General features: G+C 43.4%; 2 protein-coding genes across 2 annotated transcripts in view; both read left to right on the top strand.

Annotated features, from left to right (window-relative positions):
- The window catches only part of LOC120977816 (cytochrome P450 2F2-like), a 61,294-nt gene extending 15,116 nt beyond the window's left edge, over window positions 1–46,178 (top strand). The window contains exons 4-9 of the mRNA XM_040405941.1: window positions 2,393–2,553; window positions 2,634–2,810; window positions 3,104–3,245; window positions 3,924–4,111; window positions 42,371–42,512; window positions 45,615–46,178. Coding sequence (XP_040261875.1) covers window positions 2,393–2,553; window positions 2,634–2,810; window positions 3,104–3,245; window positions 3,924–4,111; window positions 42,371–42,512; window positions 45,615–45,796 — 992 coding nt within the window. The 3' untranslated portion in view covers window positions 45,797–46,178. The remainder of the gene's footprint in view (window positions 1–2,392; window positions 2,554–2,633; window positions 2,811–3,103; window positions 3,246–3,923; window positions 4,112–42,370; window positions 42,513–45,614) is intronic.
- Window positions 46,179–72,634: 26,456 nt separating this feature from the next.
- On the top strand, window positions 72,635–112,181 carry LOC120977815 (cytochrome P450 2F2-like). The gene is made up of 10 exons (XM_040405940.1): window positions 72,635–72,788; window positions 76,151–76,326; window positions 79,880–80,042; window positions 87,556–87,705; window positions 87,904–88,064; window positions 88,739–88,915; window positions 89,026–89,167; window positions 92,503–92,690; window positions 105,210–105,351; window positions 111,142–112,181. The coding sequence occupies exons 1-10, from the start codon at window positions 72,767–72,769 to the stop codon at window positions 111,321–111,323; spliced, it is 1,503 nt and encodes a 500-aa protein (XP_040261874.1). The 5' UTR covers window positions 72,635–72,766; the 3' UTR covers window positions 111,324–112,181.
- The last annotated feature ends 31,998 nt before the right edge of the window (window positions 112,182–144,179 follow it).

Raw genomic sequence — 144,179 nt, 5'->3', positions numbered from 1 at the left:
AAATATTCCGTGAGGGTTGTAGTTTCCAGAATGGGGTCACTTTTTGGGGGTTTCCACTCTAGGGATACCTAAGGGTGTCTTCATATGCGACATAGCTCCCAAAAGCCAATCCTGCAAAATCTGTCCTCCAAAAGTCCTATTGATCTACTTCCCTTTTGAACCCTGCACCCATACATCATTTTTGAGCACACATTGGGTGTTGGCGTATTCGGGGGAAAATGGGGAACAAAATGTGGGGTGCCTTTTGTCCTGTTGCCCTTTATGAATGTGAAAAATGTGGGTGTAAAGCAACTTTTTCTGGAAATAATTGTAATTTTTCATTTTAACAGCCAATCGTTTCCTAATTCTGTGAAACGCCTGATGGGTCAAAGTGCTCACTATACACCTTGAAATATTCCTTGAGGGGTGTAGTTTCCGGAATGCGGTCACTTTTTGGGGGTTTCCACTGTAGAGCCACCTTCAGGTGTCTTCATATGCGACATAGCTCCCAATTACCATTCCAGCTAAATCGGCTTTCCAAAAGCCATTTGGTGCTCCTTGCACTCTGAAGCATGCTGTGCGCCCATACAGAATTTTTTGAGCACACATGGGGTGTTTCTGTAAACTCCAGATTCAGGGTAATAGATTTTGAGTTTTTTTTTTTGCTGTTAACCCTTGATATGTTGCAGAAAAAAATTGACTACAATTTAAAATCTGCAAAAAAAAAGGGACATTTTGAAATTTAATTTCCATTTTCATTGAATTCTCATGGGGCACCTAAAGGGTTAACAAAGTTTGTAAAATCTGTTTTGAAAAGCTTGAGGGGTGTTGTTTCTAAAATGGGGTGATTTATGGTGGTTTCTAATATGTAAGCCCCAGAAAGTGACTTCATATCTGAACTGGTCCTGGAAAAACTGGGGTTTGTAAATGTTCTTAAACATTTTAAGATTTGCTTCTAAACTTCTAAGCCTTCTAACGTGCCAAAAACGCGATTTTCAAAATTATCCAAACATAAAGTAGACATATGGTGAATGTAAATTAATAACTATTTTTGGAATTATTACTATCTATTATCTATTATAAAAGTAGAGAAATTGAAATTTGAAAATTTGCTAATTTTTGGTAAATTTGGTATTTTTTTTATAAATAAAAATGAATTTTTTTTACTCAATTTTACCACCGTCATGAAGTACAATATGTGACGAGAAAACAATATCAGAATGGCTTGGATAAGTAAAAGCGTTTTAAAGTTATTATCACATAAAATGACATGTCAGATTTGCTAAAAATGGCCCGGGCAGAAAGGTGAAAAATTGCCCGATCCTGAAAGGGTTAATGTTCGGTCTGTTTGTGAGTATCTATTTATGAGAGTCAAGGTGTATATCTGGGATGTTTCGTCTATAGCTCCCATGTGCTTTCCACCATTCTCCTAGTATCTGATAACATCTTCTCGTAGCGACATGTTGTGTTCAGAGTTTGATACACTTCATCTACTTTTAGAGGGTCTGTCTCCTTCCAGTGGAGAGTGATCACTAGTTTGGCACTAAGGGCTATATGGCCGATAAGTGTTCTTATTGAGGGTGCACATTGGTGGATGTAGAAATAATAATGCCAGGGCTGGGGATGGCAATATTTCATCAGCACATATTTCAGATATCAATACAAATATCTCCTGCCAGTATGTCTTTAGTTTAGGACAACTCCACAGAGTATGCAGTAGTGTTCCTGTTTGTCCTCATTTTCTCCAACAGCATACAGACACACCTGGGTAAATTCTACTCAATCTATGTGGAGTGAAATACCAGCGGAGGAGTGTATTTACACCTGCTTCATAATGTGATGTACATTTGAATGTGGTAGCTAGGTAGGCCAGAGCTTTGACCCAAACTGTAAGTCAGCTTCCCATGCTAGAAGAGGAGGAGTTTTAATAAGTGTTTTTTGTCACCCAGGATGTCATATATGTATTTGGTAGTTTTAGTAAAGAGCAAAGAGGCCTGGAACAATCTGAGTATGTTTGAGTTGAGTCTGGGAGGGGAGAGGAGAAGTGGGTTTAGAAAGTGTTGTATTGTCAAGTAATTGTAGAATTCCCTGTGTGGAATCCAGAAGGCTGCTCAGATTGATTCAAAGGATTTCTTTGAATTACCCTCCACCAATTGTGCAACATTTCTAATCCCCGCTTGGTACCATGTGGTAAGGTCAATGTCCCCAATTCCCATTTCTAGTGTTGGAAACACCCCTTTAATACATATTGTTTTACTATTCAAAATTAATAAATTTATTTTCTAAAGATAATTTATGGAACTCACATAAAATTGCACCTTTCCATAAGTAAAATTTGCAAGATAAATCAGAACAGAATGTTAAGACCTACAGTATATTTTTTATGTATTCATCAGTTTTGATCTCTTAACAGGGAAGCCTGTGGACCCAACTTTTGGCTTCAGCTCGGCTGGCTCGAATATAATTTGTTCTTTGGTCTTTGGGGAGAGGTTTGACTACAGAGATGAAGAATTTTTGACCTTGCTTTATCTCATCAACAACAGCTGGCACTTAATGAGCTCCACTTGGGGGCAGGTTAGATGAAATTTAGAATTTTCATCCAAAATAGTTTAGAGTGAGCCCAATAAAACCTCTATTTTTTTTTCTTTCTGCAGCTTCTCTTTGTTTTTCCAAAAATCATGAAGCATATTCCAGGTCCACATAGACAAATTTATAAAAACTATCTGAAACTTGGGGCTTTTGTAGCCAAAAGACTTCGAATGAATAAAGAAACGCTTGACCCAAACAATCTACGTGACTTCATTGACTGTTTTCTAATAAAGGTTGAGCAAGTAAGTGTCTTATTAACTAGACCCGAAGCAGATTTACTATTGAAAATGCTTCAGATTTTTTGTGCCAATTGGAGAGGACAATTTATTATGAGGGTAAAAATTAAAGTAATTTTTGGACGAGTCTGATGTTGACTGTCTTTTTGCGACAAATTTAACAAATGTGGCATGCCAGTTCTCAAAACTTTCCACTTTTAAGCTAGAAAGCCTTTCATACATTATCCCTTATGTTTCTTCAGTTCTTCAGTAACTATAGATGATAGACAATAATACATTTTTATTCACTTCCCTTGAAGGAAAAGAAAAACTTAAATTCGCACTTCAACTATGAGACAATGTTGAAAACCACAGTCAATATTTTCTTTGCTGGTACTGAAACAGTTGGGTCTACCTTGAGGTATGGCTTCCTAATCATGTTGAAGCACCCAGAAGTAGCAGGTAATATGATTCTTACATGTTCTATCTATCTATCTATCTATCTATCTATCTATCTATCTATCTATCTATCTATCTATCTATCTATCTATCTATCTATCTATCCATCTATTATTATATCTGCTCTGTATCCATCTCATATCTATCTGCAGGATATATCTATGTATCTATTAGAGATGAGCAAATTGCTTCTGAAGTTCAGAAATTTGACTGCAAGTTTTCAAACAATTCTGAATATAATAAGTCCAAGAAGAAAGAGAGTTTTTGAGGAAATGGGACACTAGTCAAATCAGGGAGCTGTTCAGCCAAATTGGACCAGAATCAAATACAAAAAAATTGGTTCATCTTTTCTATTTATCTGTTCATCCATGTTTCTTATATCGTAGTCAACCACAACCCAGTTAACAGATTTTTCAGTCTGTCTCCAAACTATCTATCTACATGTTTTGTACAATAAATGAGTCTTGCAAACTCCTACAGTATATTATTAAGTTAATTTGAGCATGCAATATGTACAGTATGTCTTGTATATCATATGGCACAACACCATTTCAGCATAGACTGGAAAGTCAATGTATCCACCATCGACCACAGAATGGAACTTTAACATTAATCTGAAATTCTTGGTATAGCCAATGTTCCATAAAGTTCATTAACCACAATGTTAATGTTTCCACACAGAAAAAGTTCAAGAAGAGATTGACCGAGTTATTGGTCGAGACAGAAGTCCATGCATGGATGATAGAAGCAAGATGCCCTACACGGAAGCTGTTCTCTATGAGATTCTGAGATTTGCAGACATAGTTCCTATGAGTGTTCCACATACTGTAACAAGGGATATTGTATTTCGTGGCTACAGTTTACCTGAGGTATATTTCATAGATTAAGAATGTAGTTCAGAGCTTACAAAAATTGCAGGAAAAAAACCTCTCCAACAAGTAATAGCTGTGGAAGCATATGACCAGACGTATAGTGGTTGTTCAGTTTAGAAAAACTATTTCAATATACCATATAAAGGAATTCTAAACTAATATAGGAAAGCACCCTCTTCAATATCCTCATCTCTACTCTGAGTGGAGAGCATCTCTCACCTTGGAGCAGGGGCGGATTAAGTGCATGATAGGCCCGGGGTTGTCTACCCAACCTGGGCTCCTCCCTCCATTTTAGTTTAGTTGTTTTGTATGAAGAGGCTGTGGTGTTTCATGAGTGTCACAGTCTCTTCCTAGACCATATGACATCTGCAGACAAAAAAAATACCCCAAATTACTTACTGAAACTGAAAAATTTGGTTGCCAAATTTTAAAAAAAAAAAAATTAAAAAAAAAAAAACATGAAGGAGAATATAGCACCACATACCTCTTACATCCAGTGACATCTCCTGTCATGTAGACCTTCTCTTTCCTCTTCTCCTCCATTTGACCCAGACCGCCATGGCAAATTCTCTACAGAGTTTGTAACACAGACACATTAGATTTTTCGATTTTTCCATCAACCTCCCTATCCTGGTGTCCCCACATAGTCATCCTGATGTCACTCCCAATACTGTGCCCGTTGTGCTCCCCAATGCCCCAGGTATTACATTTCTGAAAAAATAGTGACCCCAGTAGACATAATTGGGGTCATTTATCAAACTGGTGTAAAGTAGAACTGGATTTCCAAAAGAGCTGTCAAAAATGAATGGTGGAACCTGATTGGCTGCTATGGGCAAATAATCCAGTTCTAATTTACACCAGTTTGATAAATTACCCCAAATGTCCCTATAGTGTCCACAGCAGCTATAATGTTCTCTAGAGTGCCCCCAATAATAATAACACCCTATATTGTGCTCCAGGCAATAATCCCTGTATAGTGTCGCCAAAAATAATAAAATTGCCCCTACAGTGCCTCCCCAATAGCAACGCCCCCATATTGTAATTTCCCCCACACTGCCCCCACATAGTTATCTCCCTATAGTACTTTGCCCCCACACAGTAATTTTCCCCAAACTGCCCCCATATAGTAGTTTGCCCCAACACAGTAATTTCCCCCACATAGTAATTTGTCCCACACTGCCCCCACATAGTAATTTCCACCACACTGCCCCCACACAGTAATTTCCCCCGCACTGCCACCACACAATAATTTCCCCCACACTGCCCCCACATAGTAATTTGCCCCCACACTGCCCCATATAGTAATTTCCCCCCACACTACCCCATATAGTAATTTGCCCCCACACTGCCCTATATAGTAATTTGCCCACACATAGTAATCTCCCCCACACTGCCCTAAAACAGTAGTTTCCCCCACACAGTAATTTCCCCCACATAGTATTTCCACCACACTGCCCCCACATAGTAATTTACCCACACTTCCCCCACATAGTAATTTCCCCCACACTGCCTCCACATAGTAATTTCCCCCACACTGCCCCCACATAGTAATTTCCCCCACACTGCCCCCACATAGTAATTTCCCCCCACACTGTCCCCACTTAGTAATTTCCCCACACTTCCGCCAAATATTAATTTCACCCACACCGCCCCATATAGTAATTTGCCCCCACATAGTAATTTCCCCCACACTGTCCCCACTTAGTAATTTCCCCACACTTCAGCCAAATATTAATTTCCCCCACACCGCCCCATATAGTAATTTGCCCCAACAAAGTAGTTTCCTCCACACTGCCCCACATAGTAATTTGCCCCCACACTGCCCTCACATAGTAAATTGCCTCCACATTGCCCCCACATATAAATTTTTCCCACACTGCCCCTACATAGTAATTTGCCCTCACACTGCCCCCACATAGTAATTTCCCCCACACTGCCCCACATAGTAATTTGCCCCCACATAGTAGTCCCTTTCATATTAATTTGGCCCCACACAGCCCCCAAATAGTAATCCTTCCATAATAATTTTCCCTCACATAGTAATTTGCCCCCATACAGAAGCCCCAATATAGTAATTTCCCCTGATGTACTCGATGCCTCTTCACTAATATGTCCTCCTGTGTGTCCCTATCCCACATGTCCCCCAAAGTAGACACATGAAATAAAAAAATAAAAAAATGTAAAAGCTAAATACTCACCTATGTCCAGGTCCAGGTGATTGATCGCAGAGGAAGGCAGGATGAGGCAGGCATGCACACGTCACAGTGCTGCGTGCCGACACAGGCGAGCAATGACGTCATCACACCCGCCTGCGCGGGGATTTGACTACCGCATAGGCCTCAGGCCTACTAGGCCTGAAGCCTTTGGCAGTGATCGGTGGCGGGGCAGGGAACTATGCGCTCCTGTGCCCTGCCACAGTATGTGGGCGTTCGGGTCAGCATTGGGCCCCCCAGCGGTGCTGGGCCCAGGGCTGCCGACCCAAACGCCCAAATTGTAACCCGCCACTGCCCTGGAGGACCTGTCTTACAGTGCAATACAAGGGCCACACATTGATTTTTAGATGCCTCATTTCACTTGTGGTGGTGCTGCAAAGAAATTAAACACTTACTGCCAGGTTTCCCAACACAAAACTGTTGACTGATGGGGTTCCTAGGATGAGGACAATTTCTACTAGCAAATAATTATATTGCTGTTAATTGTATAAAGGTGGTTAAAGACATTAGATATTAATTGTCAGAACTGGCCAATCACATAATTTCTGACGATCTAATACTTATCATAGGCCATAGACGTTAAAGGGAACCTTTCAGCAGTTTTAACTATGCTAAACTGGTAACAACACAAGGTAGCTGCTTGGGAAAGCAGTAAAAGCATACAATTTTGGAGCTAATATTAACAGAAATAGTGTGAATATGAACTTTTATTTTGCCAGGTTGTGTTTCTGCAAGTGCCCAGGAGGTGGTGTTTCAACGTGAAGCATCCTCTGTTCTGATAGCCTCTGCCTTCAGCTCTGAATGACAGCTGTAATGGTCTCCAGGTTGAATGGTACAGTTGTCACTCAGAACAGAGGTGAAGGGTTTTGAAGCCGCTAAGTACAGAGAGCACCTTACAGTGAAGCACGGTTCCAGTGCACTAGCAGGAGCAGGAACTGGCAGAATAAAACTGCATTTTCTATCAAAGTCTGTAGTAAGGATGAGCAAATTGATTTTAAACAAGTGAGATTCAATACATACTTCACAAAGATTCATCTGCCATATGAATCCGAAGCTTTTGCGATTAGCTTTGGATGAATTGTGTAAAAATGGCACCCAGAGCCAATTGACTGGTAATATTGGTGGGGAAAAACCATAAGGGAGGAAGAAGACAGAGGGTCATGTGACACTGGGAGGAAGTGGGGGGAAGGCGTGCCCAGATTGGCTCAGCGGCTGAAAAACAACTTCATCAGCCAACCAGAGGGGCAGTAGGCAGAGAGTTGTCTATGCTGAACCAGCAGAAGTGCCATGGTGTGTTCAGCTTCCGACCAGGAATGAGTGTATCAGGGAGAGTCAAAACAATTACGGAGTCACATGCAACTATTTTAGTCTGGTAGTAAGATTATAGGGAAAGAACAGAAAGATATAAATGTGAGATTTTAGGGAATTTGATCAGGGGTAACTTTGAGGGGTTAAGGGGCTGGTCATTGGTGATGAGCGGCAGGGGCAATATTCGAATTTGCGATATTTCGCAAATATTTGGCAGAATATTCGTCATATATTCGCAAATTCGAGATTATTTTCTTGATCGCGAAAAATCGGCAATATAATATTCGCGTAATGTGCGTGAAATACAGGCGTGGGTCACTATAGCTACATTTTTCAAGCTGCTAGAAGTTTCCTGAGACTGGAGAAAATGGTTGGCACGGCAGAACGCTACAATTGCTTTATATGCAGATAGAGCGCTCCAATATATTTGCGATTGTGAAATCGGCACTAATGATGCAAATATTTTGGCGCAATACGTGCAACTTCCCATTTTAACAGGTCTGACTACTTATTAGTGATTGGTGCACTAAATATTGTTGTGAACTTGTGACATCACAGCACTATGTATGTACAGTACAGACCAAAAGTTTGGACACACCTTCTCATTCAAAGAGTTTTCTTTATGACTTAATAGGATGGAAGAATTTCCTCTGGCTACAAACCTACCCTGTTACCCCCTTTAAATAACCACACCAACACTTACTTGCTTGGTGAAATGACCATGATGGCCAAACTTTATTATTCCACGCATAACAAGTCACATTGTACACCATATAACATAAATAATAATAATAATGATAATAATAATAATAATAATAATAATAATAACAATAATAACAGCAGGCATTTTACACATCCATCAACATTATCACCTACTGCACCGTAACAAGGATCGTGGAGGGCAACCCAAACAAGCCGTATCCTCCTTCACCGCCTCACCTCGCACTTCAAGACTTACCCTTGGCCGCACTCACCGACCCAAGGGCACCAACTCCTTGAAGTATACTAGTATCCCCCCTGTAGGCCTTGTAGCTCAAACAGGGGCCCCATCCTCGGCATTAACAAACCATATGAGATGCAGGCTCCAACATGTCCTGCACCTCTTAACCATTGCATTGCTCCCCAGGATCCTATTTCCAGCAGCCTTTCTACTACCACCAATCTCCAACCAATAAAAAAAAAAAAGGGTGGGCGGGTGGGAAAATCACGCTGGCTCTGGCTGCAACTGGCCCGACGCCCCTCCTTCATATCTTATATACCTCCCGCCGAAAACCCAAATCCTCCCCACCTAACTCATACCAACCCCTTAACATACCACTCCAGGCAACCTTAACCCTCTCCTAGCCTACAGTCTTCCCCCTAAGCCACAAAACCGCACCCCTACCCACCTGATCCGTTTTTGACTTGCGTATTACACACCACAAACCGCAATCCCCCAACCAAACATCCTCCCTCAACAAACCACCACCACCCGCGCGACTGGCGGATACCAATTCCGAAATTCAAAAGGCTCCGAAAAAGGCCAACGAAAACGCCGCCCTAAACAAAAGCGCTTCAAATTCCGACACACAAACCAACCCCACCTTCTCCCACAATACCTGTAACACAGCAAAGGAAACCGGCCGTCTAGAGTCCCTACGAATCACTCCCCGCCGATAACCTTTTAACGCCTGCCAAACCACAAAATACCGAGACACATCAGCAAGTCCCCGCAAGCGCAACCAGAAGACAATAGCCGCCACCCTCTTAGACGCCACAGAAAACGACAAACCTTTAGCATAACACGAACCTACCCAAAAAACCAATAACGTCCTAAATTCATCAACCGAACTACACCCCCCAACCCGGTCTATCAGCTCCTCCCACAACAACCACACTGACGAATAAGCCGACCACGTACCTCTACTGAGTGACTGCCCAATCAGGTCCGCTGACACCCCAAGGCCACGCTTCAGAGCCACTGGGGACAGGGTAATGTCCCTGGACTTCGGCACCCGGCGCCAAGCTGCGAAAACGATCCCACTGAAAACGAGAAAGGGAATCAGCGAGTGAGTTATCTACACCAGGGACATGCACCACAACAAAACATGCATTTAATCGCAGCCCCCGCAACACCAAATGCCTGAGTAAATTCAACACCGGCGGAGAATTAGCCGTCTGGCTATTAATCGCCTGCACTACACCCATGTTGTCACAGTAGAAACGAACCCCCCGATTCTTGAGCCAATCCCCCCACAACTACGTAGCCAAAACAATGGGAAAAAGTTCCAACAATACCAAGTTGCTAAGGAAACCAGCCTGTTCCCACTCCACCGGCCACGCACCCGCACTCCATTGACCCTGGCAAAAAACACCATATCCACACGAACCTGCGGCATCCAAGAACAACTCCAAATTCACGCTACTAATCGCTTCCTCCATCCACATAGACCGCCCATTATACTCTCCAAGAAAATTCACCCACACCGCCAAATCCTCCTTTACCGCAACAGGTAATCGCAAATAATGAAAAGGGGCGACAACCCCCGCCGTAGCTAATGCTAAACGCCGGCAAAAAACCCGCCCCATCGGCAAAATACGGCAAGCGAAATTCAATTTTCCCAATACAGACTGAGCTGAACCTTCTTGGCTCTCCGCAGAAAAACAACCTCCTCCAACAAATCAGACACCTTGTTGTCCGGTAGCCGACATTCCATGGCCATACTGTCAATTTCAATCCCCAAAAACGTCATAACCGTGGAAGGCCCCTCCGTTTTTCCATCGGCTAAAGGGATGCCAAACCTCGCAGCCACTCGCTCCATCGTATGCAACAACACAGGACACACCCTGGATTCGGCCGGACCTAAGAACAAAAAATCGTCCAAATAAAGCAGCACCGAATTCCATCCAAACTCCTGTTTCACCACCCACTCCAAAAAGGAACTAAACGATTCAAACAGCGAACAAGAAATTGCGCAGCCCATCGGCAAACAACAATCAACATAAAAACAACCCTCCCATTGAAAGCCCAGTAAATGCAAACTATCCGGGTGTATGGGCAACAACTGAAAAGCAGCCTCAATATCTGTCTTAGCAAGCAGGGCGCCCTGCCCGAAACGCCTAACCCACCGCACCGCCGCATCAAAAGACGTGTATGACACGGAGCACAACTCATCCGCTATCCCATCATTCACCGACCCCCCTTGCGGATAGGACAAATGATGAATAAGCCTAAACTTATTGGGCTCCTTCTTAGGCACCAAACCCAACGGGGACACCCACAAGTCCGGCAAGGGACGCTCCGTAAAGGGGCCCACAACCCTGCCAGCCGCGACCTCCTTCTCAATCTTATCCCTCACCACATCAGGATGACGCAACGCAGAGGACAAATTCCGCGCTAACAAACACGGCACAACTGAACTACCCGGGATCACGAAACCCCTAGTAAACCCTGCCAACAACAACTGCCCAACCTCCCTATTTGGATAACTCTTTAAATAGGGCTCCACCCTCACCGGAGTCACCCCTCTTCTGCACAGCCTCGGGTCCCTTACTCCTCCCTCGCTTGAAGCAACGCGACCAACTATGGGAGCCACCGCAACCGGAACACTCGTGCTTGTACCGGCAATCTGACAAGAACCTGCAATGTCCCTCGTTATACTGCCAACAACAGCCTTTTCTGCCTCCTCCCTGCCATTCTGAGGCAGAGGGACCTCCGGCCGATCCCCGAAAGGGCTGAGAACCACCCCTAGGCGCCGCCATCAACCGCATCCAGAGACCAATGTCCTTATGATCCCACTGTATGCTAGGCCTGACCGCCTTCCGCTGCTGGAACTGCTCATCATACCTAAGCCACGTCACACCCCCATAAGTCCGATGAGCCTCCCCTATCGCATCCATATAGCAGAACAGTGCTGAGCAATGTTCAGGTGATTTTTCCCCAACTACACTGGCCAAAATCGCAAAGGCCTGAAGCCAATTCTGAAACGTACGTGGGATCAACCTGTACCGCCTCCTTTTCTCCTCCTCTTTTTTACTCCGGTCCAAATTAAATTTTTCCAAAGGAAGCAATGAAAATATTTTGACATATTCATCCCTCCATATCTTCTCCCTAATTTCCTGTTTCAAATGAGCCCCCAACGGCCCCTCAAAGCACACATAAATTTCCCCTTTTTCTGCGTCCGCCAACCGAACGTCATCCCCCACATCACCTCTAACCCCAGCCCCAGCCACTGAGGCCTGCACACCACTATCCCCAACACCAACCGAACCTTGCACCATCCCTTGCTCTAAAGTCCCCACTGCCTGCGCAGGCGCCCAAACCGACGCCGGGGATGCCGGCGCCCCGACCCCAACCGCGACAGCAATGACAGCATCCCAGACAGTACCTCCCGGGCCAAAACATCAGAACCTCCCCCACTATGCGGAACAGCTCCCCCAACTGGCATCTGACACGACGTCATCTCACCTGGCCGTCCCCGGACAGATCCTCTGGCAGCCGCAGCTCTGCTCACAGACATCTGCACCGGCGAGCTCGCTCCACATGGCACGGCGTCCTCCAGAATCGAGTCGTTCCTTCCGCCTGCCGCGACATCCTCTCCAGACTCCAATTCTCCTTCTTCTAACCGCGATGCCTCCCCCTCATGGCGCTGATGTGAGGGGAGGGTAACAATCCGAACACCAGCCGGGCGGGCCTCATCATCTGGCCGCAGTTCTAACATCCCTCCCGCCTCCACCGAAACAGACTCTGCAGCCGTCCGGTCACAAGCCGCCATACCAGAGCCACAGCATTATCCCCGACGTCTGACCGGCTGTAATGTCGCTGACCCACCACAAGGGGCCACGGCGCACCCGCATCCAAGCCAGCCGCTGCGCCGGCTTCCTCCTCACACTGAAGCTGCCGGCCCGGATCCCTCCGCCGCAGCGCCGGAGACACAATAGCGTCAAACGCAGGTAGGCCCAGGCCTCTGGACGACCCGGCCGCACCACTTCTTCCAGCCTCAGGTGAGATCCTCCTGGCTCGCCCCCGACGCGGACCATCTCGCGGGGATGCCGCCGCCTGAGAACGCTCCCTCCCCCTTGTTGAAAAGGAGACGGGTCTAGGAGAAACCTGACCCTCTCCCGCCGGCCCCCCACGCGATACTGAATTCCTCCTGCTGCGCCTGGGGGTCTGGCTGGCCACGGACACCTCAGACCGCAGCGGAGGGTCCCTGGCGGGCCTTCTAATGCGTCGCAAAGAGGCCATGACCCTAAAATCACGCTGGCTCTGGCTGCAACTGGCCCGACGCCCCTCCTTCATATCTTATATCCCTCCCGCCGAAAACCCAACTCCTCCCCACCTAACTCATACCAACCCCTTAACATACCACTCCAGGCAACCTTAACCCTCTCCTAGCCTACAGTCTTCCCCCTAAGTCAGTCCGCCCTGCGCTATGGCTGCGCCCCGCTCCGTTGCTATTATTTTCATGACTATGAAGGAATCAAAACTATGAATTAACACATGTGGAATTATATACATAACAAACAAGTGTGAAACAACTGAAAATATGTCATATTCTAGGTTCTTCAAAGTAGCCACCTTTTGCTTTGATTACTGCTTTGCACACTCTTGGCATTCTCTTAGGCCTCTTTCACACGGGCGTTGCGGGAAAATGTGCGGGTGCGTTACGGGAACACCCGCGATTTATCCGCGCGAGTGCAAAACATTGTAATGTGTTTTGCACTCGCGTGAGAAAAATCGTGCGTGTTTGGTACCCAAACCCCAACTTCTTCACAGAAGTTCGGGCTTGGGATCGGTGTTCTGTAAATAGTATTATTTTCCCTTATAACATGGTTATAAGGGAAAATAATAGCATTCTGAATACAGAATGCATAGTAAAACATCGCTGGAGGGGTTAAAAAAAAAATAATAAAAATTTAACTCACCTTAGTCCACTTGTTCGCGGCCCGGCATCTCCTTCTGGCTTCATCTGATCTCTGTGCAGCAACAGGACCTGTGGTGACGTCATTCCGGTCATCACATGGTACGTCACATGATCTTTTACCATGGTGATTCACCATTGTAAAAGATCATGTGACGTACCATGTGATGACCGGAGTCACGTCACCACAGGTCCTTGACCTGTAATTAATGCTCACCACAGGTCCTATTCAGTAAAGGGGACAGAAGGAGAGGCCGACATTGCGATCAAGTGGATTAAGGTGAGTTAAATGATTTTTTATTTTTTTTTAACCCCTCCAGCTCTGTTTTACTTTGCATTCTGTATTCAGAATGCTATTATTTTCCCTTATAACCATGTTATAAGGGAAAATAATAATGATCGGGTCTCCATCCCGATCGTCTCCTAGCAACCATGCGTGAAAATCGCACCGCATCCGCACTTGCTTGCGGATGCTTGCGATTTTCACACAACCCCATTCATTTCTATGGGGCTTGCGTTACGTGAAAAACGCACAAAGAGGAGCATGCTGCGATTTTCACGCAACGCACAAGTGATGCGTGAAAATCACCGCTCATGTGAACAGCCCCATAGAAATGAATGGGTCAGGATTCCGTGCGGGTGCAATACGTTCACCTCCCGCAACGCATCCGTGCGGAAAACTCGCTCGTGTGAAAGGGGCCTTAATGAGCTTCAAGAGGTAGTCCCCTGAAATTGTCTTCCAACAGTCTTGAAGGAGTTCCCAGAGATGCTTAGCACTTGTTGGCCCTTTTGCCTTCACTCTGTGGTCCAGCTCACCCCAAACCATCTCGATTGGGTTCAGGTCCAGTGACTGTGGAGGCCAGGTCATCTGGTGCAGCACCCCATCACTCTCCTTCATCTTCAAATAGCCCTTACTTTCAAAGTTTTCCCAATTTTTCGGCTGACTGACTGACCTTCATTTCTTAAAGTAATGATGGCCACTCGTTTTTCTTTACTTAGCTGCTTTTTTCTTGCCATAATACAAATTCTAACAGTCTATTCAGTAGGACTATCAGCTGTGTATCCACCTGACTTCTCCTCAACGCAACTGAAGGTCCCAACCCCATTTATAAGGCAAGAAATCCCACTTATTAAACCTGACAGGGCACACCTGTGAAGTGAAAACCATTTCAGGGGACTACCTCTTGAAGCTCATCAAGAGAATGCCAAGAGTGTGCAAAGCAGTAATCAAAGCAAAAGGTGGCTACTTTGAAGAACCAAGAATATGACATATTTTCAGTTGTTTCACACTTGTTTGTTATGTATATAATTCCACATGTGTTAATTCATAGTTTTAATGCTTTCAGTGTGAATCTACAATTTTCATAGTCATGAAAATAAAGAAAACTCTTTGAATAAGAAGGTGTGTCCAAACTTTTGGTCTGTACTGTATGTATGGACAGCAGAATCTATCAGCTACACTATATCACTATCTAACCTACACTGACTATCTCCCACTAGTGAGACATCCATAACAGAATGTGTGGCCATGAGAAAACTATTCTAGACGTACAATTAGCTTATATGCAAGCTAAACTCCCACCTGGCCAAGTACAGATGTAGCAGGAGTAACACACAAAATCTTAACTCACATTTCTTGACTCATCGCGTTATCTTGAAACTAAAGCCATTAAAAAGCAATTGCTTAACAAATTTAGTTGCATTTATTTTAGATAACACGTCTCATAAAGCATTTGTGTTAACCCTACTACATCCGTAGCTGGTGGTGCATTTGTTGCTGTACCACTTACATGTGGTAATGGTGGTACACTTCTGCAGCATCACCCTGGTGGACACCTGGAGAAGCTGTTACAGGCAGGGACAGTACATGTCGTTCAAGGCCCACCTGGTCGATGTTTTTCAAGCAGTGGCGAGGCAGCAACAAGGTCAGGTTCTATTGGCACCTCTATGTTTCCATGAGCCCAGTTCCCACACCAGGCACTTATCTGACTCCTCCACATCCTTCTCCATGGACATGCTTCTGTCCCCAACAGCAGCAGGGCAAAATGTTGCATCCACTCTTAGCAACACAGCCGATACTGTGCTAAAGTGCATCAAGCAACAAACATTCCCCTGGCTGTCCCCCTCCCTGCATTGCACACATGATAATTCAAGTTATGCAACGCTTTAAAAAAATATACAGTGGCTTACAGAGGATGCTGGCCATTTCCAGGAGACTTTCCCTGCATTTCAACCATTCTTATGTAGCAAGAAATTCCCTGCTGGCCTTGCAGTCTTGTACTCAGGCCCTTCAAAGAGACAGCAGGCTGATGGTGATGAACTTGGTCCTCGGGCATGTTGACCACAATGGCAAGCTGTATGTTGGCTTGCTTTTGTAATGACATTGTATCCTTACCATCAAGCAAGGTGATTGCAGCAAGCCCCTGAGGAGCCGGAGTGGAGGATGGGAGTGGTAGTGGCTCCAGCTGCAGAAGGTCTATCACAGTGGCTTTCCTCACAATGTTGCTCCCTAGGGTCAGTACAATGACCCTTGTACCCTTGTACCCTTGTACCCTTGGACCCTTACTTCCGTTGGGGCACTAACCAGTGTTAGAGCTCCTGCCTGATGGTATTTTGGGGTGACCTTGATGTCAACTTTGTATGGGTGCAAGGCGGGGTGTGTAGGCTGTGCAATGGCTGACCTATAGTGTAAGGGTCAGTAACCAGACTAGATTTAACAGAATACATGTCTCTCTTTACTGTAGTGAATGAGAGTTATAGTACTTCCAAAAGTGTCAGAACACAGTTCAAATGTACAGTGCAAATCTCCCCCCAGATGGTTTTTTATGGGTATAGGCCTGCCTTCCTCTGCAGAATCTATAGTTGACAATAATCCTTCTGGGAAGATAACTGTAATACTTTACTGAGGCATACAAATTTAAGGAAATGACCAACCGGGTTGTGTCTAAGTGTGGATGGTGTCTTAGCTGTATTCCACTCACAGCAGTCATGTCTATAGCTTTTGATAGCAGTGTACAGTACCTTACTGACTCCGTTTTCTGGATGGTTACAGATTCTGGAGTTTCTTTTCTCTCTCCAGGAGTATTTCACAATAATTTTCTCTTGGTAGATCATGCAGTGATGGTTAGTCTCTGTAGCTGGAGGCTTAGTACTGAGGATTAAAGCAAAACACAACCTCTCACTTCTTTTGCAAACTCTAAATTCCTTGCTAGACTGATTTAGGGGTGGAGCTAGAAGTCAACAGCTCAGCTTCCCTAAGGAGAATAGCACAGTTGATTAACTCTGTCACCTCTATACATTACTATACTAGGTTACAGAGCATAAAAACAAATTACAAGTACCCCTCCTCTGGGGTACTGCATGATGATTACTGGATAGTCATACTTTTAGACCCTCGTTATTAAAGCAAAATGAGAAATGTTTTCCTGTTGCCAAAATGGAAGCCAAATTGCTTTATTACCAGGAAACACTGTGTAAGCAGGTTCCACAGCTTTCAGCAAGTAGACACCTGCCACTCACCTCATGCCGTCTCTTCTACCACAAGCAGCAGAAGCCACAGTAGCCAGTTCAGTACCATCAACATGATGAAATATTTTTTTCATGTGCTACGTCAGGTTGAAGCAAATCAGCAGATACATACCACCTGAACATCAAGGTTCAGTCTTACCTGGACTCTGGGCTTTCTCCAGTGCATACCATGTTCCTTTACCCATTAGACTTTTGGGCAGGCAGACTGGAATAGTGGCCTGAACTGGCACAGTAAGCTCTCTCTGTTCTGTCTTGTCCAGCCTCCAGTGTAATCACTGAAAGAGTTTTCAGCTTGGCAGGAAAGCATGGTGGTACTCAAAGGGGTGAAGTTGTCCTCTGCCAGTGTAAAAAAGATCAGTTTTGTCAAAATGAACAAAGCATGGCTAAGGTTGATGAATAGATTTACCCTCGCTGACGGTGCCCCATCATACCACTTCCATTGTCTGCCTTCTTACCATTGTGCTCCATACCGTATGGCTGCTACTGCTGCTGTTATCATGCCTCTGTTGCTGTCTGCCTGCCTACCATCATGTTCCATACCATGTGACTTCTGCCACCACAACTGCAGCTGCTGCTTCCTGCTGCTAATCTCCTTCTGCCACTATCATTTTCCCTACTGCCACTATCATTACCACTCCACACCTGCCATTACTACTATCCCAACACACATCTACTGCCCTGTCTGTTCCTTGCTGTGCTGCTACTGCTGCCTCCACTATTGCAGCTATGGCCAATATTACCCTACCCTTTCCACATCCACACTATACTGCTGTTGCTCCCAATTAAATGGGTTTACCCATAGTTTTAAGGTCGGAGGAGGAGAAAAAGAGTAAAAATATGTAAAAAGTTAACAAAAAGATTAAATATTTTAAAAAATAATCTGGGCCAAGGACAATTTTTAGGGCAATTGGAACATTTTCAAGTCATAATGAATTGACTTGGGTATGAATCAACCTTTTAGAAAAATTTGCAGAATCAGACATTATATGAATTAAAGATTCTATTCAGGAAAAGTCATTAGGACCCAACATCTCTAAAATCAGAATTCCCTAATTAGAGTGTATGAAAGTGGGCTTCCTACCCTAGATTGATTCATTATAAAATTGTCCAAGGGCATCAAGCAAGAGTCAGTAGAAGTCCAATGTCAGCATAGTAACAAGACTAGGGTTGAGAAAACCCGAACTGTAAAGTTCGGGTTCGTACCGAACTTTACGGTGTTCGGCACCCGAACCCGAACATTTCAGTAAAAGTTCGGGTTTGGTGTTCGGGTAATATTAATATACCATCGGATCTGAGTTTTCTCCAATCCGATGGTATATTTTAACTTGAAGCGTCCCCATCACCATTGGAACGCCTCTATGTTAGAATATACCATCGGATTTGAGTTAGATCGTGAAACCAATGATTTTAATAGGGGGGGGCCGCACTAACCACCAATGATTTTAATACCATCATCATGGGAACGCCTCTGTGTTAGAATATACTGTCACGATCGTGAAAACTCAGATCTGAAAAAGCTAATACTATTATTTTCCGTTATAACCATGTCATAACGGAAAATAATAAAGTGAAGTTCGGGTCCCCATTGACTTCAATGGGGTTCGGGTCCAAGTTCGGATCAAGTTCGGGTCCCGAACTCAAACTTTTTTTTAAAGTTCGGCCAAACTCCCCGAACCCAAACATCTAGGTGTTCGCTCAACTCTTAACAAGACCATTATGGTTAATGACCCAAAAGGCAAAACAAACATGAAAAGACCCGTCCCCTACAGTATGTAATGTATTCTTATATGTATGACACTCATTGTCAAAAAATAATGCTCCAAGGAGTTGTTGGAATCAAATGAATCTGCTGGATCTGTCACTACCGAGCGCTGACAGAATTCCGTGAGTGCGTGGCAGCACACAGCAGTGACAGATCCGACAAGCAGTTCCCAGCCGGAACAGCCTACTGGATCTACATAAACACAATGTGAAACAGGCCTAAGTGAGAATATAATGATGATAAATGTAAGTGATTAAAATATTAGAGCAAAAGGATAAGTTTATTGGGAAAAACTGTGCAAATGACCTCCCGGGCTGCCTCTAGCTTAGATACGAGATACGGTTATGTATGAAGGCATACACATTCCATATAACATCCTGCAGCACATTTGCCCACAGATGTTGCGGCAGGGACTCTAGATCCTGCACACTCATAGGTTGCAAAAGCTGGCTTCCTAGCTGGCCCCATAAATGATCAATAGGCAATAAATCTGGTGACTGGGCATGCCAAGGAATGTTGCAATTTGGCTGAGACTAGTGTTGGGTAAGCATGCTCGGCCGAACACCTTTTCACTCGAGCATCGCGATGCTCGGCACATCGCGGTGTTCGGCCGAACACCGCGTGTGCTTGAGCGCGATGCTCGAGTCTCCTCCCTGCACGTTTGTTGGCTGCTACGCAGCCAATAAGCATGCGGGGAAGTACTGACGCTCACTGTAATGCCGTAGCCATGTTGTTTACTGGCATTACAGTGATTGGCTGGCCGGAACGCGTCATCGGGTGCTATATAGCACCCGATGACACGTGGTTCGGCTTAGTCTTAGTCAGGGAGAGTTGCAGCAGAAGGGACAGATAGTGTAGGGACAGGAATTGTTTTGCATTGAAAGGTGTTAGAGACCCAAAAGCCCTTTTAAGGACTATTGTTTTTTCTGGCTGCTATATATATTATTAGCGCAACCTGCGCTAAATTGCGTGCAATTGTTTGGCCGCTGCTGACAGTGACACAACCTCTGCTACATCTGTTTTATATCAGCGCATCCTAAATATCTGTGACATTCAGTGCAATTGTTTGGCCACTGGTGACAGCGAAATTACCTGCGCTGCATCTCCTGTATAACGTTTGCGCATTCTAAATATCTGTCACATTTAGTCTAATTTTCCTCCCGCTGGTGACAGTGTAATTACCTGCGCTACATCTCCTGTATAATGTTTGCGCATCCTAAATATCTGTCACATTCAGTCTAATTTATTTGTGCATACACTTACAAAACCTGTGCTACTGTATGTGTAAGTCAGAGACGGGGAAAGAAAAAGAGAGTGTTAGTCGCTGGACCTTCAAAAGGAGGGTCCGGGAATAACTTTGCAGGGCGCCAAAAGGAAGGCAAAAAAGCGAACAGTGTACAAAAGGGTAGGTGAAAGTTCTATTATATTGGACAAAAGTATTTCTTAGTAGAGCATAGGAGGGCAGGCTGCCAATGGTCTCAACCTAACCTTGAAAAATTCAGGGTAGGTGATAGAGAAGGAAAGTGGTAGTGCATGGAAAACGCTAAAAGGACCAAGGAGGAGGCACCAAAATCCCTAGAATCTAAGACATAGATCATAAAGATCCCTGAAAGAAAAACTATGAAGCCTATAAAAACTAATAGAGTAGCAATACTTACACACTTTAAGGATGTGTACACCCTCAGAATTGAATCATATAAAATCAAATAATGATGTATATAATAGAGTATAAAATCAAAATTTAGTGACTCACTTCACCCAGGAGGGTAATGTGGGATAAAGCTCAAGACACCCACACCACACCTCCTGCGCCTGGATCGCCCGTAGAGATGTCCGAATCGGACAATGACCACTCAACAGTGTATCTTGAATCTTTATCTTTTTCTTTTATTCCAAAGCCAGGGTGGGGGAGTGAAGGCTCAATGCGTTTCGGGGCCTCTTAACCCCTTAAGGACTCAGCCCTATTTCACCTTAAGGACTTGGCCATTTTTTGCAAATCTGACCAGTGTCACTTTAAGTGCTCATAACTTTAAAACGCATTGACTTATCCAGGCCGTTCTGAGATTGTTTTTTCGTCACATATTGTACTTCATGACACTGCTAAAATTGGGTCAAAAAAGTTAATTTTTTTTGCATAAAAAAATACCATATTTACCAAAAATTTAGAAAAATTAGCAAATTTCAAACTTTCAGTTTCTCTACTTCAGTAATACATAGTAATACCCCCAAAAATTGTGATTACTTTACATTCCCCATATGTCTACTTCATGTTTGTAGCATTTTGGGATTGATATTTTATTTTTTGGGGATGTTATAAGGCTTAGAAGTTTAGAAGCAAATCTTGAAATTTTTCAGAAATTTACAAAAACCCAATTTTTAGGGACCACTACAGGTCTGAAGTCACTTTGCGAGGCTTACATAATAGAAACCGCCCAAAAATGACCCCATTCTATAAACTACACCCCTCAAGGTATTCAAAACTGATTTTACAAACTTCGTTAACACTTTAGGTGTTGCACAAGAGTTATTGGCAAATGGGGATGAAATTTGCGAATTTCTTTTTTTTGCCTAATTTTCCATTTTAACCCATTTTTTCCACTAACAAAGCAAGGGTTAACAGCCAAACAAGACTGTATCTTTATTGCCCTGACTCTGCCGTTTACAGAAACACCCCATATGTGACCGTAAACTACTGTACGGGCACACAGCGGGGCGCAGAGTGAAAGGTGCGCCGTATGGTTTTTGGAAGCCAGATTTTGCTGGACTGTTTTTTTGACACCATGTCCCATTTGAAGCCCCCCTGATGCACCCCTAGAGTAGAAACTCCATAAAAGTGACCCCATCTAAGAAACTACACCCCTCAAGGTATTCAAAACTGATTTTACAAACTTTGTTAACCCTTTAGGTGTTGCACAAGATTTAATGGAAAATAGAGATACAATTTCAAAATTTCACTTTTTTGGCAGATTTTCCATTTTAATATTTTTTTTCCAGTTACAAAGCAAGGGTTAACAGCCAAACAAAACTCATTATTTATGGCCCTGATTCTGTAGTTTACAGAAACACCCCATATGTGGCCGTAAACTACTGTACGGGCACACAGTAGGGCGCAGAGTGAAAGGTGCGCCGTATGGTTTTTGGAAGCCAGATTTTGCTGGACTGGTTTTTTGACACCATGTCCCATTTGAAGCCCCCCTGATGCACCCCTAGAGTAGAAACTCCATAAAAGTGACCGCATCTAAGAAACTACACCCCTCAAGGTATTCAAAACAGATTTTTCAAACTTTGTTAACCCTTTAGGTGTTGCACAAGATTTAATGGAAAATAGAGATACAATTTCAAAATTTCACTTTTTTGGCAGATTTTCCATTTTAATATTTTTTTTCCAGTTACAAAGCAAGGGTTAACAGCCAAACAAAACTCATTATTTATGGCCCTGATTCTGTAGTTTACAGAAACACCCCATATGTGGTCGTAAACCGCTGTACGGGCACACGGCAGGGTGCAGAAGGAAAGGAATGCCATACGGTTTTTGGAAGGCAGATTTTGCTGGACTGGTTTTTTTGACACCATGTCCCATTTGAAGCCCCCCTGATGCACCCCTAGAGTAGAAACTCCAAAAAAGTGACCCCATTTTAGAAACTACGGGATAGGGTGGCAGTTTTGTTGGTACTAGTTTAGGGTACATATGATTTTTGGTTGCTCTATATTACACTTTTTTGTGCGGCAAGGTAACAAGAAATAGATTTTTTGGCACGTTTTTTTTTTTGTTATTTACAACATTCATCTGACAGGTTAGATCATGTGGTAATTTCATAGAGCAGGTTGTCACGGACGCGGCGATACCTAATATGTATACAATTTTTTTTATTTATGTAAGTTTTACACAATGATTTCATTTTTAAAACAAAAAAAATGTTTTAGTGTCTCCATAGTCTAAGAGCCATAGTTTTTTCAGTTTTTGGGCGATTATCTTAAGTAGGGTCTCATTTTTTGCGGGATGAGATGACGGTTTGAGTTGCACTATTTTGGGGTGCATATGACTTTTTGATCACTTGCTATTACACTTTTTGTGACGTAAGATGACAAAAAATAGCTTTTTTTACACCGTTTTTATTTTTATTTTTTTACGGTGGTCACCTGAGGGGTTAGGTCATGTGATATTTTTATAGAGCCGGTCGATACGGACGCGGCAATACCTAATATGTATACTTTTTATTTATTTATTTAAGTTTTACACAATGATTTCATTTTTGAAACCAAAAGAATCATGTTTTAGTGTTTCCATAGTCTAAGAGCCATAGTTTTTTCAGTTTTTGGGCGATTATCTTGGGTAGGGTATGATTTTTGCGGGATGAGATGACGGTTTGATTGGTACTATTTTGGCGTACATGCGACTTTTTTGATCACTTTTATTACCTTTTTTGGGAAGTAAGGTGGGCAAAATTTCAATTTCCTAATAGTTTTTATTTTTTTATTTTTATGGCGTTCACCGTGCGGGGAAAGTAACATGACCGTTTTATAGATCAGGTCGTTACGGACGCGGCGATACCAAACATGTGTAGGGAATTTTATTTTTTTAATTTTTAATCAGTGATAAATGTGTTTTTGGATTTTTACTTTTTTTTCACTTTTTTTCACTTTTTTTTTGACCCAGACCCACTTGGTTCTTGAAGATCCAGTGGGTCTGATGTCTGTATAATACAGTACAGAACAATATATATTGTACAGTACTGTATTTTACTTACACTTTGTCTGAACAGATCTCTGCTTTCAGCACAGATCTGTTCAGCACCATGGACAGCAGGATGCCTGAGAGGCGTCCTGTTGCCATGGGAACCTTCCCCGTCTGCTCAGAACTTCGCAGACGGGGAAGGGTAAGGAGGGGATCTCTCGGGGGGCTGTCTGGGGGCTCTCTCCCTCTCCATCGGGGGGCTGCAAAGGCACAGCAGCCCCCCGATGGGAGAGGGAGGGAGCTCCCTCTTACTGTTAACTTTTTCCATACAGCGGTCTGTACGGACCGCTGTATGGAAAGGGTTAAACGGCTGACATCGCATCATCGATGTCAGCCGTTTATACCAGGGTGCCAGCAATGTGCTGGCACCCTGGTATACCCACTAGAGACCAACGATTATACAAAGGGAGGCGGGCGGGGGATCGCGATCCCGCCTGCCGCACCGCCCGCCTCCCGCACCGCCCCCACCGCCCACAACTCCCCCCCTGCACCACCCGCCGGCAAAAAATCATGCAGGGGTGCAGGGGGGGGTGTAAAATATATATTTTAGGGACACTAAAGCTTCTGATCCCCGCGGTCAGGGCCCGCGGGGATCAGAAACTGCACAAAGCGCAGCAAACCGCAGGTCTGAATTGACCTGCGGTTTTCTGCGATCGCCGATGCGGGGGGGTCAAATGACCCCCCCCTGCATTGTTACGGGATGCCGGCTGAATGATTTCAGCCGAAATCCCGTTCCGATTAACCCCTCGGGCGCCGGAATACAGATTTCAAGTTATGACGTACCGGTACGTCATGGGTCCTTAAGGACTCGGGATCCATGCCGTACCGATACGTCCTAAGTCCTTAAGGGGTTAATGGGTCCGCTTCATCAGGAGCATTTTGATTTTATACTCGATTATATACATCATTATTTGATTTTATATGATTTGATTCTGAGGGTGTACACATCCTTAGGCTACATTCACACGTCAGTATTTTTCTATATCCCGATTTTCGGTCCGTTTTTTGCGGATCCGTTGTTCCTGAAAACGTTTCCGTATGTCATCCGTATGTCATCCGTTTTTTGCGGAAACATGTATAAATTTCAATAAGCAAATAACGTTGTTTGGATTTCTTTTAAAATAAAAAAAAAATAAACATTTTTAAATGTAATTTCCAGGAACGGAATCCGCATAAAACGGATGACATACGTAATGACATCCGAATGTCTTCCGTTTTTTGCGGATCCATTGACTTTGTATTGTACCAGGATCCGAATTTTGCGGAAAAGAATAGGACATGTTTTATATTTAAACGGACATGCGGAACGGAACAACGGAAACTGACAGCACACATTGTGCTGTCCGTTTTTTTCCAGGACCCATTGAAAATGAATGGGTCCAGATCTGGTCCAGATCTGTTCCGCAAAAAACGGAACAGATCAGGAAAGAAAAAACGGACGTGTGAATGGACCCTTAAAGTGTGTAGTTTTTATAGGCTTCATAGATTTTATTTCAGGGATCTTTATGATCCATGTCTTAGATTCTAGGGATTTTGGCGCCTCCTCCTTGGTCCTTTTAGCGTTTTCCATGCACCACCACTTTCCTACTGTATGTGTGGCATACTTGCAAGCATATTTACCATTTAATATGCTCAAGGCAAGCAATAAGGGATGGGGAAGTGGCCGTGCTGCTGATGGTGCATGCAGAGGCCGTGGCCCTGGGCGCATTGAAACTGTGCCTGCTGCCAGAGCAGAAGAAAAACAATCATCCACGATACATAGCTTCATGTCCCAGTTTGCAGGGCGGCGCAGGACAATGCTCTCGAAGTCAGACCAGTTCCACCAGGTGGTCAGTTGGATTGCAGCAGATAATGCTTCCAGTGGGTTAAGCACCACCCTGTTTTCCACAAAGTCTAGTCTCAGTAGCCAAGAGTCTGGTCAACAGAATCCTCACCCTGATCCTACTTCCTTTCACCATGGAGAGTCTTGGCTAACAAGTGATCCCACACCCGGATATTCTGAGGAGCTATTTTCTTCTCCATTCCTGGATTTGGGCCTCTGCCATGTCCTGCTCAGAGTATGTACAGAGGTCTGCCAGATTAGCACATGTCTAGTCATTTGTTTTGTTTTGGAGTCATGCTATATCCGCCTCCCTTCAGGTGCACTGGGTGGGGTCGTTGGTTTAAATTACTCCCCTCCCAGTGTTCCGTGCGGGTTATAGCTTCTGTCAGGCTGTGGAAGCAAGGAGTGAAGGATTGGCTTTTCCTGCTCAGATAAGATAAGCTGTTTGTGTGTCGTCTGTCCCCTCCTGGTTCTGAGGGAGCAGGCAGCCCCTTTTCCCCTTTCACCATCTCAGGGATTCTAGGGTATTCTCGGCCCAGGCATGAGGACACATTATTCCCACCTTTAGGGTCTGAATGTGGGCAAAGAAGAATAGGGAGAGCAGTTAGAGATTTGCTAGGAGGTGACCTTATCCCCAGCTTCTCGCCTAGAAAACGTGTTTGTTTTGTTATCTGTGTATCTTATATCCTGTCCGCCGTGACATTATAACCCGCCCTACTTTGACTGCCATTACTCAGCAGTTTTGTGATGGCGTCAATTGATGCGCCAGTTGACCGCATGCAGGGATTATCTCTAGAGGTTGCGGATCTGCGTAGTTCGGTCACACGGTGTCAGAATGCTCTGGCATCAGGTGCAGGTCAAATTTGTGGGGAGCTTAAAGTTGCTATTCCTGAGAGATTTGCAGGGGGTGCAGATGATTTTATCCGCTTTAAAGAGTCATGCAAGTTGTATTTTCGGCTGCGTCCATCTTCGTCAGGTGATGAAAGTCAGAGAGTTGGTATAATCATTTCTCTGCTTAAAGGGGACTTGCAATCCTGGGCCTTTTCTCTGCCGCCCAGTTCTCGGGCCCTCCAGTCGGTGGAAGAATTTTTCAAAGCCCTTTACGATGACCCAGATCGGGTCTTGATGGCGGAATCTAAATTGCATAATTTATTACAGGGTGAACATACTGCAGAGGTTTACTGCGTTGAGTTTAGGAGATGGGCTACAGAGTCAGAGAGGAATGACCCCTCGTTACGTAGACAGTTTTGTCAAGGGTTATCTGAGAGGTTGAAAGATGCCCTGGCTTTTCATGAGTACCCGGATACTTTAGAGAATGCTATGTCTTTGGCAGTACGGTTAGATAGACGTATTAGAGAGAGGTGTAAGGCTCCCTCCGCGCAAGGGATCCCTTCTGTGAGTGGTTTCGTCTCACCTGCTTCCCAGGGTGATATTACATATAACTCTGGGGTGGGGGAGGAACCCATGCAGCTGGATCAGATATCTTTCCGTTCTGATAGTAGAGACTTTAGGAGATTGCATAAACTATGTTAATACTGTGGGAAAAGTGGTCATTTTGTTTTTGCTTGTCCTTTTGTTAAACCGCATGGTGATAAGAAAGAGAAAAAAAAAAACGTCCTGACTCTTGGTAGCGTGAATAGAGTGGTGGAGCAAGCAGGTATGCAAGCTCCCTGTAATACTCATTTTCTCCTTCCAGCTATGGTGGTGCTAGACTCAAGAATTTGTTTTGTTGATGTATTCATTGACTGTGGTGCTGGTTATTGACTTTCTTTTTCTTCAAAATCTGGGTCTAAGTACTTGCACTTTAGAAAGAGAGATTCCGGTTTTTGCAATTGATTCTTCCCCTCTTTCTCAAAGGAGTCTCACTTATATTGCTCATGGTATTCAGTTAGGGGTGGGTGATTCACATGTTGAGATTATGTCTTGTTTTGTCATGAAGGATTTGCCTGCTCCTATAGTCTTAGGGTTACCGTGGTTGACAAAACATAACCCAATTATAGATTGGCAAGCAAGACAAATAATTGGTTGGAGTGAATTTTGTTCGGATAATTGTCTTGGCACATCTATCTCTGGTGTGTCCACTATGGCTCTACCTCAGTATCTCTCAGATTTTGCGGATGTCTTTTCAGAGGGTGGGGCTCAGGAATTGCCCCCCCATCGTGACTATGATTGTCCAGTTAATCTCATCCCTGGGGCTAAGTTGCCAAAGTCTCGGCTTTACAATCTTTCTCAACCCAAAAGAGAGGTCATGCGGAAGTATATTGACGAGAGTTTGGCAAAAGGTCATATTAGGCCATCTAAGTCTCCCGTGGCAGTAGGTTTATTCTTTGTAAAGAAAAAGGATGGATCGCTGAGACCTTGTTTGGATTTCCCGGAGTTGAACCTTATTACGGTCTGGGATCCGTATCCCCTTCCTTTGATCTCCGACCTTTTTGATCAGATTGTTGATGCCAAGGTGTTCTCCAAGTTGGATTTGAGAGGGGCCTACAATCTGATCAGAATCAAGGAAGGGGATGAGTGGTAAACGGCCTTCAATACGCACGAGGGTCATTTTGAGAATCTGGTTATGCCTTTTGGGTTGACGAACGCGCCAGCGGTATTTCAGCGATTCGTCAATGACATTTTTCATCATTTGGTGGGGAGGTTCGTGGTAGTTTACTTGGATGACATTTTAATTTACTCTCCTGATCTGAAGACCCATCAGGATCATGTGAGACAGGTTTTGACAATCCTTCGGGAGAATAAATTATATGCCAAATTGGAGAAATGTGTGTTTTCTGTGCAGGAGCTTCTGTTTTTGGGATATCTGCTTTCTAACTCTGGTTTTCGTATGGACCCCGAAAAGGTCCGGGCGGTTCTAAAATGGGACCAACCAGAGAATCAGAAAGCTTTGATGTGATTTTTGGGGTTTACTAATTATTATAGAAAATTTATTTTGAACTATTCTACCATTGTAAGACCTCTGACTGATATGACTAAGAAGGGCGCCGACGTCTCTGTCTGGTCGGATGAGGCATTGCAGGCCTTTCCGACTATTAAGGAGTGTTTTGTGTCTGCTCCAATTCTGGTGCAGCCCGATGTGTCTCAGCCATTCGTGGTGGAGGTTGATGCATCAGAAGTGGGGGTTGGAGCGGTGCTCTCGCAGGGTTCATCTCCTGGCAAGTGGGTCCCGTGTGCTTTTTTTTCCAAGAAGCTCTCGGTCGCCGAGAAGAATTATGATGTGGGAGATAGAGAGTTGCTGGCCATCAAGTTGGTCTTTGAGGAATGGCGTCACTGGTTGGAGGGGGCGTCTCACCCAGTTACAGTATATACGGATCATAAGAATTTGGCTTACCTGCAGTCTGCCAAGCGTCTAAACCCTAGACAGGCCAGATGGTCACTGTTTTTTACCAGGTTCAATTTTGTGGTTACTTTTCGCCCGGGGGTTAAAAACGTCAAGGCAGATGCGTTGTCTTGCAGTTTTCCTGGGGGATGTGATTCAGAGGATCCTGCTCCGATTTTGGCTGATGGGGTGGTGGTCTCCGCTCTGTACCCTGAATTGGAGATGGAGGTGTTGGTAGCCCAGGAGGGGGCTCCTGGTTCTTGTCCCCCAGGGAGGTTGTTTGTTCCTGAAGAACTGCAATACAAGATATTTAAGGAACATCACGATACTGTCCTTGCTGGACATCCTGGTGGTAAGTCCACCTGTGACCTTGTGTCCCGGAAGTTCTGGTGGCCCGGGTTACGTAAGAGCATTGAGGATTACGTGGCAGCTTGTGAAACCTGTGCACGGTCAAAGGTTGCTCATACTCGACCGGCTGGTTCACTTCTGCCTTTGTCGATTCCGTCTCGTCCTTGGACGCGCTTGTCGATGGACTTTATTACACATCTGCCGAGTTCCTGAGGGAAAATAGTAATTTTGGTGGTAGTTGACCGTTTTAGTAAAATGGCTCACTTTATATTGTTAACTAGTCTGCCTAATGCCAAGACTCTTGCGCAGATTTTTGTTGATAATATCGTGAAATTGTATGGTATTCCTTCGGCTGTGGTTTCGGATAGGGGCACGCAGTTTGTCTCCAGGTTTTGGGGGGGTTCTGCTCTCGGCTTGGTATTCAACTTTCGTTCTCTTTGGCTTTTCATCCGAAGTCAAATAGACAGACAGAGCTTACTAATCAAAACCTGGAGACCTACTTGAGGTGCTTTGTGGCTGAGAATCAGGAGGACTGGTCCTAATTCTTGTCCCTAGCAGAGTTTGCTTTGAATAACCGTAGGCAGGAGTCCACGGGTAAGTTGCCATTTTTTTGCGCATACGGTTTTCATCCTCAGTTTGGTACCTTTTCTGGGACTAGTTCCTCTGGGATGCCAGAGGAGGAGAGATTTTCTTCTGCCTTGTCTTCTATCTGGCGGAGGATCCAAGTGAATTTGGAGAAGATGGGTGAGAGATATAAGCGAATGGCTGACAAGAGACGTGTGACTGGTCCTGACCTGTATGTGGGTGATCTGGTGTGGTTGTCCACTAAAAATATTAAACTGAGAGTGCCATCTTGGAAACTGGGTCCAAGATTTATTGGTCAGTACAAAATATCTGCGGTGATCAATCCAGTAGCGTTTCGGCTGGATCCTCCGCAGACTTGGAGGATCCATGATGTGTTCCACAGGTCTTTACTGAAAAAATATGTGAAACCGGTGGAACCATCGCCATTGCCTCCTCCCCCTGTTCTGGTTGATGGAAATTTAGAGTTCGAGATCTCCAGGGTTCTTGACTCTAGAGTTCTTCGGGGTTCCCTTCAGTACCTGGTACACTGGAGGGGATACGGCCCTGAGGAGAGAATGTGGGTTCCGGTGCTGGATGTCAGTGCCAGCCGACTGGTGACGGCTTTTCACAGATCCCACCCGGATAAGGTTGGTCCGGGGTGTCCGGAGGTCACCCGTAGAAGGGGAGGTACTGTCATGTCCTGCTCAGACTATGTACGGAGGTCTGCCAGATTAGCAGCACGTGTCTAGTCATTTGTTTTGTTTTGGAGTCATGCTAGATCCGCATCCCTTTAGGTGCACTGGGTGGAGTCGTTGGTTTAAATTACTCCCCTCCCAGTGTTCCGTGCGGGTTATAGCTTCTGTCAGGATGTGGAAGTAAGGAGTGAAGGATTGGCTTTTCCTGCTCAGATAAAATAAGTCTGTTTTTGATTTCTTTGGTTTGCTGTCTAGGCTGTTTGTGTGTCGTCTGTCCCCTCCTGGTTCTGAGGGAGCAGGCAGTCCCTTTTCCCCTTTCACCATCTCAGAGATTCTAGGGTATTCTCAGCCCAGGCACGAGGACACATTATTCCCACCTTTAGGGTCTGAATGTGGGCAAAGCAGAATAGGGAGAGCAGTTAGGGATTTGCTAGGAGGTGACCTTATCCCCAGCTTCTCGCCTAGAAAACTTGTTTGTTTTGTTATCTGTGTATCTTATATCCTGTCCGCCGTGACAGCCTCTCGACAAGCCCACTTGAAGAGGGACATGAGGAGATCTTGTGCACTGATTCCCAAACTCTTGAGCATCCACAGTCAGAAGAAGATGACGTTGGGGAATGGCAATTAGTGTTTCACGAGGTGGATGATGAGGATGAGACACAGTTAACAATAAGTGAGGTTGTTGTTAGTTCAACAAGTCAGGAGGATGACCAGAGTGATGAAGTGGAAGAGGAGGTGGTGGACTATGAAATCACTGACCCAACCTGGGAAGGTGGCAAGCTGAGCGAGGACAGCAGTACAGAGGGTGAGGGATCCGCAGAACCGCAACAGGCTGGAAAAGGCAGTGGGGTGGCAAAAGGGAGAAGGCGGGCCACACCAAACAGGCTCGCAACTGTTCCCTGGAGTACCCCCTTACGGCAACCTCCCTTGATGCCTTGTGCCGTACCAAAATAAGCAGGGGCATGAACACTAGCAACCTCACCACCACCAGCATGATCCGCCACATGGCATCAAAGCACCCTAATAGGTGGGCTGAACGCCTGGGTCCACAATCAGTGTCTGTGGGTCACACCACTGCCTCCTCTTCCCCTGTGTTACGTGCTGGCCAATCCCCTGTCAAATACGCAGGCCTGGATGCCTCCCGCTCTGCACCTGGACTTCGCAAGCACATTCAGCTAGCACATCCACTTCTGTGACCCAGCGCAGCGAACAGATGTCCATACCCCAGGCCTTTGAATGAAAACGCAAATTCCCAACCACCCACCCACAGGCCATAACACTAAATGCACACTTTTTCAAATTGCTGGCCCTGGAAATGTTGCCATTTAGGCTTGGGGACACTGAGGCCGCCACTATTTTTCCTGGTGTGCCGTCCCCGCCTTACACCAGCATGTGTCCCGTAACAACACCCGTGCCCTGACCAATGCAGTTATTGGCATACTTCCATCAAGATTTCCGCCACCACCTAAGTTAGTAGCTGCAAACCCCCCCTTCTCCTCCTCCACCTCCTCCTCCACTTCCACCTCTGAATTCTCATCTTGCAGCACCAGTCAGCCATCAGTCAGTAGCTGGAAGTAGTGTAGTACTGCAGTGGGGAAGCGGCAACAGGCTGAAACTAATTTGCTTAGGTGACAAACAGCACACCGCCGCAGAGCTGTGGCAGGGAATAAGGGACAAGACTGATCTGTGGCTCTCGCCACTGAACCTAGAACCAGGCATGGTTGTGTCTAAAAATGGCCATAACTTGGTGGCGGCTTTGGAGCTTGGCAAGCTCACACACATCCAGGGCCGGTGCAAGGATTTTTTCCGCACTAGGCAAGATAAAAATTGCCGCCCCCCCTTATCAGATGATCTGTGGATGACGCACTGTTATGGGGGGGATCTGTGGATGACGCACTGATATGGGGGGGATCTGTGGATGACGCACTGTTATGGGGGGGTCTGTGGATGACGCACTGTTATGGGGGGGTCTGTGGATGACGCACTGTTATGGGGGGGGTCTGTGGATGACGCGCTGTTATGGGGGGGTCTGTGGATGACGCGCTGTTATGGGGGGGTCTGTGGATGACGCACTGTTATGGGGGGGTCTGTGGATGACGCACTGTTACGGGGGGGTCTGTGGATGACACTTATGTCATCCACAGATCCCCATAAGTGTCATCTACAGATCCCCCATCAGATGCATCAGTGTGGAGGGAGGAGGCGGAGACACTCATGGTGGGACCCGGTGCAGTGATTCTACTCTAATACACCGGGCCCCGCAGCTGTTAAGTACATTCAATCCGAATGGGTCCGCAATTACTGTACTGTACTTACTGTAGTACCTTATGTATAGCATTAAGACGGCGCAGACCGGCAGCTCCCTCGGTCATGCGCCGCCTGCCGCAGCTCCCTCCTCATGCGCCGCCTGCCTGCTTATCTCACTTTATGAATGAACAGGCAGACGGGCAGGCAGCGCATGAGGAGGGAGCTGGGGCAGGCGGCGCATGACCAAAGGAGCTGCCGGTCTGCGCCATCTTAATGCTATACATAAGGTACTAGTACAGCAAGTACAGTACAGTAATTGCGGACCCATTCGGATTGAATGTACTTAACAGCTGCGGGGCCCGGTGTATTAGAGTAGAGTCACTGCACCGTGCCCCGCCATGAGTGTCCCCGCCTCCTCCCTCCACACTGATACTTCGCTGGCCGCGCTGTGCAGCATAGCGGCCAGCGAAGTATCCCCAATCCGCTTTATAAGACGCACGGCCATTTTCCACCCCACTTTTGGGGGGAAAAAGTGCGTCTTATAAAGGCAAAAAATACAGTAAATAATAAACATATTGCATTGTCTACTGACTACTTACCACCAGGACAATAAGATGAGCTGGTCTCTGGCGACTGGAGACAAACACCATTCACCAATGTCGCCCTGGGGTCCTGGGGAAGAAGAAAGCAGCTGCACCTGCAGGCTGCACTCCAATCCAGGCAGGTAGGAGGCTAGGAGCCCACTTCTAGTTCTGTCCCAGAAGGAGAAGGCACAGGCACTGCACTGCCGCACTGGGGGGTCGGGGGAGGCAAATTGCTGGTGGTGGGCCACTGGTGGCCACCGTGGCCGTGGCTGGCTGCTTGGCTGCTGGGCTGCTCAGTGTGCGGCCTTGCTGCCTTCTCTTCTTCCTCCTTCGCTCCACCCCTCTCTCTGACTCTGCATCACATGCTCAAGGGTGGGAGGGGTCAGGGAGTTCAACTTACTCATTTGCTCCAAAGTCAGCGGAGCTCCGCCTCCGCCCCACCCTCTGCACTGCAGCCAGGTAAGCCAGAGTAAACTAGCAGCAGTTAGAATAATAGTCACTCAGTCAGGAGGACGTCAGACCACCAGAGAGACAGACAGCGGTGACCGTGTCAGACTGTCACTGTCACTGTCACTGACAGACTGTCTCTGTGGTCTGCTGCGCTGATGCACCCCCCTCCGCCCCACCCCCACGGCTTCACTGAAGCAGCGGCGCTCAGTCAGGAGTCAGCAGGCGCCGGCTCAGCTCAGTGCTGCGCAGCCTGCTGCCTGTGTCTGTGTGTGCGCTGCCTGTCTCTGACATGTGCCGCCCGCCGCCGCGGCCCACCGGGATTCTTTAGAGCGCTCAGGCGACGCAGCATGAGGGGCGCCGCCGGCCAGCCGCCACTGTTATGTTAGTTATAACTTATTTATTTATTTTTTAAACCGCGGCGGGCGCCCCCTGCTAAGTGGCGCCCTAGGCGACTGCCTAGTTCGCCTTACTGGTGGCGCCGGCCCTGCACACATCCTATGTCTAGCCCACGTCTTCAAATTAGTGGTTCAGCGGTTTCTCAAAACCTACACCAATTTGCCTGAGCTACTGGTGAAGGTGCACCTTATGTGAGGTGGATGATAAAGAGGAGGAGGAGGAGGAGCAGGAGATGGTTGCCTCCGCTGCAGAGGGTAGTACCCATAGCAGGTTTATTCCATCTGTTCAGCGTGGATGGGCTGAAGAGGAGGAAGAGGATGAGGATATTGAGAGTCATCCTCCTGATGACGACAGCGAAGTCTTGTCTGTTGGGACTCTGGCACACATGGCTGACTTTATATTAAGCTGTTTTTCCCGTGACCGTCACGTTATACGCATTTTGGCCAACACCGATTACTGGTTGCTCACCCTTCTCGACCCCCTCTACAAAGAGAACTTCTCATCTATCATTCCTATGGTGGAGAGGACTAGCAAAATGGTGCAATACCAGAAGGTCCTTGTGGAAAAATTGCTCCAAAAATTTCCAGCTGACATTGCTGGTGGCAGAGTACATATTTATCTGGGCAACCAAGGAGGGGAGATGAGGGGAACACACAGCAGTTCCAACAGAGGCAGGGCAATACTCTCCAAGGTCTGGGACAGTTTCATGACACCCCGCCAGCACCCTCACCCTGATGCACAGCCTAGTGTCACAAGGAGGGAAAAGTTTGGAAGATGGTGAAGGAGTACGTAGCAGATCGTGTCAGCGTCCTCAGTGATCCCTCTGTGCCTTACAACTATTGGGTGTCCAAGCTGGACACGTAGCACAAGCTGGCGCTCTATGCTTGGGAGGTGATCGCCTGCCCTGCCACCAGCGTTTTGTCAGAGCGGGTATTTAGTGCTGCTGGGGGCATAATAACTAATAAGCGCATCCGCCTGCCAACTGAAAATGCTGACAGGTTGACTCTTATCAAAATGAACAAGGCCTGGATTGCCCTTGACTTCTCTACTCCACCAGAGGAAAGCAGCTGAACATAAAGGCGCTTTAAATGTGGCTTTCATGGTGTATTAAATACACTGTATGCCCATGCACCCCTTCCTCCACAACAATGGGTATATGGTTCAATCTTCCTTTTCTCATCCTCCTCCATCATATCAACATGCTTATTAGGCTGCCCTCACTCCTAATGTTTTAGATGGTCAGCTCAGCAGCAGACCCTCACCCCGAATGTTTTAGATGGTCAGCTCAGCAGCAGACCCTCACCCCAAATGTTTTAGATGGTCAGATCAGCAGCAGGCCCTCACCCCTAATGTTTTAGATGGTCAGATCAGCAGCGGACCCTCACCCCTAATGTTTTAGAGGGTCAGCTCAGCATCAGACCCTCACCCCAAATTTTTTAGATGGTCAGATCAGCAGCAGGCCCTCGCCCCTAATGTTTTAGAGGGTCAGCTCAGCAGCAGACCCTCAACCCTAATTTTTTATATGGTCAGATCAGCAGCAGGCCCTCGCCCCTAATGTTTTAGATGGTCAGCTCAGCAGCAGACCCTCACCCTGAATGTTTTAGATGGTCAGCTCAGCAGCAGACCCTCACCCCAAATGTTTTAGATGGTCAGATCAGCAGCAGGCCCTCACCCCTAATGTTTTAGATGGTCAGATCAGCAGCGGACCCTCACCCCTAATGTTTTAGAGGGTCAGCTCAGCATCAGACCCTCACCCCTAATTTTTTAGATGGTCAGATCAGCAGCAGGCCTTCGCCCCTAATGTTTTAGAGGGTCACCAGCAGGCCCTTGCTCCTAATGTTTTTAAGGGTCACCAGCAGGTCTTCAATCATAATTTTTCAAAGGTGTGTATGATGCCCTCCTTTATGTGTAATAAAGGGTGCATTGGAGTGCCAGTTCCTAGTAATTTTTGGCAGCCCTTTCACTTAGTGCATAGGCTTTATGAGTGTAGGAGTTTAACTACCTGAACAATTGTACCATAATGTGAATGAGGCCCTCCTTTATGTGATATACAGGTTGTATCGGAGTGCCTCTTCGTTGCAATTTTTGGCAGCACTTGCACTTTATATACGAGTAAATATACAGCAAAGAATGCTTCCTAACAATTTTTCCTCTAAAATAGAGTTTATCTTCAGTTTGGTGCGTATTATTGTCAGTCTGTAACAGCGGCGTACTACTCGGACAACATCGTTCCCAGCAGTGACCTGGGAATCCAGGATGCATCCAGACATCCTCCCCATGCTGTTCCCGAACCATTTCAGTGGTGTTTCCATCAATTTCTGACCTTTTCCTGTGAACCAGACACCCTCCCCTCTTCAGAGCAGGGGGTGCCTGGTTTAATGCTCTGGTTCTCCCATTGACTTCTATTGTGTTCTGGTGCTCCATAGAGCACCAGAGCATCCCAAAGTGTTCTACTTGAGCACCAGAGCACCCGAGCACTTTGGTGCTCGATCAATACTAGCTGAGACATTATTGGAAAACCTTGCTGTGTGTGGGTGAGCAATATCCTACAGAAAAATGTGAGCTGGAAGCCCTGATGTGAGAAGCAATACATCTGGTGGCAGGATGTCCTGCACTTACCGCGAGCTGTTAATGACTACCATATCACTGCTAGGGTTGACTGACTGTCCTCAGATCATCACACCAGCTGTTGGAGCAGTGTGTCACTCCACAATAAAGTTGGGACTGAGGCACTCACCATGAGGCCTCATACTAAAACCCAACCATCGTGGGGTACCAAACAGAACCTGAATTTGTCACTAAAAACAGCGAACCAATAATGATTTAGCATATTTGCCTGAGACACAACTGAATGCCGTGTTTTGCAGCAATGTGATATTTCTGGCTGGCTGTGTTATATTTTTTTTGTCAATTAGTATACTGGACATTATGACAAGAGATCATTAAGACATATTTACCGTAGAGGTTTTGCTTTGCCAAAGAAATGTCAACATGCCCTTGGCTAACAAATGTTGTACCCTAGCTAGAACAGTTTGTACAGTATGCAGCATATTGGTGTCACACCCTGTGAAGACGTTTTAGCATTATAATTGGTTATTTGTTTGCCAACAGATGTACAGATTTCTGACATGCCAAAAAGTTATTATAATTGTGTGGGACAGGCCCTTGAGTTTATCATCTGAATCATTGTGCTAACAAGAGAAGTGAGCTGAGATCAGCTGGCATTATGATAGTACAAATGTGCTACTGTTGTCTTAAGGCGGTCTCAGACATTAGAATTTTGCTGGAAGAGCTAACCAGTCATCATGGGACTTGCTGCCTTGGCCAAGGTCATTCAGTTTATAGTAATTGGTTTTGATGTGCACATGACTAATGTCTCTGGCTACCTTACAACAAAAGATCTATTGGTGAAATTCATGTTTTGTATCAAACATATGACATTTGTACATGATTGTGTATGTGGGCTTTCCTTTGGCTGCCCACACACATTCAATAACTGTCTGCCGAATGATCGTTTGGCCAACAGCTATCTCCCGACTTCACCATACATGAGCAAGATCAGCTTATCCGAAAGTGTATGTGAATTCCACGAGGAGAGTGAAGAAAGCCGCTGCCAGACACTTCTGATAGTGGCTTATCTCCCGGGGGAACAAAGAGATGAGACACAAATATTTTGCCTGATCCTTGTCTCCCCAACATGAAGTGTTGGGGGACAGTCGGAAACTTCCGACACACTTTAGAAAAAGACTGATTTGCATGGCCAGCTTTACATACTGTTGACAGGACTATTTTTTTCTTCACATATAACAGGAAACAAGTGGAACCGTTATGTGTCCCCATAGACATGAATTTGTACGGAGCAAAGCAGAATGCCTCCTAAAGTCTTATGTTGCATTTCGTCATAGAATTCCATTACATTCCGGTATAACTCTTATAATGAAACCTATAATGGAATTCAATAACGCCAATGCAAACCCTTCCTTATAGGTATCAGTCCCACCTCTGGAGCCCTTTTACAGTTCAAGAGCAGGGCCTGCGGTGAATGGAGAGCACACCAAATATGTGCAGTGTCCTCTCCATTCACTGCTTTGGGACTTCTAAAAATAGCTAATCAAGTGTGCCTGACTATTTTCAGGAGTCCCATAGCCAATGGAGAGGAGATTTTATGGAGACGACACCAGCAATCCTCACATGCACACAGCTCTCTCCATTTGCAGCAGGGCTTCATTCTTGAGATAGGAACGGGTCCCAGAGTAAGCACGGGCACCAATAGGACATTTATGGCATCAATATGCCTTAATTATCCAGATGGGAGAACCCCTCTAACCACCCTTCTCCCATTTCCATCTTCAATCCCACATGGATACCAATTGGTTAAAATGGTTAAAGAAATGAACAAGCTTATTCCTGCTGCTGTCATTCTGATGGTGCCCGTGTACGCGTTGCACTCCAATTCCTTCTCCTGCTTTAACATAACAGGAAATGGCTGGGAATGCTGCTCACTGTCTCCGTCCCTCAGGTGACTGATGTCAGGAAATCAAGAAGATTGGCTGAGGGTGGAGGAATCTAACAGCCTACTTGATTTCTCTTGATTCAGTGTTGATAGGGTTAATGACCACTACCCTTTTCTCAACTGTTGCTCAGTGGTCATCACTTCTACCCTTTATAGTCTGACCCCACCCTTCTGACTATGCGGTAGATAGCTTCATTTCGGTTTGGCTGAGCTGGTGTGAGTTTGTCTCTGGTGTTCCTGCTCGTCCGTCTCTACAGAAGTTAAGTGTCGCGTTTGTTATTTTCCCTGTTGTTTGTATCTGGGCCTGAGACAGAGACTTCTATTCGTCCATCTGGGAAAGAATGGGTTGTCTATGGTCCTAACCTTTTCCAGGGCCTTATAGGGATATAAAGACCTAGGTTTCCTGCATATGAATATTCCTACCTTCAAGGTCTATTCATATTGATAAATAGTTAGGGCCCGGATTAGGGTTGGTTAGGAGGTGACCTGTTTCTTCCGTAGTTTCCAGGCCCAGTTACTGTTCCCCTTCCCTCCTGTGTTCAGTGTGGAGTTTCCCCTGGCGACAATGCTGATCCCCTCAGCTAGTGAAAGGCTGAACGTCACTCCCAGCCATTTCCTGCTGTGTCAGCATTAAATGGGTTTTCCAAGATTTTTATACTGATGACCTACCCTCAGGATAGGTTATCAGTATCCGGCCAGTGGGGGTCTGACATCCAGGACCCCCACCAATCAGCTGTTTAAGAAGGCAGCGACGCTCACAGTAGCGCCGCAGCCTTCTCTCTGCTTTCCCTAGGCGAGTGATGACACGTTCATGTGTCACGTGGCCTAGTACCAGCTCAGCCCCATTCAAGTGAATGGCGCTGAGCACGATACCAAGCACAACCGCTATACAATGTACGGCGCTGTGCTTTTTGAACTGAGAAGAGGCCGCAGCGCTCACAGGGGAGCAGCTGCCTTCTCAGAGCAGCTGATCGGCGGGAGTAACAGGTGTTGGACCCCCACCGATCAGATACTGATGACTAATTCAGAGGATAGGTCATCAATAAAAAAATCTCAGAAATCCCTTTTAAATAGAACACAGCAAGGACCAGGGCACTGTTGGACCTGCAGAGGCAGGGATCGGCCAAGTGAGTACAAACTCAAAGTAAAACTCAAGTAAAACTTTTTTTAACATTTGGAGGCCATGGAAGATCTTTCATATTGAGTTAGAATATCCCTTTAAATCCCATAGGTATGCAGGTGCAAAACTCTATTCTACTTCATTTCAGCTTCTCCTCTTACCGTGTTCACTAATTATATACTTCATTGAATAGAACTGGAATCTGAATATTATACTAGAATCTGAATGTTATACTTTGTGAAAGTGAAATTTTATCAGAATCTTTTGTTTGTCTGAGTTCTTAATAACCAACAAATGGAGGAGTAGATTTTTTCAGTAGGATGCCACCCAGTATTAATGTGACCCTGCCTCAACATATACCCTGCGTCAGAACCTTAAATAAAGTTGGCACCACCAAGGTTAAGCGATTACTGACCAAGCACCACTAGCAGTTTCTATGTTGTCAATCTCAGTTTAATCACATTGCTTTCCAGATGTTCATTGTCTGGTAGTGTATTATGTTAATGCATGTTATTATCTCTCCCAACACTTGCACTCATGATGATTTGCCATATTGTGCTACTGTATGTGATTTACCGTGGACTGTACCTTTAAGCAACTGTAAGACACCAGAGAGGGAATGGTAAATGTATGTGCACTACTGTGGGTGAAACGCCCTGTAAGTATTGAGTCTATGACAGCAAACTGACACTCTGAAAATGTCCTACACCTTAGGTAGGATGTGATGGACACTGAAGATATGTACTGTATACTATACAGTGTGTTGGCACTAAATGTATTGTAAGAATGTGTGTTTGGGGCAGCACAGAGATTATTTTGCTATCTACTGACCAAATGTACTGTTAAAGGGGTTCTCCGGAAATTAAAAAAAACGAAAATACGTAAATATCACTTTATTATAAATATATTCCCAATTACCTTTCATTACTTATGACTCCTTTTGTCTAGGGAGCAATCATCAGGGAAAATAAAGTGGCCACTGTCCTATTAGTATATACAAAACCTATCCTAATCACACAGCAGGACAAGTTACTGCAGAACACTGAGGTAAAGAGCTTCCTCATCCTCTTCTCTGCTCTGCTTGTCAGGGATTACGATCCTGAATACCGTTTATTATAATCTTCAGCTGAATCTCTGCAGGAATAAGGTTCATGAGGATTAGTAATGAGCAGCAGCACTTGTATGCAGTGTCCATTACCACAATCTGTCCTGTCAGTCCTCTCTGTACTTGATGTCTCCTCATGAGCTCCATCCCTTGGAGATTCAGCTGAAGGTCATATTAAACTGTATTCAGGATCATAATTCTTGACAAGTCGGAGAAGGAGGATGAGGCAGCTCTTTAGCTCAGTGTTGTGAAGTAACTTGTCCTTCTGTGTGATTAGGACAGGTTTTGTGTGTACTAATAGGACGGTGGCCATTTTATTTCTCCTAATGATTGCTCCCTAGACAAAACGAGCCATTATAAACAATGAAAGGTATTTGGGAATATATTTATAATTAAGTAATATTTAAGTATTTTCATTTTCTCAATTCCCGGAGAACTCCTTTAATGATAAATGATGAGATGATGCCAAACTTTTCTGCTCAACATCTTAAGGTGGATTCAGACGGGCAGATTATCAGGCATAATATTGGGAACAAATGTTCCTGCAAACGTTCATTGCCAAACAACAATCTGCCCGTCAAAATGTGCTCACAATTGTGTAGGTACCTACATTTTCGTTTCTGGGTCTAAACAGCAATCTGCTGCCCAGAAACAATGCGGCTGTATGAGGACGAGTGATCACAATAGCAACCACTCGTCCCCATACTCTGGAGATGAACGCTTCACCTCCAATTAACGAGCAGCTGACAGAATAATCTTCTGCTGCTCGGTATGTGTAAATGCATCTTAAGATCCTTTGCAAAAGATGAGACTATCCACAGGAAGGTCCTTTGTAAGTAGTGCAACACATGACATAAGATGATTAATATAAGTGCTATGCAAGCCTCATGTGAAGTTTGGTGCAGGAAATGGAAGAGTGAGCTGGTGGTTGTAGCTGGAGACAGATCCACTGTATATCCTTGCAGAAACTAGCAGAGGTGGATGCTACTAGAAAGAAGGGAACAACAAGTCAGAAAATTGCTAGAGCAAAAAAAAATTCTAAAATTGCAGAGGGCTTGGAGCCAGAGAGGATTTTTGAATAAAAGTAGCTCAATCTGTGCATCCTAGAAGCAACCTGGGGCCTATAGATAAGGCAGGTTGGTAACACAGACCATACTGCAGTCTGTAACTACTGTTGTGACTGTATGCAACGCTGCGTGTTGTGAGGCAGAGATATCACGATGGACAAGTGTGTGTGCAGTGGTTGTGAAGTGCCTATTAAGTGTCATGCATATGGTAGGAGAAATCTGTTGTGATAGTGCAGATGGGCCATCTACATTGCCACCACTCTGAGAAGAAAAGACCAAGTCTTTTCTTGGAAAACGGGAACGAGTTATGACAACATTCACTTACAAATGGACTAACAGCAGTAAGGGGTGAGTGTGCTAATCTTGTAGCAGGCAGTGACCTGTTCATAGATGTCAGTTATGTGATAGTATGTCATGGAAATGGTGGACATAGAATTTTGTGGAAGGCAGTGACCTACACATTTGTGGTGGCAGACTTACAATATTATAAGTAATAACTATATAAACCACAGTGGTTTTAACTGGGCCTTTTTGAATATTTCTGGCAAAACCATTTCCATATTCTTTATTTTATTAGGGTCTTAACATCATGCCTTTGATATGTACATCTCAATATGATCGCGAGAAGTTTAAAAATCCTAACTCATTTGACCCAACGCATTTCTTGGATGAAAATGGACTTTTCAAGAGAAATGAGGCATTTATGGCATTTTCAGCAGGTATTGTCTATTTTGTTAATATTAGCATGGATTTATATAAAAATTCAGACAGGAAGTGATTGGTTAATAAAGAATATATCACCTAGATTTGTTTTACTAATAATTAGCACCAGTCACCGAACTATTTTTGTCCAATCTTTCTTTATTTTCAGATTTTAGATTTTTATTCTATTTCTGTACATGAGCATCCTTTATTACATACCTAAAGCTTTGTACTAGAAATGTTACCTGGCATTGTGAGGATAATGAGATGACTGCTGAGAAGTGATCTCCACAGAACATGAAGTATCAGGCTATTATTCAGTATTAATGTTAACCTAATGGGGATAAAATATTTAACAAAAAGGAAATTCTTTTAATACAGATGAGAATATTATATTTACTATACTATTTTATATAGTATTTTTATATAGATAATGATAATATGTATGTATTTTCTTTAAATATAGGCAATATAAAAAACTTAAAGGAAACCTGTCACCGGGATTTTACGCATGGGCTGCTAGATGGCCGCTAGCACATCTGCAGTACCCAGTCCCCACAGCTCTCTGCGCTTTTATTGTGTTAAAAAACAGTTTTGAGTGATATGCAAATGACCTGATATGAGTCCTGTAGCCGGAGATGAGTCAAGCGGAAAGGAGCCCAGCACCGCCCGGCGTCCTCCGAATCTCCTCCTTGCCGGCTGACGTCACAGAGCTGGAGCGCCGAAATCTCGCGATGCGCGAGCTAGCGCATGCGTAGTTCGTTCCCTGTGCTGATGCCAGCACAGGGAATGAACATGATGCCGACACTGCGTATGCGCTAGCTCGCGCATCGCGAGATTTCAGCGCTCCAGCTCTGTGACGTCAGCCAGCAAGGAGGAGATTCGGAGGACGCGGGGCGGTGCTGGGCTCCTTTCCGCTTGACTCCTCTCCGGCTACAGGACTCATATCAGGTCATTTGCATATCACTCAAAACAGTTTTTTAACACAATAAAAGCGCAGAGAGCTATAGGACCTGGGTACTGCAGATGAGCTAGTGGCCATCTAGCAGCCCATGTCCCCAGCTCTATGCGCAAAATCATGGTGACAGGTTCGCTTTAATTAAACTTCATTTTCTAAATACAAATCAGCTTACCTATCCATTCAAATTAGTTTAGTGTTTATGTATTGAATAGGGTGATTCAATCTTAGGTTTAAGCACCTATCCATAGCTATAGGGGGGTGAGCCACTCTATCGACTTCCTTTCAAAAAAAGGAAGCTATGGGAAAATGTATTTTTAAGAATAATATAAATATACATTGCAGGTACAGAAAGTATCTAGATAGATAGATAGATAGATAGACAGATTAATGATAGATACATAGATAGATAGATACAGTGAATAGATAGACAGACAGATAGACAGATATAGATAGATAGATATTAGGGAATACACTGCGTGCAGAATTATTAGGCAAATGAGTATTTTGACCACATCATCCTCTTTATGCATGTTGTCTTACTCCAAGCTGTATAGGCTCGAAAGCCTACTACCAATTAAGCATATTAGGTGATGTGCATCTCTGTAATGAGAAGGGGTGTGGTCTAATGACATCAACACCCTATATTAGGTGTGCATAATTATTAGGCAACTTCCTTTCCTTTGGCAAAATGGGTCAAAAGAAGGACTTGACAGGCTCAGAAAAGTAAAAAATAGTGAGATATCTTGCAGAGGGATGCAGCACTCTTAAAATTGCAAAGCTTCTGAAGCATGATCATCGAACAATCAAGCGTTTCATTCAAAATAGTCAACAGGGTCGCAAGAAGCGTGTGGAAAAACCAAGGCGCAAAATAACTGCCCATGAACTGAGAAAAGTCAAGCGTGCAGCTGCCAAGATGCCACTTGCCACCAGTTTGGCCATATTTCAGAGCTGCAACATCACTGGAGTGCCCAAAAGCACAAGGTGTGCAATACCCAGAGACATGGCCAAGGTAAGAAAGGCTGAAAGACGACCACCACTGAACAAGACACACAAGCTGAAACGTCAAGACTGGGCCAAGAAATATCTCAAGACTGATTTTTCTAAGGTTTTATGGACTGATGAAATGAGAGTGAGTCTTGATGGGCCAGATGGATGGGCCCGTGGCTGGATTGGTAAAGGGCAGAGAGCTCCAGTCCGACTCAGACGCCAGCAAGGTGGAGGTGGAGTACTGGTTTGGGCTGGTATCATCAAAGATGAGCTTGTGGGGCCTTTTCGGGTTGAGGATGGAGTCAAGCTCAACTCCCAGTCCTACTGCCAGTTTCTGGAAGACACCTTCTTCAAGCAGTGGTACAGGAAGAAGTCTGCATCCTTCAAGAAAAACATGATTTTCATGCAGGACAATGCTCCATCACACGCATCCAAGTACTCCACAGCGTGGCTGGCAAGAAAGGGTATAAAAGAAGAAAATCTAATGACATGGCCTCCTTGTTCACCTGATCTGAACCCCATTGAGAACCTGTGGTCCATCATCAAATGTGAGATTTACAAGGAGGGAAAACAATACACCTCTCTGAACAGTGTCTGGGAGGCTGTGGTTGCTGCTGCACGCAATGTTGATGGTGAACAGATCAAAACACTGACAGAATCCATGGATGGTAGGCTTTTGAGTGTCCTTGCAAAGAAAGGTGGCTATATTAGTCACTGATTTGTTTTTGTTTTGTTTTTGAATGTCAGAAATGTATATTTGTGAATGTTGAGATGTTATATTGGTTTCACTGGTAAAAATAAATAATTGAAATGGGTATATATTAGTTTTTTGTTAAGTTGCCTAATAATTATGCACAGTAATAGTCACCTGCACACACAGATATCCCCCTAAAATAGCTAAAACTAAAAACAAACTAAAAACTACTTCCAAAAATATTCAGCTTTGATATTAATGAGTTTTTTGGGTTCATTGAGAACATGGTTGTTGTTCAATAATAAAATTAATCCTCAAAAATACAACTTGCCTAATAATTCTGCACTCCCTGTAAGTCGCAGATTCGGCCACAAATCCCCTTTTGCGACAGAATCTGTGACAGATATACACCAAAGATTGGCATATATCTATTAATAATTGACCCCCAATGTTTACTATCGCTGACTTTTTTTTTAGGGAAGCGTGTTTGCCTTGGAGAAGGTCTAGCCCAGATGGAGCTGTTCATTTTCTTTACCACAATCCTCCAGAACTTCAACCCAAAACCTCTTGTGGACCCTGCAGAAATTGACATTACTCCTGAGAGCAGTGGTTTGGGAAATCTTCCACGACCTTACAAAATATGCCTTATTCCTCGTTGAGAATATAAGATAGGTAGACATATGTACTGTAGCATTTTTGTATAGACCATGTTGTCTGCATTTCTCATTTACACCAGCTTTTAAAAATGACCCTGTAATTAAAGCGGATCTGTCATCATAATATGCTTCTCTATGGAATTCATCATTGCATAGCTACAGGTCTGTACTACTAATAGCCAAATTGGCATAAAAAAGATGTGCAATTTTTCTACTAGGAGCAATGAAAGAATAAACCTGGCACATAGTTTATGAGCACACTGTCAGCCCATCAGGTAGGTGCATATCAGTTGTGTTCAAAATAATAGCAGTCAGACATCACTAACCTGATCAATCACTGTTTTTGGTAGAAATGATATTTCTACATGGCAAATAATTTACTAGCAGGTGTAGTAGAGTAATAGAAACCCAACAGTCATGACATGAATGCTGCTGATTCTCTGTAATTCAATCACTTATTGAAAGGGGCATGTTCAAAATAATAGCAGAGGGGAGTTTAATGAGTGAGGTCATTCATTCTTTGAAAAACAGGTGGCAATTATTGTCCTTATTTAAGGAAGGAAGGCAGCAAAAGTTGTATATGCTGGTTACAGTGCATTACTCTCTGAAATTCTGAGGAAAATGGGTCGTTCCAGACATTGTTCAGAAGAACAGCGTACCTTGATTAAAAAGTTGATTGGAGAGGGGAAAACATATAAAGAAGTGCAGAAAATGATAGCAAATGCTTTAAAATGGCAACCAAAACCTGAAAGACGTGGAAGAAAGCAAAAGACTACCATTCAAATGGATAGAAGAATAGCCAAAATAGCAAGGACTCAGCCAACAATCAGCTCCAAGAAGATCAAAGAAAGTCTAAAGTTACCTGTGAGTACTGTTACAATTAGAAGACGCCTATGTGAAGCCAAGCTATCTGCAAGAAGCCCCCGCAAAGTCCCACTGTTAAAAAAAAAGACGTGTTAAAGAGATTACAATTTGCCAAAGAGCACATTGACTGGACTAAAGAGACATTTTGTGGACTGATGAAAGTAAAATTATTCTTTTTGGGTCTAGTGGCCGGAGACTGTTTGTCAGACGACCCCCAAACACTGAATTCAAGCCACAGTACACTGTGAAGACAGTGAAGCATGGTGGTGCAAGCATCATGATATGGGGAAGTTTCTCATACTACGGTGTTGGGCCTATTTGTTGCATACCAGGGATCATGGATCAGTTTGAATACATCAGAATACTGAAGAGGAAATGCCCTTGAAATTGGTGTTCCAACAAGACAACAACCCCAAACACACCAGTAAACGTGCAACGTCTTGGATCCAGACCAACAAGATTGACGTTATGGAGTTGTCAGCCAAATCCCCGGATCTTAATCCAATAGAAATTTTGTGGAGTGACATCATAAATGCAGTTTCTGCAAAACCAAGAAATAGAGAAGAACTGTGGAATGTAGTCCAATCATCCTGGGCTGGAATACCTGTTCACAGGTGCCAGAAGTTGGTTGACTTCATGCAACACTGATGTACAGAGGTTCTCAGAAACAGTGGTTATGCAACTAACTATTAGTTAAGTGATTCAAAGGAAAGCAAAATCTTCAAACATTTTTCAGTTTATATAGTGAATGTTTGAGTTTTTAACTTCAAGACACATGACGTACCGGTACGGCATGTTGTCCTGGTACTTAAGGACACATGACGTACCGGTACGTCATGTATAGTTCTGATCACCGCTGCACGGCGGGTGGTGATCGGAACCCGGTGCCTGCTCAAATCATTGAGCAGGCACTTTGGCTATATGCGCGGGGGGGTCCCATGACCCCCCGTGTCGGCGATCACGGCAAACCGCAGGTCAATTCAGACCTGCGGTTTGCGGCTTTTACCTGTGGTTGCGGTTGCTAGCAGCGGTGCCATCGGGTCCTCATGCGGCTGTAGAGGGGACCCGATGGCATGGAAGGCAGCGCAATGCCTAAGGAAGGCATCACGCTGCCTTCCGGTGACGAGCCTGTGAGATCCAGCCCCCTGAATCTCACAGGCCGGAATCTGTATGAGTAATACTCACTGTATTACTCATACAGCCAATGCATTCCAATACAGAAGTATTGGAATACATTGTAAAGGATTAGACCCCCAAAAGTTGAAAAAAAAAGTTTCCCCCCAAAAAAAAATTTAAAGTTTCAAGTAAAAATAAACAAAAACATAATTTTTCCCAAATAAAGTAAAAAAAAAAGGTAAAAAATAGAGGGGAAAAAAAAGTATACATATTAGGTATCGCCGCGTTCATATCGCCCGTCTCTATAAGCATATCACATGACCTAAGCCCTCTGATGAACACCGTAAAAAAATAAAAACTGTGCTAAATAAACCATTTTTTTGTCACCTTACATCACAAAAAGTACAACAGCAAGCGATCAAAAAGGATTTTGCCCACCAAAATAGTACCAATCTAACCATCACCTCATCCTGCAAAACATTAACCCCTACCTGAGACAATCACCCAAAAAATAAAAAAAACTATGGCTCAGAATATGGAGACACTAAAACATCATTTTTTTTGTTTTAAAAAAGCTGTTATTGTGTAAAACTTACATAAATAAATAAAAGTATACATATTAGGTATCGCCGCATCCGGATCGACCGGCTCTATAAAAATATCACATGACCTAACCCCTCAGATGAACACCGTAAAAAATTAAAAATAAAAACTGTGCTAAATAAACCATTTGTCACCTTACATCACAAAAAGTGTAATAGCAAGCGATCAAAGAGTCATATGCACCCCAAAATAGTGCCAATCAAACCGTCATCTCATCCCGCAAAAAATGAGGCCCAAACTAAGATAATCTCCCAAAAACTGAAAAAACTATGGCTCTCAGAATATGGAGACACTAAAACATGTTTTTTTTTTTTGTTTCAAAAATGATGTTATTGTGTAAAACTTACATAAATAAATAAAAAAGTATGCATATTAGGTATCTCCGTGTCTGTATTGACCGGCTTTAAAATATATCACATGACCTAACCCCTCAGGTGAATACCGTAAAAAAATAAAAACGTTGTAAAAAAAGAAATTTTTTTTTTACCTTACATCACAAAAAGTGTAATAGCAAGCGATCAAAAAGTCACACGCACCCCAAAATAGTGTCAATCAAACGACATATCATCCCGCAAAAATCATACCCTACCCAACGTAATCGCCCAAAAACTGAAAAAATTATGGCTCTCAGACTATGGAAACACTAAAACATGATTTTTTTTTTGCTTCAGAAATGAAATCATTGTGTAAAACTTACATACCGTATTTTTTGCCCTATAAGACACACCGGCCCATAAGACGCACCTAGGTTTTTGAGGAGGAAAATAAGAAAAAAAAAATTATATAAAAGGTGTGCTTTTGGTGGGTTTTGAACTAATGGTGGTCTGTGCATGACACTACTATGGGGAATCTGTGGGTGGCACTGTTATGGGGGGATCTGTGGGTGGCACTGTTATGGGGGATCTGTGGGTGGCACTGTTATGGGGGATCTGTGGATGGCACTGTTATGGGGGGATCTGAGGGGGCACTGTTATGCGGGGATCTGTGGATGGCACTGTTATGGGGGGTGATCTGTGGATGACACTGTTATGGGGGGTGATCTATGGATGGCACTGTTATGGGGGGTGATCTATGGATGGCACTGTTATGGGGGGGTGATCTGTGGATGGCACTGTTATGGGGGGTGATCTGTGGATGGCACTGTTATGAAGGGGGGTCTGTGGATGGCACTGTTATGGGGGGTGGATCTGTGGATGGCACTGCTATATATGTTTCACTCACATATCCCCCACCCCATAATAGTGGCATCCACAGATCACCCCCCCATAACAGTGCCATCCACAGATCACCCCCCCCATAACAGTGCCATCCACAGATCTCCCCCCCCATAACAGTGCCATCTACATATCCCCCACCCCATAATAGTGCCATCCACATATCCCCTAATATACCTGTGGGAGGGGCTGGTGTCATGCAAATGCGGCGGGGCGGTGCGGTCACTGTACTCTGGACCCACCGCTCACTCACTGCTTTATTGCCTAAACATTTTATAATAGCTTTAATTGAAGTTCCGATCCGATCCCCAGCCCCATCTGTACTACTTACTAAATGTCCTGTAGCAGGCAGAGCAGGGCGGGCGGCCGGCCAGAACTCACTGACATCACGTGCCTGCGCCGCTTACTTTATGAATGAAGTAGGCGGCGCAGGCACGTGATGTCAGTGATTTATGACCGGCCGCCCGCCCTGCTCTGCCTGCTACAGGACATTTAGTAAGTAGTACAGATGGGGCTGGGGATCGGATTGGAACTTCAATAAAAGCTATTATTATAAAATGTTTAGGCATTAAGTGAGTGAGCGGTGGGGCCGGAGTACAGTGACCGCATCGCCCCGCCGCATTTTCATGACACCAACCCCTCCTCCCTCCCCCGTCCAGCTCATACATCGCAGACTGCGATGTAAAATGGCAGCATTCGCCCCATAAGATGCAGGGGCATTTTTCCCCCACTTTTGGGGGGGAAAAAGTGCTTCTTATGTGGCGAAAAATACGGTAAATATAAAAAAAGTATACATATTAGGTATCGCCGCGTCCGTGACAACCTGGTCTATAAAAATACCACATGATCTAACCTGTCAGATGAATGTTGAAAATAACAAAAAATAAAAACGGTGCCAAAACAGCTATTTCTTGTTACCTTGCCTCACAAAAAGTGTAATATAAAGCAACCAAAAATCATATGTACCCTAAACTAGTACCAACAATATTGCCACCCTATCCCTTAATTTATGAAATGGGGTCACTTTTTTGGAGTTTCTACTCTAGGGGTGCATCAGGGGGGTATCAAATGGGACATGGTGTCACAAAACCGGTCCAGAAAAATCTGCCTTTCAAAAACCGTATGACATTCCTTTCCTTCTGCGCCCTGCCGTGTGCCCTTACAGCAGTTTACAACCACATATGGGGTGTTTCTGTATACTACAGAATCAGGGCCATAAATATTGAGTTTTGTTTGGCTGTTAACCCTTGCTTTGTAACTGGAAAAAAAATATTAAAATGGAAAATCTGCCAAAAAAGTGAAATTTTGAAATTGTATCTCTATTTTCCATTAATTCTTGTGGAACACCTAAAGGGTTAACAAAGTTTGTAAAATCTGTTTTGAATACCTTGAGGGGTGTAGTTTCTTAGATGCGGTCACTTTTATGGAGTTTCTACTCTAGGGGTGCATCAGGGGGGCTTCAAAGGGGACATGGTGTCAAAAATAACCAGTCCAGCAAAACCTGCCTTCCAAAAACCGTATGGTATTCCTTTCCTTCTGTGCCCTGCCATGTGCCCGTACAGTAGTTTACGACCACATATGGGGTGTTTCTGTAAACTACAGAATCAGGGCCATAAATATTGAGTTTTGTTTGGCTGTTAACCCTTGCTTTGTAACTGGAAAAAAAATATTAAAATGGAAAATCTGCCAAAAAAGTGAAATTTTGAAATTGTATCTCTATTTTCCATTAATTCTTGTGGAACACCTAAAGGGTTAACAAAGTTTGTAAAATCTGTTTTGAATACCTTGAGGGGTGTAGTTTCTTAGATGCGGTCACTTTTATGGAGTTTCTACTCTAGGGGTGCATCAGGGGCAGGGCCGGATTAAGAGCATCATGGGCCTGGTGCTGAGGATTTTGCTGGGCCTTTTTATGGAACTGCACTCAGTGTCTTAATTACATATATATTTTATCGATACCATTAAAGTATTTTGTTCCTGCAACTACCCCTTCATTTGGCTTCTATCTTGGCAACATGGAGGGGGACCACGGGAGGGGGACCCTGAGGGTGGGGCACCCTCAGGGCACTATAGTGTCAGGAAAACCGCTTTGTTTTCCTGACACTATAGTGATCATTTAACATGACTATGAAGATTACTGTTTTCTAGCTGCTGTGGACTGTGGACAACAGCAGCTAGAAACAGTAATTTTCATAGAGCTGTGTTATGATTTATGGACACAGCACTCAGCATGCTTAGCCAGTCAGATAGAAGGCTGGCTAAGCATGCTGAGAGCTGTGTCTAAATAACATAACACATTAAAGGGATTCTGTCACCAGGTTTGACCCCTGTCAGCTAAAAATATGCTGATGTTCAGGGCGTCTTCACGATTCCTAATGTGGGCTTATAAATGTCATCTGTGGGCTTATTTAGCTAAAAAACAGCTTTTACTAACCTGTCAGTCAAACAAATAAGGTGCCCAAGGGGATGTTAATGAATGCAAGGTGCCGGCCGCACCCGCCGCCGTTCGTGCCCAGCGCCGCCTTTCCAGACTTCTGCACCGCCTCCTAATCCTCTGTGCCGCCTCTCGCTCTCCCTCCCTCCCCCCTCCTCCTGCTGTAAGATCTTGCGCATACAGGGGTTGAGCGAAGTGCCGGCGCATGCGCACTTCGCTGTAAGAAGCCAAATGGAGAAGTCTGCACGGGCGCATCAGGCAGAGCCCTGTGCGCAAGCGCGAGATCTTACAGCAGAAGGAGGGGGGAGGGAGGGAGAGCGAGAGGCGGCACAGAGGATTAGGAGGCGGTGCAGAAGTCCGGAAAGGCGGCGCTGGGCACGAACGGCGGTGGGTGCGGCGGGCATCTTGCACCCATTAACATCCCCTTGGGCACCTTATTTGTTTGACTGACAGGTTAGTAATAGCTGTTTTTTAGCTAAATAAGCCCACAGATGACATTTATAAGCCCACATTAGGAATCGTGAAGACGCCCTGAACATCAGCATATTTTTAGCTGACAGGGGTCAAACCTGGTGACAGAATCCCTTTAAAGAAATTACTGTTTCTAGCTGCTGTGGACTAGCAGCTAGAAACAGTAATTTCTTTAATGTGTTATGTTATTTAGACTGAGCTCTCAGCATGCTTAGCCAGTCAGTAATTTCCATAGTGCGGTTATGATTTATGGACACAGCTCTCAGCATGCTTAGCCAGCCTTCTATCTGGCTGTGCTTCTTGAGAGTCACAGTCCACAGGCTCAGAAACAGCCAGATAGAAGGCTGGCTAAGCATGCTGAGAGCTGTGTCCATAAATCAGAACAGCACTATGATTGCCCTCCCTTCCAACTGGATGAGTTTATCTGATACCTGCCCTGCTCCAGAAGCTCCTGCTGTCTCACGGGCTGGTGTGGCTGAGCGCTGTGGGCCGTGTGCTGGTCGAAACTGCTGAGTAGGTTGTACACAGCGCAGCGTGCAGGAGGGATAACCGCGGGCGCACTGAGGTCATATCCGGCGGGCCGGCATTACAGGAACCGCACCAGCTGCTCTGACGTCCTGCCGCCGGATATCCTGTGACGTATATCCGGCGGCAGGACGTCAGAGCAGCTGGTGCTGTTCCTGTAATGCCGCGGCCCGCCGGTCATGACCTCAGTAGTGATAGGAAGTTCGGATCTTTCAGATGAATCGGTTCATTTGAATCAGCTCATTCAAATGAACCGATTCATGAATCGGATCTTCGGTTCACTTGGTGAGTCACTGACTGCTGAGCTGACTCGCAAGTGAACTGAAGACTCTAGGTGCCGGTGCGCATGCGCAGATGCTATCCATTCGATTCACTTGCTGCTGCTGACTCAGTCGGCTCTTCAGCTCTCTAATGAGTGAGTCAGGATCAGGAAGAGTGATTGATTATAGTGATAGTGAAGGGAAGCTGAGGCTGACGCCGGACAGGAGGACTCAGGAGCTGTCACTGTGGTGTGCATTGTTGTCTGTTGTGCATTGTTACCCACAGGGACAACAGTCTGACACTGACAGTAGTACAACGAACCAAGTGAAGTGAAATGTGAATGCACGCACAGGGAAAACTATGTGCTGAATTGATAACAGTATTATCCCCAATTAACGGAATCCATAAAGGAGATGTGAACCCACCCTTAGTTATATAGCTACTGAATGAGATGCCTTTAACATATTTATCTCCTGAGAAGCCAATTTAATCCTAAAGGGTTAATTCAACCTGTAATCTAAACTCTGTGTCATCTGTCACTTCTCTTATCTCTCTGCTCCTGTCAAAGGCGTACATAGAAATCACTGGGCCCCATAGCAAGAATCTAAATTGGGCCCCCATTCCCCTTTTATAGCCCCTCCCACTACCCATTCCAGGCCTCTCTCTTTGTTCCATGAACTATGTTCGCTGCTGTTTTATAATTTATGCCATCAGGGCCGGATTGGGATTACAAAACAGGCCTGGCACACAAAAGAGGCATAATAGATACAGTGTGTACAGATGTATAGTGTATACAGCAGTGTACTGATATGTGAGGTACGAGGTATAATATATGCAGTGTGTTCAGGTATATAGTATATACAGCAGTGTACTGATATATGATGTATAAATTACAGCTCGTACCTCACATATCAATCCAATGCTGTATATACAATATACCTGTACACACCATCTATTATACCTCGTACCTAACATATCAGTACACTGCTGTATATACAATATATCTATACACACTGCATATATTATACCTTGTACCTCACATATCAGTACACTGCAATATATATTATATATCTGTACATATTGCATCTATAATACTGTTTAATATATGCAGAGTGTGTGTGTGTGTGCATATATATATATATATATATATATATATATATATATAGATGTGAGGCATACAAGGTATAATACTGTAGATGCAGTGTTTATAGAAATATGTGGTCAGTTATACATTATAGTCACTGTGTGTGTGAAGTACATGAGGTTGTGGTCACTGTACCTGTCTGAAGTATTATACATGAGTGAGCAATGAGTAAAAACAGGGCATGGAGGGGGGGTAAATGATGAAAAGTGGAGGACCTCCTCTTACCACTCCATTCCAGTCTGTATGGATCAAGGCAGAGCTGATTGTGAACTTCAAATACTTGCTGTTAGGGGTTGAAGGACCTGTGATGATGTCATCACAGGTCCTGGCAGATGTACCTTTGAAACCTAGGAACTACACCATTTTTGGTGCAGTTCCTTTGCTAGATTCTGCAGGACCTGTGATGCTGAAGATGATGTCATCACAGGTCCTGGCAGATGCACTGTTCTAACCTGGGAACTACACTTTACACTGTGCAGTTCCCTTACAGGACCTGTGAAGTGCTTGCCTTGCCTCAGCTCTGATTGGTTGGTGGGCGGGAAGGGGAGGGGCTGGCAGAAGCAGCTTCCACTCTAGGATCATATTACGCTCCTCCCGAGTCCCTCCCTCAGGCTCCTGCTGCCAGCGTGAGGTGAGCGTCTCTGCATTGTCTGTGTGCTATGTGACGCTGCGCTGTGTACAACAGAGGACTTTTAACCCTCCCGACGGCCTTTTGGCTGGCAGATGGGCCTATTTTATGGTAGGGGCCTGGAGCTGCAGCTCCATCAGCCCCTACGTTAATCCGGCCCTGATCAGGGGGGCTTCAAAGGGGACATGGTGTCAAAAATAACCAGTCCAGCAAAACCTGCCTTCCAAAAACCGTATGGTATTCCTTTCCTTCTGCGCCCTGCCGTGTGCCCGTACAGCAGTTTACGACCACATATGGGGTTTTTCTGTAAGTTTTCTGTAGTTTTTCAATAAATATTGAGTTTTGTTTGGCTGTTAACCCTTGCTTTGTAACTGGGAAAAAAATATTAAAATGGAAAATCTGCCAAAAAAGGGAAATTTTGAAATTATATCTTTATTTTCTATTAATTCTTGTGGAACACCTAAAGAGTTAACAATGTTTTCAAAATCAGTTTTGAATACCTTGAGGGGTGTAGTTTTTAGAATGGGGTCATTTTTGGGTGGTTTCTATTATGTAAGCCTCGCAAAGTGACTTCAGACCTGAACTGGTCCCTAAAAATTGGGTTTTTGAAAATTTCTGAAAAATTTCAAGATTTGCTTCTAAACTTCTAAGCCTTGTAACATCCCCAAAAAATAAAATATAATTTTCCAAATGATCCAAACATGAAGTAGACATATGGGGATTGTAAAGTAATAACTATTTTTGGAGGTATTACTATGTATTATAGAAGTAGAGAAATTGAAACTTAGAAATTTGCAATGTTTTACAAATTTTTGGTAAATTTGGTATTTTTTTATAAATAAAAATGTATATTTTTGACTTCATTTTACCAGTGTCATGAAGAACAATATGTGACGAAAAAACAATCTCAGAATGGCCTGTATAAGTCAAAGCGTTTTAAAGTTATCACAACTTAAAGTGACACTGGTCAGATTTGCAAAAAACGGCCTGGTCCTAAGGTGAAATAAGGCTGTGTCCTAAAGGGGTTAAATAAGAATACAAACACTGCTATTTTTTTGAACAGTCTAATATTCACTCTTAATTTTTTTTTAGAGGAACAACACAAATTTGATATATTTTTCTTCATGTTTTGATTTGGAATAGAATGTGTAGTGTTCCCAATGCATTTGTGTGTATGGAAATAAAAGCTATTAGAAGAATTTTGAGCTTTATTCACTTTTTTAAACACACTGCTATTATTTTGAACACAACTGTATGCAGGGTAGCCTGTCAGTCACTCTCCACACTAATACATCCGACTCATAAAACAAATGGCACAACCTTTTTTTCCTATCCATTTTGGCTACTAGTACTATGGATCTGTTGCTATAATATGGTGCCCTTACACAAAGAAGAACAGCCATTATGCAAACATTTTTTTTTTATTCAGGTTCGCGTTAAATCCTATTTTTCCTTATGGTTTAAATGCAAAAAATGGCCTTAAGGGCTCATGCACACGACCACTGGATGCCTTGCGGTCCGCAAATTGCAGATCCTCAAAACACGGATACCGGCCATGTAAATTTCACATTTTACAGAATGAAACAGCCGGCCCCTAATAGAACAGTCCTATCCTTGTCCATAATGTGGACAATGATAGGACATGTTCTATTTTTGGGGGGAACGGCCATGTGGACATATACGTACACAAAATGCACACAGAATCATTTCTGGTTTTTTTTGTGTCCCCACTGAAGTGAATGGTTCCGCAAAAGAAAACGTAACTGACACAGAAAAAAATATGTTTGTGTGCATGAGCCCTAAATAACATAATTGAAAATCATACTCTGGTTTCATAATCAGTTTTTTATTGTGACATGCACATTAAATTATGTATTTTAAAGATGTCACTGACACTTCTTAATTACCTTAGCTGGGATGGGTGGAGGTCATTCTAAATTACCATCCTCCATTCTGAGAAATATGGCTATGAAAAAAAAACCTGCAGGTTGTTGCCTGAGATTGCTTTTTTAGGAATTGTCTAATTTTATGTAAAGAATTTCACCTCGAAGTGTATTCACCTACTAGGGGTTTTAAGGATTATTTTTAAAATAAAGAGACATTTTACAGATGGCACTGTAATTGTTCATGATTGGACTTTCTATGTGCACTGAAGACATTGGGTGTCCATGCACCTGGCACAGTGAGCTGACTATTTATATATCAGTTTTAAATATCTGGTTGCCTGCTTCCACCACCAGAGGGAGCTCAGGAGCTTACTGCATACTGTTTTAGTATTGTGTACAATGTATAAAAAGTATACAGTAAGCTCCTATGCTACCTCTTGTGTTGGCTGGAATCTGGCAAAATGTTATTACCTTTCTTTGTTTCTGTAAGGGATTTCGAGCTCCAAACACTGTAACGTTGTATTAAAGGGATTCTGTCACCAGGTTTCACCCCTGTCAGCTAAACATATGCTGATGTTCAGGGCCTCATCACGATTCCTAAGGTGGGCTTATAAATGCGATCTGTAGCCTTATTTTGCTAAAAAACAGCTTTTACTAAACCTGTCACTCAAATAAATAAGGTGCACAAGGGGATGTGAAGCGATGCCAGGTGCCGGCCGCACCCGCCGCCGTTCGTGCCCAGCGCCGCCTTTCCATACTTCTGCGCCGCCTCCTAATCCTCTGTGCCGCCTCTCGCTCTCCCTCCCCCTCCTCCTGCTGTAAGATCTTGCGCGTGCGCACAGGGCTCTGCCTGATGCGCCCGTGCGGACTTCTCCATTTGGCTTCTTACAGCGAAGTGCGCATGCGCCGGCACTTCTCTCAACGCGAGATCTTACAGCAGGAGGAGGGGGGAGGGAGGGAGAGCGAGAGGCGGCACAGAGGATTAGGAGGCGGCGCAGAAGTATGGAAAGGCGGCGCTGGGCACGAACGGCGGCGGGTGCGGCCGGCACCTGGCATGGATTCACATCCCCTTGGGCACCTTATTTATTTGAGTGGCAGGTTAGTAAAAGCTGGTTTTTAGCAAAATAAGGCTGCAGATCGCATTTATAAGCCCACATTAGGAATCGTGATGAGGCCCTGAACATCAGCATATGTTTAGCTGACAGGGGTGAAACCTGGTGACAGAATCCCTTTAAAGCATTAGTCAGAAATGAATGTTGAAGCTAATGTATACCATTACAAAAAAATGTTTGGCTGTGCTGAATGTCATTCTAAATTTTCATTTATGCATATCATTTCTTGAATCATTTGACACTTGAATAAAAAAAATGTATTTCAAATGAATAGCTAAAGCTTCATAATTATATTGGGTTCCCCAACAGAACTGGCTTTTCTGAGCACTCATGGTCCTCTTGGCACACATGCATCAGTCAGATTTTGCAAAATATTAACCAGCTATTAGGTGCCAATGTCAACATAAGCCAAGGCCATCACTAATGTAATGTAATATTGCTGAGGACAACTGGCACAAAATCAGAAGAGACAAACAAGTAGATTTATCTGGCTTTAGCCAACTAAAGTAGGAGGTGAACATTATGAAAGAAATTCTACATATTTTATTATATTTCCATGACAAGCATTGAAGACGTTATCAACGCAAAGACGGAAAAAGACAGACCAACCACTGTAACAAAGGATCCTCTGCTGGACCCAGGAACTGACACAATAATGGGCTTCAAAGGTGAAGCAGAAGATAAGCCCATTTGAAACTAATTTGGAGCCACTTACTGCTGTGGGCAATTCGTATGTATTAACCTTAATAATGAAATGACCTACAGTATGTGGACAATGATGATAGCATAATAAAAAGTAGATGTGGACATGTTCTGCATAGATGGAGGTTAGGCCCAAAGGATCATATTCTCTGGTTGGACCAGGGATACCCAGTCTAACACTTATTAGAAATCAAGGGTTCACTATGAAGATAACTACAGTTGATAAAAAAATCTATTTTGAATAAAAATGTAAATTAAATTAGGGTTTTTTAATGCTCTACTGAGACCATTTGCCAAAGGCTAAGAGGAACTATTTAGTAAGCAGTCTCCAATCTGTGGCTTCTCAGCCGCTGCTCTACTAGACCATATGCCAAAGGCTAAGAAGAGCTATTTAGTCAGTGGTCTACAACCTTTGGCTGCTGCTCTAGTTAGAACATATACCAAAGGCTATGAGGAACAATCTAGTCGTTGGCTTTCAGCCTATCCCTGGAATTGTAATTTTACAACAGAGAGCCATAGATTTAGACAATTGCTTTAAAGGCCATCATACACATTCACAGGTTATGCCATAAATATTTGACAGGTGTGGGTCCCACCTCTTAGATGGGTGTACATGCAACTGTATCCATTCATTTCTATTGGAAATATGGAAACAGAGGAAGCAGTGGGAATATAGTGCAGTGTATGTACCACTGCTCGTCGTGATGTAAGGGGAGCCGCTCACAGCTACTGACAGATCATCAGAAATCTGATCGATGGGGACACCTAAGACCCCTGTTGATCAGCTGTTTGAGAAGGCACCGACGGTCGCAGTAGTGCTGCAGCTTTCTCTCGACTTCATCAGTCACATGGCCTAGGTGCAGCTCAACCCCATTGAAATAAACACAGGAGAGAACCTCATTGACTTCTATGGGAGAGTTTTCTAGGCATTCTCTGTGACCCGGGCAGAGGTCATTGTGACCTGGGCAGAATATATAAGCTTTCATACTCAGCTATTGTGAATGGCGGATCCTGTCTTATCTGTCATTCTAATCCTGTAATGATATTACCTCTGTGTATAGATAAACAGGTAACTGCAGTAAAAGATCAGAAAGTGGGGCCCATTATTATTTTTACTGGCAAGTCTGAAAACTGCAGGATTTAATGTTTTTTCTTTAATTATTGATGGTGACATGGAAAATAAAAATATCATCTTCAACAATTCTTAAAAAATGTGATTTAACCCTTTGGCTACCGGAGGTTTTTTTCGTTTTTGCGTTTTCATTTTTCTTCCCTATTTTCCGTGAGCCAGGCTTTTTTATATTTCCAGTCACACAGCTGTATGAGAGCTTATTTTTTGCGGGACAAGTTGTACTTTCTAATTACACCATTAATTGTGGCATAAAATGTAGTGCGAAGCAGGAAAAAAATTCAAAATGGTGTGAAATTGGAAAAAAAAATCCAATCTCTCCATCGTTTTATGGGTTTTGTTACCACAGCGTTTTGTTTACCCATGCCCTTCATTCTTTGGGTCAGTACGATTACAACGATACCCCACATGTATCATTTTTTTTATGTGCTAATAGTGTAAAAATAAATTTAAGCTTTCAGATTGTTTTTTTTCTACATCACCATATTATGACCCCCCATAACTTTTTTATACTTATGTCTACTGAGCTGTTTAGGAGCTAATTTTTTGCGGGACAATTTATAGTTTTTATTGATACCATTTTGGAGTGTGCATGACATTTGAATCACATTTTATTTCATTTTTTTTTTTGTAAGAGGAGCAATGAAAAAATGACAAATCGCCCATTTTTACCCATTTTTCCATTACATTATTTGCCGTATTGGATTTTTTATTTTTTTTGTTTAATATTATAGGTGTTTTTGGTCGCGGTGATACCCAGGATGTTTATAGTTATTGTTATTTAGGTATTTATTTATTTTTTATTCGGAAAGGGGGATGATTTAAACTTTTATATTTTTATATTTTTTTTAGTTTTTTATTTACATTTTTTATCATCATTTTAAGGCTCATAAATGACCTTATAAATTATGTTTTTTTATTTTAAATTTTAACCTATAAGGGATTTAAAAAATGAAAATTTCTTTGCATTTTGCTAATTTCTTATGTTGGCCTGCCATTGCAGCATTAATGCTCTGAATTTCTTCATAGAGACTGAGAGCATTCAGCGCATGTACTGAAGTCCCCATTGGCCGCACGGGGTTTCAGTAATAAGCGCTTCCGGTTTTTTGTGCATTCAGGTGCATTGATCTCACTTGATCACGGCATCTAAAGCATTTAATTACCACGATTGGCTGTTTGAAATAGCATAGACTTTCCGGCCATGATGCCTGCTGCACGCGTGAGCGGGTTTCATGCTTGCATAGCGCTACCAGCGCCGTACATGTACGGCGCTGGTAGCGAAAGAGTTAAACAATAGATCATTTTCTGATGACACATTTCCTTTAAGGTCTGGTCTTCAGTCCAATGTTATTTAGGGTCTGTGGTGTAATTAATTTTGGGGTCTGATGTGGGATCTGAATTTATTTACTATAGGGGTTATCAAAATATAGTTTTGTCTCTGATTAGTGATGAGCGAAGCGAGCTTTGGAGGCCATACATTCTAATGTTATACGGAGACGGATCTCTGTACAGCATTAATCCGAAGTTTTGAGCAGCGTGACTTTGGATCTTGGATCGCTTCTCTCATCCCTATCTCTTGGCTTATATTTTTAATATTGTGCCTGAAGGTATGTCCACACGGCACAGCTGTGCCACCACTATGACATGGCCGCCATGTAGTATTTAGGACCACATTGTTTATTTGCTCTTGATTGCTAATGGTCCAGCAGTACCCACGAAACCGCGTGGCCATTATCACTGAAGAACGAATAACCAACTGGGTCCTAACTAGAGTTGTTTTTACACCTAAATTCTGGCATATTTCTGGATTATCAGTTCCGCGGATTTGCCAGAGTTGGCCTTTCACACATGTAGCTATCACCCCAGAGATGGTTCATGTCAGGTGTGTTCTCACTACAAAGAAACATTTTCAGGTCCCTAGGCAAGTGGCGGGACCTTTAGGCATGGCCCACTGTGATTTTCTGGAACATTTACTGCTGTTTTCACACACATGCGCTCACTCAGACATGACCTGGAGTTAGTTCTAGGGCTCTGGGGAGAAAAAGTCTGGATAAAGTCCGCAGATATCACACATACAGCCCATCCGGGTAAACTCTAGAAAATGTAAGGTTGAATGGAGCTTAGAGAACATGATCCAACTGAGGCCCGTACGGCTATGGCATGTGGCCGTTCCCTTGTATGATACAGCAGTATATAGTGTGCCTACATCTCAACATTATGGAAACATAGGGACTCCATAAGTCTCCGTACAGGCACTGTGCGTACAGCTCTACCATGTGCTATAATGAAACTATCATATTAATTAGCATTTTTTTACATCTGAACATACAGTTTCATGTCCTTTCTCAAAGAACAAATAATTAGACATGATTAAAGAACTTCACGCCTGTCACTCAGAGAAAAGTTGAAAAGGCACAAAACATAGGATCTTCCCATAAATTAGCATTTATATTAAAACATAATCTGTACATTATGATCATTTTCAATTTGACACGGTTTAAAATGGAACTGTGAAATAACATTGCGCTAGTATCACCTAGAGGCTACACCTTAATAAAAAGAACTGATAATATATAGAGCCTGAAACACGTGTGGTCCAATAAGCCTTCCATAGATTCCTCTTCCTGGTCGGAAGTTGGAACCATAGATGTCACCTAGCATCCTGCACCATACTTGTGCATTGTGATGTCCCCCATCATCCTGCAGCAGAAATGTCTATTGTGATGTCACCGGATTATGTAATATGGTGTTGGATGTGGACACGTGAACACATGTGGCTACCGAATCCTCTTATCTCCAACAGACATACCCAAAGGAAGAAAACTATCCCAGTGTATAAGATCCCGTGTGAATGCTAATAAAAGTGAATAGGGACCCACTTAGCTGCTGTACCCCAACATCCATTTTAGTAGGTAGCTTCCTCTATATAAGGTAATTGTGAGAAATGGTTATTCAAAGAACCATGCGTGTTAAGTGGAACCAACTGAAAGTCCAGTGAAGTTCATGGGTCCTGATGATTAGTTCCTCTTTGTGACTAGTGATGTACGAACATCTGCCGGGATGGTTTGCGAACGGGTCCCATTCATTTTAATGGCAGGCGAACCTGAAAAACCTTCAGCTCATATTTTCAGCCAAGAAATAATTACTAGAAGTGCTCAAATAGTCCCACAACATGGACAGTGGCATACCAGGTGTATTATTCGAATTTGCGATCTCCATTCATTATTTTTTTCAATGCAAAATATCGGCAATATAGTTTTCGCGTACGCGCATGCGCAAATGCACTATGCAGTACCCAAATGCACTGTAAAGAAAGTATATTGGTATATAACACCCCGCTTCAATCCGTTTTTTTGTGGGACGACTGGTATATCACACCAGTAGAAATTATTTGTTCCAATAACGCTTGTCCCTCTATATACCTGCAGTATCGCAGCAGAACCGCACACAACTGCCGCACTATACAAATGCACTATAATATACTTTCTAACATAGAGAGTATATTATAACATTGTACAAGGAAGGCAATCCATTAGAATATACATGAAGATAAAACGTAACCTTTAATAATGTTACTATGAGGGTCCATTCACACGTTCGTAAGTGTTTTGCGGATCCGCAAAACACGGACACCGGCAATGTGCATTCCGCAATTTGCAGACCGCACATCGCCGGCACTATAATAGAAAATGCCTTATCTTGTCTGCAATTGCGGACAAGAATAGGACAGGTTCTATTTTTTGCGGAAACGGAAGCACAGATGCGGAAGTGCGGATCCACAAATGCGGATGCGGACAGCACATTCCGGCCCCATTGAAAATGAATGGGTCTGCACCCGTTCTGCAAATTTGCAGAATGGATGCGGACCCATTTTGCGGACGTGTGAATGGAAAAGATATCCCTCAAAATGAAAATAAATTAAATTATTAAAGTTAAGCAAAAAGCATAGATGTGGTAGGCAATAACAAGTGCTCGGCGGCACTAAATCGGCACCAAATCAGAAACCATATGTCCTACCACAATCCGGGGGGTCCCAGTGCACATCCATGAATCCCGAAGGGAAAGCAAAAAACATCTATCCCTGGGCTAGATGATGATTTGGTATTGAAGGAAAGGGTGGGCAAAGAACTGTCCCTGATATTGCCCTACAGGGGGGTGCTATTCTGGCCCTGATAGCCTAACCACAGACCACCCGCTCTGATAAGAGCGACCCCATCCGGAACCTTACACTATATAAAAATTGCCCTAGTAAGCCGCTAGCCCCTAGGCCCCTGACTTCCAGGTGATCACTATATAGATCTATGTGTTTTTGACTCATTATAAAAGTATATTATAAGTATATCGCACCCCTCTGTGTATCACACCTATCGATAGTACACCTATACCAGTCCTTAAAAGCACTTTTGTGGCCCTATTAGCTAGCGTTTGGTGTCCCTAACAGCCTGTCCCTGCTCCACACAGCAACCTCTCCCTACACTGGCAAAACACTCAATGTAAAATGGCGGCCAGATCAGGATTATTTTTAAGGTAGGGGGTGTGTCCATGTGCTAAAATCTCTCAATTGGCTGTCCTGTACACCTGATGGATGTGTCATGGGTCAAAGTTCTTCATAATGTAAAAGAATATGGTGGGCGCGAATTTCTCCATATGTTGGCATGTTCGGCGAATTGCGAGCACGCAAAGTTCGCCGCGAAACGACCGCCGGGCGATCCACAAGGCCGTCTCTATTTGTGACACACATGGTAGAACTCACACTATACCATATATGCATGCCCCACAAACAGTAAGGGCATGGCCACACATAGGGACTCCACTACAGATTTTCAGAACTGGCCAAAATCCACCACAGCAAAAACTGTCTGAAATCTGCTGTTTTTTGCTGTGACATTGCGGCTAGGATTACAGCAGGTCGTCTGCTACTTTCTACCCTTGCATTGCAGCTGAAACCAACTTCATAGATTGATATGCTGATTTTCTTTTCGGTTAAAGGGTAATAAATCTCTTCCATGTTGCTTGTACTGTAAATTCTACAGATAATGTGCAGTATTTATGCCACCTATAGCCAGGCAGTTCTCTTGTCTCAGCACACTGTCCTCCTCTTGAGCATGCCAGGAGGCGAATCTGTTTTACAATGGAAGCTACTCACTTTGTCCCAGTTGCAAAATATACAGAAAGGGAGCCACTCTTTTTGTCAGTTTTCTTTGGATTATTACTGCCTCAGGAGATTCCTGCAGACTATGACTGCTGCTTCTGTAGTTAAAGTCACTGGTTAAAGATGGAGTGAGTGAGAGAAGGAAGCAAAACAGCTTGGGAAGTCTAGCAGAAAGCAACCAGCCCAAGGCAAAGAGCAGACAGAGTCAACCAAACACCTGTCTCTGAGAAAGCAGGGAACTTATCCTGGAATATTTAGCAGCAATTACAGGGGACTGCTGGAAATATAAGCCAGTAAAAGTAGCCTATGTATATTGGCTATAGACTTTGCTGCAGTTTGGTTGGGTTAGAAGCTTTAGGCTCTCTTCCATTCTAAAAAGACAGATTTGCCATCTGTTAAAGGACTGTACCCCACATAGGGTATTGAAGAATTACAGACAGAGAAAGAGAGAGATGCACACGTTTGGCTGGATCAGAGAGAGGAAGTACAGACATATTGGAAGAATGACTGAGATAGAATATCAGGCCTGTCTCCACAATATATACAGCGTCAGAGCACATTTTTCTATGCAACATTGACAAGAACTGTCCTTCTAATGGTAAATGACTATATTGATGTGAAATTTATATACCTGAAGTGATAAAAGGTTAGGATAAATCTGAAGGTTTGAAGAGTAGGAATATGTTGAATGGAGACATAAAGAAGTAGAGAAGCCCTGAAGGTTATATTATGGAGAGGAGGTAAGAGAAAATAGGTTTGACATAGGCCGAGTGGCGGTTGCATTTGTGTTAGTATCTAGAGAATAGTGGCTTGTGATATGAAAAAGTCTGATTAAAGAGGCCTCATGCACAAAGTAGAGTCATATGCAGGAGACTGACTAGGCAGCACACCCACTATCTTTGGTTTTATTTTGGCTTCCCCTAAATTCAACGACATGCTCACTCATGTCGACTACACCTAAAATACATCTCCAGATTCTGCCAATGGAAGCAGCAAAACCTATAATGGTTTTATTGCTTTGAGTCATTCTCATCTAGATTACTGTAACTAACGACTAATTCGACTTCCCCTAGAGCAGAGATGGCAAACTGCGGCTCTCCAGCTGTTGTAAAACTTCAAATCCCATCAGGCCCTGCTGTAGGCTGATAGCTGTAGGCAGACTGGGCATACTGGGAGTTGTAGTTTTACAACAGCTGGAGAGCTGCCCTAGAGTACTAGACTAAAATGTTGTTAATGTGGTAAAAAAAAGATGGTATTGACTGGCTAATGTAGCTTTATGTGCACTGCCTTCTTTTTTATATACATAATGGTTAAACCATTGTACAAAACAAGAACTTTTTACCTTTTGTGTTGCTCCAATTTCCTAATAGATTGTAACCTTTTATGAGCAGGGTCCTTGGTCCTGTTGTTTGACTTTTTGATTAGTTTGTTACTTTGCAATTTTGGATTTTGATACTATGTGTTTCCTTAATAGAGAACAAAAAAAGTCTTGAGCACACCCACGCCTGCCTGCGGCAGTGCAAGGAAAACCCAGACCAGGGCAATACTCCAAGATGAACAAAAATCCAGCAATCAGGCCGTATAAAAGTCTATTCACGTTTATTCATAAAATCCACATGGCAGATAAAGATCACAAAACGGTCAATGCGTTTCGACAAGATGTCTTAATCATGACCTAGTTACATGTGCACATACCATTTCCTTAAAATATATATACCCACTATACTCCCCTCATCATTTGTATGCATAATTAATAATTAAATAAGATCCAGCGTATTAAACGCTTTTTACGTGTTTCCTCTGATATGTAAGGTACTACAAAATATGTTGGTGTTTTATAAATAAGGATGATTATTATTATTATTGTGGCACATGGTGTACTACCATCATATGACACTCCATCATATGCTATATGTGTTCAACAAGTCCAGTTGCTCTGACAAATTACTACTGGTATACCATGACATTACTACTGGTATACCATGACATTACTACTGGTATACCATGACATGAATGAATGAGAACTACCTCAAGAGATATTCTTCACTAAATGCATTACTGAAGAATATCTCCATAATGTAGCAGCTGGAGGCCACTGCTGCTTCGCTCACCTGTCCTCCGCCTCCAGGCAAGCAATCTCCTCCTTTTCCCAATGGTCCTGGCTGCTGGGGTGGCTCCTCCATTGGCCTACTTGCCAGCTCTGCCTTTCTTGGGTTCATGTTCTCACTCTGGCTCTTAAAGGCTCCCCTTAGTTCACACCAGTAAATGTCTGTTTTCCTGAAGTTACATAAGGCACCTACCCCAGTGGGAAGGTGCTTGAGCAATGAGGTCTCTTAGGATGCTAAGTCACTGCACAGGCATTGTTTTAAATTGTCTGCCCATGTACCCACCAGCGTCGATTCACCCGTATTTGCTGCCTGCCCTGACGTTGGACCTGTTTTACATATTGGCCCTGACCTTACTATTACTGACCATAAGTTTTTTCGATTTGTCAGTGCTCTGCACTAGTGTTTCTGATCCCTGTTTCAGCTGTCAATCACATCAGCACTACATCTAGAGGTAGCGGCCTGGTGGATCTCGTGTAGCAAACTCCAGATCCCTGTACAGTGGTTAAAGGGTGAAAAACAGGGGACTGGCAGGATAATACCCTTAGGTTTAGCCCAAGGTCAGACTAGTTGGTTGATGCTATGGTTCCTCACCCACTGCCAATACACATAATATTAGATTGAATTTAAAGAGGACCAGTCATGATTTGTCTGTTTTAGCAACTAATTGCATTTTCCATGTAATAACAATTTTAAATCATGATTTCTTACATCTATTTTTTGTGCCATTCTTCTCTTATTTCTGCTGGAAGTTTATGGAGAAAGGTGGAGATGAGCATTAACAGCTAGGGGTGTTTTTCTTTTCAGTCTGCCATAAGTGGCACTAATTGGACAATGTCAGACTATGCAGGAGCAAACCTCCAACTGGTAACACCTACTTGTACCTTTATCCATAAACTTCTACCAAGAATAGTAAAAGAAGGGCCCCACATAGAGTCATAAGCATGAAAGTTCTAGACCTGTCATTTCATGCGGTTCCTGAAGTTTTCCACATAACTGCAAGTCTTCTTGAAAATGTGCAGGAAACTATGCATGCACTTCAACCACTCTTACCCTGCAAAACATGCCCTTTTTGAGCTGCAAAAGCAGAATAGCATTTCCCAACATTGGTTGATATGCAACATTTCCACACATTGGAACTCCACCCTCTACATGTTGGATCAACTCTACGAGCAGAGGAAGGCCTTGAATGGTGAACAGAAGTACTCCCCTGGTTGATGGCCAGGTGACAGGAGACATGGCACCTACATCTCACTGCCATGTGAGCCCTATGGGGGCTCAACTGGTGGATGAAGAGGACATTCACGCACAGCAATGTGTGCAGAAATGAGTGGATTATCTGAACAAGTGACAGGAGAGGAGCAGGATGAGCTGAAGGGTAATGAGGAAGACTAGGCATATGTTTCTGACACACCATGGCAGTATGCCATGGGGTTGGAGGCAGAGAGTTGAATGACCATTGGCTCTCCACCATGTTAGACCCTCACTACTGGTCCAAAATGGGGGCCTTTTTTCCATCTGCTGAGAGAGAGGAAAAATTTGAGACATCCTATGTAGTCATTTGGGGGATGTCTATGATCCACTGCCATGACTGCTGGAGGGGGGTGGGGGGGAGGGGCAGCACCAGCTCCATCAGCAGCAGCTTAAGTCTGGAGTGTCTAATGAGCACTTTTCTTCACCTGCCTACTAAAGAAACCACTCAGCAAGGCATACAGCAAATCCTGAACCAGCAGGTGGTTGCATACTTATACTGCACCCTGCCACCCCAGCTCTCCTGGACTAGTGGGCAGCAAAACTTGATTTGTGTCCGCAACTGGCCAAATTTGCCCAGGACAAGCTTTCCTGCTCGGCCAGCAGTGTGGCATCAGAGTGGGTGTTTAGTGCGGTGGGGGGCATAGTTATCTCAAAGAGAACTCGCCTCTCAACACAAAATGTTGAGAGACTAACCTTCGTAAAGATAAATCAGGCGTGAATCAGCCAGGATTTCCACATGCTAGTGCTTGTTATATCAGACTAGAACATTCTGGCAGTCACACCAAAACCTTGTGAAAAATGGCCTTTTACTTATGGCATCGTGCTTCAGCCACTATTCTGATGCCACACACTTGCTGCCTCTGCTGTCATCTTCTTCTACTGCCACTATCTTGTGCTTTTACTGCCACTGCTGTTCCTCCAACTCTGTGACTGGGCCACTGTGTTAAAGGGAACCTGTCACCGGGATTTTGTGTATAGAGCTGAGGACATGGGTTGCTAGATGGCCGCTAGCACATCCGCAATACCCAGTCCCCATAGCTCTGTGTGCTTTTATTGTGTAAAAAAAACGATTTGATGCATATGCAAATTAACCTGAGATGATTCCTGTATGTGAGATGAGTCAGGGACAGGACTCATTTCAGGTTAATTTGCATATGTATAAAATCGTTTTTTTTTACACAATAAAAGCACACAGAGCTATGGGGACTGGATATTGCGGATGTGCTAGCGGCCATCTAGCAACCCATGTCCTCAGCTCTATACCCAAAATCCAGGTGACAGGTTACCTTTACCTCCTCATGCTGTTGCCACCATCACCACTTTGTGACTGGGGTACTGTGTTGACTCGTCTTGCTGTTGCCACCCTTACCACTCTGTTACTGGGCCACTATGTTGACTCCTCATGCAGTTGTCACCTTCCCTAGTCTGTGACTGGGCCACTATGTTGACTACTCATTCTGTTGCTACTCTCTTCACTCTTTGACAAGGCCACTATATTGACTCCTCATGCTTTTGCCACCCTCAGAACTCTGTCTCTGGGCCACTATGTTGACTCCTCATGCAGATGCCTCCCTCACCACTCTGTGACTGGGCCACTATGTTGACTCCTCTCGCTGTTGCCACCCTCTGTTGCCACTAGTGTCTCTGTTTGGCCTTGTTGACATCCACATTTTTTTTACCCTTCTTTCGATCTTTTAGAAGAACAAAAAATGAAAAACACAATTGATACTGTCTTTAGAACATCAATAAGACCTCTATCACATGGTCAGTATTTTGCATCAGGATTTGCTCAGGATTTGGAAGGCAAAAGCAGGAGTGTGTCTAAAACACAGAGGACATGCAAGTATTTCCATCACATGTTATCTCTGTTTTGGACTCATTCCTATTTTTGCCTTTCCAATACTGATCCACTGCTGATGCAAAAAACTGACCAAATACTGATCGTGTAATAGAGGCCATTTAAGTCATACATGCAGGACTTCTCATCCCATTAAACCAATTTCAGAGGCAAATAGCTAAAACTCATGCAAATTGAGCATGAGACCTCTATCACACAGTCAGTATTTTTCATCAAGAATTGCTTATGAATTGAAAGCAAAAAGCAGGAGTGGATACAAAACATAGAAGACATGCAAATATTCCAGTCATGTGTCACCTCTGTTTTGGACCCACTCCCGTGTTTTTTTGGCCTTAGCAATACTGATGGACCACTGACCAAATGATGACCATGTAAAGATGGATGCTCAAAGACAGGATACAATTTTTGGGCTTGTTCTTGTGACGAATCAGAAGAACGGAAAAATAAACAGTGACATCAACACAGACTGTAGTTATCTAGCAATTTATGTGGAATCAGCAGACAGTGTAAAATGAGACAGCTCTTTCAGTCTATAGTAGACTCTTGGGCCACTGCACGGTTAGGGTACATTCACACGAAGGTACAATTTTTTCCGCGTCCGATCCGCATCCGTTTCGCATTTTGCGGCATAGATGTGGATCCATTTATTCCTATGGGTGAATAAAATGTACAGACAACATTCAGTATGTTGTCCGCATCCATGTTTCCGCATTTCTCGTCCGCAAAAATATGAAGCTTGCACTACTATTGTCTGCACAGTTCGGTCTGCAGCCCTATTCAAGTCAACGGATCCGCAAATTGCGGAAGACATACGGAAACCATTCCATATGTCATCCGTTTTTTGAGGATCTGTTTCTGTGTAATTGAAGTTCTTGCTCCCTGACCTGGGTGCAAAATATTCTGATATTACTATTGCAAAATGCGGACACACGGAACGGATGCGGAAACACAACAGAAACAAATTATGGACACACAGTTCCGTTATTTGCGGACCGCAAAATGGAAAAGGATTACACACGGTCATGTGAATGTCCCCTTAAGTAGTGTTGAGGGTGAATATTCAAAAAGCTAATTTTTTTCGCGAATATCGCCACTTCGAGAATTCGCGAATATTTAGAATATAGTGCTATATATTCGTAATGACGAATATATATATATTTTTTTAACACAGTACATTTCAGGTGATCCTCCCTCCCTTCTAGCTTGTGAGCCAATGAGAAGGTTTTGTCACAGCTTAGCAACATTCCTACCAACCAATAGAAAAGTCGCCTACCCCACGCCGATATTTTGCGCGCATTACACGAATAATACATTGCCGATTTTCGCAATCAAGAATATAATCTCGAATTCGCGAATTCACGAATATATGATGAATATTCTACAAAATATTCGCAAAATATTGCGAATTCGAATATTGCCCCTGCCGCTCATCACTACCCTTAAGTACATTATACCAGAGTTCACACTTCAGTTATTTGGTCAGTTTTTGACCCGTAACTGACCAAATAAGTGAAGTGTGAACTCATTCGAATGGCCTCTTGCACACGACCGTATGTATTTTGCGGTCCGCAAAAAAAGGGATCTGCAAAAAATATGGATGACATCCGTGTGCATTCTGTATTTTGCGGAACAGAACAGCTGGCCCCTAATAGCTGGCCCCGCAATGCAGACAACAATAGAACATGTTCTATTTTTTTGCAGAACGGAAATACACTGAGTGCCTTCCGTTTTTTTAAGGACCCATTGAAATGAATGGTTCCGTATACGGTCCACAAAAAAACCGGTACGGACACGGAATAAAAATACGTTAGTGTGCAAGAGGCCTAAGGGTCCATTCACACGTCCGTAGTGTATTGTGGATCCGCAATACACCCGGACGGCACCCCCATAAAACTGCCTATTCTTGTCCGCAATTGCGGACAAGAATAGGACATGGTCTATTTTTTTCCGGAGCTGCGGCCCTGAAGATCAGGGCCCCACTCCGGAAATGCGGAGAGCACATAGTGTGCTCTCTGCATCCATTCCTGCCCCATTGAGAATGAATGGGTCCGCACCATATTGCGGAACAGTTGTGGACCCATTCCACGGACGTGTGAATGGACCCTAAGAGTGATGCCTGTCATCTACCTGTCATACTGACTCACAGTGTTGTGCATGTTACTGCAATGCACAGTGTTGTACACAGATAAACAGGCTGTCCCTGTGCTTTGGTATATTGCTGATTTTCTGTCTGAAATTGTTTCTTCCCTTTATTTGTACAATAATTAATGTGCGTACATTTACACTCTGGAGAGAATCCAACATAGGTGTTTGTATGAGTGATGGATGATCATCTGAAGAACATTGTGGAACACAAACAGGGTTCTATCCATAGTTGATGCAAGTTGATTGTCAGTGTCACACTACCAATATTTACTGATGAAAAGAGACCATCCTAATTCTTCCGAGAGAACGTCTATAAGCAAGACACAGATTAATCACACCAAGACTGCACCAAGACTGAAAATCAAGCCTGAAGATGTTTTCCAATATGCTAACAGGTCAGGATATTTTATATACATACATTTTATATGCAGCAGGTTTCATTAAGCTAACAGAAGAATTGCGCTGACTCGCAGATCACCCAATCAGGTGTCAATGTTATGTTATCCTATACCTACCTAACTTCAGGTAGACTATAGAATTTAGACATTTTCCTCAGAGAAGGTTCAAACAATTTAGAAATTTAGGAGTTTAAGGTTGGACAATTTTTCACAAAATGTCAAGAATTTAAATCTTCTTCAAATGAAATTATTTTCCATCTATGAAAAATTTTGAGCACTCTAATACAATACAGATTAAAGTGATCCCTCAAGATACAATGGCTTCAGAATACAATATTTTCAATATACAATGGTCTTTTCTGGGCCATAGTAAGTTGAAACTAGACTAAACATACATTGCCTCAGACTCTGATCCAACCAATCAAGGCCACTTCTCTGGTAAAATGGATTATTTGCTAGTTAGCAGCTATTCCTGACTGTTATAAGCAAGGACTTGTTTTATCTGTCTTAGTTACCTGCTGATGTTTCTTAAATCTTCATTTTCTCTTATCTTGGATAACATTGTGGGGCTTTGGAACCGATTACTCAACTTACAATGGTTTCAACATACAATGGTCATCATTAGACCAATTAAAATTGTAACTTGATGGACCACTGTGCATTAGATTCTATTTATATATGGTATAGATTTCTAATCCTTTTTTGGGCACAATTTTTGATAATCATGAGAATCATAGTTTATGTAAGTGATCATACACCGCAGTCAAATCACATTTTTTAGAAGAAAATTTTTAGTAGAAAACTACTCCACACATACAAAGAAAACACAAAATAACAAATAAAAGTTATATTTTTCTCTGTAACATTCAAGATGATCTGATGTTTATGGCTCATGGTTTTGTACTGACAATTTGAATGTGAATTGTTTTTCTTTTTCATTCCTTTTCAATTTTAAAACCTAAATTTACAAAGTGAATTTTTAAAATTTTCAGACTATATTGTTTGGAGATTTTCTCCTGAGCCTCTGAGGAAGGTTCTGACAATTTAGAAATGTATTGGGGTGAAGTTTATAGTTGGACTATTGTTTAAAAATGGCAAGAACAAATTTTTTTGTTTTTACCAAATTCACTTACTTAGCAACTTTACAAAATTAAGGACAAGAACACTCTAATAAGATACAAATTGGAGCATATTTATAGAGTATAGTTTTTTAGCCCTTTTTGGACACAATTTCCATGTTATTTTTAGCATTAGAGTTCGTATAAGTGTTCACAAGCCAGTAAAATCACATTTTGCTTTTACTTTGAACTATTCCACACTTGTATAGAACACACATGATAAACATTAATAGATCATTTTTCCTGGCTTTATTCATGGCTATTATTGGTTTTGTATTGAAGTTTTGTATTTTTTTTTTTCTTTTTCATTCCTTTTCATTTTTAAAATTACAGGGCACATTTATTCAAATTGGCATCTAATAAACCCCTAAACTGGTGGTGGATCCACCAGGCACAGATCCACTACCAAGTTGTAGAACTGTAGGACTTTTATGGATATTTCACAATGTATTTCAGGGTACTCTGGATCCCTTTTTCAAGTCTGACAGCTGGCGTCAGGTGCTTGCTACTCACTACTGAATCAGAGCCAATGCGGGCGTGATGGTGTCAGTGGGAGCATTTTTTTGCTTTTCAGCAACAATAAAGTAATTTTAGTAGATTGCAAAAATCTATCTAGGCCAATAGTAGTAAGGCACAGAGGTTCATCCTGTTTGTGACACAATGATAGTGCAGTGAGCACCTGGGGAGCAGAAAGTGGAGTAAAAAAGATGATGGTGAAAGGAACCAGGCAGAGATGGTAGAACAAAGAATTAATTTTTTTACTCTGCTGACACAAATACACCGTAGCGTAAAAATCTTCCGTGGCCTAGGACCCTTGAGTTTATTTGGGGCAATGATGTCCTCCTAGATTAGTGATGAGTGGCATTGGCAATATTCGTTTTTGAGAATTTTTCGCATAATATTTGCAATAAATTCACAAATTCTAGAATCCGTGATCTCTAGTCATTATTTTCGCGATTGCGCAAATCGGCACTAATGATGCGCATATTTTTTGCTCAATACATGCAACTTCCCATTTTATTATGTCTGAGTAGATATTACTGATTGGTGCACTATGTATTGTTGTGACATCACAGCACTATGTCTGTAGCATGTATGTATAGATAGCAGAGAAACAGTAATTCCTAACACCCTGTACTGTAACCTATCAGCTACACTATATCACTATCTAACCTACACCACTAACTATCTGTATTACATATATGAGCTAACTAACTATCTAATGTAATTAGATAAGGAATAGGATCCAGATGAAAGCACAGAGCACAGCAATGTCACTGCTCTCTCTCTCTCTCTCTCTCTCTCAGAACTGCAAAAAAGCAGCAGAAAATGGCTGCTGAGGAGGTTCTTATATAGTAAGGGGTAGGCAACTTTCCTATTGGTTGCTAGGGATGTTGCTAAGCTCTGGCAAAGATATTGCAGCCTTCTCATTGGCCCACAAGCAAGAAGGGAGGTTACTGATGAAATAAAATCTAGAATATTCGAGATTATGAATATATATCACTATATTTTACATCTTTGCAAATTTTTGAAGTGCTGAAATTCGCGATAAAAATTTGCGATTAGAATATTCGCAATCAACACTATTCTAGATGAGCTGCCTGTGTGGTCCACATGGCCAGGAGGAGCGGGATATGGGTCGTATGCTTCCTTACTTTCCTCTCTGTATCTCTAAATTGCTCTAACTAGCTCTGCCCCTCCCTTGCAGGAAGTCGAGTCAGCCCACTCATTCCAAAAGTGGAGAAATGGGATAGTAAGTCCCATTTCTGTTGCCAAACACTGCTAACCATTCCACATCTGCATGTGAACAAAGTGTATTGCATGAAAGGTCACAAAACATTGCTAACCAATTGTAGTACCCCCAGATCTGAGGTACTACAGCAAGTAATGAAATCATCTTGTAGAAGCAATGCCGTCAGGCTAAGCAATGTAAGTAACCACCTACCTAAGTAGCATTACAAGGGAAAACAACCCCTCCTAGTCACATTGTAGGACAGATTTTCTGTATACAATTTTTATATAATTCCTAGAGAACCCCTTTAAAAGACATCAGCATTCACTCCATCTCAGTGACCCCTCCAGATAATCCGTAGAGGTGCCAAGAGTAGGACCCTCACCAATCTGATACTAATTTCCTAGTCTGAGGATAAGCCATCAATTTTTCAAAACCAGGATACCCCATTTTATCTTTGATTTGTCATGGAGTATAGTTTTAACATTAACATGTTGTTCATTTCTCAGGTTGGGAAAGAATTGGGTTTGGCTCTATGACAATAGCACTCGCTGTTCTATGTTTTTCCTTTCTGATATTACTTCGGAGGAAAAAGAGCAAACTTCCTCCGGGTCCTAAAGCCTTGCCCTTCCTGGGCAATCTACATCAGCTGGATTCCAAAGATGTGATCAAATCTCTAAGAGAGGTACAGTGTGTGTACAACATTGTATATTTACTCAGTGTGGAGCAAAGATAATGTGATAAAGGTTATGGATACTTTTGGCGGCAATTTATTTTAGCATTGCATTGTAAGCATTGTGGGCTAAAAAGAATTTTTTAATTGGTCTTTAGAAAAAATAAAATTCAACAGTTTTTGTTTTGCAGCCTTAACTTCCAATGTATCTGTCAGAGAGCTGCTCTGACGGCTCAATCTGTAGTCCTTATCTTCTGGGCTCCTGACAGCTCATAAGCACTCATTCAAGTCATATTCTTATGAAACAAATCAGCTGTGGCTTAAATGAGTGTTTAGGAGCTGTCAGGAGCTGTAAGGTGCACTGATGATGGGCCTAAGCCACTCTGTGCACCCTTTGCTCCATTGTCTTCCTCTGCCAGTGACTTACCTGGCCATGTCAATCAAGAAGGAAATTAAGGGGGGGGGGGGTCTGGCAGAGGAAACAAGAGGAGGAAGAGTGCATAGATTGTGGATATTCTCTCGATGCAGTTAACTTCTCATTTGCATACGGATTAAAAGTTGTTTTTTTCCCATAGTGAAGCAACCGCTCACTAAGTGAATGGTATCATTACCTTCAGCTGAGTTAGCCCTACAATTCTACCAATTTGGCTGAATCGAATTTTGAGCTCATCTCTAATTACGAGCCAATATTTTTAATTAGTTGGTGGGAGAAATGCAGAGAAATGTGGTATATTTGTAAATGTTACCAGCATGATCTAACTTCAGCACTGTGATTGCAGTCTGTATCCAGGTGCAGGTCACATCTCCACAGCAACTGGCCCTCTCTGATGAATTCACTGAGCACTGTCCTTAAAGGGGTTGTCCGGGTTCAAATGTGAACTCGGACATATCCCCATTTTCACCCAGGAAGGCCCTCTGATATGAGCATCTTAGTATTTCATGCTCTGATGCTCTCCTTTTCCCTGCACTGAATTGTGGAGGGCAAAGGCTTTTTTTTTGGAGATCCAGTGACGTACTGGGCTCTCCATGGGCAGGGCCGGTGCAAGGATTTTTGCCGCCCTAGGCAAGATAAAAATTGCTGCCCCCCCCTTCTTATCAGATGATCTGCCCATATCATGACATCACATATGTTCCACCCCTTTCTCAGCTTTTAAATTAAAAGAACTGCTATGTTTCCCTTACGGTTAATCCAGCTTCTTGTAGCTGTCTCTTTTTGCGGAACGGAATTGCGCACCCATACATTTCTATGGGGCCGCAGGAAGTGCGGCCCCAATCCGGATTTGCGAACCCGGATCCGCAATTCCGATCCTGAAAAAAATAGAACATGTCCTATTCTTGTCCGGAATAGCGGACAAGAATAGGCATATTCTCTTAGTGCCGGCAATGTGCGGTCTGCAAAATGCGGAACGCACATTGCCGCTGTCCGTGTTTTGTGGATCCGCAAAACACACACGGATGTGTGAATGGACCCTAAATGTGAGGTAAATTAGTTTCCAATGTAGTATTAATAACTAAACAATTAAATAATAAACATATTGCATTGTCTATTTACCACCAGGACAATAAGATGATCTGGGCTCTGGCTGCAGTCTGGCAGTCTGGCAGTCTGGCTGCAGTCTCCCTTGTCACTCTCTCCCCCCCCTCCCTCCCTTGTCACTCTCCCCCCCCTCCCTCCCTTGTCACTATCTCCCCCCCTCCCTCCCTTGTCACTCTCTTCTCCCCCCCTCTCTCCATTGTCACTCTCTTCCCCCCCTCCCTCCCTTGTCACTCTCTTCTCCCCCCTCCCTCCCTTGTCACTCTCTTCCCCCCTCCCTCCCTTGTCACTCTCTTCTCCCCCCTCCCTCCATTGTCACTCTCTCCCCCCTCCCTCCCTTGTCACTCTCTTCCCCCCCTCCCTCCCTTGTCACTCTCTTCTCCCCCCTCCCTCCCTTGTCACTCTCTCCCCCCTCCCTCCCTTGTCACTCTCTTCCCCCCTCCCTCCCTTGTCACTCTCTTCTCCCCCCTCCCTCCCTTGTCACTCTCTCCCCCCTCCCTCCCTTGTCACTCTCTTCCCCCCCTTGTCACTCTCTTCTCCCCCCCTCCCTCCCTTGTCACTTTCTTCCCCCCTCCCTTGTCACTCTCTCCCCCCCCTCCCTTGTCACTCTCTTCCCCCCCTACCTTGTCACTCTCTTCTCCCCCCTCCCTCCTTTGTCACTCTCTCCCCCCTCCCTCCTTTGTCCCTCTCTCCCCCTCCCTCCTTTGTCACTCTCTCCCCCCTCCCTCCTTTGTCACTCTCTCCCCCCTCCCTCCTTTGTCACTCTCATTCCCTTCCTGCCTTGTCACTCTCATTTCCCCCCCTCTCTTGTCACTCTCATTCTACCCCCCCTTGTCACTCTCATTCTACCCCCCCTCGTCACTCTCATATTCTACCCCCCTTGTCACTCTCATTCTACCCCCCCTTGTCACTCTCATTTCCCCCCTCCCTTGTCACTCTCATTCTACCCCCCCTTGTCACTCTCATTCTACCCCCTCCCTTGTCACTCTCATTCTACCCCCCCCTTGTTACTCTCATATTCTACCTCCCCTTGTCACTCTCATTCTACCCCCCTTGTCACTCTCATTCTACCCCCCTCCCTTGTCACTCTCATTCTACCCCCCCTTGTCACTCTCATATTCTACCCCCCCTTGTCACTCTCATTCTATCCCCCCCCCTTGTCACTCTCATTCTATCCCCCCCTTGTCACTCTCATTTTACCTCCCCCTGTCACTCTCATTCTACCCCCCCTTGTCACTCTCATTTTACCCCCCTCCCTTGTCACCTCTAGTGTAACGTGGCCGAGCTCTGTTCGGTCCGCGGTACAGGAGCATTTGTTTCCTGTACCCGGCCGGACTGAAAGGAAGTGCACACTTCCTGCGCAGGCCGGCCGCCCGAACTTATATAACCAAGTCTTTTTTTTTTTTTTACACCGCAACGGGCGCCCCCTGCTAAATGGCGCCCTAGGTGACTGCCTAAGTCGCCTTACTGGTGGCGCCGGCCCTGTCCATGGGTAAAGCTAAGCGGAGGCTTCTGCCTAGCAGTGAGCCAAGTGACATCACTGGCACTAAAGGGCGAGCTTTAGCGCTGCCCTAGCCTGTAAAACAGCTAGGGCAGCGCTAATGCCTGCCCATCAGTCTCCACCTAGCTGTACCCATGGATGAGCCTGGTACATCACCAGATCTCCAAAAGAAGCCTTTGTTCTGTGCAATTCAGCGCAGGCCAAAGGAGAGCTGCTCCGTGGTTCATATCAGAAGGCCTGCCTGGGTGAAAATGGGGATACGTCTGGGGTCACCTCTGAACCCTGACAACCCCTTTAAAATGGAGGGGGGATTGCTGGACCTTGCATGTGAATAAGGCACTTTTATCTCAATCATAGCCATGGTAATTGATTTTGCTCTTGTCTTGCTTCTCAAGGTTTGTCACTTGTTATCTGAAATTAATTTTAAAAAATGGACAGTCCAGATAGAATGCCACTAAACAATGTATTAATTTTCTATTTTTCTTAAAACATGGATCTTATGTCTTATATTTATGCCCTTCCATCTAAAGCTGAGCCACAGATATGGTCCAGTCTTCACCATCTACCTTGGACCACAACCCAATGTTGTCCTCTATGGATACAAGGCAGTCAAGGAAGCTTTGGTGGAACAGGCTGACAATTTTAGTGGCAGAGGAGAGTTTCCTGCATTTCAAAGATTCACTCGAGGAAATGGTAAGTGATTTGGTATAATAAGCAATGGTATTATGGATTTAAGCAGAGATCATAAGCCTTTTTTTGGCAGAAGAATATGCCCTTAGTTAAGTTTTGTTCATAACTTAAAATGGTTGTCCCGACCTCCAACAATCTGAGGAGGAACCAAGTAGAGCAAGTGTTTCATTTTTCTGAAGCACCACCACAGAGGATATTGAAATAAATGGGTTGTCCTAGTAATGAATGTTCATGCTGAGTACTCCAGAATGATAAATGTTCTTTGTAGCTACTCTTCACTGTTTTTGATAGATGAGGTTCTGAAAAGAGCCTCTCCATCCTCTATTAACTATACAAAAAAACTATAGCCTCCTTTGGAGGCATTTTCTATTAGTGCATTTAACTCATCTTGGGCTAAAAAAATCATGTTTTCAGCTGGTCTTTGTTAAAAAATGTCAACAGTTTTTCCTCTACAGCTTTTACTTTCAGTGTATTTACAAACAATTTGATTCTGCTTCACAATGAATGAGGGAGCTGCCTGATGTCTAGAACAACAGCCCTTATCTCTGAACTTCTGACAGCTCATAAACACTTATTTAAGCAATATTCTTATCAAAATTATACTATTAAGAGTGTTTATGAGCTGTCAGAAAAGTGCAGATAAGGGTTATAGATCCAACTGTCAGAGCAGATGTCTCATAAATTCATTGTGAATCAGAAAGCAAGAGTCTGTACATTCACTAAAAGTGAAAGCTCCAGAGGAAAAACTGTTGAACAGTTTTGATAAAGACCAACCAAAAAAATATTTTTAGCCCAAAAGGGAGAATATGCACCAATAAAGAATGTAAACAAAGGTACCCATAAACTTTACTTTCCTTAATATATTTGAAAATGAGTTGTATAAACCAGACAATCACTTTAAATAGACAAAGCCAGATCTGTGCCCTAGCCCTGCACCAGCCGAGTGCGAAACCCCCAGCTCCACCAATGGTACATCTGTACCTTAGGCCTGGAAGCTTAGCATTTTAGTCAGGAATATGACCCTAGTTTTGGTGTCCAGTGAATTTTTTGTAGGTCATTATTACTGTACCATCCTTTGAAAGTCTCTCCTCTTACAGAACTCATCAACCCAATAACCTTTATATTGTCTTCTCCATTGCAGTCATGTGTGCAACGCAAACTCGGTGATTTTGAATACTGCATGGCTGTACGGCCCACAGCGGGCTCTAATTACACTAATGAGAAAGCACTCTTTTGTCGGTCTGTATTGGTAATGGCAGTGCAGCACCTTCATTATCGCTTAGCCAGTAACAAGACAGACCCCCAGAACAGTGCAGTCTCATTAGTTTGATTAGAGCCCGCTGTGGCCCATATGGCTGCTTGGTACTTGACCTCAGCGCAGCCATTTCACAAGTGCCACACAAATATGCTGTGTAATTGTACCCTTAGCCATAGTCCTTTCTCTTCATAGTGTCAAAAACATAGACATTGAGCACACTCCATGTTTTGTGTCATTTTACTATAGAATTCATATGCATTTGGCTTACAAAATCTTTCCCAATGAAAGTTACTATTAAATTCATTGAGAATCAATATCTAATTGGAGGCATCCAACCATTATGATCTGCCACGATCAATAGAACAAAGCAGCAACAGTCATATGAAAGTGCAGTGCCATCGGGTCTGGTGATGGCAGTATTCAGCAATTTTCAGAAGCAGGAAATAAAGTAGCACAGTACTTTCTTAAAGGGCTTTTCCAGGAGTAAAATATTGATGACCTGCCCTCAGCATAGGTCATCAAGACATAAATATCTGATCAATAGGGGTCTGACTTCCAGCACAGCACCACCTCTAACCAGCTGTTTGAAGACGACAGGTTGCTCTGTTGAGCTGTGTGGCCTCTTCTTAGGCCAGCGATGTCACGTTCATCAGCCGCATGGCCTATGTGCAGCTCACTACCATTCAAGAGAATGGGCCTGGCCTGCAATACCAAGCACAACCACTATACAATGTATGGCACTGTACTTTGTAAATTGTGAGGAGGCCTGAGCTGAACAGGGGATGGCTCCTTGTCAGACCCCCCCCAATCTGATATTGATGACTAATTCTGAGGATAATGACCTTATGTTCCAATGTGTGTTGTGCAATAGTATAACAAAAAAATCCAGGACATAGAGACACGGGAATGTTAGTTATGTTACATCAACCCACAAAAATATCTAGCATTGTGACTGCTGGCTTCTCTCCCAGTTCAGGTTACATCATAGAACAAGCAGAATTCTGCTCTAAGCCTTTTATTTGGTGGCCGTCCTCTGACCTATAGCTTCACAATAACCGATTAGTGCTTGTATCTGAGCAGTGAGGAATAGATATTCACGAAGCTGTGTTCCTACCATTATTCAGACCCGAACACTTCTCAGCTCTCAAACAAATCCTGACCCGTTCTCAGGGGATAAAATGATCTGCACAATAAATATTGTGAAAGCTGGAGATTAGAACTGTAACTGGATCCTCCATTATGTAATGCAGAACGCTCTTGGCCTTAACCCTGCCCACTGGTCTGCAGGATCTGGTATGAATATCTTGTATTAAAACATGCTGTTACTATGAAGTGCTCAATTCTCAGCAGCAATGAATTTTTTTTTTACATCCAATTTTGGAGAAATGAATCTGTGGAAAAGTCTGTGCTTTGTAAGTTGCATAAAAAGCGGAGTCATTTTGTTTAACGTATGAAAGTACTTCTTGTACTCACTGAGCCTAAGTTACAGTTTGTCTCATAGTCCAGAGCTGCATTGAGATTTCTGCAAGCTTCAGAGCTGAAATCTACTCTATTGGCTTAATCTCTGCATAGAGATTGGTGATTTGTATTCCAGGAACTGCATTAAAACAGCGACTGTTTCCAAAAGATACTAGCAGAATTTAAAAGACAGCTTTGAACCTTACAAATACAGTCATAGATTTCATTTTTAACCTTTAAATTCTTAATTTACCCAATAGTGGAGCTGCTGGTTGCAGCCATATTCTGGAGGCCCTACCTGCATAAGAATCTGTGACCAGCTTATTTTTGTGGCAAACTTCATCGAAATAAAACACTTTGAAGAGATGTTACCATCACATTCATTTATAGGATATCAGAAGGCAGGACCAGTGGGAGGTGTGACCACTGGGAAAGCTTAGTTTAACAGAACAAAGTGTAATGTTAATAAAGTACAGTACCCAGGGGCCCCATCGATAAGGAATCCAATGGTCCTAGTAAGGGATCTGAGACAATTTTTTTGCCTCACAATTACTGATGGGTTATTAGAGACATCAGAGGGAATACTATGTGTTGAACTATAAAGGAATTAGGGCTAGTTCACACTGAGTTTTATGGCACTGATTTTGGAGCATTTCAGACTCAAAATCAGCACCAAAAAGAAGCTTGGGAAAAAGAAGCAGCATGCCCTATTTTGGGGCAGAATCAGCTCTGAATTTCCCATTGAAATGAATAGGAAGCTGAAAAAAACAGCTCCAAAAAAATCAATAGTTTTTTGTGCATTTTCAGCGCTTTTTTGGTGCAGATCTGCTTCAAAAACCTCCTATTGGTTTAAAAAAAGACCAAAAACCGCATCAAAAACTGCACAAAAACTGCTTGTTTTTTTTTGCGCAGATTTTTTATTCATCATGTGAACTGGCCCTAAGAGGCTTATAAACTCTTTTTGCACAGATAGCCTCTCCTGTCTGCGTTGGCCCTGACAGCATCATTCCTGCCACCCATTCTCATTCACTTGAATTAGACTATGTTTCACTGGGACACCTTTGTTCTACAAATAAGATGCTGTTCAGTCCCCTTAATTAGGAAGTAAAGGCACTATTTGCTTTAGGCCTCTTGACCACGACCGTATGCCCTCCGAGATATACGGTCCGTGAGCGGGCCATATGTCCCAGAGCGGCATTGATCATGTGCACGGGAGCACACAGCATCATAGATTACAATGATGCTGTGGACGTCGGGCCGCCCGCGGGGCGTATGATTGAAACCCAGGTAGGAAATCCTCACTAAGTCAAATTTTTTTTTTTTCAAACCCAAACACCTTAAGTTACATGTCATATTAATTGCAAAAACTGTCCGTAGCTTGTGGTTGAGATGTTCAAAATGTAGTTGAGATAAATCCACAGTGTATACACTATATGTGGCCATACTACATCATGTTTGCATTTAGTAAGTTTCATGTTTGCGTTTAGTACGTTTGTTGGAGAAATTCTCGTGACACTCCAATGGATCTGAACAGTACTTTTACAAACAGATTGTCACGGTCCCTCCCATGACAGAGGTGAGAAGATCGGAGAGACTGGCATTACGTGAGGGTATCTGACATTCTCTCTGTTTTTCCCTTCAGTGTTGTGTTTGGTAATGACCACACCTCTTGTCAGGTGCAGCTTGTAGTCATTACTGAGGCCCTATTTAGTTCTGACTCACATTGCTTACCATGCGTTGATATTTCCTGCTAGAGTTGGTTTAGCTGGTGTGTTGTTCCTTTGGATCTCCTGCTCCTCCATTCTGCTTTAAGCTAAGTGCATTTTGTCTTGCATTTTGTTGTTCGCTTGTGTGTGTTGTTGTCTAGGCCTCAGGGAGACGCTGGTTCCTACATCTGGGAAGGAACCAATAGTCTCATTCCCTGCCACCACTCCTAGGGATTTCCAGGGTCTCCAGGGCTAAGGTTACGGTGTACGAGTATTTCCACCTTCAGGGTCTACTCATATTGGCAGGAGTCAGGGAGAGGTCTAGGGATTCCTAGGAGGTCACCATCCCTCTCCCTTAGCTTTGAGGCCTAGACTCCAGTCTAATCTTTTTGTGTGTCATTTGGTGTTATCCCCTCCCCATTATTCATGACACAGATATACGCCACTGTCGCTCAAAGGCTATTAGCGCCGCAATCTGTGACTTTTCCCTGCTCACGTCAGATCTAAAGAGGAGGCATGGTGTGGGTGGGGAACGGGGCGGGGCAGCCGGCCCATCTCATTTATCATTTTATACGCCTGTTTTAGGTGTAGAACATGGTCTAAATCTACGCCAACAAAGGAGCTGGCGTAGATTTAGACAGATGGTGGATACGCCAAGGTTGGCGCCTCTACATAAATTCAGAGCATCCACCGTCAGCTAAAGGGGTCTTAATAAATGACTCCCCCATGTACTTGCAGCAGAAACCTAAGTTTCTGATAAACCAAAGATTACTTTAATAATGTGGTCCTGCTATTAGGAACTGTCACTGTACTGTACCTTTAAGAGCACCTGTCTGTAGGATCAATTCTATTAAACCAGGCATACTTCCTGGAAGGCTTCATCCTGTTTAGTAAAATTATATCTGCCTTGTTAAAATTATTTGCAGCTTTCCACACTTGGGGCACTGAAGGTAAAAATGTGCCCTTTAAGGTATAAAGTAACAATTAAATGGGGTCAATGACTAGTTAAAGTGAATGAAGTTGTGTTGTAACCCGCAGGTTACCATAATACTAGAGTAACAAGTAGTCCAAAGCCGCAGGATTTATTTGAGACTATCAGGTCATAGACATGGCAACTTGTGGGTCGCAATTTGATCCCATTAATTTTTATTACACTGCTGGGCACAGTACAGTAGCTTCGCAATGCCGTAATATTTGCATATTTCCAGCCAAAGCCTTATAATGCCTTTCTACTTTAAGCTATGTTCACATCTACTGTATATTGGAGGCTCCTTTAGGAACTTTTGTCAGAGATTCTGTTAAAAAAGCTGGTTAATATAGCACAGCATGCTGTGCTAGTATGTCCAGTAAAAAGCCAGATTCCCTGATGGAAACCTGACAGACTTCATTATACACTTCTCACAAAAAGTTAGGGATATTTGGCTTTCGAGTAGGCTACTTTCACACTCGCGTTTTGGGCGGATCTGTCATGGATCTGCAAAAACGGATCCGTTACAATAATACAACCGCATGCATCCATCATGAACGGATCAGTTTGTATTATCTGTAACATAGCCAAGACGGGTCCGTCATGAACTCCATTAAAAGTCAATGGGAGACGGATCAGTTTTCTTTTTGTGCCAGATTGTTTCAGAGAAAACTGATCTGTCCCCATTGTCCTACATTGTGTGCCAAGATGGATCCGTTTGGCTCAGTTTCATCAAGCAGACAGCAAACAGCTGCAGGCAGCGTTTTGGTGTCGGCCTCCAGAGCGGAATGGAGACTGATCGGAGGCAAACTGATGCATTCTGAGCTGATCCTTTTCCATTCAGAATAAATTAGGGCAAAACTTATCTATTTTGGACTGCTTGTGAGAGCCCATGACGGATCTCACAAACGGAAAGCCAAAACGCGAGTGTGAAAGTAGCCTTATTCTGAAAAATGTAAAAGGTTCAGGCTACAGTGATATTATATCATGAAAGTAGGGCATTTAAGTAAAAATATGCAATGGTGATTTCCTCATCTCAAAAATTTATTGAAACAAAAACCAACAACAGTGATGGTGGGTATACCCCCACGAAAAATGTAAATGTCTCAATAACTTTTCATGTGGCCTTGAGCATCAATAACAGCTTGAGAACGATGTCTCATGCTGTTCCCAAGTTGACATATTGTCTGCTGAGGTATGGCATCCAACTCTTCTTGAAGGGCATCCCTCAAGTCATTAAGGTTCTGAGGAACAGAGTTACAAGCCTCTACATGGCGACTTAGCTGATAGGTTTTCAATGGGATTCAGGTGTGGAAAAAGTGTAGGCCACTCCATTTCAGGTTCCCCAGTCTCCAGTAGCCGTTCGCTAATGATGAGACCTCGATAAGCTGGCTCATTGTCGTCCATGAATATGAGATTATACCTGTGTTGTTCATGCAGAGGCACAATGACTGGATTAATGATGTTGTTGAAGTAGTTTGTCACTGTACCATTCACAAAGTGTAGGGCAGTTCTATATTGACTAGACACACCTGCCCACACTGTAACACCACCACTAAAGGCTCGTCTGTGGCTGATGCATAGCGCTCTCCTTGACATCTCCAACATCATTAGCGGCCATCATTTCTCCCCAGCGTGAATTGACTTTCATTAGTGAACAGCACTGAGGTCCACTGGTCCCTCGTCCAGAGTAAATAATCCCAGGACCAAGCAAGATGATGACGCCTGTGGTCAGGTACCATTGCAGGTAATCTAACACACAGACTACGCTGATGTAAAGGGTTTTGAATGGTCTGACGTGACAGTTGGCTGTTTTAAAATGTGAACAGCATTATGAGGAGGACTGTTTGAATACCAATTCAAAAAAACAGTTAACGGTTGTACATGTGCATTCAAAAGTTTAGAGAAGTTCACATTAAGTTCACCTGTAAAGGTTAGAGTGCATTTTAGGTTCATCCTGAAATTTCACTCCCACGCCAAATATCCAAAACTTTTTGTGAGTAGTATAGTTCAAATGTTCCTTTGTACTCTTTATGTGTGTCATTTGATGGATCCAGCACTTCCACTGGAGGCCTTAATGTCGTATGTCCAACTTTAATTGTGAATGATTATTTTACATTAACTCAGGAATGGCATTTTCCAATGGGGAGAAGTGGAAGGACCTCAGGCGTTTTGCATTGGCAACCCTGCGAAATTTTGGAATGGGGAGGAGCAGCATAGAGGAAAGAATTCAAGAGGAGGCACAATACACGTTGGAAGTGTTCAGAAACACAAAGCGTAAGGACCAAGGCAACCAGTGTTCTTGCATATTCTGCACTAAATGTTCTCTTCTTTTGTAAACAAAAATTTGTGAGGTTTTTATTTTGGTAGAAGATGATAATGAAAATACTTATTAACAAATGACTTGTAAGTTGACTTCATTGATATTACTTGAACCTAAATGAGCATTGGTAACTCTGTAACTTTGCTCCTCAGAAAAGCCTTTTGATCCAACTTTCTCCTTGAGTCAAGCCGTCTCCAATGTCATCTGCTCAATCGTCTTTGGTAATCGGTTTGAGTATGACAACAAGAAATTTGTGTCACTTCTTCAACATATCAGTGACATTTTTCATATTTTAAGCTCTGGCTGGGGAAAGGTGAGAGGAAATAGCAGAAAATCTGCTGATACAGTAAAGTAACAGCAAAGTAGATGAAATTGGAATAAATCTTATACATACACTGTGGAATTTTTTTGTCCAGAAATTGACCTGTGTTGTGTGGCTTTTTAAGACTACAGAATATCAGTTTCTGTAGCAGAATGGTCACAGATTTGTTGTGGATATTCCCCATGGATTTCTATGGGTAAGTCAAAATCTGTAGCAAAACCAATTTATTTTCCTCTACATTACCTGTGGAAATGCAAGCAAATCTACACCAAAATCCACACAATTTGGTGCGTAAGTTTTACACAGGAAATGTGCCAAGTGTAGAAGATCCTACTAGAAATTATGTTGAATCTGGTAATTTCTAACAATGCAGATCTTGTGGAGAATGTCACGGTTTGTGAAACACTGGGTAATAGTGACTACAATATAATTATCATCCTCCAAAACCATATGAAACAATCTCAGGATGGGAGGGCAATAATATTTGATTCTAAAAAAGGCCAACTTCCCTGGGTTGAGGGCAGGACTTCAGGGCATAGACTAGGATCAGCTATTGTCACACAATAATACAGATGGGAAATGGGGGAACGTTAACATTATCTTGGTTAATTATACTGCAAAATGTGTTCCTGCACTTAAAGAATATAAACTTTAATCCTTTACAGCTGTATAACATATATCCTGGGATCATGGATTACTTGCCAGGACCTCATCAACGCATTTTCAAAAATTTTCAAAGCATGAAAGATTTTGTGCTGGAGATTGTGAGGGACCATGAAAAAACATTTCAGGCTGAAAATCCACGTGATTTCATAGACTGTTTCCTTATCAAGATGCAAAAGGTAAGTCAATAAATGAGACAAGAATTCATTAAAAATTAAACTAATTAAAAAGGCACTTGTTCCTTTTCATTTATGTCCTTTTAACAATAAATCATTTTATCTGGTACAAGGAAGAAGGAAAACCTATAAGCTACTTCAACATGGAGTCCCTTGTGATGACAACTCTTAATGTGTTCTTTGGAGGAACGGAAACTGTTAGTACTACTTTAAGATATGGGATCCTTATTCTAATGAAATACCCAGATATAACAGGTATGGAAGGGTTTGGGGGATTTTATAGTATGATTTCTATTGTTCTAAAATATACAGTCTATATAACAATAATAAACTTATTTGTTATAGCCAGATTAAGGCTCCATTTAAATGGTCATAATGCGGCTCTTTTCAACTGTAGGCTTTCTCATCTCAGGCTACTTTCACACTAGCGTTCAGAGCGGATCCGTCTGGTGTCTGCTCAGACGGATCCGCTCCTATAATGCAGACGTTTGCATCCGTTCAGAACGGATCCGTCTGCATTATAACTTAGAAAAATTTCTAAGTGTGAAAGTAGCCTGAACGGATCCGTCCAGACTTTACATTGAAAGTCAATGGGGACGGATCCGCTTGAAGATTGAGCCATATGGTGTCATCTTCAAGCGGATCCGTCCCCATTGACTTCCATTATAAGTCTGGACGGATCCGCTCGTCTCCGCACGGCCAGGCAGACACCTGAACGCTGCAAGCAGCGTTCAGGTGTCCGCTCACTGAGCGGAGCGGAGGCTGAGCGCTGGCAGGCGGATGCATTCTCAGTGGATCCGCGTCCACTCAGAATGCATTAGGGCTGGACGGCTGCGTTCAGGGCCGCTCGTGAGCCCCTTCAAACGGAGCTCATGAGCGGACACCTGAACGCAGGTGTGAAAGTAGCCTTAACTAACAGCGACTAGGGATCTATGATGCTATTAGTTTAGGTGATTAGACCAGCAGTCGGGCTGAGACTTATGGCCATGTGATTAAGACCTACAGTAAGTTTGGCAGAGGTCCACATCTGTCTCTCCCAGGCTCAGCTTTTGGTTCGATAGCACCTTGTGCAGGATTGTTTTGGCATCCACTTCGGCACGACTACTATAGAAGAAAGAAAATTAAATGATTTGTTCAAATTCACATTTTTTTGTTCCAATCCACCTATAATTAAGCATCTTTGCTAATAGTCTTCCTATTTTTTTGTAGATTTTTTTTTTTATACAGATGTAGCCGAGTTAAAATTGACTCTGATAACATATGTCACGGTGTTATCTCAGTTATCTCATGACAAAAAACACTGAAATCCATTGAAAAGTCAGTTAACATTTTCTTGCCATTCTTTACTTAGCGCATTAACTATCAAGTTTAGCTCGGCTGCATCTGTATATACAAATCCAAAGCAGATCTATGCATCTCCATGATAACAGACTACATACAGTATCTAGTCTGTATAGCCTGACCCTGAAGCACAGTAATACTCTCTTTCCTCATTCCCCTTCTTGCTGCTAATCTACCAAATGAAGACCATCTCCCTTATCTGTGTCACCTAAGGATTGTTTCTGATCCTCCCCTCCTATGAATCATCTAACTATAATCCCAGCTTTAAATGGCTTCTTCCAGTGGCGTAGTGTGGGTTGCCAGCACCCGGGGAAAGCCAATTATTGTGCCCCCCCCCCCAAACCTGTCGACACATCCCTTTTTTACAGACAATGTAGTAGATGTCAACTGCAGTCCTATGTAACACCACATGTAACACAGTGCTAACTCTCTGAGTACACATAATCTATTAGATGAATGGGAGGCCCTAGAATTCAGGACACACACAGTCCTCCCCCCAACCCTACCACGAAAGCAATATGTGGATGGACATTACATATATTGGTACAAAAAATACAGTAGAATACAGCAGCACATACCTCTTACATCCAGTCACATCTGCTCTGAGGTACACTTTTTCCTCAACGTCTTCATTGAGAGATAAGAACGCCATGATTCTTTCTTTCAGCTGCGTCTCGTCCCTGCAGAGTTTATCACAGAAAACATTTTTAGATTCCTCACTTTACTATTGTCCTCTCCCTCCTGATACCTCAACACTTTCATTCTGCCACTACCCCCAATACTGTGCTAGTACCATACAAATAGTCCCCCACCATAATAAGTTCTCAAACTGTCCTCAATAGTAAGTGTTCCATGCAGTATCCCCAATAGCAACCCCATTAGTAGTAATGTCCTCCATATTGCGCTCAATAATAAAACTAGTTCAGCACCCCAGTTTTAATAATGCCCCCATAGGGCTCCTAGTAGAAGTAAGGCCACTGCGTGACTACTTCTCTATATTGTATTGCTGAATAGTAAACTCTTAGTCACTACCATGGGTGTAACGAGAATATAATATGTGGGGTGAGTCAGAAGAACCAGCCTGGGCATGGAGGGGTGGGAAACATTGGTGTATGATTGTCATTTATGTAAAACTTTTCTATGAGCCCTCATACAACTTTGTTGCCCAGGTTTTTTCTACATGAAAACTATGCTTGAAGAGATTATATATTACATGTCTCTCTCATACACTAAGTTGATGGTAATGGGCATTCTAGGATCATACCTTCTGTGGTATATAAATTCTACAGGGCTAGGGTAGTACCTGGAAGTCTTGGTCATGCTCTTCCAACCAATGTTGGACATTTCTAGCAGTGTGACATGTCACATTTTCTTGCTGGAAGATTCCATCCACCCAAGAGAAGACAATCATTATATATGAGTGTACATGATTTGCAAGTATGGATTCATACCCAAATCAGTTGAGAGTGCCTTCCCATGGATGAGTGGGCTCAGAGACTGCCACAAAAACATTCCCCATTCCATAACACTGCCACTACCAGCTGTGTTCTTCCAGTAATGGTTGCAGGATGTTTGTTCCCTGATATTTCTTGTCTGACACACCACCTTCCATCTGCTTGATGAAGCAGAGAAGGTGATTCATCAGAGAAGACAACCCTTTGCCAATCAGCAAAGGTCCAATTCCAATACCGCTACGAAAATGAATGCCTTTTCTGCCAATGCAACTTTGTTACCAGAGATGCAGTGATCATCTGTTTACTTTGGAGCCCCATAGGCAGTAGAGTTTGCTACACTCTTGTTTTAGACAAATGTATGATAGCACCCTGGTTCATTTTGGTGGTGAGTTGTTCCACTGTATCATGTTGGTTCGCCCACGCACTTTTGGAGCCAAAGTTTACCACTCACAGCAATGGCATGTGGTGCTCCTCAGTTTCCATGTTGCTTATTCACAGTGGTTCCATTTGTCCGCTTCCATTACACTACAAATTCACTACAGTTCACACACTAAACAGTTTCAGAAAAACTGCCACCCTTGGCCCCACATAAACAGCAATGTTGCATGTACTTGAACCCCTGCCTTCCAGTTGTCAGGTTTGTTAGTCATAAATAGAATAAAATAATTCATGTATGACCATGTGGGATCTTGAAAAATGACTGATCTAAATGTTCAGTGGTGGCTGGTCAACTGTATCTCTCTGTACGTTGTGTTTAAATTTGGAATTCATAGTAATTGATCTGTGTCCAACCAGAGAAAGTACACCAAGAAATAGACAAAGTGATTGGAAGAAACCGATGCCCAACAGGGGAAGATAGGACCAAGATGCCATACACTGATGCTGTGATCCATGAGATACAACGTTTTACCAGTATAATTCCACTGAATGTACCCCATTGTGTCATACGGGATACCCAGTTCAGAGGCTATCATCTGCCTAAGGTGAGATATGAAGCACATTTCAAGGTTGATGTCACATTACTCTCTATCACACAACCACTGTTTATACTATAGATCAGAGTGGTCGTTTTAAACTCCAGGGCTCAAACGCAAACTCCATACAAACAATTGCCAACCCAGTGATAAAGCATGTTGATTGGAACTAATTTATTCTTCTAAATGCATCAATCATTGTGTTAGCGCAATTCATGCGCTTCTCCTTCTTCTTTGTGTGGTGCCAAATCAATTAGAAGAATAAGTATGTGTACAGCATACTGCTTTATAATGAGACCAGACACTAGGTGGTTTCATGAAAGCATCTTCTCATCCTCCTTTAGCCATGGTAGAAGAGAGCAGGCGAGAGAGCGTTTTATTCACAGTACATTCACTTAAATAGCAGACATGACATCACAAAAGGGGTGTTCCTTAAGAAGAGACTATTGGCTCCTTAACCTGATAGGAGTGGTTTCACTGAGTCTATAGGTGTATTTGAAGACTGTAATGTAATCCCCTCTTTCCCCCTCCCTCATTGACCTTCTCATACTCATGGTTTGCAGCCATCTAGTGGACAGAAATGTGTACTACAGAATATTCTCATTATATATTCAGAAAATCATAAATCCTTCTCTCACAAATCCCTCCTTTTGCGGGAAATAGACCAGAGGTGAACAGGCAAAAGTGAGGTACTCTCCCAACGCCCTAAACAGCGAAGAGCTGGACTTTCCTTATTGCTTCACCAGGTCCCCTCAACTCCCTTTCGGGTTTGCCTTCACCTTGTCCTATTTACACCGCAACCATCAACAAGGTTTTATTTACTTAAGGATGGAATAATCTTTGTCTTTGACAGGGGCACAGCACATATACATAGTGTGGGCATGGATGTATTATACATTTTCCAAAATAATTTTCCTAAAATGTAGAACTATATGACAGCCTGTTAAAACCAAATTCTAATAACATTGTAGTCGCTGAACCAGTTCCCAAAACATTATTCTGGCCATGATATTAATTTCAGAATTTTTCCCATCAGTTCATTTGATAAAGTCTATCAGTTTCTTCAGATCCTTGGTGATCCTTCCATCAGTTTCTTCAGATCCTTGGTGATCCTTCCATCAGGGGCAGTGTTGTCCGGGATGTAGATGCAGCCGTTCTTGTAGACCCCTCCTTTTTCTGCTGTCAAGGACCAGTCGGTTCTGTAGAGTCATCACTGGAAAAGAGCTCAGTTGTTCCACCATTCTCTGCACAGCATCACAGATATAATTCACAAATCTCTGTTGATGACAATAGATATGTTAATCCAATCAAAAAAATTATTATTATTAATTTTTTTTTATACTCGAATCCTGCAACTATCTGACTTTTTGCTTTAAATTAATCAGAAACTCTTCTACAGATTCCTATGGCATCCATGTATAAACGTGAGTCAAAAGATGTAGGCAGTGACCTCCTTAGTCGTGACCGGACATTGTTTTCTGATTTGATCCCACTCAGGAGGTGAGAATAGAACAAATGGCATCAGTACCCGATCAGGACTTGATCAGGGTACATTGACCACTTCATTCCACCTGCATCCTGGGTCGGAGTTTCAAATCTCCACACAATCACCAGATATCTACCTTTTGATAATTTTTGGTTGATAAACCAACTGTCAGAGTAAACGTCAGAGTCACTACTTGTCTTCTTCAGCTGAATTATGTAAGAACAATATCCTGGAGGGAAAACACCAAAGGGCTTTCCTGTATAAATCCTGTCTCTAAGGTCCTACGGGATCTTTGTCACTTACACATGCTCCTAACACATATATCCCCAAATCCTGTTGGATAGAATTTCTAATGGACAGGAACAGAGGATTACACTCATCATGTTTACAACTGTTTGGTGGGGTTCCCTTCAGGATAGTCATTCTTTGGGACAAACCTTCGCCTTTACTGACTGTAGAGGTAGTTTCCACGGGTATATATTCACAACACTTCAGATTAGTACTCTTGTTAATTTCCAATATCCACAGTTGGTATGGTCATATTTAAATACAATTACCATAGACTGGGTCAGTCCCCGTCACACAGATGTACTTATCAGACCAAAACCAAGTGTCCTATCTGTCATCTGTCTTACAGTCCACTATACTGCAAAAGTCAACTTAGTTGTTCCTGACTCATCTTGATAATATATCACCGTTGGAATTTGATTTGACTGTGATTTCCCCTTTGTACAATATGGAACAAACAATAAGGCATGAAACAACATTATGGCTCTTATAGTCCTGACACTTGATTGCAATACGATCAGTTTTTCCTTGCAATTCGACAGCAGTGGTGGTGGTTATCAGGACTTGATGTAGGTCTTCAAACCGTAGCTCTAGGACTTTCCACACGTCTCTTGTTTCACCACTACCCAATCTCCTGATTGTGAAGAATGAATCGCTTCTATACAGTCTGGATTCTAGGAAACAACTAAAACTTGGAAATACACATTAGACAATAATTTTGTGCAACAGACAACATAATTTGGAAAACTACTATGCTGCATCTGGAACTATTGGGGAAATAGACACCTAATCCAGGAGCATTCCCAAAGAGTACTTCATAAGGACTTAGGCCTATCTTCCGGTTAGATGTATATCGGAGGAAGAAAAGCCCCAGGGATAGGTACTCTCACCTCAGTCAGTATCTTTTAGCGGTAGCCTTCGCTACAGGCCAAATCTCCGAATATCCTGGAAAGAGATCAATATAGACACAGACATATTCACACTGTTCCACCTTTGTTCTGAATGTAGTCAATCCGCAGTCTCTGAAATGGGTAAGATGACCTTGGCATATGCCTTCCTGGAACTCCCATAGTTCTCCCATCATCATTACAGCATTCACCTAGTGGCAGCATTGTTGACCCCAGGAGCCGTCCACCACAGAACCCAATCACACCTTCTCTCTCTCGATTTGCCCATGTTCTAAATCCATCCTCTTTAGGTAGAGTGCCCTCTGAAGGAAGAATTTATTACCAACTCTCCAGAGTCCTATTATCACTTCTACCTTTATCCTTTGATGTTTCCTTTCAGCCTCTGTAACCTGTATCTGAAAAAGACAAACTTTTTGGAAGTCCACTGGCCTTAAGCCATCCTGTATCACACAGATTTCCACTTAGGGTAGACTTCAGGTAATAATGTAACCTCTACCTCCTCAGGCAGCATCAGGGCATCAAACATCTTTCATACACTCAGCATTCATTATTGATGGGCTTAGCCATGGATCAAACAAAATCTCTGCTTCACTAGATTAGACCATAATAATGAGTGATACCGAAGGCATACCTGGATGTTAGCAGTCTTACCCTCAGCCATCTTACCAACCTCAGCGAGTGTCTTCAGCTCTGTCTCCTGTACTACCATTGCTGGACGGAGTGGTTCTTTCTTGACCAACATCAGATTAAGTAGGAACAGCATATCCTGTCCGAGGTGATCCATCTTCCAGGAACCTGAAATGATCTACCAGAAACTCAAAAATGTGGTTATTAATTGGATGGAGACATTAAATTTGAATTTGAATTTTTATATTTTTATTTACTACTCCCAGAAAGCACTTTTTATTTTTATTTACAGAGGTGGGAAAGTATTTGTATTTACTACTCCCAGTCTCCCCCCTTCCAGATGCAGCAGAGTGATCGGATCTAATTTTGCACACCCTTAAGACGGTGATTAATTGGTGAGAGGAGTAGGAATTGCATTACTAGATGCTCCTACACATGTGATACTACCCTTACCCATGAGAGATCATGGAACATGTTTGCTATGAGGCAATGGAATTAGATCCTAAGGACTGTATAGATAACAGGGATCCAGTATTTGATTCTGGGTTGTTAAATTCCTATGGGGGTTTCATTTGAAGGGGCTGAACATTTGTCTTCCTCCCACAGGCGAGGAAGTGGGCAAGTACATACAAAGTCTTCCTCCCCCCCTTGTGGGGAGGGCTGATAGGCAGCCACGCCCACCTTAGGTCTTTGTTTGATTTAACTTTTAACAATATGACAAAATAGGGACAAAATGAATTTCTCTCAAGTCTAGCCAACACTAGACCTTTCTAGATGATTCTCAAGATCATACACAAAGGCAGCACTTAGGATTTTCTCATGCATAGATAAAGTAATCTCAAAAATCCAAATCCACCCAGCTTTCCTGGAGTTTAATGAAAACTTTCTCCACACTCTCTGTCCTGAGGACAATGTGACTGACTGATGACCTAAACACTTCATCACAGACTCAATGATCTTCACTATGTATTAAATCCCCAGCTCTACATTGGACTCAATTTTCCAAATCTCATAAATAATATGAGAAAACTCTCCATATTTTAACTAATTTTCTATAAAGCAGCATAAGTAAGTCCTCTGAATTGGGAATTCTATTCATCATGGCAAAATTGATGTTACTACTGGGTGTAGTATATGTCATACATCATATGATGATGCAGATATCCCCACACTTTCACTCATACCTGAATAAGGACTTTAGAATGAGTGCATCCTAGATTGATAGGACACTTCCAACTAGCATCATGGGAATATTTCTAGTAGGCATCATAGGGGCAATTACTGCAGGTACCTTTTTAACTGATGGGACATACAATTGGGAAGGGTTATTTTCAGACATCACTGGATATAATCCAGTGTTGGAACTATGATAGGATTGTATCCTCAAACAAACAACATGTTACTTGCACACACACTCATCCCCCATAAGGCCTAAGGAAAGAGTTTTGGGGGTGGGGAAAAGCTAGAGAGAGCAGAAAGCACAGTGGGTGGTGCTGATTAGCACATTCCAGCACCTGGTGTAGAGGAGGAGCTGACAGAAAAAGCAATAGGTAGTCTTCTTTGATGGACCACAAGACCCAGGATTACTCTTTTTTTTTTTTCTTTTTTTTTTTTCTTTAAGTTACAACACATGTGGTGGTGGGGGGGGGAAGGGAATGCCGCATGGCAAACTTCTCTGTTCCCTACCACACCCAAATCCTCCATTTTACTAATAGCAGTTGTCCATTCTCCTCAATTACTTTCAACTTTCCATATACACTTTTCCACAAACTTTAATTTAATCTCCTACTGCATTTGCAATCTCTAGGGGGAACTTTTACACAAAACTGCATATTTACGGATAATACCGGAAATCGCTGCTACTTAGTATGACAGAATGCTTTCAACTTTTATTTTCTAACTGAAACTTTTCCTTTCTTTCCTCGCATCAACTGAGCCGCCGTTAATATCTCTTTACTCTGTCCTGCAACATTAGAATTTCCCATTATTGTAGTTGCACGAAGATCAAACAATTGCTACTTATCAAACCCGCAAACTTAAGCGTAGTTGCACAAAGATCAAACGGAATCCAATTACTATAAGTAATCGCCACCGAACCCACAAACTTAAGCGCAGTTGCACACAGCTCAAATGATATAATAGTATTGACCCCACAATCTCTCAAAGTGAAGACCCCTCGTCAATTCACCGGGATACAAAATCTTAATAACTTCCAATTGCCTATGAGACAATTGGTATTAATCCTTTTCCCAAGGTTCTCGTCAGAACCTTGACTGGGAATTAAATCTACGTCACAGGATATCCGGCTCAGCTGTCTAACAATTTCCGTTTAGTTTCAGCATGTTCTACCACACAAAGAAGGAATATTTCAACAGGTTCTTTCTAACAGACAGATCAGCTATAACTTGAACCCTTTTATCGCGATAACACCAATTCAACTCTTGAGAACCCAAAAGCGGAAGTTACAGAGGAGATTTGTAAGAAATAAAGCTTTCTTACCTTGCCGGCATGTGATCTCGTCTGATGGTTCCGTTTAAGACGCTCTCGTGGCGTTTGAATCGGAAGTTACGCAAGCTGTCCGCTCCACGCTCGGCGCCATTTTGTTAGCGCAATTCATGCGCTTCTCCTTCTTCTTTGTGTGGTGCCAAATCAATTAGAAGAATAAGTATGTGTACAGCATACTGCTTTATAATGAGACCAGACACTAGGTGGTTTCATGAAAGCATCTTCTCATCCTCCTTTAGCCATGGTAGAAGAGAGCAGGCGAGAGAGCGTTTTATTCACAGTACATTCACTTAAATAGCAGACATGACATCACAAAAGGGGTGTTCCTTAAGAAGAGACTATTGGCTCCTTAACCTGATAGGAGTGGTTTCACTGAGTCTATAGGTGTATTTGAAGACTGTAATGTAATCCCCTCTTTCCCCCTCCCTCATTGACCTTCTCATACTCATGGTTTGCAGCCATCTAGTGGACAGAAATGTGTACTACAGAATATTCTCATTATATATTCAGAAAATCATAAATCCTTCTCTCACAATTGTAACAACTCATGGTAACATAGGAGGAAAATTATCATTTGTTTAAATATTGTTATCAGCACATCCCCTGCTTACAGTAGAAGATGTTCTGCCAACAAACTATGATTGTCTTTGTTAATCATACCATGGGTGCCTCCTGTTGTTTGATTGACTTCTCTGCAAACATGTGTTATCACTAGCTTCTCATACTTAGTTGCTGTTCCTTTATCCTTAGGGACCCAACTATTCAGGGGCTGATGATATACCGGTTTTGGATTATTTCTCCACCTCTTACAGTCTAGTTACCGTTCCTCTCCTCTCTTGGTGCTCTGCAAAAAAACTGCTCTCTGCTCTGTTCCTAGCTTTACACACACACACACACACACACACACACACATAGCACACAGGAACTTACTTTACACCAGGCTCTGCTCACTCCTCCCATGTGGTGCTCTCTAGCAAAGGCTACAGATTACAGAACATAAACAGAGAAAATTATAATGATAACATTTGCACCTATTCTGTATTTGGATCCAGACCTGATTTTGGGTTACAAATATTGATGGAAAACATCAAAACTGTGAATAAGGTCTTAGTAACATACAGTCAGGTCCATAAATATTGGGACATCAACACAATTCTAAAATTTTTGGCTCTATACGCCACCACAATGTATTTGAAATTAAACGAACAAGATGTGCTTTAACTGCAGACTGTCAGCTTTAATTTGAGGGTATTTACATCCAAATCAGGTGAACAGTGTAGGAATTACAACAGTTTGCATATGTGCCTCCCACTTGTTAAGGGACCAAAAGTAATGGGACAGAATAATAATAATAAATAAAACTTTCACTTTTTAATATTTGGGTGCAAATCCTTTGCAGTCATTTAATGCCTGAAGTCTGGAATGCATAGACATCACCAGACGCTGGGTTTCATCCCTGATGATGCTCTGCCAGGCCTCTACTGCAACTGTCTTCAGTTCCTGCTTGCTCTTGGGGCATTTTCCCTTCAGTTTTGTCTATAGCAAGTGAAATGCATGCTCAATCAGATGTAGGTCAGGTGATTACTTGGCCATTGCACAACATTTCACTTCTTTCCCTTAAAAAACTCTTTGGTTGCTTTTGCAGTATGCTTTGGGTCATTGTCCATCTCCACTGTGAAGCGCCGTCCAAAGAGTTCTGAAGCATTTGGCTGAATATCAGCAGATAATATTGCCTGAAACACTTCAGAATTCATCCTGCTGCTTTTGTCAGCAGTCACATCATCAATAAATACAAGAGAACCAGTTCCATTGGCAGCCATACATGCCCACGCCATGACACTACCACCACCATGCTTCACTGATGAGGTGGTATGCTTAGGATCATGAGCAGTTCCTTTCCTTCTCCATACTCTTCTCTTCCCATCACTCTGGTACAAGTTGATCTTGGTCTCATCTGTCCATAGGATGTTGTTCCAGAACTGTGAAGGCTTTTTTAGGTGTTGTTTGGCAAACTCTAATCTGGCCTTTCTGTTTTTGAGGCTCACAGATGGTTTACACCTTGTGGTGAACCCCCTGTATTCACTCTGGTGAAGTCTTCTTTTGATTGCTGACTTTGACACACATACACCTACCTCCTGGAGAGTGTTCTTGATCTGGCCAACTGTTGTGAAGGGTGTTTTCTTCACCAGGAAAGAATTCTTCGGTCATCCACCACAGTTGTTTTCCGTGGTCTTCCGGGTCTTTTGGTGTTGCTGAGCTCACCAGTGCGTTCCTTCTTTTTAAGAATGTTCCAAACTGTTGTTTTGGCCACGCCTAATGTTTTTGCTATCTCTCTGATGGGTTTGTTTTGTTTTTTTCAGCCTAATGATGGCTTGCTTCACTGATAGTGACAGCTCTTTGGATCTCATCTTGAGAGTTGACAGCAACAGATTCCAAATGCAAATAGCACACTGGAAATGAACTCTGGACCTTTTATCTGCTCATTGTAATTAGGATAATGAGGGAATAACACACACCTGGCCATGGAACAGCCGAGAAGCCAATTGTCCCATTACTTTAGGTCCCTTAACAAGTGGGAGGCACATATGCAAACTGTTGTAAATCCTACACCGTTCACCTGATTTGGATGTAAATTCCCTCAAATTAAAGCTGACAGTCTGCAGTTAAAGCACATCTTGTTTGTTTAATTTCAAATCCATTGTGGTGGTGTATAGAGACAAAAATGTTAGAATTGTGTTGATGTCCCAATATTTATGGACCTGACTGTATGTTACTAATCTCAACCTAGGTGCCCAGAGACTTATCACACGTGGACAAAATTGTTGGTACCCTTCTGTTAAGGAACGAAAAAACAACAATGGTCACTGCAATAATTTAAAGTGACAAAATTAATAATAAATAAAAATGTACTTAAAATAAGCTAATGAAAATCAGACATTGCTTTTAAATTGAGGTTCAAATGAATAATTTATAAAACAAAATAATAAAACTGTGTTGAAAAAAAATGATGATACCTCTAAAAAAGATTGAAAATAATTTGACCATACGGACATGTTAACCTAAGGTGTGTCCTGAAATTATAATCATAGGTATCTTCAAACTTGTAATCAGCCAGTCTGCCTATTTAAAGGGTAAATGTAATTAATGTGCTGTTTAATATCATGCTTGATAGACCAAAGAAAGTTAAGGGGGGAGTTGTTTTAAGAGATTAGAAAGAAAATTATACACAAACATGTTTACAGTAAAGGCTAGAAGACCATCTCCAAACAGCTTGGTGTTCCTGTTACTACAATTGCACATATTATTCAGAAGTTTAAGCTCTATTGGACAGTAGCCAACCTCCCTGGCCGCAAGTGGAAAATTTATGCCAAATTGAAGAGATGGATAATATGAATGGTAACCAAAGAGCCAAGAACAACTTCCAAAGAGATTAAAGGTGAACTCCCAGGTCAAGGTACATCAGTGTCAGATCACACCATTTGTCAAAGTCTTAGCCAAAGTTGACTTAATGGAAGTAATCAAGGATGAAACACTGTTGAAAGTAAGTCATAAAAAAGCTAGACTGGAATGTGCCAAAATGTATATTGACAAGCCACAAAGCTTCTCGGAGGATGTCCTTTAGTTGGATAAGAGAAAAGTGGACCTTTTTGGCAAGTAAGATGATCTCTGTGTTGACAGATGCAAAATGAAGCATACAAAGAAATCTCAAGACTATCAAGGCATTATGGAGAAAAATGTCATGCCCAGTGTCAGAAAGCTTGGTCTCAGTCATAAGTCATGGGTCCTCTAAAGGTAAATTAACCCAAAACACACAGCTAAAACATGCAAGAATGGCTAAGAGCAAAGAATTGGACGATTGTGGCCTTCTTTGAGCACTGATCTAAATCTTATTGAACATCTGTGAAAGGGGCTGAAACATGCAGTGTTAAAACCTGAGACAGCTGGAGCAGTTTGCTTACGAGAAGTGCTCCAAAATACCAGTGAAACAGAAGTCTCATTAAGAGTGCAGAAGTCTCATTAAGAGTTAAAGAAATCTCTTGATTGCTTCAAAAGGTTGTGCAACAACAAAAAAATAATAATAATAATATATATATATATATATATATATATATATACAGGGAGTGCAGAATTATTAGGCAAGTTGTATTTTTGAGGATTAATTTTATTATTGAACAACAACCATGTTCTCAATGAACCCAAAAAACTCATTAATATCAAAGCTGAATATTTTTGGAAGTAGTTTTTAGTTTGTTTTTAGTTTTAGCTATTTTAGGGGGATATCTGTGTGTGCAGGTGACTATTACTGTGCATAATTATTAGGCAACTTAACAAAAAACAAATATATAACCATTTCAATTATTTATTTTTACCTGTGAAACCAATATAACATCTCAACATTCACAAATATACATTTCTGACATTCAAAAACAAAACAAAAACAAATCAGTGACCAATATAGCCACCTTTCTTTGCAAGGACACTCAAAAGCCTGCCATCCATGGATTCTGTCAGTGTTTTGATCTGTTCACCATCAACATTGCGTGCAGCAGCAACCACAGCCTCCCAGACACTGTTCAGAGAGGTGTACTGTTTTCCCTCCTAGTAAATCTCACATTTGATGATGGACCACAGGTTCTCAATGGGGTTCAGATCAGGTGAACAAGGAGGCCATGTCATTAGATTTTCTTCTTTTATACCCTTTCTTGCCAGCCACGCTGTGGAGTACTTGGACGCGTGTGATGGAGCATTGTCCTGCATGAAAATCATGTTTTTCTTGAAGGATGCAGACTTCTTCCTGTACCACTGCTTGAAGAAGGTGTCTTCCAGAAACTGGTTGTAGGACTGGGAGCTTGACTCCATCCTCAACCTGAAAAGGCCCCACAAGCTCATCTTTGATGATACCAGACCAAACCAGTACTCCACCTCCACCTTGCTGGCGTCTGAGTCGGACTGGAGCTCTCTGCCCTTTACCAATCCAGCCACGGGCCCATCCATCTGGCCCATCAAGACTCACTCTCATTTCATCAGTCCATAAAACCTTAGAAAAATCAGTCTTGAGATATTTCTTGGCCCAGTCTTGACGTTTCAGCTTGTGTGTCTTGTTCAGTGGTGGTCGTCTTTCAGCCTTTCTTACCTTGGCCATGTCTCTGAGTATTGCACACCTTGTGCTTTTGGGCACTCCAGTGATGTTGCAGCTCTGAAATATGGCCAAACTGGTGGCAAGTGGCATCTTGGCAGCTGCACGCTTGACTTTTCTCAGTTCATGGGCAGTTATTTTGCGCCTTGGTTTTTCCACACGCTTCTTGCGACCCTGTTGACTATTTTGAATGAACGCTTGATTGTTCGATGATCACGCTTCAGAAGCTTTGCAATTTTAAGAGTGCTGCATCCCTCTGCAAGATATCTCACTATTTTTGACTTTTCTGAGCCTGTCAAGTCCTTCTTTTGACCCATTTTGCCAAAGGAAAGGAAGTTGCCTAATAATTATGCACACCTAATATAGGGTGTTGATGTCATTAGACCACACCCCTTCTCATTACAGAGATGCACATCCCCTAATATGCTTAATTGGTAGTAGGCTTTCGAGCCTATACAGCTTGGAGTAAGACAACATGCATAAAGAGGATGATGTGGTCAAAATACTAATTTGCCTAATAATTATGCACTCCCTGTATATATATATATATATATATATATATATATATAAAATTAAGGGTACCATCATTTTTGTCCAGGTCTGTTTCATTAGTTTGTTTTATAAATTATTCTGTTGCGCCACAGTTAAAAATGTCTGATCTTCATTAGCCGATTTTCAGTAAATTCTTATTTATTATTACTTTTCTCAGTTTCAAGTTATATCAGTGGCCATTGTGGGCTTTTCTTTCTTTAATGAAGGGGTACCAACCATTTTGGTCTATATGTGTATTAAGTATTATTTAATGCATTGTACACGTCATGGTAAACAATCAACTCACTATTGCATATATATAAACATTAGTGATGAGCGGGAGGAGCCATATTCGATTTCGCAATATTTTGCGAATATTCGATTGAATATTCGTCTTATATTCGTCAAAATCGAATTTTCTTCATTATTCCATTTATTGCTAATAATATGCGATTTAATTAATCGCTTATTGCGATTGTTCTTTTGACAGTATAAGGCAACGTTCGACTAATTGACTATGGCTAGGCTAATATGAGTATTTTACGAATATTCTTAATATTGCTCTAACTTCGTCTTTTAGAATATTCATAATATTCTAAAAGACGAAGTTAGAGCAATATTACGAATTTTCATAAAATACACATATAGATTGCAATTTAGCTAATATAGTGCTATAATCCTTTTTTTTTTGTCAATTTTTTTTTGCCTCTTCTGAACTTCAGTTTTGGAAAATATGTACACTATTAAAAAAAATTACTATAGCAGTATATTAGCAAAATTACAATCTCAACACTAATAAACATATATGTATATATATATATATATATATATATATATACGAATAACTATTGCAGCCAGAGCTGCTGCCACATCCAGCCTCCGCTTCAATCCTCTGGGGCTTGCGGCATATATACAGTATTTAGTTGTCAGATGAGGACAGTATGGAGTACTGAAAGTGATTGAGTGTGTGAGGGCAAATCTTAGTTGGACTAATAAAAAATGCAATCAATGAAGTATGATAAATATTCATTATGATTATTCTCCAGGGCACAAACGTGACCCCAGTCCTTGCCTCCGTCCACAACGATCCTGAGAAATTCAAGGAACCCGAAGCATTCAACCCAGAAAATTTCTTGGATGAGAATAATCGGTTCAAGAATAATGATGCTTTTATGCCTTTCTCTTTAGGTACAGTAGTTCTATAACTAACTGTATGAGTCATGTTATATGAAGTGCCTAATACAGCCTCTGTGTGATCTCCATATGAATCCAATAGGAATTTAAAAAAAAAAAGTGATGTAAGAGTACATATACAGTACATGGAGTCTTTTCACACTAGAAATTTGGCCCTGAGGAGGCTGTGTGAAACCTGCTTCCCATTTTTCTTAACAAAAGTCCATACTGCCATTTGTGCATGTGCTGCTGCAGTTTATAGTCACAATTTTGCCAAGATAGGACATGCCCTTTTGTCCTTTCTTGGCACGGTCACAGCTGTAAACCATGCATGCCACTGGAAACTTTTTGGCAAGGAATCAATGCAAAATTTGTGGGGTAATTAGAACTTAATAATTTTCCCTTATATTGTAGTCCCTATTTGATCTCCAACAGAAAAAAGGTGTCAAGTTTTTTACATATATATATATATATATATATATATATATATATACACTGCTCAAAAAAATAAAGGGAACACTTAAACAACACAATGTAACTCCAAGTCAATCACACTTCTGTGAAATCAAACTGTCCACTTAGGAAGCAACACTGAGTGACAATCAATTTCACATGCTGTTGTGCAAATGGAATAGACAACAGGTGGAAATTATAGGCAATTATCAAGACACCCCCAATAAAGGAGTGGTTCTGCAGGTGGTGACCACAGACCACTTCTCAGTTCCTATGCTTCCTGGTTGATGTTTTGGTCACTTTTGAATGCTGGCGGTGCTTTCACTCTAGTGGTAGCATGAGACGGAGTCTACAACCCACACAAGTGGCTCAGGTAGTGCAGCTTATCCAGGATGGCACATCAATGCGAGCTGTGGCAAGAAGGTTTGCTGTGTCTGTCAGCGTAGTGTCCAGAGCATGGAGGCACTACCAGGAGACAGGCCAGTACATCAGGAGACGTGGAGGAGGCCGTAGGAGGGCAACAACCCAGCAGCAGGACCGCTACCTCCGCCTTTGTGCAAGGAGGAACAGGAGGAGCACTGCCAGAGCCCTGCAAAATGACCTCCAGCAGGCCACAAATGTGCATGTGTCTGCTCAAACGGTCAGAAACAGACTCCATGAGGGTGATATGAGGGCCCGACATCCACAGGTGGGGGTTGTGCTTACAGCCCAACACCGTGCAGGACGATTGGCATTTGCCAGAGAACACCAAGATTGGCAAATTCGCCACTGGCGCCCTGTGCTCTTCACAGATGAAAGCAGGTTCACACTGAGCACATGTGACAGACGTGACAGAGTCTTGAGATGCCGTGGAGAATGTTCTGCTGCCTGCTGCCCTCAACATCCTCCAGCATGACCGGTTTGGCATTGGGTCAGTAATGGTGTGAAATGGCATTTCTTTGGAGGGCCGCACAGCCCTCCATGTGCTCGCCAGAGGTAGCCTGACTGCCATTAGGTACCGAGATGAGATCCTCAGACCCCTTGTGAGACCATATGCTGGTGCGGTTGGCCCTGGGTTCCTCCTAATGCAAGACAATGCTAGACCTTATGTGGCTGGAGTGTGTCAGCAGTTCCTGCAAGACGAAGGCATTGATGCTATGGACTTGCCCGCCCGTTCCCCAGACCTGAATCCAATTGAGCACATCTGGGACATCGTGTCTCGCTCTATCCGCCAACGTCACGTTGCACCACAGACTGTCCAGGAGTTGGCAGATGCTTTAGTCCAGGTCTGGGAGGAGATCCCTCAGGAGACCGTCCGCCACCTCATCAGGAGCATGCACAGGCGTTGTAGGGAGGTCATACAGGCGCGTGGAGGCCACGCACACTACTGAGCCTCATTTTGACTTGTTTTAAGGACATTACATCAAAGTTGGATCAGCCTGTAGTGTGTTTTTCCACTTTAATTTGGAGTGTGACTCCAAATCCAGACCTCCATGGGTTGAAAACTTTGATTTCCATTTTTTTATTTTTGTGTGATTTTGTTGTCAGCACATTCAACTATGTAAAGAACAAAGTATTTCAGAAGAATATTTAATTAATTCAGATATAGGATGTGTTATTTTTGTGTTCCCTTTATTTTTTTGAGCAGTGTATATATATATATACTGTATATAGTGGGGATTCGCTCTGGTAGACAGGGTGTGCGGACACAGTACAGAGGAAAATTACCAGTTCTTAAATCAAACTTCTGTGTTTATTCACACAAAAAGCAAAAACAAAACGTCACTTTGCAGTCTTAGAGTTAGTTCACACACAATGGAAGGTCCACATAGCAAAAAGTCACCTTGGTGGCAGTTCTGCCTCAGAAAGTCCAAACACAGGCTTTAGGTGGCCTGTTCCTCTGACATACAAGTCTCCGCTCTCCAGCCCAGCACAGAGCTCAGATCCCAGCACACAGACCTCCTGAGCTCCACTGTCAGACGGAGGTAATCCTTCTCACCTGGCAGTTCTGGCTGTTTTTTATGCCTGGCAAAACCGGGCCTGGAACATAGGGAGTAGTCACCCACCCAGCACTTTGACTACTCCCAGTAAGAGCCGTCCCGGATCAGCTATACAGCCATACTAAATATTAAGGTGTCAAACAGCAACTGCTGCTGAAACATAAAATTGGCTCTTACTCCACCAAGGCCAGGAACCTCGGTGACACGTACCTATCATACACGATGATTCCTTGTACCTTCTTATATACCTCTCCCTTTGTTCAACCCTGAGGGGGTGAACACATGCCATACAGTATACTCGGGACAGGGCATCCACGTTTCCCTGCCCTGTGTTCTACGGAGAACTTAAAGTTTTGTAAGGACAGGAACCACCTGGTGACTCGGGCATTCCTCTCTTTGGCCTGGCTCATCCACTTCAGAGGGGAGTGATCAGTCACCAGGCAGAATGTTCTCCCCAACAAATAATAGCAGAGAGACTCGAGTGCCCACTTGATAGCCAGGCACTTTCTCTCCACTATACTGTACCTGGTCTCGGCTGGGATGAGCTTGCTGCTTAGGAAGACAATGGGATGCCCCTCCCTGTTGACTTCCTGAGACAGTACAGCACCGAGGCCTACTTCGGAGAAGTCTGTCTGTACTATGAATTCCCGCTTGAAGTTGGGCGTCTCCAAAACCGAGGACCCACACAGGGCCGACTTCAAAGCGGAGAAAGCCTCTTCCGCCCGGTCATTACAGTGAACCAAAAAATATTGGCGTTCACGCCAGCCTCACTGCTCATGCCCGCATCCTCCACCAATTGTGGGGATTCACTCTGGTAGACAGGGTGTGCGGACGCAGTACAGAGGCAAATTACCAGTATTTAAATCAAACTTCAGTGTTTATTCACACATAAAGCAAAAACAAAATGTCACTTTGCAGTCTTGGTGTTAGTTTACGCACAATGGAAATTCCACATAGCAAAAAGTCACCTTGGTGGCAGTTCTGCCTCAGAAAGTCCAAACACAGGCTTTAGGCGGCCTGTTCCCCTGACACATGGGTCTCTGCTCTCCAGCCCAGCACAGGCCTCAGATCCCAGCACACAGACCTCCTGAGCTCCACTGTCAGACTGAGGTTATCCTTCTCACCTGGCAGTGCTAGCTGGTTTTTATGCCTGGCAAAACCCAACCTGGAACATAGTAAGAGTCGTCCCGGATCAGCTATACAGCCATACTAAGTATTAAGGTGTCAAACAGCAACTGCTGCTGACACATAAAAAACGGCTCTTACTCCACCGAGGCCAGGAACCTCGGTGACACGTCCTATCATCCACGATGATTCCTCGAACCTTGTTGCAATATATATATTTAGAGACAAAGAGAGAGAGAGATATGAGAGATATTAGCAAACCCTACATTGGGGGGGGGGAGTGTTTGTCCTTGGGTACAAGATTCAGGTGTTACTACTGCATCCCCATCCCCTAAAATTATGCTACTGCATAAAATAGAAAATTCATAGACATGGAAAAAAATATAAAAAAAGACCTGTAAACACCTGATAAAAAGTAACACTACTGAATGTGATGTCTCTTAAGACTATAAAACCATAATTTAACTGCTTATAAACACTTTGCTAATTATCATTTAATGTGTATTTTGACTATTTACATGAAGCGGATAGAATTTTTTTGGCGTGTTCACTGCTTATATGCTACAGGCTGCTTTTTAGTAAAATGATACTTGAATCAAATAACTGAAATCATCAATTCACATTATATTGAAATCAGTTGATATTGAAAATCAGTTGGTATTGAAAAATACATCAAAACAAACTATAACTCATTAATCCTTATCTGTCTGTACTACTCAATTCACCTACTTATTACTTAAACCCACCAAACCATGTATGGAAAGCCAATCTCTCCAAAAATCAACCCGGCAGTACATAATTTTTCCTTATTTCTTCAATGTAGGCAGTTCCGTCCTAATCATGGCTTGGTTGTTGCTCTAATATACATTGACAGTTAAGAGATCTTACATACACAGGTTGTATCTTTCCAAATCATGTCCAATTATCTAATTTTACCACAGGTGGACTCCAATCAAAGTGTAGAAACATCTCAAAGATGGTCAAGAGAAATGCGAGGGTCTCAGCTAAAAAAAAGTGTCATAGCCAGGGGCCGGATTTCTTGTCCATGCAAAATTTTAGTTCTTCCTTTTTTTAATAATTTTGAAAGTTCTATCATTCTGTTTTCACTTTTTAATTATACGGTACTGAGTGCAGATTGATGGGGAAAACGTGATTTTTTTTTACTTTTAGCACAAGGCTCACAATATAACAACATAGGAACAAAGTGAAAAAGTCTGAAGACCTTTAAATTGCATTGTACATAGATTCAAGTCTAGATTTTTGCTATAATTCACAACAGTTTCAGGCATAAATGATAATACATTTGGCAAACCAGAGGAGGCCATGACCCCTTTTCCACAAACCTGTGTCCACTTTCGGAAAATTGCAGAGTGGCTCTTCAGTTACTCTGAACCTACAGCCCCAACCATGACGTGTAAGGGCTTGCTGGGTGTTGCAGTCTTACAACAGCTGGTGAGCCACCATTTACAGATTGCTGCTCTACAGAATATTTCACTTGTTAGGGCAGCTGTTTGTGCTCCAGATCTGCCCTTCATATTCCAATATTGGACAACCACAACCACAATGAACCATATGTGAGCTACATAGAACTGTCACGTGTGTCCATGCTCTCTCCTGTTAATGCTTTGCTTATATTCATGCCATATATTACATTATAAGTATTTCTAGAGTGAAGTTAAACCATCCCCATGACTGTCCACATGCACCATGGAAGCTGCCAATTAAATTTCCCCCTTTTATGGTTGACATTCATTTGACTGCTGGGCACAGTCTGGGAAATATCTCTTGTGATGAACCCCTCAGATGCCGCGTTCAACGCTTATGGTGGCATCTGAGAGTCACAGTCAGCCTTTAAGGGGGTTAATCTGGGGTTAAAACAAAAAATTACATACACATCTCATGCATCTGATCGTGGAGAGGGCCATCTTGATTGAAGAAAATGCGACATTTCTCGTGCTGACGTGATGAATTAGCGCGTGCAAGAATTGGTGCGTTTTTTCAATCAAGATGGCCAGGACTGCCTTTCCACAATCAAATGGATGAGGTGACTATGTATTTTATATTAATTTACCACCATCTCATGAAAAATGTATTTGTTACCACGAAGCACCAAGAAGTTCAAATTTGTGGTGAATTTTTCCTGAAATTCGGATCGAATACCATTTTGTTAACTTCGATTGGCTCAACACTAATCCGAATGCCAGCTATACTATTATGTTATATGATTAAATCTGTTTTTATTCTTCAGGTAAACGCATCTGTCCAGGGGAAGGTTTAGCCCGCATGGAAATTTTCATATTTTTTACTACTTTCCTGCAAAATTTTGAGTTCAAACCCACAGTACATCCTGAAGAGATCGACCTCACCCCATCACTCAGCGGTGTTGGCAATGTACCCGTAGATTACCAGCTAATTGCTGTGCCTCGTTAGTATACTGAGAAGTATGGTAATTCCTGGTGCTTTATGTACATTTAAAATTAATTCTGTGCCAGACACTAGAGGGCAGCATTGTAATGTGTATTAGTAGGTAACGAGCAACTCGGAAACCTGTATTATACTGAAATGTAAAAACTTTCAACATAGTAAACACAAAATAAAGTAAAATATAATAAAGGTAATGCAAGATTAGGTCAGAACAGCCTGTTCATTACAACCTTAAAAGGGTTGTCCCCTTCTTCCCCTACTCAGCCTCCCTGATATGAGCATCAGAGCATTTCAGGCTCCAATGTTCTCCGTTGCCCTGTGCTGTATCGTGCAGGGCAATGGCATTTTTTGTACCGGGCTCTCCAAGGGGAAAGCTAGGTGGAGGCTTCCGCCTAGCAGTGAGCCCTGTGACTACAGCGGCACTAATGAGCGCTCTTTAGCGCTACCCTTATCTGTAAAATGGCTAGGGCAGTGCTACCCCCCCCATCAGAGTCGGTGACATCACCAGGAACACTGCTAGGTGGAAGCCCCCACCTAGCAGTGTAATAATATAAACAAAAAAGAAACTTGCCCTGTGCCATACAGCGCAGGGCAAGGATGAGCATCGGAGCATGAAATGCTCTGATGCTCATGTCAGGGTGGCAGGAGGGGTGAAATTGGCGATATATCTGGGTTCAGCTATAAACTCGGAAAACCCCTTTAAGGGTACTCCCACACAGGGTGGATACACTGTAGGACTTTCAACCATGGAATTGCCGACAAAAAATAAGTGAATGAGATTTTTATAAATTTTATCATCAATTCACTGCTGCATAAAAAAGCCATAGTGGATTTTACTTGTGTTGTGGATCACAGAATGTCAGTTTAGGCCTCATGCACACGACCGTTGTGTGCATCCGTGGCCGTTGTGCCGTTTTCCCTTTTTTTTTTCGCGGACCCATTGACTTTCATTGGGTCCGTGGAAAAATCGGAAAATGCACCGTTTTGCAGCCGCATCCGTGATCTGTGTTTCCTGTTCGTCAAAAAAATATGACCTGTCCTATTTTTTGGACGGACAACGGTTCACGGACCCATTCAAGTCAATGGGTCCGTGAAAGAACACGGATGCACACAAGATTGGCATCCGCGTCCGTGATCCGTGGCCGTAGGTTACTTTCATACAGACGGATCCGAAGATCTGTCTGCATAAAAGTTTTTCAGAGATGAGTTTTCACTTCGTGAAAACTCAGATCCGACAGTATATTCTAACACAGAGGTGTTCCCATAGTGATGGGGACGCTTCTAGTTAGAATATACTACGAACTGTGTACATGACTGCCCCCTGCTGCCTGGCAGCACCAGATCTCTTACAGGGGGCTGTGATCCGCACAATTAACCCCTCAGGTGCTGCACCTGAGGGGTTAATTGTGCATATCATAGCCCCCTATAAGAGATCAGGGGCTGCCAGGCAGCAGGGGGCAGACCCCCCTCCCTCCCCAGTTTTAATTTCATTGGTGGCCAGTGCGGCCCCCCCCGGCCCCCCTCCCTCTATTGTAATATCATTGGTGGCCAGTGTGCGGCCTCCGTCTGCCCCCCCTCCCTCCCTTTATTGTAATATCATTGGTGGCCAGCGTGCGCCCCCCCTCCCTCTATTGTAATATCATTGGTGGCCAGTGTGCGGCCCCCCCCGGCCCCCCCTCTATTGTATTAATATCATTGGTGGCCAGTGTGCGGCCCCCCTGGCCCCCCCTCTATTGTATTAATATCATTGGTGGCCAGTGTGCGGCCTCCCCTCTCCCCCCCCCCGATCATTGGTGGCAGCGGAGATTCCGATCGGAGTCCCAGTTTAATCGCTCTGGGGCTCCGATCGGTAACCATGGCAACCAGGACGCTACTGCAGGCCTGGTTGCCATGGTTACTTAGCAATATTACAATATTAGAAGCATCATACTTACCTGCTGCGCTGTCTGTAACCGGCCGGGAGCTCCTCCTACTGGTAAATGACAGATCATTAAGCAATGCGCCGCACAGACCTGTCACTTACCAGTAGGAGGAGCTCCCGGCCGGTCACAGACAGCGCTGCAGGTAAGTATGATGCTTCCAATATTGTAATATTGCTAAGTAACCATGGCAACCAGGCCTGCAGTAGCGTCCTGGTTGCCATGGTTACCGATCGGAGCCCCATCGATTAAACTGGGACTCCGATCGGAACTCTCCGCTGCCACCAATGATGGGGGGGGGAGAGGGGAGGCCGCACACTGGCCACCAATGATATTACAATAGAGGGAGGGGGGGCGACAGAGGCCGCACACTGGCCACCAATGATATTACAATAGAGGGAGGGAGGAGAGGCCGGGGGAGGCCGCACACTGGCCACCAATGATATTACAATAGAGGGGGGGAGGCCGCACACTGGCCACCAATGATATTACAATAGAGGGAGGGGGGGCGACGAAAGCCGCACACTGGCCACCAATGATATTACAATAGAGGGAGGGAGGAGAGGCCGGGGGAGGCCGCACACTGGCCACCAATGATATTACAATAGAGGGGGGGAGGCCGCACACTGGCCACCAATGATATTACAATAGAGGGGGGGGAGGCCGCACACTGGCCACCAATGATATTACAATAGAAGGGGGGCGCACGCTGGCCACCAATGATATTACAATAAAGGGAGGGAGGGGGGCCGACGGAGGCCGCACACTGGCCACCAATGATATTACAATAGAGGGGGGGCTGGGGGGGCCGCACACTGGCCACCAATGATATTCAAACTGGGGAGGGAGGGGGGTCTGCCCCTGCTGCCTGGCAGTCCCTGATCTCTTACAGGGGGCTATGATACGCACAATTAACCCCTTCAGGTGCGGCACCTGAAGGGTTAATTGTGCTGATCACAGCCCCCTGTAAAAGATCGGGTGCTGCCAGGCAGCAGGGGGCAGTCATGTACACAGTTCGTAGTATATTCTAACTAGAAGCGTCCCCATCACTATGGGAACGCCTCTGTGTTAGAATATACTGTCGGATCTGAGTTTCACGATGTAACTCAAATCCGATGGTATATTCTAACATAGAGGCGTTTCCATGGTGATGGGGACGCTTCAAGTTAAAATATACCATCGGATTGGAGTAAACTCCACTCCTATGGTATATTAAGTCCTGACTTTACATTGAAAGTCAATGGGGGACGGATCCGTTTGAAATTGCACCATATTGTGTCAACGTCAAACGGATCCGTCCCCATTGACTTGCATTGTAATTCAGGACGGATCCGTTTGGCTCCGCACGGCCAGGCGGACACCAAAACGAAATTTTTTTCATGTCTGTGGATCCTCCAAAAATCAAGGAAGGCCCACGACGAAAAAACGGTAGCGGATCACGTAAAAACGGAACCCGTTTTTGCGGACCACAAAAAAAAACGGTCGTGTGCATGAGGCCTTATGCTGAGTATTTTTACTGCAGTTTTGATACTAGACACTATGCAATGGACTGGATGAATTCCATGGTAAATACATAGCAAAATTGATATGTATTATATGTGGATTTGTCTTCAGTCATGGAAAATTACACAGCAAAAAGCATTGAAGGTCAGTCTTAAAACTTGTGGTACATTACATTACACTTGACTTCCACACTTGAACTACATTGAACGCTATAATAAACAGTCTCCATAGATACCACTACTGGTGCCTGCAGGTGGACAGAATTATTTCATTTAGCTGTATACCTACATAAAAAAGGGAGGTGATTCAAATTTGTGGCAGAATTTGTAACTTTTCTCATCACATGTTGAGTAAAAAAATTAGGTGTTACCTTCAATTAGGTTAATCATAGTCAATGTTGGTGTTGGACTGGGGTGCATGTAGCCCATCAGTAGAACAACCTTTGGGGGTCCACAGTCAATCAGCATGCAAAAAACAGCCTGTTGATTTTTAGACCTTCAAGTTCTTTAATTAAAGCATTCCAAGAACCATAACTTTTCAATTTTAATTCTGTCAGATAAAGGTTTGCTTTCTTCAATGGGGTGGATATTAAATGGCTCATCTATATTCTTTTTTGGTGGGTGGAGTAGGAAAAATATAGTAATCTGCTTTTGTTTTTTAACGTTTATTTCACATTATTCTTGTCATACTGAATATACATATACAGTTTAGGTCCATATATATTTGGACAGAGATAACATTTTTCTAATTTTTGTTCTGTACATTACCACAATGGATTTTGAACAAAACAATTCAGATGCAGTTGAAGTTCAGACTTTCAGCTTTAATTTAGTGGGTTGAACAAAATGATTGCATAAAATGTAAGGAACTAAAGCATTTTTTAAACTCAATCCCTTCATTTCAGGGGATCAAAAGTAATTAAACAAATTAAATAATTGTAAATAAAATGTTAATTTCTAATACTTGGTTGAAAACGTTGGCAATGACTGCCTGAAGTTTTGAACTCATGGACATCATCAGACGCTGTGTTGCCTCCTCTACCAAGCCTTTACTGCAACGGTTTTCAGTTGCTGTTTGTTTGTGGGCCTTTCTGTCTGAAGTTTAGTCTTTAACAAGTGAAATGCATGCTCTATTGGGTTCAGATCAGGTGACTGACTTGGCCATTCAAGAATATTCCACTTCTTTGCCTTAATAAACTCCTGGTTTTTTTTGGCTTTATGTTTTGGGTCATTGTCCATATGTATTATCAAACGCCGACCAATCAGTTTGGCTGCATTTGAGCACACAGTATGTCTCTGAAAACCCCAGAATTCATCTGGGTGCTTCTGTCCTGTGTCACATCATCAATAAACACTAGGGACTCAGTGCCACTGCCAGCCATGCATGTCCAAGCCATCACAATGCCATCACTGATGTGGTATTCTTTGGATCATGAGCTGTACCATGCCTTCCCATACTTTTTTCCTTCCATCATTCTGGTAGAGGTTGATCTTGGCTTCATCTGTCCAAAGAATGTTCTTCCAGAAGTGTGCTGGTTTTTAAGATGTTTTTTAGCAATGTCCAATCTAGCCTTCTTCTTATTGAGGCTTATGAGTGGCTTGCACAGTGCAGTGAAGCCTCTGTATTTACTTTTAATGCAGTCTTCTCTTAATGGTAGATTTGTATATTGATATGCCTATATCCTGGAAAGTGTTGTTCACTTGGTTGGCTGCTGTGAAAGGGTTTCTCTTCACCATAGTAATTATTCTGCGATCATCCACCACTGTTGTCTTCCATGGGCGTCCAGGTCTTTTTGCATTGTTGAGGTCACCAGTGTTTTCTTTATTTCTCTGGATGTACAAAACTGTAGATTTTGCCACTTATAATAGTGTAGCTATTTCTCGGATGGGTTTTTTCTGTTTTCGCATATGAAGGATGGCTTGTTTCACCTGCATGGAGAGCTCCTTTGACTGCATGTTTACTTCTCAGCAAAATCTTCAAAATGCAAGCACCACACCTCAAATCAACTCCAGGCCTTTTATGTGCTTAATTGAGAATGAAATAATGAAGGAATTGACCACACCTGCCAATGAAACAGCCTTTGAGTCAATTGTCCAAGTATATAACTATAACTTGAATATGTTTTAGTAAACAGATAAAAAAAACTAAATTTGTGTCAGTGTCCAAATATATGCATATATATATATATATGTATATATATATATATATATATATATATATAAAAACAGTGCAGCCCATAATTATTCATACCCCTGGCAAATTTTGACTTAAAGTTACTTAACCAGCAAGTAATTTTTTGACAGGAAATGACATAGGTGTCTCCCAAAAGATAATAAGACAATGTACAAGAGGCATTATTGTGGAAAAAAACATTTCTCAGCTTTTACTTACATTTGAGCAAAAGATGTCCAGTCTAAAATTATTCATACCCTTCTCAATAATCAATAGAAAAGCCTTTATTGGCTATTACAGCAATCAAACGCTTCCAATAATTGCAGACCAGCTTTTTGCATGTCTCCACAGGTATTTTTGCCCATTCATCTTTAGCAACGAGCTCCAAATCTTTCAGGTTGGAGGGTCTTCTTGCCATCACCCTGATCTTTAGCCCCCTCCACAGATTCTCAATTGGATTCAAGTCTGGACTCTGGCTGGGCCACACCAAAACGTTAATGTTGTTGTCTGCTAACCATTTCTTCACCACTTTTGCTGTGTGTTTGGGGTCATTGTCATGCTGAAATGTCCACTGGTGCCCAAGGCCAAGTTTCTCTGCAGACTGCCTGATGTTGTCATTGAGAATCCTCATGTATTGCTCTTTTTTCATGGTGCCGTTTACTGTGATTAGGTTCCCTGGTCCATTGGCTAAAAAACACCCCCAAAGCATTAGGTTCCCACCACCATGTTTGACAGTGGGGGTGGTGTTCTTTGGGTTGAAGGCTTCTCCTTTTTTACGCCAAATGAAGGAAACATCATTGTGACCAAACAATGAAAATTTTTGTTTCATCTGACCATAACACAGAAGACCAGAAGTCTTCTTATTTGTCCAGATGAGCTTTTGCAAAGGCTAAATGAGATTTTGTGTGCCTTATCTGGCGTCCTCCTTGGTCTGCATCTGTGGAACCCAGCAGTGTGCAGTGCCCGTTGGATTGTCTGCCTTGAGACATTGCCACGAGCAGAGCCCAGATTCACCAGGATGGCCTTGGTGGTGATCCTTGGATTCTTTTTCACCTCTCTAACTATCCTCCTGGCCATCACAGTTGTCACTTTTTGTCTTCCGACCACGTCCTCTGAGATTTTCCACAGTGCAGAACATCTTGTATTCTTTAATAATACTTTGCACTGTAGCTACTGGAACTTGAAAACATTTAGAAATGGCCTTGTAGCCCTTTCCTGACTTGTGAGCAGCCACAATGCACAGCCGCAGGTCCTCACTGAGCTCCTTTTCTTAGCCATAACTGTCCATAAACCAACTGCAGAGAGCTGCTGTTTTTTACCTGTTGAGTTGATTAAAACAGCTGTTCCCAATTAATCAGGGTAATTAGGATGCTTTAGAACAGCTTGGACTATTTGGAATGGTATAGAACTTTTGATTTTCCCACAGACTGTGACAGTTTGTGAAGGTTATGAATAATTTTGGACTGGACACTTTTTGCTCAAATGTAAATAAAAGCTGAGAAATGTTTTTTTTTTCCACAATAATGCCTCTTGTACATCGAGTTTTGGGAGACACCTATGTAATTTCCTGTCAAAAAATTACTTGCTGGTTGAATAAAAGTAACTAAGTCAAAATTTGCCAGGGGTATGAATAATTATGGGTAGCACTGTATATATAGCTTCATATGTCATATATTATCATTTTTGCACAATAAAAGTAATGAATAAACAATAAACATTGTTTTATGGGAAAAAAATGTGTTGCCTCATTCTAATAGATTTTCTTATTTTAGTAAAACAAACAACTGTATGTGTCATATTCCGCAGTGCTGCACAGCAAAACCTCAAAATCACTTGGAAGAACATTTTTCCCATTTGAACAGGAATAAAGTTTTTTTCTCTAGTGTTGGTGGGGTAGGGGGGAATAAGCTCAATCTTTGTGTGAAAACACATGAAATACTAGACGTGAAATCTGTGTATCAGAACATCTCCAAGGTTTTTTTTTTTTGTTTTGAGAAAAATAGTAATACAAGTGTACAGCATGCATTTTACAATACTTAGGGTAGCGTTTGATATCTCTGAGCAAAAAATTCTAGTCTAAAATCTGTGTCGGGGCATCTCCAGACAGTTCGAGGCTTTTATTGTTTTGTGAACAATAGCAATACAAGCGTGCAACGTGTGTTTTACAATTCAAAGGGTAGCATTTAAAATTTGTGAGTGAAAACATGTGAAATACTAGTCCAAAATCTGTGTCAGGACATCTCCAGACAGTTCAAGTGTTGACATAGGAGGGGATGAGAAACAATCTCATAGTAGTAGACAACTTTACCCTGTTTTTTTTTTAATTCTGCTTATTTGATCAGCCCAAATCTGTTAGTGGCATTGACAGTGCATTATTTCCAAAGTCAAATATCTGTATCAGTGTCTTCAGTGTGTTTGTCCATACTTTGTCTGACTGTGTATGGATTGTCTGGAATACAAAATGATTCCAAACAAAAGACCTAGGGCCAGGCCTTGTCCAGAACCAGAATTTAGGTAGTAGCACCACAAGCTATCTGGCCAGAAGTAGTAGAAGTAGTACAGGTAGGTGGCTGTTCTACCTGGCTTCGCTTAGGTGCAACATTATCAGTGGGAAGTAGTGATAAGCGACGTTTTGAAAAAATTTATTCCATCGATTCGGCAAACGTAGACAAGAAATTTGATTTGTCACAAATTAATTTGTCACAGATCACTATAAATCTGGTATACTCGTATGTAACTGTTGCTCAGGCAATGTATAGAGCGAAGTGCTGCATTGAGCCTGCTCCATAAGCAGCAGGTGCAGGTTGTATCATATAGCAGAAACCTTGCCACAATGACAGGGTTTAGCAATTAGGGTGATTAGGACAAGTGATCAAAAGATCCCAGGTTCTAGCCCTGTCACGGAACCATGAACCAGACGTACAACAAGGGATAAGTGAAAATAAGAAGGCTTTATTGAAAATAAAGCTGTAAAGCAAAAGTCCAAACGGATGGCGAAACCGAAGCAGAGTCTTTGCGAAGCCAGAGGTCAGGAACCAGAAGGGTAGTCAGACGAGGCCAGGATCAGGAACCAGCAGGGTAGTCAGACGAAGCCAGGATCAGGAACCAGCAGGGTAGTCGGACGAAACCAGGATCAGGAACCAGCAGGGTAGTCGGACGAAACCAGGATCAGGAACCAGAAGCAGCAGCAGTCTAGAAGCATGTGAACACAGGAGGACCAAGCAGGGAACTGAAGCCACAGACCTCCTATATATATGAGCTGGGCATCCAGCTCCTCCCAGTGGGAAGGAGGAGCCGCAGGGTGGGAGGCTACAAGAAACCCAGAAACCAAGATGGCCGCCAGCACATGTCAAACGAAGGAGAACAGCAAGAAGGTAAGACCATGACAGTACCTCCCCCTCAAGGGCCCCTCCTCCGCGGAGTAAAGAACGGTTTCTGAGGGAAGCGTGCGTGGAAGGCTCGGAGCAAGGCAGGAGCATGGACATCTGCGGAGGGAACCCAGGAACGCTCCTCTGGACCATAACCACGCCAATGGACCAAAAACTGCACCCGACCGCGGACCAGGCGTGAGTCCAGGATATTGCTCACCTCATACTCCTCACGATTACCCACTTGGACCGGACGAGGCCGAGGAACCGAGGAAGTGAAACGATTACACACCAGTGGCTTCAACAGGGAGACATGAAACACGTTGGAGATCCGCATGCCAGGAGGAAGCGCAAGGGCATAGGCTACCGGGTTTACCCTGCGAAGCACTCGGAAGGGACCAACAAAGCGAGGTGCCAGCTTGGGAGTGGGCACTCGAAGGTTGAGGTTGCGGGTGGACAACCATACACGGTCTCCGACCTGGTAGGAAGGAGCAGGCGCTCGTCTGCGATCAGCCTGGAGTCTCTGGCGCTGCGCAGAGACCTCAAGGGACTTCTGGATCAGTACCCAAGAAGCACGTAGGACGGAAAGGTGATCCTCCACAGCCGGAATATCCTGGGGAGAGAATACCTCCGGTAACCCAGCAGGTTGGAACCCATAATTGGCCATGAAGGGAGACGTCCCAGAGGAAGAGTTCACCGCCGTGTTCCTGGCAAACTCAGCCCAAGGCAGGAGGTCAACCCAATTGTCTTGGTGATCGGAGACATAGCAACGAAGGAATTGCTCCAAGGCCTGATTGGATCGTTCTGCGGCCCCATTGGACTGAGGGTGGTAGGCCGAGGAGAAGGAGAGATGAATCCCCAACTGGGAGCAAAAGGCGCGCCAGAACCTGGACACAAACTGACTCCCCCGATCCGACACAATCTCCTTGGGCAAACCGTGCAACCGGAAGACCTCCCTGGCAAAAATCGTGGCCAACTCTTGTGCAGAGGGTAACTTCTTGAGAGGAACACAGTGGCACATTTTGGAAAACCGATCCACAATCATGAGAATGACCGTATGGCCTCGGGATGCAGGGAGGTCCACAATGAAATCCATCCCCAGGTGTGACCATGGGCGCTCCCCGGTGGCTATGGGTTGCAGAAGGCCCAACGGAAGGTGCCGAGGGGACTTACTCTGGGCACAAACGGAGCATGCCGCTACATATGCGGCGATGTCGGAACATAGGGAAGGCCACCAGAACAGACGTGAAACAGCCCAGGACAGCTGATTCTTTCCAGGATGCCCCGCGGTCTTGGAGTTATGGTAGGTTCGCAACAACCGAGTGCGCAACTCCTCAGGCACAAAACATCTGCCGTTGGGTCTCCCAGAGGGAGCACCAGATTGAGCCGCCAAAATCTGCTCACCCAGGGGAGAGGTCAGGCTGGTGCGAATGGCGGCCAAGATCTGATTCGGAGGTATGACCGAAGTCGGAATCGACTCCTCTCTGGACAGCTCGGAGTACTGCCGTGATAAGGCATCCGCCCTGATGTTCTTGGAACCGGGTAGGTAGGAGACCACGTAATTAAAACGTGACAAGAACAGAGCCCATCTGGCCTGACGTGGTGTCAATCTCTTGGCCTCAGAAAGGTAGGTCAGATTCTTGTGGTCCGTCAGGATGAGGACCGGAACCACCGAACCCTCGAGCAAGTGCCTCCATTCTTTAAGGGCCTGCACGATGGCCAATAACTCCCTGTCACCAATCTGATAGTTGCACTCCGCGGAAGACAGTTTCCGGGAGTAAAACCCACAAGGAAGCAGAGGACCCTCTGGTGTTCTACGCTGAGACAGAAGGGCGCCTACTCCCGTCTCAGACGCGTCCACCTCGAGGACAAAGGGCAACCCAGGGTTGGGATGCGACAGAATCGGAGCCGACACAAAGGCGGACTTTAGAGCCTCAAAAGCTCGGATGGCCTCGAGCGGCCAGACCTGGGAATTACTGCCCTTCCTGGTCAGATCCGTGAGAGGCTTGGCTAGCATGGAAAAGTCCCTGATGAACTTCCGATAATAATTGGCGAAGCCCAAAAAGCGCTGCAGGGAACGAAGACCACTGGGCTGGGGCCACTGTAAGACAGCCGAAACCTTCTCAGGATCCATGGAGAACCCCTCAGCGGAAATGATGTAACCTAAGAAGGTTACCTGGGATCGGTGAAATTCGCATTTCTCAAGCTTACCGAACAGCTTGTTCTCTCGTAACCGTTGCAACACTCGTCTGACATCCAGAATGTGGGCCTCCATGGATTCAGAATATACCAAGATGTCATCCAAATAGACCACCACACACTGCTGCAACAGGTCACGGAAAACATCGTTGATGAATTCCTGAAAGACTGCGGGCGCATTGCACAACCCAAAGGGCATAACCAAGGATTCATAATGACCGGTCCTGGTGTTAAACGCGGTCTTCCACTCATCGCCCGCCTTGATCCTTACCAGGTTATATGCCGCCCTCAGGTCGAGTTTGGTAAAGACCGTGGCCCCTTTAAGGCGATCGAACAGCTCGGAAATCAAGGGTATCGGGTAAGCGTTCTTGATCGTGATGCGATTGAGACCCCTGTAATCGATGCAAGGCCTCAACTCACCGCCCTTCTTTTTCACAAAGAAAAATCCAGCCCCTGCCGGGGACGAGGATTTGTGAATGTGTCCACGTGAAAGCGCCTCCCTCACGTACTCCTCCATGGCCTCATTCTCCGCTACCGACAGTGGATAGACTTTGCCACGAGGAGGAACGGCACCAGATTGTAACTCTATGGCACAATCGTATGGGCGGTGCGGAGGTAGGGCAACCGCGCGCACCTTATCGAATACATCCCGGTACTCCTCGTATTCAGGAGGCAACAGAGAGTCCGAGGAAGTACACAGCAACTTGACAGACCCATGGATGCAACTAGCCCCACACTGCGGTGACCACGAGAGGATCTCGGCCGATCTCCAATCGAAAGTCGGATTATGCTTCCGGAGCCAGGGGTACCCCAAGACCACCGAGTAGTGTGGAGACGAAATAACCTGGAGGCAGACCGACTCTCTGTGAACGGCACCAATGGCTATCCCCACTGGAAGGGTCTCATGAGTCACGTGTGGCGGCAGAAGGGGTCTGCCGTCTATCGCCTCAAGAGCCAGTGGGGAACCTCGAGCCTGCAGAGGAATGGAATTGGCAGCAGCGAACACATTATCAATGAACAAACCACCAGCACCAGAGTCCACCAACGCCTGGGTCGTCACCGAGCCCCCGACCCAGGAGAGGACAACAGTGATCAGTGGTTTGTCAACACGGGAAACCGGGGACGAGGAGACTCCACCCAAGATCTGCCCCCGACAGGATCTCAGGTGCGAGCGTTTCCCGGACGGTTCGGACATGCCAACCGAAAATGCCCACCGAGACCACAGTACATGCATCGGCCCTCGCGTCTCCGGAGTACCCTCTCCCCCTCGGACAGGCGAGCAAACCCCAGCTGCATGGGTTCACCCCCAGACAAGTCATCCCCAGGAGGCGTGGGAGGAGAGGGAGGCACGGGTGGGACAGCAAACGTAGGCGCCAATCTGTTAGAAAACCTCCGCAGGCTCTCCTTAAAGGAAGGTCTCTCCCTGAGTCTGGTGTCAATCAAAATCAGGAAAGAAATAAGAGACTCGAGCTCCACTGGTAGGTCCTTAGCTGCAACCTCATCCTTCAAGGCATCCGAGAGACCATGAGAGAAAGCAGCGACCAGAGCCTCATTATTCCAGCCCACCTCTGCTGCCAGGGTACGAAACTCAATGGCGTATTCAGCTACGGATCGTGAACCCTGTCTGATGGACATAAGGAGCTTCGCAGCAGAGGCAGCACGAGCCGGCACATCGAATACCTTCCGAAGAGAAGCAACAAAACCGGAAAACTCGGCAACCACCGGATTGTTGTTCTCCCATAAAGGGCTGGCCCAGGCCAAGGCCTTGTCCGAGAGCAGCGAGATCAAGAAGCCCACCTTTGATCTCTCAGTGGGAAAGGCATGTGGCAGCAACTCGAAATAAATGCCCACCTGGTTAAGGAAACCTCGGCACTGAGTTGGCTCTCCCCCAAAGCGCTGTGGAAGAGGGGCAGAACCGGTCATACCCCGAAACACCGCAGGTGCAACAACAGGTGTCGGGGTAGACTCTGGCGCAACAACCGGAGCGGCAGTAGGAGCGGGCCCAGGAGCGACAACCGACCCATCGGCAACGGGAGCGAAATGAGCTGTGCGTTCAAGCAGGGTTTGCAACGCCACAGCGAACCGACCCAACAGGTGATCCTGCTGATCAAGTCTGGCAACCAGCGTGGGTAGCGAGGATGGCCCTGTACCGTCAGAATTCATGGCTTGGTCCTAATGTCACGGAACCATGAACCAGACGTACAACAAGGGATAAGTGAAAATAAGAAGGCTTTATTGAAAATAAAGCTGTAAAGCAAAAGTCCAAACGGATGGCGAAACCGAAGCAGAGTCTTTGCGAAGCCAGAGGTCAGGAACCAGAAGGGTAGTCAGACGAGGCCAGGATCAGGAACCAGCAGGGTAGTCAGACGAAGCCAGGATCAGGAACCAGCAGGGTAGTCGGACGAAACCAGGATCAGGAACCAGCAGGGTAGTCGGACGAAACCAGGATCAGGAACCAGAAGCAGCAGCAGTCTAGAAGCATGTGAACACAGGAGGACCAAGCAGGGAACTGAAGCCACAGACCTCCTATATATATGAGCTGGGCATCCAGCTCCTCCCAGTGGGAAGGAGGAGCCGCAGGGTGGGAGGCTACAAGAAACCCAGAAACCAAGATGGCCGCCAGCACATGTCAAACGAAGGAGAACAGCAAGAAGGTAAGACCATGACAAGCCCTGGGTTAAAAATTGTCACTGTAAAAGTAAAAATAAATAAATAAATGAAAGTTTAACCTCTTGCCGCAACTGTAACGCCGAAAGGCGTCATTGCGGCGGCTCCCCCAGGCTACGCTAACGCCAATAGGCGTCATCTCGTGTGAGCCGAGATTTCCTGTGAACGCGCGCACACAGGCGCGCGCGCTCACAGGAACGGAAGGTAAGAGAGTGGATCTCCAGCCTGCCAGCGGCGATCGTTCGCTGGCAGGCTGGAGATGTGTTTTTTTTAACCCCTGAAAGGTATATCAGACGCTGTTTTGATAACAGCGTCTAATATACCTGCTACCTGGTCCTCTGGTGGTCCCCTTTGTTTGGATCGACCACCAGAGGACACAGGTAGCTCAGCAAAGTAGCACCAAGCACCACTACACTACACTACACCCCCCCCCGTCACTTATTAACCCCTTATTAGCCCCTGATCACCCCTGATCACCCCATATAGACTCCCTGATCACCCCCCTGTCATTGATTACCCCCCTGTCATTGATCACACCACTGTAAAGCTCCATTCAGACGTCCGCATGATTTTTACGGATCCACTGATAGATGGATCGGATCCGCAAAACGCACACGGACGTCTGAATGGAGCCTTTCAGGGGCGTGATCAATGACTGTGGTGATCACCCCATATAGACTCCCTCATCACCCCCCTGTCATTGATTACCCCCCTGTCATTGATCACACCCCTGTAAAGCTCCATTCAGACGTCCGCATGATTTTTACGGATCCACTGATAGATGGATCGGATCCTCAAAACGCACACGGACGTCTGAATGGAGCCTTACAGGGGCGTGATCAATGACTGTGGTGATCACCCCATATAGACTCCCTGATCACCCCCCTGTCATTGATCACACCCCTGTAAAGTTCCATTCAGACGTCCGCATGATTTTTACGGATCCACTAATAGATGGATCGGATCCGCAAAACACACACGGACGTCTGAATGGAGCCTTACAGGGGCGTGATCAATGACTGTGGTGATCACCCCATATAGACTCCCTGATCACCCCCCTGTCATTGATCACACCCCTGTAAAGTTCCATTCAGACGTCCGCATGATTTTTACGGATCCACTGATAGATGGATCGGATCCGCAAAACGCACACGGACATCTGAATGGAGCCTTACAGGGGCGTGATCAATGACTGTGGTGATCACCCCATATAGACTCCCTGATCACCCCCCTGTCATTGATCACACCCCTGTAAAGCTCCATTCAGACGTCCGCATGATTTTTACGGATCCACTGATAGATGGATCGGATCCGCAAAACACATACGGACATCTGAATGGAGCCTTATAGGGGGGTGATCAATGACAGGGGGGTGATCACCCCATATAGACTCCCTGATCACCCCCCTGTCATTGATCACCCCCCCTGTCATTGATCACCCCCCTGTCATTGATCACCCATTCAGACATTTTTTTGGCCCAAGTTAGCGGAAATTATTATTTTTTTTTCTTACAAAGTCTCATATTCCACTAACTTGTGTCAAAAAATTAAATCTCACATGAACTCACCATACCCCTCACGGAATCCAAATGCGTAAATTTTTTTAGACATTTATATTCCAGACTTCTTCTCACGCTTTAGGGCCCCTAGAATGCCAGGGCAGTATAAATACCCCACATGTGACCCCATTTCGGAAAGAAGACACCCCCAGGTATTCCGTGAGGGGCATATTGAGTCCATGAAAGATTGAAATTTTTGTCCCAAGTTAGCGGAAAGGGAGACTTTGTGAGAAAAAAAGAAAAAATATCAATTTCCGCTAACTTGTGCCAAAAAAAAATAATTTCTATGAACTCGCCATGCCCCTCATTGAATACCTTGGGGTGTCTTATTTCCAAAATGGGGTCACATGTGGGGTATTTATACTGCCCTGGCATTCTAGGGGCCCCAAAGCGTGAGAAGAAGTCTGGTATCCAAATGTCTAAAAATGCCCTCCTAAAAGGAATTTGGGCACCTTTGCGCATCTAGGCTGCAAAAAAAGTGTCACACATCTGGTATCGCCGTACTCAGGAGAAGTTGGGGAATGTGTTTTGTGGTGTCATTTTACATATACCCATGCTGGGTGAGAGAAATATCTTGGTCAAATGCCAACTTTGTATAAAAAAATGGGAAAAGTTGTCTTTTGCCAAGATATTTCTCTCACCCAGCATGGGTATATGTAAAATGACACCCCAAAACACATTCCCCAACTTCTCCTGAATACGGCGATACCACATGTGTGACACTTTTTTGCAGCCTAGGTGGGCAAAGGGGCCCATATTCCAAAGAGCACCTTTAGGATTTCACAGGTCATTTACCTACTTACCACACATTAGGGCCCCTGGAAAATGCCAGGGCAGTATAACTACCCCACAAGTGACCCCATTTTGGAAAGAAGACATCCCAAGGTATTCGCTGATGGGCATAGTGAGTTCATGGAAGTTTTTATTTTTTGTCACAAGTTAGTGGAAAATTATGATTTTTTTTTTATTTTATTTTTTTCTTACAAAGTCTCATATTCCACTAACTTGTGACAAAAAATAAAAACTTCCATGAACTCACTATGCCCATCAGCGAATACCTTGGGGTGTCTTCTTTCCAAAATGGGGTCACTTGTGGGGTAGTTATACTGCCCTGGCATTCTAGGGGCCCAAATGTGTGGTAAGGAGTTTGAAATCAAATTCTGTAAAAAATGACCATTGAAATCCGAAAGGTGCTCTTTGGAATATGGGCCCCTTTGCCCACCTAGGCTGCAAAAAAGTGTCACACATCTGGTATCTCTGTATTCAGGAGAAGTTGAGGAATGTGTTTTGGGGTGTCATTTTACATATTCCCATGCTGGGTGAGAGAAATATCTTGGCAAAAGACAACTTTTACCATTTTTTTATACAAAGTTGTCTTTTGCCAAGATATTTCTCTCACCCAGCATGGGTATATGTAAAATGACACCCCAAAACACATTCCCCAACTTCTCCTGAATACGGAGATACCACATGTGTGACACTTTTTTGCAGCCTAGGTGGGCAAAGGGGCCCACATTCCAAAGAGCACCTTTCGGATTTCACCAGCCATTTTTTACAGAATTTGATTTCAAACTCCTTACCACACATTTGGGCCCCTAGAATGCCAGGGCAGTATAACTACCCCACAAGTGACCCCATTTTGGAAAGAAGACATCCCAAGGTATTTGCTGATGGGCATAGTGAGTTCATGGAAGCTTTTATTTTTTGTCAGAAGTTAGTGGAATATGAGACTTTGTAAGAAAAAAAAAATCAAAAAAAAAAATCATCATTTTCCGCTAACTTGTGACAAAAAATAAAAAGTTCTATGAACTCACTATGCCCATCAGCGAATACCTTAGGGTGTCTACTTTCCGAAATGGGGTCATTTGTGGGGTGTTTGTACTGTCTGGCCATTGTAGAACCTCAGGAAACATGACAGGTGCTCAGAAAGTCAGAGCTGCTTCAAAAAGCGGAAATTCACATTTTTGTACCATAGTTTGTAAACGCTATAACTTTTACCCAAACCATTTTTTTTTTACCCAAACATTTTTTTTTTATCAAAGACATGTAGAACAATAAATTTAGAGCAAAATTTATATATGGATCTCGTTTTTTTTGCAAAATTTTACAACTGAAAGTGAAAAATGTCATTTTTTTGCAAAAAAATCGTTAAATTTCGATTAATAACAAAAAAAGTAAAAATGTCAGCAGCAATGAAATACCACCAAATGAAAGCTCTATTAGTGAGAAGAAAAGGAGGTAAAATTCATTTGGGTGGTAAGTTGCATGACCGAGCAATAAACCGCTAAAGTTGTGGAGTGCCGATTTGTAAAAAAGGGCCTGGTCTTTAGGGGGGTATAAACCTGTGGTCCTTAAGTGGTTAAATCACTCCCTTTCCAAATTTTACATATAAAAATATATAAGAAAAAAAATGCTCTTTCAAAAATGTTTGAACTATAAAAATATTCATAAAAATGTAATGGCTTAATAGAAAAAAAAATTAAAAACACACAATTCATAGTTTTTTGTCAATCCACCCCCACAAAAAAAAATCGAATAAGGGCTCATGCACATGGCCGTTCCCGTATTCGTCCTGCAAGAAACAAGCCTTTATACAGTTCTGTAGACCGAAATATAAAAAAGTTATGACTATCAGAAAAAAGTGATGGAAAGAAAATTTCGATTTTTTTTCAAAGGTTTTTATTTTTTTTAAAGTAGTAGATCAAACAAAATATTCAAGTTTGGTATTGCCATATTCATATGGAGCCGCAGAATAAGGATGTTATGATATTTTCAGCGCACAGTGAACACCGTGATGCCAAATCCCTGAAAACCTTGGCAGAACTGTAGTTTTTCTTTTACAATTTAACCCCACACATATTTTTTTCCCCCCATTTTCTAATAACAGACATGGTAAATTAAATAGTACAACTTATCCCCCCAAAAATAAGCCCTCATATGGCTATATAAATGGAAAATGAAAAAAGTTATGGCTATTGGAACATTGGGAGCAAAAAAGGAAAATGCAAAAACAAAAAGGGACCTGTAATAAATGCTCTGAAAACAATACAAACAATGAAGAACTTTCAAAAACAGACTGAGAATAAATATAAAAATGTACACATTAAAATTGTAAATGGCTCTGATCTGTCAAATGGAAAACTACTGAAAGAACATAAATTATTTTTTAACACTGTAGACATGAATCCTTTTAAAAAAAGAATGAATTTCCCTATTTCAAGTGTAAATTCGAAAGCTAAACAAATATATACTATGAACAGAAACACATAGAGAGATACTGGATGGCACTGCTTGACACTAGAGTGTCCATCAGAACAGAGATGAAACACGGTGGAATAATGGCCTGTTTGGACCTACTGTCACGGCTGAGGATGGGGAAAACCCTCAGCCGTGCGATGCCAGGAGATGACAGTGGCTGCTCGGCCAGGACAACAGAATAAGGGAGCAGGTCACCTCCTAATGCATCCCTAATCTGACCCTAACTCCTAGCTGCATAAGCCGACCTTGAAGGTAGGAGGGCTCATGCTCAGGAACCTCGGATCCCTACTCACCCTCCGCCGATCCCTGAACTAGGAGCTGGGTAGACCACCTGTTCCTCCTGGATACGGAGAAACTGGAGTCTAAACTGGCCGGGCTGCAAGGGGAACAGAAACAGACATATGGCAATGGCAGGTAACTGTAACTAGTACCACACCAACCTGCCACAGACACACAGCCTGGAACCCAAGTATAAGTGCTCCTGTCCACAACAACACACGAGACAGAGCACACACCACACAGGAACCCAGGAAACCATACGCTGCAATAAATAAGCATAACACAAACACATCTTCATAACATCGTGTATCACAATTTATGACCACAAGGGTGGCCCTCACTGGCAGATGGAAAAAGGGACCAGGAGGGTGCCTCCAGCTTACAAACAAGGCTGGAGTACCCCTCAGACATCAGGTCTCAACTGAGGCTTTATAGCCCAAGTAGCCACACCCACACAGACACACCCAGTGGACACACACTAGGAAGGGAATTAACCCTTCTCACACCAGGGAAGGGAAGACAGCAACTTAAAGGGAAAGTGCACACAACTCAAACCCTGTGCACACCAAACAGGGAAAGTGCACACATATAAAGGCAGGTTGCCAGGTGCAACCGCATGCACATTGCAGCAAGCTGCCCAGCACCAGCTCAGGCTGCCAAACTGCAATACAACCACATGTTGCCAGCGGCAACCACAAGTGAGGCAACATACTAGCGGCCCCCACCTGTGGTTGAACAATCAAACCAGACCGCAGGCAAGAGCATGCGGATACAGGAGTCATGACCATGACCATGGTCGTGACACCTACAGTGGTGCTGTATCTCAATAACATGTCACAAATAGTCCCATAATAAATCACAACAGATGGCACTCACCTAAGTCGTCCTCATTGGCTTTTATTCTATGCAAAACACCTTATACAATGGCAGCAGTGGTACAGGACGCCACACAGGCACGGCAAACGGCGATGGCCATTTTACGTCAATACGCTTCCTTAGGCCTCTAACCTAACATTTATTACGGTTAATACCAGATGGGTCGAACATTGTGTATGGATCAAACATGGCCCCAGGATTATTACCATAAGGGTCAGGAGCCTGAAAACTAGTAGCTGCCATATAATATGTTAGCCAAACAGGGGCTGTTGCTGGTATGGGGTTTGGCTGGTTAGGTACATGGCACAATATGCCAATTATTGCTGTTGTGTCCTGCAATCTCCTGAAAATGCCCATTTGTATGGGAATTACATAACAGGGGTCACATGGGGCCACTATATACATTTTACCTGATACCGTAATTAAAGTTATACTTACCTTTAACCCTTGCATCCTGAAACTACATATGAAAAGTACCTTGTGGTGCAGCAGGTGACTGGCAGTTGCATGCAATGAACTGTTAAAAGAGTAGAGCATTTATGTTATGGAGCATTCCCAAAGTGATACAAGAAGAAAGCCCCCCCCAGACCGCCCTTTAATACTGAGGCACAGTGATTGTATATATCAACTAAAAGATTAAGGGGGATTGTGTCAGCAGTTCAATAAGATGTTCATGGCAATGTATTAGAGCAGGGGTGCACAACCTGCGGCCCGGGGGCCACATGCGGCCCTTGATACCATTATGTGCGGCCCCCAACCATCTGGTAACAGACATGTATGCCTATGTCTTGTGGCTGCTTACATGTAATTTTCATGTATTTATCCCATTAGTTGAGAGTCCTGGAAGTGTAGCTACACATTAATGGCATATAATGTGTGTTCAATATGCCATAAGTACAAAATTTCAGTTGTTAATACACCTTTAAATTTTAATTTCGGCCCTCGTCATTGGTTCAGTCTGGCAATGTGGCCCCCAACCAGGAAACGTTGTGCACCCCTGTATTAGAGCAACCTTTAAAACTGAGGTAAAGTAATTCTATAAATAAAATAAGAGATTAACTGCGAATATATGTCAGCAGTTCAACAAGATGCAGACAGCGATATATTAGACCTTCTTTTAATACTGAGACACAGTAATTCTATATATCAACTAAAAGATTAACGGGGATTGCGTCAGTAGCTGATCAAGATGCAGACAGCGATATATTAGACTGCCCTTTAATACTGAGGCACAGTAATTCCATATATTTAAAATGAGTGATTAACTGCAAATGTGTCAGCAGTTCAACAGGATGCAGACGGCGATATATCACTGCCCTTTAATACTGCGGCACAGTATATATATAAAATAACATTTTAACTGTGAATGTGTCAGCAGTTCAACTAGATGCAGGCGGTAATATATTAGACCGCCCTTTAATACTGCAGCATAGTAATTCTATATATAAAATAAGAGATTGCATGCAAATGTGTCAGGAGTTAAAAAAGATGCAGACGGCAATATATTAGACTGCTCTTTAATACTGCAGCACATTAATTCTACATATAAAATAAGATATTAACGGGGACTGTGTCAGCAGTTCAACAAGATGCAGATGGCGATATATTAGACCACCCTTTAATACTGAGGTACAGTAATTCTAAATATCAACTAAAAGATTAACAGGGATCGTCTCAGCAATTGAAAAAGATCCATGCGGCAATATATTAGAACTCCTATTAAAACTGACACACATTAATTCTATATATATAAACTAACAGATTAACTGGGATTGTGGCAGCAGGTGGCCAAGATGCACACGACGATTACACTCAATCTGCATTGTCCCTGCAGTCTGCTTATACCCTCCTACAGGGTCTCAAAACTCTCCCTAAGGTCTCCCTGCACTCTCCCTATCCAATTGTAACGAGGGGCAGGTGCTTCCTTCGCAGCACTGCCGGCAACCTGCGCAAGGAGAGCGGCAAGGATGTAGCCTGTGTCCTCGTCTCCATGGCAGCAGGTGAGCAGCAGGGGAGCTGAGCGCTGATAATGATGATCGCTGCTCAGCTGAGTTGGGCTGCTGTGAGTCACGTGACGCTGGCCACGTCATGTGACTCACCAGCCAGGCCAATTTAAACAGGCAGCCTGCTGGCCACAGGTTGCCTGTGATTAAGGTCTTTATACGCTCCTGTATTCCTGGCATTGTGTTCCTGAATCCTGACCTAGGCTCTGCTCGTTTGACCTCACTTCTGCTCATCCCCTGTTGTTTGTCGTGATCTCCTGGTACTGACTTCCGGCTTGTGTTTGGGCTCGCTCTAGTTGCTCCCTTGTACTGATTTGACTTCCTGGTATTTGACTTCGGCTAGTTTGACTTGCTTTGTGTTCTCTTTGTCCTGTCTTTTGTTTTCCCCTGCACTTACTTAAGTTAGGGACTGCCATCCAGTTGCGCCCCCCGTTACCTAGGACGGATCAAGCAAGTAGGTAGGGGCAGAGGTGTGGGTGGCAGTCAGGGGTGCACGCTTCACTATCCCCGTCCGTGACACCAATATTCAACTAAAAGCTTTCTGCAACACTGTCCCTAGCACATAATCGCTTGTCACGTCTCTCCCTAAGCTTAGCTCACAGTGAAATGGTAGAGACCACACAAGATGAGGATTTTTATAGGGCTGTGAGATCAGAATAGCTGCATGGCACTATGGGTCATATTGCATTCCCGGACTTCTTACTTTCACTTTGCAACACATGCAGCAGCCATTTTAGAAAAAAATCTGATTCGTTATGTGCGAGGAAATTCAGCTTTTTCCTAAAATTCGGATCGAATTCCTCTTCGAATTCTTTGATTCGACCAACACTACTGAGAAGAAAGACGATGAGATTGTGGATTGGATGGCTCACTCCTCAGTCAAAACAAGATGATGTGGAGGTGATTATTCCTTGGAGCTAGGGGTCACAACATTCCTCCTCCTTGCGGACCCTGAGCTTCATTAGATTAGTCCTTAACATGCAATTTATTTCAATAGTTTTTATTGAATTTTTAGAAATAATATAACAGTGGTACAACGTAATCAATACAGTGTACAGCACATAATAAATAGTGTTGAGCGAATTGAAGATCGCTTTATATAGTGCCCTGTAGCAGGAATACTTTGAAGTCTTTATGTTTGTGGACATTTGCCCCTGTTTCTCCTATGCAGTCATCCACTCCTTACTTTATTTCACCTTAAAGGGTGACGTGATAGGCAGACGTGGTAACATCATCACTGAGTAATAGGTCACAGTATAAGTGACTGTATTTCTTACCCATCTAGGTAGCTTCCAATGTTTTAAATTTTTTAGTTGACATATCATACAAGCATAATTTTCAGGTATTGGAAACCACCGAGCCTCTAAGTGATTATAATAAACTTCTAACAATGAAAAGATGGTAGAATAAAAACACAATAGAGGTGATACAGAAAGACCAAAGTGCTGTGTAAGATCAGAACATAGGCCCCTTTCTGTCAATAAGCTCAGCTTACAGCAACGCCCTTAGCTATCCGTAAATAACCTCCAGTATTTGCAAACCCTGAGTTTCATTAGATTAGTCCTTAACATGCAATCTGGTTGAATAGTTTTTATTGAATTTTTAGAAATAATATAATAGTGGTACAAAGTAATCAATACATAATGCACACAATGAATAATGTTGAGCGAATCGAAGTTCACGAAGTGAAAAATTAGATTTGCCGCAAAACTGCATTTCCTCGTGCTTCGTGGTAACTGGTAACAGCTTGATTTTCCATGAAATGGCAGTAACACAAAAAAAATAAATCATACTTACCTCATCCACTCGAGCGCGAAGAGGCCGCTGCGGCCATCTTGCTTGAAGATCCTGCGTGAAATCTCGGGTACGGTGACGTATGATGTCACGCGCCGTGCAAGATTTCTCACTGGATCTTTAAGCAAGATGGCCGCGGCGGCCTCTTAGCGCTCAAATGGATAAAGTATAATTTTTTTTATTTTCATTGCCATGTATGATTTTATAGATTTTTTTAATTTGCAAACAGTAAAATGCTTTAATATGGATCTCCGATGCTGCGATCAGCAATGAACGCAGCATTTGAGGCGAAATCGCCAATCCCTGTCATTGCACACGCTATTTACAAAGAAATGCGCTTCATGACGAAGTCATTTGTCAAGAAGCTAATTTTTTTGTAAGATTTAGCTAAGCAGCTGAATTGAATTTTAGAGAACTTGACTCATCTTAATAATAAAGAAACATAAAAAAAAGAAAACCAAGTAAAACAAGCCGTTACTGTCCATCACAAATCGACAGATTAAGGTAATAAAGGTAAGTATAAAGGGTGTTCCAACCACAATTTCCAAGTCCTACTTTTGGCTTCCGAAGTAGACTGTAGCCCAGTAAGTTCTCATATTGGCAAATAGTATTATTTGCAGTGATTACCTCACCTATCTCTTTCCAATGCCTAACCACTATTAGTTTTGCAATAACCAAGATATGTCCCAAAAGCAGCCTTATATCCAAGTGGAATTAATCTACTGTACATCCAAGAAAAGTAGTGCGACCCCTGGGGACGGAGCTATATGTCTATAAGTAACAGCTGATAATAATGTGAAAATGTGAGAGTACAGGAAATGCCCAGAGCACATGAACAAGAGTCTTTACGTGCAGTCTAATAGACAGTAAGATGCAACTTTTAAGTTGGCAGTGAGCCACATTGACTACTAGGCCCCTGTAGTATGCATACTACTATATTGTAGCACCTTACAACCTCTGAGTTGTGGTCTATTGGACTTTTCTAAACCTCCATATGCCTCTGATTTCATTTCAAGACACATGGATGTAAATAGTGGCTTTAACACAGGACTCCTTGATTTGAACCAATAGATACCACCCCACTCTTTTCACTAAGATCCTTTCTACCTTTAAAGTGGCAAATTACTGAAGTAGTCTGTTCAGGGGTCTGAGTTGATTGTTTTGGGTTTTGTCTGAGATGAAAGGGGTTGATTGGTGTCTTCCAAAAAAAAAAAAAAAAGGGACAATGCTGTTAAAAGGACTAAAAGAGCAATGGTTTGGGGTCTGATTTAATTTTAAGGTTTGGTCTTCAGTGTTTTAAGATTTAAGAGTCTTCTAATTAATTTTAGGATCTGATCTGGGATCAAAATTTATTTTATGTCCTTGTTTGCAAATGCTCTGGGGGAATTCCAACATTTGCTATAGGCAGGGCCAGCTCTAGGTCCATGTGGGCCCTTGGGCGATAAATCTCAGTGGGCCCCCTTGTGGCATTTGTCAAATGTCACCACGGCATCTGAGAGTGTTAAAAAACGGAAGAGCAGGCTTCCTGCTCAGACGCGCCTTCCCCCGGCAGAGATCAGGGAAAGCACCCTGTTCTAAAAATGAGAGGCAGCCTGTACTAGGCTTCCAGGCTCATTGTTAGTATATCCCAGTTCAGGCCACTAGGTGGCAGCACTAAACTGTGATATAGTGATTTCCATAGAGAACAATGGAGCAATTTCCATTATTCTGTATAAGTTGCAATCTGATGAAAAGTAATTTAAAAAAAGTTAAAAAAAAGTTTTGAAAATATAAAAAAAAAACGTAAAATCACCCCACTTTCCCCAAAATAAAAATGAACCAAAAACAAAAAAACATTTTGGGCATTGTCGCATGTGAAAACACCCATACTATTAAAATATAAAAAAAGTTAGCCTATGAGGTGAAGGATGTAACAGAAAAATACAAAAAAGGCTGATATGCCGTTTTTTCATCACTTCCCAAGAGAATTGAAGTGATCAAGTCATACACACCCCAAAATGGTATTGTCAAAAGAGACAGATTTCCCTCAAATAAACCCCCACACATCTCCGTAGACATAACTATAAAAAAAGTTATGGGGGTCAGCAGGGAGCAGGGGTTCTGTTAGGGTTGCTACCTTTCCCAACAAAAATAATAGTTACACAAATTAAAAAGGTTGGTGTGTCTATTAAAGTTTTATTTAGCCTCTATTTTTTTAAATGATTCTGCTGGGATTCAAACTCATAGGATTCTACATTAAAGTCAAGAACCTTAACCACTGGGCTATAGAGCTTCATGTTAACCTGCTGTACATATATTAATATATTATGGCTAAAAACCTCAGTAGTAGTTTCCCACATATTATGCATGTATATATATATATATATATATATATATATATATATATCAGAAGTATGATTTTATATATATATATATATATATATATATATAATACCACAAATAATGCAGCAGCACAGTCAGATGTAGAGCTCTGGGTGCAAGAAATCCTCACAGAGGCTGGCTTGTCCTCCAAGATATATATTCAAAGAATGAAGAGGCAGCACTTCCAGTTGTTAGGTGATAGGGTGACGACCCCAAACTTTATTCCAGCTACGTTTCTGCCTTCTTGACAAAGGCCTCATTGAGAAGGCAGAAACGTAGCTGGAATAAAGTTTGGGGTCGTCACCCTATCACCTAACAACTGGAAGTGCTGCCTCTTCATTCTTTGAATATATATATATATATATATAAATTTTTTTTTTTTTTTGTTTTTTAGTAATTACACATTTATTTTGTGCCAAACATTTTTTTTTACAATTACTAAAAAAAAATATAAAATTTTACTTCTGCTGTATAGGAATACCTAATACATTTAAAACTACTATTTTCTAGCACAGTTTAGCATTGAGATTGTAAGACCTCACGGGCAGGTCCCTCTCTCCTCCTGCACCAGTTTGTAACTTGTCTTGTTCATGCTTAGTGCAATTGTCTGTATTATGTATGTGCACCGCTCATCATATGTACAGCGCTATGGAATGAATGGCGCTTTAATAATAAATAATAAAATAAATAAATAAATAGAGCTCTATAGCTCAGTGGTTAAGGTTCTTGCATCTAATGTAGAAGGTTCTGTGTTCAAATCCAAGCAGAAACATTTCAGAAATAGAGGCTAAATTAAGCTTAAATACACTGGGTGTCCCCAAGCATACTGACAATGCTTGGGGATACCCCGTTCATGTTCATAGCACTGACTCCATATATGGACATAGCCTTATATAGAGTCAGAGCAAGGACTCCTAAGGGTACTTTCACGCTTGCGTTGTCGGGTTCTGGCAGGCGGTTCTGTTGCCGAAACTGCCTGCCGGATCCGGAAATCCGTATGCAAACGGATAGCATTTGTTTCCGTATCCGGCTTACAAATGCGGAAAAACTGATCCGTTATATATTTTTTTTGCATTTTTAAAGGTCTGCGCATGCGCAGACTGGGAAACCGGATCCGGTTTTCCAGAACACTTGGTACCGGTTCCGGCATTAATACATTTCAATGAAAATTAACGCCTGTTCCGAGAAGTGTTCCAGAATTTTGTCTGGAGAAAATACCACAGCATGCTGCAGTATTTTCTCCGGCCAAATACTGTAAGAGTGACTGAACTGAAAACATCCTGATGAATACTGAACGGAATGCTTTCCATTCAGAATGCATTAGAATTAAACTGAAGCATTTTTTTTCCCGGTATTGAGGCCTTGTGACGGAACTCAATACCGGAAAACTTTAACGCAAGTGTGAAAGTACCCTAAGCCAGGAACTAGAGTCCTGACTGTTCAGTAACACTGGGAGATTCCCCTACATTAACACTGGGGGATTCCCTGTAAAGCGATCTTCCGCATAGATCTAAGTGGACCCCTAGGAGCAGTGGGCCCCGGAACTTGCCCGGGTTTGCCGGGTGCTGACACCGGCCCTGGCTATAGGGGTTAACAAAATATAGTTATGTCTCTGGGCTTATAAACCTTTGTAACATAAAGGTATGTCTACAAAATATTCTGACGCCTAAACGGCTCATAACCTAACATGACCCAGGTAGTAAATCAATTAAAACGTCACTTTTATTTGTGTAATTAAAATGGCTGTGAGCCAACACACAGGTTAAAAACTTTGTTTGCCACTCCGTTGTGTGCACGGATGTCTCCTGAATGGGGGGTGGAGATGTGCACAATCTCCTCTCACTCCTTAACATCCAGCATTTAATTACCAGTAAATCAGTTTATTTCACTGACCACCAGCTTAGTAATGCCGCAGAAAAAGGTATGTATTTTGATCTGACACTTTATCAGTAGCTGTCAGACCTGTGATTGAACGTCAATTAACTTGCTGACATTCACATGCCCTGGATACGTGGCTGGGTCTGTGTGCCCTTATTTTGAGAGCTACCTATTGATAGGTTGTAATCAAGTTACTTCACTGACGTACACATCCTCTCATAACGTTGAGAACTTATCTGACACCGTGTCAGTAGTTGTCAGATACTTAGTTATTTACATACTGTCACTGACTTTTTTATGCCAAAGGTGCATGGCAGAGTTATGTGCCCTTATTTTGGGAACTACCAGTTGTAGGATTTCCAATCAGTTACTTCACTGACATACAAATGCTCTCACAACGTTGAGAAATTATCTGACACTATGTCAATAGCTGTCAGACGCTGATTCATTCACACACAGTCACACCGCACACATCCCTGATATAACTACTACCTAAACTGACTAACTGGCAATGCTGCATTTGGCTTACTAGCTAGTGCACTGGCTGAAATATACGTTCGCTAGCTAAACTAGCTAACTATTTGACAATTGGCTCACTGGCTAGTGCTATTACTAGATTGTGATTACTAATTGCCTAGCTGACATTATTTGCTCGCTGACTACATTGGAAAGGGCAAACACACATTTAAAAGCTGCATCTGCCCCCCGACATGTTTCGCCAGTAACCTGGCTTCATCAGGGGTTGGGCAGAGTTGAGGACGTCAGCCAAATGCAGGGTTTAAAACACCAGCTTGTTTGATTGTCAGATGTCACATCCATTCACATTAATAAGAGGGAACCAGAGACGCTGGGAAAAACCAATCAGCTTCCACAAGCACCCTCCCCTTCCAACCCACTGGACGAATCTCAGCGAGGCAGGGGGATTGTCCTGATCACGTGATGCGCAGGTCCTGCTCTGCCCTCCAACTTTTAGCTAATGAAAGATACTGACTGGCTATCGCGCATGATCTGCGCAGCCAACATCTGCGCGCACACTTAGTGCGTGCCTAGTGGGACCGAGGAAAGACTACGTGATCAGTGGCTGATCGAATTAGCGCACCAGCTAGAAAGTATATGTATATGTGTCTGCCCACACATACTGTGCCTGACAGACATACAATGTCCCTTGGCGTGGGGATAGCCATAGCATAAAGGCTGCACATTCTGGTGTTTTAAACCCTGCATTTGGCTGACATCCTCAACTCTGCCCAACCCCTGATGAAGCCACGTTACTGGCGAAACATGTCGGGGGGCACATGCAGCTTTTAAATGTGTGTTTGTCCTTTCCAATGTAGTTAGCAAGCTAAAAATGCAGCATTGCCAGTTAGTCAGTTTAGGTAGTAGTTATATCAGGGATGTGTGCGGTGTGACTGTGTGTGAATGAATCAGCGTCTGACAGCTATTGACATAGTGTCAGATAATTTCTCAACGCTGTGAGAGCATTTGTATGTCAGTGAAGTAACTGATTGGAAATCCTACAACTGGTAGTTCCCAAAATAAGGGCACAATAATCCTGCCATGCACCTTTGGCATAAAAATGTCAGTGACAGTATGTAAATAACTAAGTATCTGACAACTACTGACACGGTGTCAGATAAGTTCTCAACGTTATGAGAGGATGTGTACGTCAGTGAAGTAACTTGATTACAACCTATCAATAGGTAGCTCTCAAAATAAGGGCACACAGACCCAGCCACGTATCCAGGGCATGTGAATGTCAGCAAGTTAATTGACGTTCAATCACAGGTCTGACAGCTACTGATAAAGTGTCAGATCAAAATACATACCTTTTTCTGCGGCATTACTAAGCTGGTGGTCAGTGAAATAAACTGACTCACTGGTAATTAAATGCTGGGTGTTAAGGAGTGAGAGGAGATTGTGCACATCTCCACCGCCCATTCAGGAGACATCCGTGCACACAAAGGAGTGGCAAACAAAGTTTTAAACCTGTGTGTTGGCTCACAGCCATTTTAATTACACAAATAAAAGTGACGTTTTAATTGATTTACTACCTGGGTCATGTTAGGTTATGAGCCGTATAGGCTTTAGAATATTTTGTAGGTGATGTACCTGTACCCAGGTATTGGTCTCTCTTGAGAATTAATAAAGGTATGTTTCACACGTTACAAATTTGCCACTAGTACTACAGTATTTAGGACCTCATTGCTTATTTGCTCTTGATTGATAGTGGTACCTGTAAAACCACATGGCCATTAACACTAAAGAACAAATAAACAATTGGGTCCTGAATAGTTAATATGATCCCGCTCGTACGGCTGGTGTGCCTACATCTCAACAATAGGGAAATGCAGGGACTCCATAAATCTCCATATAAGCAATGTGCATAAAGCTCTGCCACATGCTATAAATGAAACTATCATATCTATTTGCATTCATTTTGCGTCTGAACATACAGTTTCATGTCCTTTTTCAAGGAACAAATAATTATATATGATTAAGGAACTTCACGCCTGCATATATATATACACTCACCTAAAGAATTATTAGGAACACCTGTTCTATTTCTCATTAATGCAATTATCTAGTCAACCAATCACATGGCAGTTGCTTCAATGCATTTAGGGGTAAGGTCCCGGTCAAGACAATCTCCTGAACTCCAAACTGAATGTCAGAATGGGAAAGAAAGGTGATTTAAGCAATTTTGAGCGTGGCATGGTTGTTGGTGCCAGACGGGCCGGTCTGAGTATTTCACAATCTGCTCAGTTACTGGGATTTTCACGCACAACCATTTCTAGGGTTTACAATGAATGGTGTGAAAAGGGAAAAACATCCAGTATGCGGCAGTCCTGTGGGCGAAAATGCCTTGTGGATGCTAGAGGTCAGAGGAGAATGGGCCGACTCATTCAAGCTGATAGAAGAGCAACGTTGACTGAAATAACCACTCGTTACAACCGAGGTATGCAGCAAAGCATTTGTGAAGCCACAACACGCACAACCTTGAGGCGGATGGGCTACAACAGCAGAAGACCCCACCGGGTACCACTCATCTCCACTACAAATAGGAAAAAGAGGCTACAATTTGCACGAGCTCACCAAAATTAGACTGTTGAAGACTGGAAAAATGTTGCCTGGTCTGATGAGTCTCGATTTCTGTTGAGACATTCAAATGGTAGAGTCTGAATTTGGCGTAAACAGAATGAGAACATGTATCCATCCTCTGAAGGCTACTTCCAGCAGGATAATGCACCATGTCACAAAGCTCGAATCATTTCAAATTGGTTTCTTGAACATGACAATGAGTTCACTGTACTAAAATGGCCCCCACAGTCACCAGATCTCAACCCAATAGAGCATCTTTGGGATGTGGTGGAACGGGAGCTTCGTGCCCTGGATGTGCATCCCTCGAATCTCCATCAACTGCAAGATGCTATCCTATCAATATGGGCCAACATTTCTAAAGAATGCTATCAGCACCTTGTTGAATCAATGCCACGTAGAATTAAGGCAGTTCTGAAGGCAAAAGGGGGTCCAACACCGTATTAGTATGGTGTTCCTAATAATTCTTTAGGTGAGTGTATATATAAAAAATAAATCTAAACTGGGATTATTTTCAATTTGACATGGTTTATAATTGAACTGTGAAATAGCTTTCTACTTGTATCACTTGTGTCCTAGAGGCTACACCTTAACAGAAAGAACTGATAATACAGAACCTGGAACACATGTGGTCCAGTGGGCCTTCCATAGTAACATGGAAGATCCATTGTTCGTGGGAATCATAGATGTCACCCAGCATCCTTCACCATACTTTGGCATTGTGATGTCCCCCATCATCCTGCAACAGAAATGTCTATCGCAATGTCACCGGATTATATAATGTGGTGCTGGATGTGGACACGTGAGCCCATAAGTCTACGCCAGTGACGTAGCGTGGGGGGGCCGGGGGGGGGGGGCGTTTTCCCGGGCGCAAAATTTACGGGGTGCCAGCAGGGCCGCACCGCCAATTAGGCAAAGTGAGGCGATCGCCCCAGGTTGCGCGGCCCTGCTGAGAAGTGGCGGGCGTCGGCAGGGCACAGGGAGATGAGCGCTTCCATTGTGGAAACGCTCATCTCCATAGTCATCTGTATCGCCATCCCCAGGACAGCAATACTGATGGATGCTGCGGGGCAGGGGAGAGGCGTCTCCCTTCCCCGTTCCTCTGATAGGCTGCAGGCACTAGGCCTGCAGCCTTTCAGAGGCAGGTGTAGGCGGTGTGATGACGTCATTGCGCCGCCTGAGCCGTAGAGCGCGGGACACAGGCCGGAAGAGGCCTGCATCGCATTGCTTCCAGCCTGATGGAGGTAAGTATAAGTGTTTATTTTTTTTTATATGGTACAATAATTTTTACTGGCACATGATTGGGGGGGGCACTTCTTACTGGCACATGATTGGGGGGGCATCTATGGGGGCACTTCTTATTGGCACATGATTGGGGGGCGTCTAGGGGGCAATTCTTACTGGCACATTATTGGGGGGCATCTATGGGGGCACATCTTACTGGCACATTATTGGGGGCATCTATGGGGCACATCTTACTGACACATTATTGAGAGCACATCTTACTGGCACATTATTGGGTGGCACTATGAGGGCACTTCTTATTGACACATTATTGGGGGCACTATGAGGGCATTTACTGAGGCCACAAAGAAGGGGTATTTTATATGGGGGCATTATGGGGGAAGGAGGAGAGGAACACTATGGGGGCTTCTACTGAGACCACAAAGAAGGGGTATTTTATATGGGGGGCTCTGTATAGGGGCATTTTATACTGGGGCACAATATAGTGGGTACTATGGGGAAGAGGGAGATGAGTACTGTGGGGTCATCTACAGGGGCACTAAAAAATGGGTATTTTATACTTGAAAATTATTGGGGACACTGAGGGCATCTACTAAGGCACTATTTATGGAGCATTTTATACTGGTACATTATGGGGGGCACTAGGAGGAAGGGGGGAGAGGAGAACTATGGGGGAATTTACTGG

This window comes from Bufo bufo, chromosome 8 (assembly GCF_905171765.1).
Source record: "Bufo bufo chromosome 8, aBufBuf1.1, whole genome shotgun sequence".
NCBI classification, from domain to species: Eukaryota; Metazoa; Chordata; class Amphibia; order Anura; family Bufonidae; genus Bufo; species Bufo bufo.
Note: the sequence above shows the minus strand (reverse complement) of the source record. Positions and strands in the feature narration are given on the sequence as shown.

Excerpts from the sequence above, each read along its gene's own strand:
- LOC120977815 (XM_040405940.1), top strand. The coding sequence starts at position 72,767 with ATGTTTTCCAATATGCTAACAG. Across the intron at positions 80,043-87,555 it reads AAGATTCACTCGAGGAAATG|GAATGGCATTTTCCAATGGG; the intron begins GTAAGTGATTTG and ends ACATTAACTCAG. Across the intron at positions 92,691-105,209 it reads GAGGCTATCATCTGCCTAAG|GGCACAAACGTGACCCCAGT; the intron begins GTGAGATATGAA and ends ATTATTCTCCAG.